The sequence below is a fragment of the Aotus nancymaae genome, unplaced genomic scaffold (genome assembly GCF_030222135.1).
Source record: "Aotus nancymaae isolate 86718 unplaced genomic scaffold, 86718_ANA_hifiasm-v0.15.2.pri h1tg000067l, whole genome shotgun sequence".
In the NCBI taxonomy this organism is placed as follows: Eukaryota; Metazoa; Chordata; class Mammalia; order Primates; family Aotidae; genus Aotus; species Aotus nancymaae.
The window spans coordinates 21,058,815-21,187,038 of NW_026988482.1; the positions used below are offsets into that span (position 1 = coordinate 21,058,815).

Genomic DNA, 128,224 nt, shown 5'->3' on the forward strand with positions numbered 1-128,224 from the left:
CTTGGCTATTTGAGCTTTTTTTGGGTTCCATATGAATTTTAAAATAGTTTTTTCTAATTCTGTGAAGAATGTCAATTGTAGTTTAATGGGAATAGCATTGAATCTATAAATTGCTTTGGGCAGTATGACCATTTTTATAATATTGATTCTTCCTATCCATGAGCATGATATATTTTTCCATTTGTGTCATCACTGATTACTTTGAGCAATGGTTTGTAGTTCTCCTTGTAAAGATCCTTCACTTCTTCTAGCTGTATATTCTTAGGTATTTTATTGTTTTTGTGGCAATTGTGAATGGAAGTTCATTCATGATTTGGCTCCCTGCTTTGCCTGTTGTTGGTGTATAGGGATGCTAGCAATTTTTGCACATTAATTTTTATATCCTGAGACATTCCTGAAGTTGCTTATCAGCTCAAGAAGCTTTTGGGCTGAGACAATGGAGATTCTTAGATATAGGATCATGTCATCTGCAAACAAAGATAATTTGACTTCCTCTCTTCCTATCTGAATACTCTTTATTTCTTTCTCTTGCCTGATTGCTCTAGCCAGAACTTCTCACACTATGTTCAATAGGGATGATGAGAGTGGGCATCCTTTTCTTGTGCTGCTTTTCAAAGGGAATGCTTCCAGCTTTTACCTATTCAGTATGATATTGGCTGTGGGTCTGTCATATATGATATGTTCTTATTATTTTGAGGTACGTTCCTTCAACACCTGGCTCATTGAGAGTTTTAAACATGAAGGGATGTTGAATTTTAGTGAAAGCCTTTTCTGCATCTATTGACACAATCATGTGGTTTTTGTCTTTAGTTCTGTTTATATGTGATGAATCACATCTGTTGATTTGAATATGTTGAAAAAACCTTGCATCTCAGGGATGGAGCCTACTTGATCATGGTCAGTAAGCTTTTTGATGTACTGCTAGGTTTGGTTTACCAGTATTTTGTTGAGGATTTTTGCACTGATGCTCATCAGGTGTATTGGCCAGAAGATTTCTTTTTCTGTTTTGTCTCTGCTAGGTTTTGGTATCAGAATGATGCTGGCCTCATAGAATGAGTTAAGGAGGAGTTCTTCCTTTTTAATTTTTTGGAATAATTTCAGTAGGAATGGTGCCAGCTCTTCTTTGTAAATCTGGTAGAATTCAGCTGTCAATCCTTCTGGTCCTGGGCTTTTTCTTGGTTGGTAGATGATTACTGCTTCAATTTCAGAATTTGTTATTAGTCTGTTCTGGGATTCAATTTCTTCTTAGTTCAGTCTTGGGAGGGTGTATGTGCTCAAGAATTTATTCATTTATTCTAAATTTTCTAGCTTGTGTGCATAGAGGTGTTTTTAGTAGTCTCTTATGGTTATTTGTATTTCTGTGGGGTCAATTGTAATATCTCCCTTATCATTTCTGATTGTGTTTACTTAAATATTTTCTCTTTTCTTCTTTATTAGTCTAGGTAGTGGTCTATTTTGTTAATTTTTTTCAAAAAGTCTGCTACTGTATTCGTTGATCCTTTGAAGCTTTTTTTGTGTCTCTATCTCCTTCAGTTCAGCTGTGATCATGGTTATTTCTTGTCTTCTGCTAACATTGGAGTTTGTTTTCTCTTGGTTCTCTAGTTCTTTTAGTTGTGATGTTAGGTTGTTAACTTGAGATCTTTCTAGACTTTTGAGGTGGGTATTTAGTGTCATAAATTTCCCTCTTAACAGTGCCTTAGCTGTGTCTCAGAAAATTCTGGTAGGTTGTATCTTTGTTCTCATTAGTTTCAAAGAACTTTTTGATTTCTTCCTTAATTTTACTGTTTACCCAAGAGTCATTCAGGAGCAAGTTGTTCAATTTCCATGTACTTGTATGGTTTTTGAGTAGATTTCTTAGTCTTGAGTTGGTGGTAATGAATTCTCTCAGCATTTGCTTGTCTGAAAAGAATCTTATTTCTCTTTTGCTTATGAAGCTTAGTTTGGCAGATATAAAATTCCAGGTTGGAATTTCTTTTCTTTAGAAATGTTGAATATTCGCCTCCAATCTCTTCTGGCTTGCAGAGTTTCCACTGAGAGGTTTATTGTTAGTCTGTTGGGCTTGTCTTTGTAGGTGACCTGGCCTTTCTCTCTGGCTGCCCTTAACATTTTTTTCTTTCATTTTGACCTTGGAGAATTTTATGATTGTGTCTTGGGGATAATCTTCTTGTGGAGATGGGGTTCTCTGAATTTCCTGAATGTGAATGTTGGCCTGTCTGTCTAGGTTGGGGAAGTTCCCCTGGATGATATCCTGAAATGCATTTTCCAAATTGGTTCTATTCTCTCTGTCTCTTACAGGTATCTCAATCAACCATAGATTTGGTCCCTTTTACATAATCCCATGTTTCTCAAAGATTTCGTTCATTCCTTTTTATTCTTCTTTTCTCTATTCTTGCCTGACTGTCTTACTGCAGAAAGTCAGTCTTCAGGCTCTGAGATTCTTTCCTCTGCTTGTTCTATTCTGCTTTTAATACTTGTGATTGCATTGTGAAGGTCTTGTAGTGTGTTTTTCAGCTCTATCAGGCTAGTTACGTTCCTCTCTGTACTGGTTATTTTGGCTGTCAGCTCCTACATTGTTTACCATGATTTTTAGCTTCCTTACATTGGGTTACAACATGCTTCTTTAGCTCAGTGAAGTTTGTTTTTATCAACATGCCAAAGCCTACTTCTGTCATTTCAGCCATCTCATCCTCAGCCCAGTTCTAAATCCTTGTTGGAGAAGTGCTGCAGTCATTTGGAGGAAAGAGGGCCCTCTGGCTTTTTTTGTGTTTTCAGTGTTTTGTCCTGATTCCTTCTCATCTTTGTGGGCTTATCTACCTTCAATTTTTGAAGTTGCTGACCTTTGGATGGAGTTTCTGTGGATTTGTTTTGTTTTTGCTTGTTTGCTCATTTTTCTTTTAACAATCTGGCTACTTTTCCATAGGGCTTCTGTGGTTTGCTCTGAATCTGCTCCAGACCCTAGTCACTTTGGGTTTTTCAGTACCTAGAAGTATCACCAGTGAAGACTGCAAAACAGTAAAGATGGCAGCCTGTCCCTTTCTCTGGGAGCTCCATCCTAGGGGGATATAGACCTGTAGGAGGTGGCTGGAGACCCCAGTTGGGAGGAACAGGATCAGGGACCTGCTTAAAGAAGTAGTCTGGCTATGTTTCGGTAGAGCAGCTGTACTTTGTTGGGGGAATCCCTTCAGTCTCCAGTCAGTTTGGGCTCTCCAAGACTGAGATGCCCAAACAGCAAAGGTGGCTGCCCACAACCGCCCTCCAATCCCTGCTGCAGGGCACTCTGTCCCAGAAAGAAAACAGAACTCTGTCAGCCATAGAACACTGGTGGGGTGACTGGAGGCCCTGGCTGGGAGATCCTGCCCAGTGAGGAGGAATGAATCAGGGTACCATTTAAAGAAGCAGCCTGGCCATGCCTTGGCAGAGTAGCCACACTGTGCTGGGTGTTGCCTCCTCCCCAGTCTGTTTGGACTCTCCAAAGCCCCAGGCTGGTATACCCTAGTGACCCAAACAGCAAAGGTGGCAACCTGCCCCTCCTCATGGTCACTCTGTCCTAGGGAGGAATCTGAATTCTGTCAGTCATAGGATAGGAGTTGGAGTGGCTGAAGGTCCCAGATGGGAGATCCTGCCAGTGAAGAGGAATGAATCAGGGTCCCACTTAAAAAGCAGTCTGACCACATTTTGGTAAACCAGCTGTGCTATGCTGGGAGATCCCTCTCTTGTCTAGTCCATTTGGACTCTCTAAAGCCCACAGGTTGGAATGGCTGAGTCATCCAACACAGGGGGTGGCCTGCCTCTTCCCCCAGGCACTCTGTCCCAGGGAGAAATCACAACTCTTTAAGTAGAATATGGGTGAGGATGGCTGGAGGCCCCGGATGGGAGGTCCAGCCCAGTGAGGAGGAGCGGATCAGGGTCTCACTTAAAGAAGGAGTCTGGCCACATTTTGGTAAAGCAGCTGTGCTGTGCTGGGGAATCCCTTTCTTGTCCAGTCCATTTGGACCCTCCAAAGCCCACAGGCTGGAACAGCTGAGTCATCCAAACAACAAAAGTGGCACCCCATCCCTCCCCTGGGAACTCTACCCTGTCTCAGGTAGGTGCTAACCTGTTGCTGGTGGCTGGCTGGAATTCCAAGCCAGCTGGTCTTATCTTGTGCGGTTTCATGGAAGTGGGGCCTACAGACTGACGCTGCTCTGCTTCCTGGATTCAGCCCTCTTCCTAGGGGTATGTACGGACCTCCCATCTTGCCTGAGTTGTAATCACCTTTACCAAGGATCCCAGAGTGGATTAGATAAAGCTCCTGGGCCTCTGTGCATGCCTGAGCAGCTGCTCTGCCCATGACTCCACACAGCTCTGTGTGTTGGACCCAAGGCACTGGTGGAGTGGGTTCCTGAGGGGATCTCCTGATATGAGGGTTGCAAAAATCTGTGGGAGAAGTGTGGTTTCCCTGGGTTACACATTTACTCACTGCTTCTCTTGGCTGGGGGAGGGGGTTCCCTTGGCTCTGTGTTGCCCCTGGGTGGGCTGATATCCTGCCCTGCTTTTCTGTGTTCTCTGTGGGTTGAGCAATTTCTCTGATCAGTCCCAGTGTGAGCACCTGGATGTTTTAGTTGAAGGTGCTGTATTTACTCACCCCTTTTGTCCATCTCTGTGAGTGCCACACCCTGTAGCTGCTTCTAATCAGCCATCTTGGCCCCACCCTCCAATTTTTAAAATAAATATTTTAACTTTTATTTTAGGTGCAGGGATACATGTGTAGGTTTGTTTATAGGTAAACTTGTGACTCAGGAGTTTGGTGTACAGATTATTTCGTCACTCGGGTACTAAGGATAGTACCTGATAGTTTGATTTTTTTTCTGAATCTCTCCCTTTTCCCACCCTCCTCCCTCAAAAAGGCTTCAGTGTCTGTTGTTCCTCTCTTTCTATGTGTTCTCATTATTTAGCTCCCACTTCTAAGTGAGAACATGCAGTATTTGTTTTTCTGTGCCTGCATTAGTTTCCTAAGGATAAGGGCCACCAGTTCCATCCATGTTTCTACAAAGGATGTAATCTCGTTCTTTTTTATAGCTGTGTAATATTCCATGATGTGTATGTACCACATTTTCTTTATCCAGTGTACTGTTGGCTGGCATTTAGGTTGATTCCATGTCTATGCTATTGTGTATAGTGCTTCAGTGAACATACACATGCATGTGTCTTTAGGGTAGAACTCTTTATATTCCTTTTGGTATACACCCAGTAGTGGAATTGCTGGTTTGAATAGTAGTTTTGTTTTCAGTTTTTTAAGGAACTGCCACATTGTATTCCACAATAGTTGAACTAATTTACATTCCCACAGCAGTATATGAGGGTTGCTTTTTCTCCACAACCTCTCCAGCATCTGTTATCTTTTGACCTTTTTATAGTAGCCATTCTGACTGGCGTGAGATGGTATTTCATTGCAGTTTTGATCTGCATTTCTCTAATTATTAGTGATATTGAGCATGTTTTCATATGCTTCTTGGCCACATGGGTGTCTTCTTTTGAAAAGTGTCTATTCATGTCCTTTGCCCACTTCTTAATGGGATTGTTTCTTGCTTGTATGTTTGTTTAAGTTCTTTGTAGATTCTGGATATTAGACCTTTGTCAGATACATAGTTTGCAAATATTTTCTTTCATTCTGTAGGTTGCCTATTTATTCTATTGATAGTTTCTTTTGCTGTGCAGAAACTCTTTAGTTAACTAGGTTCCATTTAAAAGTAAATTTTTGCTTTTGTTGCCATTGTTTTTGGCATTTTTGTTATGAAATCTTTTCCAGTTTCTATATCCAAAATGGCATTTCCTTGGTTATATTCCAGGGTTTTTATAGTTTCAGGTTTTACATTTAGGTCTTTAGTCCATTTTGAGTTGATTTTTGTAAGTGGTATAAGGAAGGGGTCCAGTTTCAATCTTCTGTATATCGCTAGCCAGTTAGCCCAGCCCCATTTATTGAATAGAGAGTCCTTTCCTCATTGCTTATTTTTGTTAGCTTTGGCAAAGATCAGATAGCTGTAGGTGTGTGGCTTTGCTTCTGGGCTGTCTATTCTGTTCCATTGGTCTATGTGTCTGTTTTTGTATCAGTACCATGCTGTTTTGGTTACTGTTACCTTGTAGTACAGTTTGAAGTTGGGTAATGTGATTCCTCCAGCTTTGTTCCTTTTGCTTAGGATTGCTTTGGTTATTTGGGCTCTTTTTTAAGGTATTATATTAATTTTAGAATAGTTTTTTTCTGTTCTGTGAGGAATGTCATTGGTAGTTTGATGGGAATGGCATTGAACCTCTAGTTGCTTTGGGCAGCATGGCCATTTTAACAATATTGATTCTTCCTACCCATGAGCATGGAATGTTCTTCCATTTGTTTGCATCATCTTTGATTTCTTTGAACAGTGTTTTGTAATTCTCATTGCAGAGATATTTCACCTCCTTGGTTAGCTGTATTCTTAAATATTGTATTCTTTTTTTTTTTTTTTTTTTTTGAGACGGAGTTTCGCTCTTGTTACCCAGGCTGGAGTGCAATGGCGCGATCTCGGCTCACTGCAAAGGGCTTTCTTTTCTTTTCTTTTTCCTTCCAAGATCTCAGCTCACCGCAACCTCCGCTTCCTGGGTTCAGGCAATTCTCCTGCCTCAGCCTCTTGAGTAGCTGGGATTACAGGCACGCACCACCATGCCCAGCTAATTTTTTATATTTTTAGTAGAGACGGGGTTTCACCATGTTGACCAGGATGGTCTCGATCTCTTGACCTCGTGATCCACCCGCCTCGGCCTCCCAGAGTGCTGGGATTACAGGCTGGAGCCACCGCGCCCAGCCTAAATATTGTATTCTTTATGGCAATCATGAATGGGATCATGCTTCTGATTTGGTTCTTGGCTTGGGTGCTCTTAGAGTACAGGAATGCTACTGATTTTTGTACATTGATTTGTATCCCAAAACTTTTCTAAAGTTGCTTATCAGCTCAAGGAGCTTTTGGGTGGAGACTCGGGTTTTGTAGTACAGAGTCATGTCATCTGCAAACAGGGACAGTTTGACTTCCTTTCTTCCTATTGGGATACTTTTGTTTCTCTTGCCTGGTTACTTTGGTCAGAGCTTCCAATACTATGTTCAGTAGGAGTAGTAAGAGTGGGCATCCTTTTCTTCTGCTGGTTTTCAAGGGGAATGCTTCCAACTTTTGCCCATTTAGTATAATGTTGGCTATGAGTTTGTCATAGATAGTTCTTATTATTTTGAAGAATGTTCCTTTAATGCTTAGTTTATGGAGGGTTTTTAACATGAAAGGATGTTGAATTCTATTGAAAACCTTTTCTGCCTTTATTGAGAGAATCATGTGGTTTTGGTCTTTGGTTTTGTTATGTGATGAATCACAGTTATTGATTTGTATATGTTGAACCAACCTTGTATCCCAGAGATAAAACCTACTTGATCATTGTGGATTAGGTTTTTGATGTGCTGCTGGATTCTTTTTCCTAGTATTTTGTTGAGGATTTTTGAATCTATGGATCATCAAAGATATTGACCTAAAGTTTCCTTTTGTGTATGTGTGTCTCTGTTGGGTTTTGGTATCAGGATGATGCTGGCCTCATGGAATGAACTAGAAAGGAGTCCCTCCTTTTCACTTTTTTGGAATAATTTCGGTAGAAATAGTACCCACTCTTTGTGCATCTAGTAGAATTCAGCTTTGAATCTTTCTGGTCCTGGGCTTTTTTGTTGTTGGTAGGCTATTTATTACTGATAATTTCAGAGCTCATTATTTGTCTGTTCAGGGACTTAATTTATTCTTGATTCAGTGTTGGGAGGATGCATGTGTCCAGGAATTTATCTGTTCATTCTAGATTTTCTAGTTTGTGTTCATGAATGTGTTCATAGTAGTCTCTTATGGTTATTTGTATTTCTGTAAGGTCAGTGATAACATCCTCTTTTTCTTTTTCTAATTGTGTTTATTTGAATCTTCTCTCTTTTCTTCTTTATTAGTCTAGCTAATTTTTTCAAGAACAAATTTCTGGATTTGTTAATCTTTTGTATGCTTTTCCATGTCCCTGTCTTTTACAGTTCAGGTCTGATTTTGGTTATTTCTTGTCTTCTGCTATCTTTGGGGTTTGTTTGCTCTTGGTTCTCTAGTTCTTCTAGTTGTGATGTTAGGTTGTTAATTTGAGATCTTTCTAGATTTTTTGATGTGGGCATTTACTGCTATAAAACTCTCTCTAAACACTGCCTAGCTGTGTCCCAGAGATTCTGATATGTTGTGTCTTTGTTTTCATTATTTAAAATAACTTCTTGATTTCTGCCTTAGTTGTATTATTTACCCAAGGCTCATTCAGAGCAAGTTGTTTAATTTCCATGTAATTGTATGGTTTTGAACAATTTTCTTAGCCTCAATTTCTATTTTTATTGTGCCATGGTTTGAGAGTGTAGTTGGTATGATTTCAGTTTTTTTGAGTTTGTTGAGGATTGTTTTATTTCAACTGAATGGTCAATTTTAGAGTATGTATCATGTGGCAATGAAAAGAAAGACTATTATATTGTCTTTGGTGGAGAGTTTTGCATATATCTATTAGGTTCATTTGTTCAAGCATTGAGTTTGGGTCTTGAATCTCTTTGTTAATTTTTTGCTGTGATAATCTATCTAATACTGTCAATGGGCTTTAAAGTGTTCCACTATTATTGTGTGTGAATCTCAGTCTCTTTGCAAGTCTCTAAGACATTGCTTTATGAATCTGGCCACACCTGTGTGTTGGGTGCATTTTGAGATGGAGTTTCGCTCTTGTTACCCAGGCTGGAGTGCAATGGCACGATCTCGGCTCACCACAACCTCCGCCTCCTGGGTTCAGGCAATTCTCCTGCCTCAGCCTCCTGAGTAGCTGGGATTACAGGCATGCGCCACCATGCCCAGCTAATTTTTTGTATTTTTAGTAGAGACGGGGTTTCACCAGGCTGACCAGGATGGTCTCGATTTCTTGACCTCGTGATCCACCCGCCTCGGCCTCCCAAAGCGCTGGGATTACAGGCGTGAGCCACCGCGCTCGGCCAGATCTTCTTGTTTAATTGAACCCTTTACCATTTTGTAATGCCCTTCTTTGTCTTTTTTGTTCTTTCTTGGTTTAATTTTCTGTTTTGTCTTAAATTAGAATTGCAACCCCTGCTTTTTTGTGTTTTCCATTTTCTTGGTAGGTTTTTCTTTATCCTTTTATTTTGAGGCTATGGGTGTCACTGCATGTGAGTTGGTTCTCTTGAAGACAGCATACCATTGGATCTAGTTTCTTATCCAGTTTGCTACTCTGTGCCTTTTAATTGGGGCATTTAGGCCATTAACATTAAAGGTTAGGCAGGGCATGGTTGCTCATGCCTGTAATCCCAGCACTTTGGGAGGCCAAGGCGGGTGGATCTCGAGGTGGACCTCGAGACCATGCTTGCCAACATGGTGAAACCCTGTCTCTACTAAAAATACAAAAAATTAGCCAGGTGTGGTGGCATGCTCCTGTAGTCCCAGCTACTCGCAAGGCTGAAGCGGAAGGATCACTTGAACCCGGGAGGCAGAGGTTGCAGTGAGCCGAGACTGTGCCACTGCACTCCAGCCTGGTGACAGGGCAAGATTCTGTCTCAGAAAAAAAACAAAAAAAAATTAAAGGTTAGTCATTCATATGTATGATTTGATCCTGTGTGAAAGGAGTCTTATTTCTTCTTTGCTTATGAAACTATTTTGGCCAGATGTGAAATTCTTGGTTATGATTTCTTTGCTTTAAGAATGTTGAATATAGGCCCCCAATCTTTTGTGGCTTATAGGGTTCCTGCTGAGAGTTCTGCTGTTAGTCTGATGGGCTTCTATTTGTAGGTGGCCTGTCCTTTTACTTTAGCTGCCTTTAACATTTTTCTTTTATTTCAATCTTGGAGAGTCTGATGATTATGTGTCTTGGAGACGATCTTCTTGTGAAATGTCTTGCAGGGGTTCTCTGCATTTTCTGAATTTGAATGTTGGCCTTTCCAGCTAGGTTGAGGAGATCTTCATAGATGATATCCTGAAATGTTTTCCAAGTTGCTTCCTTCCTTCTCATCTCTTTCAGAAATGCCAATGAATCGTAGATTTAGTCTCTACATAATTCCACATTTCTTGAAGGTTTTCTTCATTCCTTTTTGTTTTTTTTTTCTTTATTCTTGTCTGACTGTCATATTTCAGAAAACCTGTCTTCTAGCTCTGAGATTCTTTCCTTAGCTTGGTCTGTTCTGCTTTTAATACTAGTGATTACATTACAATATTCTTGTAGTGTGTTTTTCAGCTCCAGCAAGTTGGCTACTTTCTTTTCTATACTGGCTATTTTGTCTGTCAGCTTTTGTATCATTTTCTTGTGGCTCTTCATTTCCCTGGATTGGGTTTCAATATTCTCTTGAATCTTGATGATCTTTGTTCCTATCCATATTCTGAATTTGATTTCTGTCATTTCCGCCATCTCGGCCTGCTTAAGAATCCTTTCTGGAGAACTATTGAAGTCATATGGAAGAAAGAAGGCACTCTGGCTTTTTGAGTTGCCATAGTTGTTGCACTGGTTCTTTCTAATTTGTGTGGGCTGATGTTCCTTTGGTCTTTGAAGTTGCTGTCCTTTGGATGAACTGATTTGCCTTTTTCCTCTTTGATGCCCATGGGGTTTGATTATGGTATAAGGTGGGTTTGGTTGGCTGGCTTTAATTCTAGTCTGCTCCTGGGTCTTGAAAGAGTTCCCTCTAATTACTACCTCTGTGTCTGCATATCTTTGTTGGGTATTCTGGTCCACAGGGCTCCCTCAGGTTGGGAATAAAGTTGGCCAACAAGCCATTGTTGGCCCTAAGCTGCCGTCATGTGCTTCCTGGGGAAATACAAGTTTGAATCTGCCTGCAGAGTTCAGGTGAAAACAGGACTGCTAGGTTGGAAACTCTAGTGGGTGTGGCCCATCTGGCTGTGCAGGTGGGAGCGTTGCCAGACATGCTATCCCCGTGTTTTCAGAACAACAGGAGGCTGTACCCCTTGGCAAATTCAGGCACATGTAGGACCACTGAGCTGGAAGCTGTCAAGCTAGAGTCTTGGGCTCTAATGTTTTTATTTTGAAGGGAAATCTTCCAGGGAGCGTATTCTCCTGGGTTTGGTGATAATTGTGACTCAGTCTTTTTTTTTTTTTCCCACAATGTTTCTGCTGACTTCTGAAAAATTTGCACTTTAATGTGTAATGAAGGGACAGCAACAGCAACAGTCCTCAGCCCAGAGATCCACCACTGTGCCCAGAAAACCTCCAGTGCTACTTCCCCCACCCTCTTCTTGGTGCCCAGCTCTCTCCCTGGTCCTAGTCCCTAGGTTAGGCTACCCCACCCTTACTTAGCAGTGCCCCTGCCTTGGCACCAGCTGGGCATGCTGAGCTATTGCCTGCCCTCTATGTAAAGGTGGGAGGGGTGAGGGATGTCATTGCGTGGTGTATCCCTGGACGCAGGCTCCCCAGGCCTGGCCCTGCCGTGTGGAATGGCCTGCAAGGTGGAAGTGAGTCTGCAAAGTGCCTGGTGGGTGTCTGCAGCAAGCAGCAGGGCCAGAGTAGCTGCTGCAGAGGCTCAGCTCAGCTCAGGCAGTGTGGTGTAAGTGATGGTAAGAATGGTCGTAGTAAGCACCGAAATGAAATAAAGCACAATTTATTTTTGTGCATTGATCTTGTTCCTGCAAACTTGCTGAACTCATTTATTAATACTAGGAGGCTTTTTGTTAGATTTCCTTGGGATATTCTATGTAGACAATCATATCATCAGCAAATGGACACTGTTTCATTTCTTCCTTTCCTATCTATATGCCTTTATCTCAGTTGTATGTTGAATAAGAATGATGAGAATGTACATCCTTGCCATGTTTCTTATTTTAGGGGGAAAGCATTCATTCTTTCATCATCAGGTATGTTATCTCTAGGCTTTGAGGATGCTCTTTATCATGTTGAGGACTGTCTGTTCCTACCTGTCTGCTTCTACTTTGCCAAGAGTTTTTCATCATGAGCAGATGCTGAATTTTGTCAAATGATTTTTCTGTACCTATTGGTATGATTATATGGTATTCTTCTTTAGCCTGTTGATATGGTGAATTACATTGGTTGATTTTCAAATGTTCAAACAGCCTTTCATACTTGGAATAAATCCCATTTGTTCATGGTGTACAATCATTTTATGCATTGTTTTATTACTAATGTTTTGTTGAGGACTTTTCATGGCCTTTTGTTTTCTCTGTTTGTACCGTCTGCCTCTCTGATTTTGATCACAGGATAATACCAGCCTCAAAAAGTGAGTTAGGAAGTGCTCCCTCTTCTCCTTTCTGGAAGATATTGTACAAAATTAGCACTAATTCTTTTTTAAATATTTGGTAGAATTCTCCAATGAAACCTTCTGATCCTTGAAGATTTCTTTGTGAGGAGCTTGCTATTTACAAGTTTAATATTTTTAATGGTTATTATACTAGTCACATTATCTATCTCATATTGGTTGAATTTTGGCAGTTTGTGGTTTTTAAGTCCATTTTTTATATGTTGTTGAATTTATGAGGCTAGAGTTATATGTAACATCCTTTCAGTATGCCTGCTTCATTTCTGATACTGGTTATTTATTCTTTTTCTCTCTTTTTTTTCTTTTTTGAGAAAGGTTCTTGCTCTAATGTCCAGAGGAAGGCTAATTGAATTAGGAAAAGAGGAAGTCAAATTGTCTGTATTTGCAGACTACGTGATTACATGATTATATATTTAGAAGACCCCATGGACTCAGCCCAAAATCTCCTTAAGCTGATAAGCAACTTCAGCAAAGTCTCAGGATACAAAATCAATGTGCAAGAATTGCAAGCATTCCTATACACCCATAACAGACAGAGAGCAAAATCATGTGTTTTTATCTCTCCTCAAGTTCACTGATTTTATCCTTAATCACCTCCATTCTACTATTAAGCCTATCAAACAAATTCTTTACTTCAGTTATTGCAGTTTACAGTTACATAATTTTCATTTGATTATTTTTTAAACTTCTAAGTCTGTGATAAAACCTTTTATTTAAAAAAAAATTCAAGAGATCTTTAATTTCTTGTTGAAACATATTTATGATGACTACTATAAAATCTTTGTCAGATAATTCTAACATCTGATTCATCTCAGTGTTGACATATGTTGATTGTGTTTTCTTATTAAAGCTGCGATTTTCCTGGTTCTTGCTATGGCAAATGATATTTTTACTGTATCTAAACATTTAAATATATTTTAGGAGATTTTAAGCCCTATTTAATTATCCTTCGTTCTTTTATTATTACTATCATTTAGCAAGTAATCCCTCTATTGAAGGGTAGTGTGTGCGGCAGATTGGTGCCTATGTTTATTTTCCAGCTAGGCCCCACCAACATCACTCTGGCAAAAATAGAGCATTGACTCACACTGCCTTTTTAACGATGGTGGGGTGGAAGTTCAATTCCCACTGTGTCTCCTTGATACCCTGGGTCTTGCTGATACCTCTTGGTGAAAGTGGGGCACCAGCAGACACTGCCTCCCTGAGTGGAGTTGTAAGCTCTGCTACTTGCTGGGTCTCCCTGACACTGGGAGGGAGGTGGAAAGTTAAGTGGCTAGCCCTACCTCACACAGCTTTAATCAGTCTCATTGATGCTGGGTAGGGTGGAGGATCAGTTCCTCGTTGGGTCTCCACTGACACCAAGAGGTGGGGAGACAAGACAGCCTACCAGCTCTGCTTCATGCCATCTTGTTTAGCCTTTTTGCTGCTGAGTAGTTGGGGAGGTTTAGTTCCCCACGGGGCCCTACTGAGGTCAGGCGTGGGGGAAAGTGGAGCACTTACTGGCCCTAATTTGCATTGCTTTGTTCATTCTCATTAATGCTGGGTGAAGGTGGAGGCTCAAGGCACTGCTGAACCCTGCTAACACGGCTATCTCGGTCCTAGCAGGGGATCTGGGAACTGCCTGCTTCCACAGAACAGGGTATGGTAGATCAGCTCTCTGCTCAGCCTCTCCAGACACCACCCAGTGGAAGAATTGGAGCAGAGCCTGCTTCTGCCAGAAGGGGGATGGAAGGTTAGCATCTCCCTTGGCCCTGCTGACACTGCCGTCATCTAGCAGAGTAATCAGAGAAGCACTGCTGTCCACTGCCACAAGTGTGGGCTGGGCAGGATGGAAAGCAGCTTCCTGCTTGTCCCTACTGAAATTACGTGTGTGCGTGTGCTGTGGGGGAGGGAGGGTTGTGAGATTTTGCTGTTGGTATTTGGCTGGAGTACAACACGTAGTGCCACAAAGGTTTTCTCTAGTTTGGCTACCCCTTTCCCAGTTGGTTCGGGGGAAGAGGCTTTCCTAGGAGTTTTTAAAAGATCTGTGCCTGCTGGCAGCTCCAGGTTGGAGGCTCCTGCAGCCCTATGTCCAGAATATATGGGGGGCAATAAGGAAACCCAGAGAACTCAGTGCTATGTCGTTCCTCAAGTCCCAAGTTTCTTAGAAAGTCACCTTTTCCCCCACTGTTCAGTCTTCCTATGCTTTGTAATGTTCAGGGGTTTTTTAAGTTGTAAGAAAAGGGACCTGGGAGGAAACAAGCCTGTTCCATCTTGGTCACAAGCAGAAGTCATAATTCTTAGCGTTTGAATACTCCAAGGAGCACTAGGGATCATCTAAGGAATTCACGGACTTTTATATCATTTAGCACAGCTCTTTAGTTTTAAAGATAAGAAACGTGTAGGTTGGGCACAGTGGCTCATGCCTGTAATCCCAGCACTTTGGGAGGCCAAGGTGGGTAGATTATTTGTAGTCGGGGGTTTGAGACCAGTCTAGCCAACATGGTGAAACAACATCTCTACTGAAAATACAAAAATTAGCCTGGCATGGTGGCGGGCACCTGTAATTCCAGCTACTTGGGAGGCTGAGGCAGGAGGATGCCTTGAATCTGGGAGACAGAGATTGCAGTGAGCTGAGATTGTGCCAATGCACTCCAGCCTTGGTGACAGGGTGAGACTGTGTTTCGAAAGGAAGAAAGAAAGAAAGGGAGAGAGAGAGAGAAAGGGAGGGAGGGAGGGAGGGAGGGAGGAAGGAAGGAAGGGAAGGAGAAAGAAAAATATATAAATGCCCATTTATAGTTATTCTCTCTTCCCAGCCCCAGCCAACTATTGATCTACTTTTTGCCTCTATAAATTTATCCTTTTTGGGCATTTCATATAAGTGGAATCATGTAACATATGGTTTCTTGTGTCTGACTTCTTTTGCTCAGCACATGCGTTTGAGGTTCACTCATTACACAGCCTGTGTCAGCGATTCACTCCTTCCTGTTGCCCGACAGCATTCCATTGTATGGATATATATTTTGTCTATTCATTTGCCATGTGATAGATATTTACATTTCTGCTTTTTGGCTTTTATGAATGTGTTAGCTGGTTCTCACACTGCTATAAAGATACTACCTGAGATTGGGTGATTTATAACAAAAGACCTTTAACTGACTAACAGTTCCACACCACTCAGAGGCCTCAGGAAACTTGCAATCGAGATGGAAGGTGAAGGGGAAGCAAGGCAAGTCTTACATGGTGGCAGGCAGAGAGAGAGAGTACCAGGTGGGAACTGCCAAACACTTTTAAACCCATCAGATCTTGTGAGAACTCATAGACTATCATGAGAACTGCAGGGGGAAACCACCCCATGATCCAATCACCTCCCACCAGATCCCTCCCTCCACATGTGAGGGTTACAGTTTGTCATGCTATTTGGGTGGGGACACAGAGCTGAATCCCATCAATAAATATTGCTGTTGTAAGCATATGCAATTTTTTTGTGGACATACGTTTTCATTTCTCTTGGATATATCCCTAGAAATGGAATGGCTACGTCAGGTGAACACTCCATATTTAACATTTTGAGGAAATGCTAAACTGTCTTCCAAAGCAGCTATACCATTTTTTATCCCTACCAGCAATGCATGAGGGTTTAGTTTCTCCACACCCTCACTAACACTTGGTGTTGTGTGTCTTATTATTATAGCCCTTCCAGTGTGTGTGAAATGGCATCTCATTGTGGCTTTAATTTGCAATTACATTTCCCTAATGACTAATGATGCTGAGCGTCTTTTCATACTTTGTTAGCCTTTCATGGAACCTCTTTGGTGAAATGTCTGTTAATATATTTTTGCTTATTATTTTTAACTTTTGTAATTGTAAATTGACAAACCATTGTTGTATACAAGGTTTGTTATAATGTATAAAAACAATGTGGAATAATCAAATCAAGCTAATTAACATATCCATCACCTCAAGTACTTATATTTTGTGTTAAAAATACTTGAAATTTACTCTTAGCAATTTTGAAATGTCCAACATATTATTATTTACTATATTCACGAAGCTGTGCAATATACCTGAAATAGAGAAAAAATTATTGCTCCATGTAATTGAGGCTTTGTGCCTATTTTTTTCTTTTAACTTTTGTTTTAGGTTCTGGGGTACATGTGCAGGTTTGTTATATGGGGGAACTTGTGTCGCAGGGGTTTGGTGTACGTTTCCTCACACAGTTACTAAGCATAGTACCCAACAGTATTTTTTCTGAACGTGTTCATCTTCCCACCCTCCACCATTAAGTGGGCTCCAGTGTTTGCTGTTCCCCTCTTTGTGTCCATGTGTTTTTATTATTTAGCTTCCACTTATAAATGAAAGCGTGCACCTATTTTTGATTGGGTTGGTTGTTTGTTGTACAAGCACTCTCTAAATTCTGGTACCAGCTTTTTATCATAAATGTGTTTTGCACAATATTTTCTCCCAGTGTTTTTTCCTGTCCTTCCATTTTCTTAATAGTATCTTTTGAAGTGCAAATGTTTTCAATTTTGATGAGGTCTATTTTATCAATTTTTTCATTTATGAACCACATTTTTAAAAGAAAACTGTCTGGTCCAAAGTCCTAAAGGTTTACTTCCATGTTTACTTCTAAAAGTTTAATTGTTTTAGCTCTTACATTTAAGTCTATGATTTGTTTGAGTTAATTTTTTGTGCATGGTGTGAGGTGAGGATCCAAGGTCATTTTTTTTGCATATACATAATTATATTATAAAATGTTTTTCTATAATGTTAATATGATAATAGCTTAATATTTCATTTTATAAACATACTGTAAACAGTGGGGTCCTGGTAAATGTTTGACAATCATCTCTCAAAAAAAAAAAAGCTCTAATTTGTAGTACTTGCCAATTTCCCTGGTGTAAATATTCCAACAGTGTTCAATTTAAAACTACTACATGACGTAACATATGGAGTTGGGAAGAGGTCACCCCATTGGTTCATATTAATTGCTACAAGCTGGCTCTAGTGCATCACTAAATCAATTTAACCAGTCTCCTAGGTTTTTGTTTTGTTTGCTTCTTGTTTTTCTCTCTTTTTACCCTCAATATATACAAAAGGTGCAAAAAAGAAAGGAAAAACAGGAAGAAACAGTCTATTTAACTCACTGCTATAAATGAATGCTGGATCTCTAGGGAGTTTGTAGTTCTCCGTCCTTATGAACACAGCAGTGGGCAGCATCCATGAAGCCTTTCTGTGGTCACATTTAGTAATGTCTATCACATTTACTTTCAGACAGCCCCCAGCCTTGCTTCCTGGTAATGCTAAAGAAAATCAAGTTTTGACAAATATACTTGTAAAGCTGCTTGAACTTCTGCAATTTTGCAGACACATATGCAAAATTTAAATTATGGAGGTAACTTCCTTCCTTTTTTCCTCCCTCTCAAGAACCAAGTATAGAATTAAGCAAATGCTGAAGAGCAAAATAGTTGTCTTGACAGGCAATGGAAGTCAGGTGTGAACGGCCACAATGTGTCAGCTTCTTGAATGTGTCTTGTGCATCTTGTGCAAGAGAGTACTGCACGGAAATCACTGGAGTGTGACACTGTTTCAGATAAACATACCTGATCTTCCTTTCGAGGAAAATCTTGTTCACGAAGTGCAAATAAAACTAGGGGGCCACTTTGGAGCAGATGTTTTTTGGTTTTTTTGGAGGCAGGGTCTTAGTCTGTCACCCACGCTGGAATGCAGTGGTGCAATCATGGCTCACTGCAGCTTCGACCTCTAGGGCTCAAGCAATCCTCCCATCTCAGCCTCCTGAGTAGCTGGGACTATAGGTGTGCACCAGCCACCATGCCTGACTCATTTTTGTATTTTTTGTAGAGATGGGGTTTTGCCATGTTGCCTAAGCTGGTCTCAAACTCCTGGGCTTTCAAAATGCTGAGATTATAGGCATGAGCCACGGTGCCTGGCCAATAGATGTTTGTAATAAGTAGTTATTAGATGCCTGTTTGTAACTCTATGGAACCCACATAGCTTTATCCACATTGTTACAACGGGAAAGCAGCAGAGGCCTGGGGTCTGGGAGAGCAGTGAGCCATGGGGGATGTGGGGGAGAATGGGCACTGAGTTGTGTGGAGACGGGGGTCTAGAGCAACTATCACTACTTGGCAAGACCCTTATTCAATATAATTATAATTACTATTATTTAAACTACCCCTTCCTATTACTATGAAAAGTGAGGCTCAGAGAGACATTCAAGTGTGTACACAGGGCCTCCCAGCTTACAAATACCTGTTTTATAAACCCTGTGCTCAGAGTGTGCATTGGGAGTCACCTCGTGAAGAGGAGACTCAAGCTCAGTGTCTCATCATGGCCTCCTGCTCTGGCCCCATGTCCCAGTCAGCCCACCCACTGCCCCATCCCCCTCTCTCCCCCTTGCTCCCCTGCACACGATGGAAGGCATACCAAACTTTGTGCAGATCCCAGAGAGAGGCATGCCTCTGGTCTTCATTCACTCCACACCCTCACCCTGGAATGCTCATCCCACTGTGTTCTTCTAAGAAGCACCTGCTCATCTTTTTGCTTTCTCGGTCTCCCTCTCACTCTCTTTCCCCAACTTTTCCCCTCTTACTTTCCCTCCTTCTTTCTCTTACTTTTCTTTTCACAAAGAATATTTTTTTCTTATGATGTTGTCATTTTAAAAGTTGGATAGGTCGACCTGGTGGCTCACGCCTGTAATCCCAGCACTTTGGGAGAGGCCAAGGCTGGAGGATCCCTTGAGGCCAGGAGGTCAAGACCAGCCTGGACAACAAAGCGAGATCCTGTCTCTATAAAGGATAAAAATGAAGTATTAACTGGTGTGGTGGCATGGGCCTGTGGTCCCAGCTACTGAGGAAGTTGAAGCAGGTGGATCATTTGGGTCCAGGAGTTTGAGACCACAGTGAACTGTGGTCACCACTTTACTCCATCCTGGATGACAGAGTGAGACCCTGCTCTAAAAAATATATGTATTTTCTTTTTTCAGTTAGCTCTGAAAGCATGCAGAAGAAAATTAACATCACTCATTTTGTGATGACTTTATACAATGTCAGTCTAAACCGGAGCTACATTTCCCAGAACTCACTGTCAGAAGGGTTCCAGGTTAGCACAGGCCAGGGCATCTATATAACTAACGAGATTTGTGAGAGAGTGGACAACAGCTGTAATGCAATGCTGTGAATGTGTCAGCAGGCTCCGGGGCCTTGTGGTGGCTCGTGCACACTACAGTCTATCTACGGGCTCACTTGGACCCCCTGGACTCCAGTTCCCGTGCTCCCCTCCCGGACTACAAGTCCTGGGCCAGGCGCATGTGAACCTCCATGGTGAATGGAGCAGCTTCCTCTGCAGATTCCTAGCGACGGAGTGGATGGATGCTGCGAGAGACAGACGAGCCTCCCGTTTCTCCTTAATGCGGGTAGTTGTCCATATGGGATCTGGCCTGTCCTTACAGGTGCCACCTGATCCTTGCTCATATCCTCAGCTGGCTTTCCTTCCTGACTGCTGAAGTGGTTGGCCTGAAGAGACTTCCCGCTCAGCACTGCTGGCAGAGGTGCCAGCCTGGAGGAACTTGCCTGCCCACTCCCATATGGCATGTAATCTCACTCCTAAATAAACCCCTCAGCTCAGGGGTCCCCAAACCATCTCAGTGCATGGTGCCCTTAATTTCTCAGTACTGTTTTCTTAGTGCACCTGGGCCAAAAGAAATACCAAATGGGGCCCTGCGCGGTGGCTCACGCCTGTAATCCCAGCACTTTGGGAGGCCGAGGCGAGCCGATTACGAGGTCAAGAGATTGGGACCATCCTGGCCAACATGGTGAAACCCCATCTCTACTAAAAATACAAAAATTAGCGGTGTGGTGGCACGTGCCTGTGGTCCCAGCTACTCAGGAGGCTGAGGCGGAAGAATCCCTTGAACCCAGGAGGCGGAGGTTGCAGTGAGCCGAGGTTGCGCCACTGCGCTCCAGCCTGGCGACAGAGCAAGACTCCGTCTCAAAAGAAAAAAAGAAATACCAAACAATTCCACTAATTAGTGGTTAGATCCAAATGACTTAGGTATGTTTGTTCTAACAATGTACAACAAACTGCTGTTTGAAAAGAAAATACAAATACAGTGAAAGAAAATAATATTTAATTTTCCTCTTAAGCAGTGTCAATGGGATAGGTGCCCTGTTGGACAAAGCCCAATTTCTCCAACCTTGGAGAAACTTTCTATCCCACATTTTCTGTCCCACATCACTCTATCTCAAAGCAAGCATTGAAAACCCAGCTTTGTAAAGATATGACAACTGTGAGAGGAATGTACTGCAATCTAATGTTTAAAATGTAAACTGCCTCAATGGAGTAGTTCCCAGGTGTCCAAGAAGTGTCAGGTGTCAATGTATATCCCCTGAAAACTGGAAATATTCCATGGCACCCCTGTGAACTCACTGTGGGCCCCACAGTTTGAGAACCATGCCCTTGTCTCATGTCGCTTCCGATGCACACAATCCCGTGCTAATGTGGGTATACTCCTTTCCTGTCTTTGTGCTCACCACATATATTATAAAATGTGGACCAGAAGAATGCTGTGTATCTCTTTTTAAATTTAACAATGTTATGAGTATAGTCCCACGCCAATAAAAATTATTATTATTATTTTTAGATGGAGTCTCTCTCTGTCACCAGGCTGGAATGCAGTGGCACAATCTTAGCTCACTGCAACCTTGACCTCCCAGGTTCAAGTGATTCTCCTGCCTCCTCCCGAGTAGCTGGGATCACAGGTGCTAATTTTTGTATTTTTAGTAGAGACGAGGTTTCACCATATTGGCCAGGATGATCTCGATCTCTTGACCTAGTGATCCGCCCGCCTCGGCCTCCCAGAGTGCTGGGATTATAGGTGTTGCACCACTGTGCCTGGCCTAAAAATTATTTTAAAAATTATTTATTTCTGAATCATATACCAAATTTACCAATATCTAATTTAATCTTCCTCCAGTCATTGAATTTTCCAGCTGTATTTTATTTTGCTATTACCTGTCAACATTACCGAATGAACTTCTTAAACAATCTTGATAACTATTGTTAAATTGCTTTTCAGAAATAATGCACAAATTTACATTCCAATAAAAAATACACGGCAGTGACTATTTTGCCACATCCTTACCTGCATTGGGTATTTTCATTAATAAAATAAAATACCTTCACCATTTTTAACAGGCAAAAGACATATTTCATTGTAATTGGCATTTTATTTTATTATGAATATGGTTAGTATTTTTATATTAATGGCTATTGGATTTATTCCCTGTTTATATCTTTGTTCATTTAAAGAAATAATTGGCCTGTAATCCCAGCATTTTGGGAGGCTGAGGCAGGTGAATTACCTAAGGTCAGGAGTTCAAGACCAGCCTGGCCAATATGGTAAAACCCTGTCTCTACTAAAAATACAAAAATTAACCAGGCATGGTGGCTCGCGCCTATAATCCCAGCTACTCAGGAGGCCGAGACATGAGAATTGCTTGAACCTGGGCGGCGGAGGCTGCAGTGAGCTGAGATTGCACCAATGCACTCCAACCTGGGCGACAGAGTGAGACTCTATCAATAAATAAATAAATAAAGGGAGTATATTATTAGTTTCTTATTGGTTCGTAAGATTGCCTTATATGTTAGGAGAGTTGATACTTTGGCATCTTCTTCCTAATCTTTAGTTTATTACACTTTTAAGTTTTTTGGTACAGCATCTTTATAGTTCGGGCTTTATAATGTATGTCAGCATACGAGCAAAATTCTTCCCCATGACAATACTTTTTTTTTTTTGAAACTTGCTTAGAATGTCTCATCTGATTATTCTACAAATGAATTTCAGATTTGCTAAATTAAGAGCCAAGACAAAATGCTTTTGTTCAACACTTCCGAATGAAAGCTGTAACCAACCTTTGTTGGTCAAGAGGAGACTCTTGAAAGCTGGGTGAAGTTAGACACAGCAGATACTCTCTAGCAGAGAGAGCAGAAGCTCAAAGAAATTCACTGGTGTGTGTCCAGGGCCAAACAGTGAGTCCTTGACATTCTAGAGAACTCAGTGACCTTATTCCAGCAACTCCTTAGGTGGCTCCTGTCCACCATGGCACAGGGAAAGCTTCAGTGCCTCGTGGGGTGGCAGGTCCTTCTTCAAGTGGCCTTCATACCCCTGATGTCTGACTCAAGGGGCTTGTACCAAATGAAGGGATGCGTGAATGAGTGGGTGGATGAGTGACATTTGAATGGACAAACAAACAAATAAATGGACAAATAAAATTTACTAGAAAATTATTTTCTCCTTCCAATATTTGGCTCTCAGAACTCTGTTTCCTCTTATTCTTTTGGGGGAACATACTTAGAGGTTTCTGTAATTTAGTTGTGTCCAAAAGGTCTGCTGGCAGTTGAGAACATCACAGGTCCTGGCTTGCAGGGTCCCTGTGCCTTAAGTCATCTCAAAGCCTTGGCACAGAGCAAGCAAGCCCACTCACTCATGGGAGTGTGGGCGCTGAGATGCTCCAGGTGGATGGAGCAGGGCTTAAGCTGGAGGGCAACTCTAGGTAAGGAAGTGCAAATGGGGTCATAGTAGGGTGTCAGGATCATCCTGGATAGCACCCTGCCTGCTTCTAGGAGTCGCAGCACCCAGGTGTGGGGTCAGAACAGGAGCCTGAGGCTCTTCTTAGTCACATCCCCTGTTCCTTTCATGCCACCCAAGTTTCAGTCTTCTCACTCTTCCTCAGCTCCTACCACAGAAAGTGAGAATGGAAAATGAAAGGACCAGAAATAAATACTGGGCAACTTCAGAGCAGGATAATCCTGTCAAGCCCAGATTCTTACACAGCATTGAGATTTTCTTGTACTGAACTAGGTCTGCACAAAGCAACAGTTGTGGACTTAAAAATCAATTTTCTTTTTTCAAAATTTTCCCAAAGAATTTCATGGTAAAAGATGTTACTTATCAATGGGGTTAATGTAGCCTTTTAAGTAGCTAATTAAGGGGAGAAATGAGTGTGAAGGAAAGGAAATGTAAAATCAGCCGACGTCAAGATTTCTTACTGACTTGGTACTGAGTCCTTCCACCCTGGGAAAATCAAAATATATTCCTTCTGGTTGGTGTTTCTCAAACTTTAGTTATTAGAATTACCTTTTTGATTTTTGCTGTATTTTCACGTATGGCACTGTTACTTAAACATTGTACTTAAACACATTTATGTTAATGATGATAGCAATTACTTATATGGTACTATGTGCAAGGCGCTCTTCTAAGCACTTTATATACATTAAGACATTTCATCCTCATGACAACCCCATTAGGTGAGATGCTACTATTACCTCCATTCAATGATGGAGATGATGAATCTCTGAGAAGTTAAGTAATTTGCCATAGTCACACACCAGATTTAAGACCTAAATAAGAAGTAAAATACTACTATGGTAATAGAAGAAAATATAGGACAAAATAGAAAAACAATTGTACCTCAGGGTGAGAAAGGAGCCTTTAAGCTACACTGAGATAGTATAGGCCAAAAGAAAAATATTTAATGAATTTAAATTTAAATTTTATTACATCAAAATTAAGTGTTTCTACTTAATGAAGGATACCATAAACAAAGTAATATACATATAAGACAAGAATAAAAGTTATTTGTGATATCTTAAAGCAATAAAAAATTAAAATCTGAAGTATGTAAATAACTAATCAACAAGAAATAACAGCAAACTCAATTAAAAATGGTCAAAGACATGAACAGGTAATTTATAGGAGAAACTCAAAAGCTTATACAAACATATAAAAAGATGTTCAAATCCATCAGTAATCAGTGAAATGCAAAATGAAGAACTATGAGAGTCACTTTACTTGTTCAACTAGCAAAGATTAGAGAGCAGCATAATGCCAAGTGTTGGTAAAGATGTGGGGCGAGGAACCTTTATGGACAGTTAGTGGCTACATAGAATGAACTCATTTACATCTCCCTGTGAGCTAGCATTTCCAGTCCAAGTCTGCACAAGAATGTTGCAATTTTATTTTCCAGAGTGGAGAGCTGGAGGCCATCTTGGTTCCCATGCCTGGGAGAGTAGATAAGTAGCACATAGAAGATAAACTCTATGGAGTACTGTGAAGCAGGTAAAATAAATGGGTTGAATATTCTAAATAGCAACATAGATGATCTTGTAAGCCAAGAACTATGTTAAAAAAGTAAGAAACATATATCATTTACCTAAATTAAAAGTACTGCATACAAAACAATGCATATGTTTTAGGACACATTAAAAAGAAAATGACACACATTAAAAAACCTTAGAATAGGACTTCTGCTTTTGGTCATGATGGATAACTGGTGCTAAATTTGCCTTTCCATTGTAAGCAACTATGAAACTGGACAAAGTATGAGTCACCTATTTTCAGGCATTGGGCAACAGGAAGTAGAGGACCCTTATCCTTGAGAAAAAGAACACTTTTTTTTTTCTGTGGTCGTTCAGGGAGATGGAGCCCACTGTGCTGAGGAGGCAAAGATTAGACCTGGTCTGCTGAAGCAGCTACAATTTTCAGGGCAGGGGACTGGAGAGAAGGCAGCTCCACAGAGAAGAGACACAGAAATCTCCACAGGGATTTTCTGTTGGATCCTTGACTGAAGGAAGGATTGCACTAGAGGAAAGTGAGACTCTTGAGGCATAAGAGTATGGCTGCTGAGTAGCTGAGAGCAGAACAAGGGGATACCAGGATTTGCACAATGCTGAGAGATGATCAAGTTCTGGCCCAGCCAGACAGGACAGACTTCTCCGTCACATCCTATGAGCAAAGGTTATGCCCTGCAGCAGTGGTTTTCTAACATTGGCACGTACCAGAGTCATCTGAAACACTTGTTAAAATACGAATTGCTGGGTATCATCCCTGAAATTTCTGATTCAGTAGCTCTGAAGTAAGGCCTGAAATTTTGTATTTTTAATAAGTTCCCAGGGGATGCTGTTGCTTTTGAAGACCACAGCCGTAGAGCAAAGGCAAGCCCTAAAACTAAAGCCAAATCTAAACTAGACACATCCTAACAAGACATAAAACTAAATCTGATAGGACCAAAAGGAAACACTACTGATTTGACAAGCTTGACAGAATGAATGACACCCAACACTTTTTAAAGAAAATAATAGTCCAGACTCCATACAACATATCCATAATGCTTGGCATGCAATTAAAAAAGTAATCGATGTGAAAAGGCAGGAAAATTTTAGCCATAATTCTAAAAAAAGTCCAGAGAAACAGACCCCAAGATGACTCGGAAGTTGTAATTAGCAATTAGGGATTTTAAATCAACTATTATGATCAAGGACTTAAAAACTTAAATTGTCATAATGAATAAACAGATGTGGAATTTCAGTAGAGAAATGAAAACTATGTAAAAGAACCAAATGGGAATTCTAGAACTGTTAATTACAATATCTGTAATAAATTGGAAGGTCTTAGTAGCATAGTAGAGACAATCGAAGAAAGGTCAAGAAATGAATATAAATTACTGTAAAAATGAGTTTTAAAAGGAGATTTGAAACAATATTAAGCAGTCTAATAAAGGTATGGTACCCTTATCCATGGGTGATATGTTCTGAAACTCTCAGTGGATGCCTGAAACTGCTAATAGTGCCAAATCCTAGACAAGGAACAACAAGGTCACTTTTCACTTAATGAAGCACTTTCAAGTTTCTCTTTGACATATCCAGATTGCCAGCATCACTACTCTTAGGGCCATTACTAAGTTAAAAAAGGGCTACTTGAACACAAGTACTGCAGTACCGTAAGTGTCAACCTGATAGCTGAGACAGCTAAATGACTAAGGGGCGGGCAGCAAAAAAACTGCAGGTATGTGGGACAAAGGGATGATTTATGTGCAGACAGGATGGAGCAATACAGTGTAAGATTTCATCATGCTACTCAGAATAATGCATAGTTTAAAACTTATGAATTCCTTATTTCTGGAATTTTCAATTTAATATTTCATACCATGGTTGACCAGGGATTACTGAAACTTCAGAAAGCAAAACTGCAGTTAAGGGGGCCCAGTGTGTAACTGGTATAAATGAAGGTGAAGAGAAAGAGAATTGAGCAGGGGAAGAATGTATTTGAAGAAATCATGGCCCAAATTTCCCAAATTGGGGGAAAATCAACTAAAATTCAATATTTCATAAAGACCAAGCATAATAAACACAAATAAAGCCAAAAATGCTACAAATGAAGGATAGGGACAGTACTGAAGGCAGCCAGAGGAAAAAACAGCACATTTCATAGGAGGTAACAATGATACAAGTAATTGTTAACTTTTTATCAGAGACAATGATGTACAGATGACAGTAGAATGATATCTTTAAAGGAGTGAGAAAAAATACTGCCAATTCAGAATGCTCTATCTGGCAAAAATATCTTTCAAAAACGAAGGTGAAATAAAGACATTTTCAAACAAGCGAAAACTACCAGATTCTTTGCCAACAAACCCATGCTGAAGATACACTGAAAGAAGTTATTCAGGCTAAGGCAAATTGATACCAGACAGAAACTTGGATAAATGTAAAAGATTATATTTTTATCTCTATATCTTTTTAAAAATGAATTTGTTTAAAATAAAAATAACATTTTATTAGGGGGTTTTCTATATATGTAAATGTAAAATACATGATAACAATATAGAGAATGAGAGGAGGTCCTTACATTTTATATGAAGTGGCACGATATTAATCCTAAATAGTCTGTGATCTATTAAGGATGCATATTGAAATCCCTAGAGCAAATCACTAAAATAATAATATAAAGAGCTATAGCTTAAAAACTCAATAGAGGAACTGAAATGGAATATTAAACTTTTTTTCAAATAATCAAAAGAAAAGAGAGAAAAAATACAAATAGGACAAATAGAAAACAAAGTGCACTGTAGTAGACTTCACTAATATCCATCATTACATAAAATGTTAAGAGACTAAATAAGTGAAAGGGGTTGTCAGACCAGATGAGAAAGAAGATTGAGCTCCATGCTTTCTATGAGAGATTCCCTTTAAATTTAAAAACGAGCAACATATATTTTAAAATAAAATACTGAAAAAGATGTACAGTCATGTTCTGCATAATGATGTTTCAGTCAATGATGGATTGATTATGACAAGGTTGTCCCATGTGATGATAACGGAGTTGAAAACCTCCTATTGCCTGGTGGCATCATAGCTGTTGAAACATCGTAGCACAACTCGTTACTCCAGCGTTTGTGGTGATGCTGGTATAAACAAACTTACTGCACTCCAGCCATACAAAAGTAGAACTAGAGCACATACAATTATAAATAGTACGTAATACTTGATAATAAATGACTATGTTACTGATTTATGTATTTGGTATACTTTACTTTTCATTGTTATTTTAAGGTGCACTTCTTCTACTTATAAAAAGAAAGTTAACGGTAATACAGCCTCAGGCAGGCCCTTCAGGGGGAATTCCAGAAAAAGTCATGGTTATCACAAGAGATGCCAGCTCCATGCCTGTGATTTTCCCTGAAGACTTTCCGGTGGGAAAAGATGTGGCAATGGAAGACACTGATAATGATGATCTTGGTCCTGTGTAGGCCTAGGCTAATGTGTGTGTTTGTGTCTTGGTTTTTGACAAGAAGAGTTGAAAAAGTAAAAATGTTGAAAAATTTTTAAAATAGAAAAAATCTTAAGAATATAAAGAAAGACTTTTTGTACAGCTGTCAATGTGTGTTTTAAGCTGTTATTACAAAAGAGTCAAAGTTTAAAATTAAAAAGTTTATAAGTAAAGTTGCAGTAAGCTAAGGTTAATTTATCATTGGAGAAATCTTTTTTTAAATATAAATATAGTGTAGCCTACGTGTACAGTTTATAAAGTTTACGGTAACACACAGTAATGTCCTAGGCCTTCACCTTCACTCACCACTCACTCAGTAACTCACCCAGAGCAGCTTTCAGTCCTGCAAGCTCCATTCATGATGAGTATCCTATGTAGGTGCACCTTTTTAAAATTTTTATACTGTATTTTTAATGTATTGTTTCTATGTTTAGGCACACAAATACTTACTATGGTGTTACAATTGGCTACAGTATTCAGTACAGTAACGTACTGTACAAGGTTGTAGCATAGCAGCAATAGGCTATGCTATGTAGCCTCGGTGTGTAGTAGGGCATATGCCATCTAGGTCTGTTAAGTGCACTCTATAATGTTCACACAATGACAAAATCACCTAAGAATGCGTTTCCCAGAATATATCCCCATCATTAAAGGACGAATGACTGTACCATGCTAAGGATAAGCATTAGAAAGTTAGAATGCAGCACTTTGGGAGGCCGAGACGGGTGGATCACGAGGTCAAGAGATCGAGACCATCCTGGTCAACATGGTGAAACCCCGTCTCTACTAAAAATACAAAAAATTAGCTGGGCATGGTGGTGCGCGCCTGTAGTCCCAGCTACTCGGGAGGCTTAGGCAGGAGAATTGCCTGAACCCAGGAGGCGGAGGTTGCGGTGAGCCGCGATGGCGCCATTGCACTCCAGCCTGGGTAACAAGAGCGAAACTCCGTCTCAAAAAAAAAAAGTTAGAATGGTAGTAATATCTAAACTTCTAGACAAGAACTATTGCCAGGGAGAAAGGGATATATTTCTTAATGACAAAGGAGACAATGAGAAAGACAGAATTGTCTTATATGTCTTTCATATAATAGAGCTGGGACGTATATGAAGCAAAAACTGACAGAAATAAAAGAAGATGCAGACAAATCCACAATCATAATTAAATATTTTAACAAGGCAACTTATTGTTCTCTCTAGTTAGCTGATAGAACAATGAGGCGAAAAATTAGTATTGAATAGAAGATATGAGCAACCCTATTGGCCAACTTGACCCAATTGACATTTATTAAACATATTAAACATTATAATGCAAGACACATAGCATTTTCAAGTGCTCATGAAACATTAACCAACCTAGACTATATAAACACAGAACATTTACTAATATAGCTCATTCTCTGAGCCATAAAAGGAACTTCAATACAATTAGGATTATCCAAATCGTGTAAGTCACAGCAGAATTACATTAGAAATCAATCACAAATATATCTGAAAAATCCACAAAACTTTGAAAGCTGACAAATCTTTAAATAACTCATAGGCAAATAAAAAGGATATTAAAAATTATTTTTAACTGGGATAAAAAGATAATGTGAAAATTTGTCGAGTGCAGCAAAAGCAGTCCTTAGAGGAAAATTTAAAGCTCTAGTTGCTGATACTGAAAAAGGAGAAAAGTTTAAATCAATTATCATAGCTGCTTCTACTTTAATAAACTAGACAAAAACAAAAAACAAAAAAACAAAATCAAATGAACCCAAAGTAAGCAGAAGAAAAGAGCTAAGAAAGACCAGAAAAGAAATCAATGCAACAAAAGCTGTTTCTTTGAAAAGGTCAACAAAATATTTAAATTGTGCCTATGATGTTGGGGTAGGGAGCAGATCCAGGATATGTGGAATTTTTTTTAAAAGGAAGAAATGAAAAATTTAAGAAGGTAAAAGTTCTCATCCTCTCCCTGGTGCCAAGACTGCGTACAGCAGTTCACATGCTGGAGCCTGAGCAAAAGGGCTGAAGGGGAACTCAACCGGTGTACAGAGACTCTCATCACTGGCAGCAGGAAGGCATTAGGCTGGCCTATTCAGAAGAACTGTGACTATCCACTAAAGGATTAATGTAGAAAGGACTACATTGACAGCAATGAGAGCCAGGTATCCTGTTGTAAGGGAAGCCAGTTTCAACTATGAAGAGGGAGAAGAGTGAAAGAACAATGCTATGTAAGATTGTCATTGGAGGTACTGGTGTGAACGCATGGCTTTACACGCTATAGATTAGACAGATATACTTGTGTGTGTATTTGTGTGTATATTACTGTATTTATACATACACAGATACTTTTCCTAGCTCTGTCCATGAAGAAGGCCTGAAAACAATAGTACTCCACTAACAATGAGGACATGTAGCTCTCAAATCTTGGTTTCTAAATATTAGTTTCCACTACAAAAAGCCGGGCTGCTTGGAGATACGTCTTTCTGTGGCAGGGGCAGGGAAAATACAAGACAGATCTCTTTGCCAAAGAAGGAGGGATCACTCAAAGGACAATGGAGTTGGAACAAAAGGACATAGGATCCAGCTCCCATTTGGACATAAAAATAAAGACGACATTAAATTATATTCCATTGAATAAAAAAGAGCCCCATGAGATCCTGCCAATACATATAATAAATAGGAGGAGGAGAAGAGAAGCTTTCCCTTTTCAGAAGGAAGTGAACTAATAATTGTCACTTATTAATGCCTTACAGTGGTGAAAACTGGTAGATACCTTCTTAAACAAGTGATAAAGTTTAACATTGCCAGTGGCAGGGAAGGTTGGCATCAGGCACATTCTGATGTTATGCACTGGGAACACAGCATCCATTCTGTGTGATTCCTGCCCTAGTTTCATAACCTGAATCTAAGGAAACACCAGTAAGCCAAATAGAGGAATCCTTGTCTATCAGGTAACTGTACTGTTGGTCTTATGTGCTGAAGTCACGAAAGACAAGAAAAGCCTGAGGAACTGCTCTTGAAAGAGACTAGAGGGGCAGACAACTAATTTTGCCCACTTTGCCGATAATGTCCTCTATAATCCCAGGGTCCAGAATTTCCTTGAGTGACCAAGGAAAGGTGCTGGCAGAATTCTGGACCCGGAGATTAGAGAGAATATTATTGGCAAAGTGGGCAAAACTGGAAACAGGGCTACAGATAATATGGTGATATTGTGTCCCTATCAGTTTCCTGTTTTGGTTACGCAGGAGAATATCCTTGCTAGTAAAAACATTCTGAGGGTAATGGTGATAATGAGGCATCATATTTGTAACTTGCTCTCAAATGATTGTGGAGAAAAAAATAGCATTTTATATCTACTTTTCTATATCTAGCATCTAGATTGATCTATCATCTATCTATCTATCAATCATCTACAGAATGATGAATTTAAGACAAAGGTGATAAAATGCTGACAACTGGTGAGTCTGCATAGGGGAGAGGGAATTTCTTTGTGCTCTTCCGGCAGCCTTTCTGTAAGGATGAAATCGAGAAAACAACGGGGACAGCAGTAGCGCTGTGGCGTCTGGGGCTGTGCTCCATTAGCACAGGGAGGGGCGGGGGAGGCAGTCAGGAGGAGCTGGAATGGCTTCAGTGACCAAGGAAAGGTGCTGGCGGATGTCTTATTGGATAATGTTGGAGGAATACGGCCCGATTTTCCTAACTTTATTTTGTTTAATCCTCAGAACAGCACTATGAGGTAGATACTAGGCTCCTCTTTATAAAAGACTAGGATTTGGAGCTCAGAGATTGAGCTTCACTCAGCCAGCACTTACTTAGTGCCTACTATGTATCAAACGTTACCGACGTTACATGCACACAGAATAGTAAGTGCGGTTGCCTGTGTATGTGTGTGCATTTAGGAAATAGTGCTAGAAGGAAACCTACTAAAACGGTAGTATAATAAGGGGGGCTATATTTGAGGAGCAGAATTGCAGGTGCTTTCATTTTCTTTTTTGTGCGTGTGTGTGTGTGTGTGTGTGTGTGTGTGTGTGTTTAAGCTATTGCTAGTTTTCTACAGCTAGAAATTCCCTTTGTAATAAGGGGAAAAACAAGTATTACTTCAAAATGGAACTGGAGGATCTTGTGAAATGTTCCACATTATGATTTTACTGTGGACCAAATACTATTTCTGATGCAGTTTTATTTTACTAAAGCAGTAGACAAATATTTCTCAATTCAGTTAAGCCTCCTTTCTACACACTGAGAGAGCTGGTGGGTTTACAACTGGAGAGTTCACATCCACCTGGACTCCTAAGGCCTATATTTGTCTATATTTTCTGCATGAGGGTGTAAGCCCAGGTGGCATGACCTCCTCTACCCCAGACAAAAGTTTTCGAGACCATCATGACAGCAGCTCCTTTGTATAAAGACCACATGTGAACACAGGTCCCACTGAAGGGGACGGGTGGCTTGGTAAGGGTGCAGCTCTAGTGTCCACTAAAGGAGAGAGGTCAGCCCAGTGGTGTCACTGTGTGATAAGATGGGACACCTGTTAGCTTAGGGTGCCTGACTGATAATTCATTCTCCCTTTTACTGTCTTGGCACCCTGAGCTCTGCAGTAACCCCCTCCACCCCCTGCCATCCTCCCTGGGTCCCGTTGGCATCCCTGTGTCTGTGTGGCACCCTGAGCTGAGCACCCTGTAAGAACAGACATTCCTCATGCATCAGTGTCTCTCATGGCTCAAGAGCTTGCTTTGTATGGAGCCCACCGTCACCACTTCTGGCTGAATTGATTTGTGCAAGCAATAGTGAGGAAATGGGTGGAATAAATTAGGGTGCATCCCTGCCATAGACTTCAGTGCAGGCACCAAAAACTGAGTACAATTGAAGTCCATCTTTGTTATTATCATAAATATGCACAGAACAAAAAACAAACTAAAAGAAAATACACCCAGAAGTGCACAGTAGGCACATTTTTTCTTTGGGTAGTGGAAGTGTAGATAATTTCAGTGTTTGGGGTTTTTTCTTTTTTCTTTCTTTTTTTTTAAGCTTTCTTAGAAATAAGTTTTGTTATTAGGAAATTGATTTTTTTATTGTACTTTAAGTTCAGGGGTACATGTGCAGATCTTGCAGGATTGTTGCATAGGTACACACATGCTATGGTGGTTTGCTGTCTCCAACCCCCCGTCACTTACACAGCTATTTCTCCCAGTGTTATCCCTACCCAACCTCCCCGCCTCCCTCGCTGTCCCTCCCCTAGCCTCCCGCCCCCCAACATACCCCAGTGTGTGATATTCCCTTCCCTGTATCCATGTGTTCTCATTGTTCAACATCCACATATGAGTGAGAACATGCGATGTTTGGTTTTCTGTTCTTGTGTCAGTTTGCTGAGAATGATGGTTAAGGAAATTGATTTTTAAAGAAATATACATCTGAGGGCAAAGGAAATAAAGGCATGATAAATGAGGGGTCCTTGGTTAGAGATGACGCATCCAGAACATTTTGGATAAATAAGCTACTTTGAGTTAAGGGCCCTCTTGGCCTCCTACATCTACGTAGAATCTCACCCCACCCTTCCTAGCAGACCCTTTCCTCCCAACCCCCTATCAGCTACAAATACTGTCAGCTTACACAGCAGGCCAATTTTTTTGCTGACAAGTCCAAGGTAGCAGTCAGAACCCTGACCCGTAAAACTAGAAGGCTTAGATGAAGAACAAAAAGAAGGGAAACCAACCTGCTTCCTTTTGCCTGTTATTAATCTCTGCAATAAAGCCATTAGAATCTACCAACATATCACTCAACTTAAAGGGAAGGGAGATTCTGAAAAATAGAACGAAAGGAAGGGCAAATGGAAATGAGGAGTCCCTCTCCTTTATGGCTATTTTAAGAAGCACAACGTGTTATTCATATGGCCTGTGCTTAGCCCACTGCCTGAATTGTTTGATTTTAGTGAATATAAAAATTCTTCCTCAGGGCTTTCTTAGTTCCACTGCCAGTAGTAGTTTCCCATTTCTATTTCTCATTAGGTCTCAATTCTTCCGTCATGAGTTCTATGTTCCCTAGGATTTCAAGAGCCCAAACCCTGTGGTGGGAGTGGAGGGGAGGGAGGCAGATGCTGGGACTCAGAGTGGAGTCACTGTGGGAATCACTGTTTCCAAGTTCTTTGGCAGTGGACGGGTGGGGGAGGTGATGGAAGAACAAATTCCTCATGCATCAGTGTCTCCCATGGCTCAAGAGCTCGATTTGAATGGAGCCCACGGTCACCGCTGCTGGGTTTAATTGGTTTGTGCAGGCAATAGTGGGGAAATGGGTGACTTTGTTGACAATGTTAATGGTCACAAATCTGAACTCTTGCTTGAGCCCACGCCCTTCTCTGGTAAGCTTAGTCCCGGTCTCTGGAATATTTGGTTTTGCTCATTTGTCTCCTTTGTACCAGGGAAGAAGTTCATGGAAAAGACTGAAGCCCCAGAAGTGGTTTAGTCTAGGCTACCAGTGCACTCCCTCTCTACCCCAAGTGGCTGTGATGTCATGCTGTGCCAAGTGTCAGAACCCGCCTGGGAGAGCCAGGCTGCTGGCCCTGTGTGCCTGGCAGGTCATCCCTGCTGGTTCTGGGTTGGCCTCCTGTGGTCTGAGTCAGAACCCAGCAGAGACTTCATGCTCCCCTGTGGAAGGAGACGTGGAGCTGACCCTCTCCAGCCTGTCCACGGAGAGGAAGGGGAGCCATTTAGCCAGGTGCACGGCCACACGCCTGTGGAACAACTGCCGCAGATGCTTCCGGAACCTCTCACCAACGAAGGCGTAGATCACGGGGTTGACACAGCAGTGCGTGTAGGCGATCATCTCCGTCACTTGAATAGCCAGGTCCAACTGTCTGCTCTGCTCACACTCATATGTGAACAGGAAGTCTTGGAAAACAGAAATAAGCGTAGTCAAATTGTAGGGGGTCCAAAAGAGAAAGAAGATGATCATGATGACAAAAATCAGACGGACAGCTTTGGATTTCTTCTCATTTGGTCGTCTGAGCAGAATCTTTATGATCCCTGTGTAGCAGACGATCATGACCAACAAAGGCAACACCAGCCCCAAGAGGTTCAGTTTCAGAGCCTGAAACAGTTTCCACTCTCGTAGGCTTTCGTGAGGAAAATGAAGGCTACAGGTGTGATGAGTGATCTCCCACTGGGTCTTGGCAAAGTACAAGCCTGGCAGGGAAGCCAAGATGGCCAGGACCCAAATGATGATGCTGGTGATGACACCGAAAGTGACAGTCCGTGCCCGCAAGGCAAACACGGCGTGGACGATGGCTAGGTACCTGTCGATCGTCAGCAGAATGATGAAAAAGATCTCGCTGTACAAGCCTGTGTAATAAAACCCAGAGAGGACCTTACACATGGCATCTCCGAAAACCCAGTCAGTCTTCAACTGGTAGCTGATCCAGAAGGGCAGCGTGAACAGGAAGAGCAGGTCAGAAATGGCCAGGTTCAAGAGGTAGATGCTGGTCATGTTTTTGAGCCTCTTGTATTGCACGAGGACCACGACCACCAGGATGTTGCCGACCAGGCCAATGACAAATACCAAGGAGTACAGCGGGGGCAGCAGCTTGGCCCCAAAGGCCCTCTCGTTCGCCTTCTGGCACGGAGTCGAATCTGAATAGTCGAACTCTGTGATCATGTCATAGTCCTCTGTGGTGGCTGAAGTCTCCATCCCGGCTTCTCCTACAGGTTAAAAAAAAAAAAAAAGAGTTTGTCTTTACTCTGCTATTAAAGGCAGTGAGCTCTGGATAGTCAAGACAAGGCAGTGGTGACATTTCTCTACCATTCGATAAATGTTTATTGAGTCCTTCTGTGTGCCATGCAGTGGGGACAAAAGGAAGTCCTAGAGAGACCCAGGTCCTCTCTGCCTTCTAGGAATCTATAGTCTAACAGGGAGTGGGAGCAATAAACAAATGAGTGTACAAATCATTATTAAATCATTTTAGCAAAGAGGTTTGTAAGGGATAAATTCAGTGGGTGGAAAGCCAGAGGGAGACCAGAGACCTTACCACACTGTTCATAACCAATACTTCCTAAGCACCCCCATGGGCCAGGCACTGGACTCAGTGTAAAGAGCCCTGGAGGAGTCCCATTATTGTTCTCATTTAAGAGGTGATGAAACAGAGGTTCAGAGTGCTTAGGAAACATGCTCAAGGACACACCTCTCGTGAGAACAGAGCTGGAGCTCAAGCCCAGATGCATAGCCCTGACACCATTAAGCATTCCTGCTGCTGTCACTGAGCGGTGTCCTTGCACCGTGGAGCCCACAGAAGGGCTCTGAGAAGGAAAACAGTCCTGGCTCAGAGTCAAAACTTACAGATCTTCATGGCTTTTGGTCTGAAAAGATTCTCAGCCGAGAGTGACCTAGTACCCTTGGGGCACTTGGAAGTGTGTGGGCATTTGTTGTTGTTGTCACCAAGACTGGGGGATGCTAGGCAGAGCCAAGGATGTCCTACAGCGCAGAGGCCATTCCGCCCCAAATACCAGTGGTGTTGCCGTAGCGAAATCCTCGTAGGTCAATGCCATTATTTTGGAGATGAAGACGCCGAGGGCACCAGAGTGGGCTGAGCCTGACCCACATTGCGCAGCCCTTAGGTGGCACAGGTAGACCCACGTCACTCTGCAGACCTCCTGAAAGGGTTCGGAGGAAAGCGCAGGCGGGGAGGAGGGAGGCGGGCTGGTCAGAAAAAGGGAAAACCGGGTATCAGGGTAGGAAGAGCTCCAGATGGCCTAGAGCTATGAGGTGATGTTACACAGTGACTAGCTGAACTCTGCTGAGATAAGCTCTTAGATAATTTTACCCAGGGGTGCCTCAAAGCAAACAAAAATGAAACAAAAAAGAATCACTCTGTAGGTTGCCTTTGTAGGACTTCTCCCAGTCCCTGCTTTTTTGGCACATCTTTTGAATCCTTTCCAATTGCTTATTAAAGATGCCTCCCCAAATGGAGTATGGGCTTAGGTGTAACCTACCAGCTTTGTGACCTTGGATAAATTAGTCTACCCCTCTGAGCTTCATTCCTTATCTGGAATGTGGGAAAGTAACTCTTATCTTGTGGATACTGTGGGGTAATATATGAGAAAAGTGCCCTCCCCCACCCTATGGGCAAGGGCCAAGCCCTTATTGAAGGCCTGGCAAGGGCCAGGCCAGGGCATTTTTCTCAGGAAACTTCCCTGAGAGACCTCCTTTCCTGCAGGAGCCCTTCCCTGAGGCCTGTCACCACCCGTGTGTCCCAGGCACCAATGTCCAGGATGTCCCTGGCTGGCTGCTATACCCTGTCCGCATATCCCTCCTGCCAAATCTCTTTGTAGTTAATCTAGAAAGTGGTTTTTCTTTATAATGGTGGACAATGGTGGTCCCTTCCATGTGAATGACGTTTGAAATTGTCAATCTACTGATAACAGTCTAAATTGATTTGACCCAAATACCAATCAGTAAAGTAGGTGGCACCTACTTTATAATTTCTCTCTTAAACCTGGGTCTCTGGTGTTCTTCCTCCTACTTTCCTTGAGGACTGTTTCCTGCTTACACAATTCACGTTTCTGCAATAGCCACTGTAAAGGAAATTAAGGTGCATGGAGGATACAGGGCACCCTGGCTGGAAGGGGTGATACTCTATTAGGGTGGGAAGTGAGGAACTTTAATTTGTCATCAAATCCGTCCCCTGGCCCACTCCTCCATCTCTGGAGACACCCAATCAGCCCTATTTATGGAGAGAGTGAGGCTACCAGTCACTGACAAAGCTATGTTGGCAGTTTCTGATTTCTGCGGCCACTGCCATTGCTGACGAGGGCAGACCGCTCAGTCTGGTAGTCAGCACTTTCGGGTGGGCTGGCAGGTTAACAGTGGAAGTAAGCAAACAGCTTGGAAAGCACAAAGAGCAGCTATTGTGAGGCTGACCTCATGAGTCTAGTTTCTGGGAAGGTTTGGCAAAAGCAAGTTGGGTCAACATTGTCAGGTGCCATTTTAAACCGAGTCACCTCCATAACTGCCTCCCCTCCACCTCCAACTCCATTTGTTATTTCCCCAACTTGTTAAGCACCAGGCAGCCACTCCAAGGCATGCTGTTCCCAAAGGGAGGTGATCTGGGATGGGCCTGAGAAGATAAACCAAAGGACCATGTTGTCATCTAATCTGTCAGCCCTGCTGTATTCTACTGCAGAAGTCTGCCTCAAGGCCACTGCGTGGTGGTCAGCTATAGTCCTGGATCCTGGACCCCCCACTGCCAGTGTCCTCCAGCCTGGGAGTTGGTGAAGCACTGAGCAGAGATAGAGCAGTCTGTAATGGTGAAAGACACCCAGACCTATGGTGTGCTGGCTGGCTTACACTGGTTCATAAATGCCAATTACATGCATCTTTTCCCAACTCCACATTCAGCAGATTGGTAGCTTGAAACTGACCACAGTTGGGAGCATTTATATCATGAAAATCAACAAATGTTATAAAGCAGGGATCTTTTCTTCAGGAGAGTCAGTTGTTGAACATTTACCAGCACATCACTGCCCAGGCCCCACATTCTGAACAGTCCAGAGCTGTTCCACTGCTCAGTGCAGAAACTAAAGGATCAGAGAGTGGCACATAGCCTGCTGGCAGGCTGTGCAAACTTCTGGGAGTTTCCACCTCTTCTTTGAAATCTGGGACCCACTAAGATCACCTATGAAGTAGATACGTATAAGGAGCCACCATGCCCCTCTGTCTTCAGAACAAAATCCTAACCCATGTCTTGTTATTAGGGCAGAACAGGTGCCCCTCGAGACCCATCTGGCCAGCTCCTTGCCTTTGGATGAGTGAAAACCTACCTCCTCCAATGACAGCAGTGCTGATTTTGAGGATCCTTGGTTCTAGTCTTAAGAGATAGGTTCAGTATCTTCCATCTGCCGAGAATTTTCTAACTAATATTTCCCTCTTTCTATAATTTATTTATACTCCATGCTTGGGTTTCCTTTACATGGGGGAATTTGGCAAGTAATTTCTTGCTGAATAGGTTTCCACAGAAAACACCCTCTGTCCCTTAGTACTGGCTGACTTTCTTAATCAGTAACCAACAGCCAATCTTTCAAGAAAGCTTCCTTTTTAGCAAAAGAGCCTATTTCACATCTGTGCACCCAACCTTATAAATCCACCATTCTCAGTATTGCTACAGTATTAATTGCCTTGGAGTTGCATCCATGGGCTATTTAGGACATTTGCCCCACCCTCAAAGAATTCTTCGCTTTCGAGGAGCGCCTAGCTGCATACATGTCTTTGATCAAGACTGCCCTCCACAGTAATAGATAAGACAGAAAAAACAAATGCCACTTACTCTGGTTCCCAGAGACTTTGTCCGTGAAGTCTGTTTCTGGGGCTTTCCGAGTTTTTATGAAGTCAAGTTTCAATGTCCTAAGTAGGAAGTACTCAGCTTCCTGCGTGATGATGGAGAATTGACTCCAGTTTCACAGTCTTTCAAAATGACAAGAAGGGGGACAAAGTTCTTCTTTTTATGTGGTTCAGTGCTCATGAATGGCCACAACGCCCCCAGTGGCCACTTCCAGGAGGTCAAGTTAACTGCGAGGATTTTCTCTGCTCACTCTGAGGCACTTGAGTCTTGGCCCTGTGAGCTCTGCCTTAAGGGAATTGGGGGCAGGGTGAGGGCAGATGGAGCTATGCTGGGTGAGGTGGGTGGGAGTGAGATGTTCCCAGAATGTTTGCAGCAATCGAAGTGTGGGATGTGTATGTTAGGATGGGGGCAGGGCATAGAGCTCTTGCGATCAGTGGCAGCCTTTTTTTTTTTTTCTTCTTCTTCTTCCTTAAAGACTGTGAATGGAAGGATTTAAACTGGAACCCTGAGTCCTGTTCGTCAAAACCAACTGACATGGGTACGCACAGAGGCAGCAGCTTCTCTTCGGCACTGCGTGCCCCTCCGCCTCTGGGAGCTCACTGTCCCTCTGCTGTCTGCTCCCCACGTCCCTTCCCACCAAACCTCACAGAGTGGCTTTGCCCCAGAAAATTCCAGCATGGAGAGAATATAGGTCTTTTGGTTATATTTTGACCTTCCCTTTCTGACGCCCCGTTCCTGCTTTATGTGATGGTCAAACATGGGCCAAGTTCAAATCCCAGCTCTCCACCTGTGACATGGGCAGATCACTCACCTTTCTAAGTCTCGTTTCCTGCTCTGCTAAATGAGAGTACTGAATGCTTACCTCCAAGGAGAAGCATGAGGTCACCTTGTACATGAAAAATGTCAGAGTGCCTGGCACAGTGAAAAATACCTGAGAAATGATGCATACCGTGACTCTCCTCACAACTGCCAACACCTATTCTGCCACTGCCCTTGTGTCTTCTGTAAAGTGGGGACACCCCAGCCTTCCTTACTGCATTGCTACAAAGTGCTGTTTCAGAAATCATCAGTGTGAATGTGCTTTGAAAAGGTCACTTGTCCCTCATGGTTCTGTTTCCTTATCTGTAAAATGAAGAATTTAGACAACATGGCCTAAACTTGGCATCTGATCATCACTCAGCAGAAATAAATGGGGGTCTGCATGTGCCTGGCTATTTGCAGTATGTTGCTGGTGGATTAGTTCCACCAAGAGAACAGAGGCTTGTAAGGGCTGCCTTTTCCTTGGTCCTGGCGAAGGTAAGGGACATGGTCAGTACCTCATTCTTGACCAGCCTTCCAGCTCTGCTCTAGGTTTCATACCACAGAGGGGACGTACAAGGCAAATCCACTTGTTCATTGAAGAAATATTTATTCAGAATTCACAATGTGCCAGGCGTGGTGTTAGGTGTTCAGGATGTAGTGGTGAAGAAAGAGGCGGGATTCATTCTTTGAGAACTTCCAGCTGAGCACGGATCACAAACAATGAAGCAAGTTACCACGATGAGGAACAGCTTTTGCAGTGGTCTGGGAAATACCCTGGGCTACGGAAAGGTGCACCCAGGGTGGGAAGTGGTGAGGAAGTCCTGTAGAGCGGTGGTTCTCAAAGCGAGGTCCCTGGACCAGCAGCATCAGCATTGGGATATTGCTAGCTGTGCAAATTCTATCGTCCCATGCCAGACCTACTGACACAGAAGTCCTGGGGGTAAGGCCAAGCCATCCAGGTTTTGACAAAGACTGCCATATGATTCTGATGCATGCTTAAGTTTGGGGAATATGGATCTAGATTTTCGCAAAGTCTTTGGCTCAGAGTCCCATGTGATCTTTCTCCTCCAGAAGAACTGGGCTGAACCAGCTGTGAGCTAGGAAGCCTCCTTTCTCTCTTTAGCTCAAAGCCTAAACAAGAGCTGCTCAGTTGCCTGCTCTGTCTCCCCTCCTACACCCACACCCAGTTCTCCTGTGGCCTTGCAAGGTGGGAGGCAAACCCCTGAGTGCACACACCCATCTCACTAAAGCAGATGTGTACCATGCGGGGAGCATAGAGAGACGAGAGAAACCAGGAAAGAGGGATGCCCTTATCCCATCCATTTCTCTTAAAGGCCCTTTGACTCCTGTCCTTAAACACTCTACTATTCTCTCAAGGTTGCCATATTGTCTTTGACCCACATCAGTGTTCCTCTTCCTTGGAGAGAGGAGGAGATGCAGGCAGCTTCCTTTGCCCCAGATAGGTTGCAGTGGAAGCCTAGCACTAGGCAGAACCCTGTCCTGGGACAGCCTTCCTCCCCAGCCTTGGCATCAATGCTGGGGGAAGAGATGCAGGAGACCCTGCCAGTGGTGGATGTGGATTTGTTTAACACCTGCAGGGCCCGTGGGCCCTGGCCGTAGTCAGGTTCAACCTCATATTCAACTGTGGGGCCTTGTCTTCTAGCCACACACGCTCTCCAAATCAGCGACGGTGGGGAACTGAGGGGCCGTTGTGGAAGAACTCCAACAAACAGTCTCCAGGTCATCACATCTACAGGTGGAGCAAGCTTTGAGGCTGGGAAGAGGTGGATCCCAGAATTAGAAGAAGGTAGGTGAAACCGGTGTTGCTTCTGCTGTGTTAGAGTCACATGTGCAGCTTGAAGGACAACTGACTCCTAGGCACACCCCTAGATACTCTGATGTACTTGGTCTAGGGTGCACTCGGCATTAGAATTTTAATAAGTAAAAAAAATCTGAGAACTAGAATCATTGGCCTAGAGCAGTGGTTCTCATATTTGAATATGCATCAGAATCTACAGAAAGCTTGTTAAAACACATTTCTCAGCTTGTCCTCAGAGATTAATGTCAGTCGGTCTGGAATGGGGCCATTTTTTTTTAGGCAGGGTCTTGCTCTGTCACCCAGGCTGGAGTGCATAGCATGATCATGGCTCACTGCAGCCACAACCTTTGGGCTCAAGTGATCCTTCCACTTCAGTCTCCTGAGTAGCTGGGACCACAGATACGTGCCACCACACCTGGCTAAAATATATATATGCATATATATATATATATATTTGGTAGAAATGGATTTGCCATGTTACCTAGGTTGGTCTCAAACTCCCGGGCTCTAGTGACCCTCCTGCCCCAGCCTGCTGGGATTACAGGTGTAAGCCACCATGTCTGGTGTAGAATTTGCATTTCTAATAAGTTTTGAGAACCACTGGTCTACAGGAATTCTCTGAGATGTAATTTGTTTATATTTTTGAGTGCACAAAATATAAGGTGAAGAGCTAAGTTTGCCTACCCCTGGCCCCCTACTTCCCCCATTTCTCTTCCCAAAAGGAAAAACAGTATCAGATTTTAGTGTCACTTTGAACGTAGACACCACACACACACACGCTTTTTTTTTTTTTACACAGGTAAGTGAGTAAAATACACATTGTCTTCCATTGCTTTTGTTACTGAATGTCATACCCAGGAAATTCTTCTCCACCAGCAAGCATATAGGAATAAGCATTTAGGCAGTGACTATAGCCTCTCGATGTGGTGGAAAGAGAGAAGTACCGATAAGGTGCACACCTGAAGATTCTAACCTTGAGTTTGTCTAGGGCTCTGATTCTTTATTTGATAGCCTCTCTTATGTCAGCCCCATGACTTGGCCTGCTGGTTCCTCCTCTTCCATCTCACATATTTGCCTTTCGTGTCCTGCACACGTCATCCATGGCATCGATCTTGACCCAGCCCTGTTTCTGCTTCTCCTTTCCTGATGCAACCTCAACATTTCAGAAACCTTATGCTCTAATTTAACCAAGACAGGGCAGGGCCCAGGCACCTCAACTGCATGGAGCCTGGTTGTCACTGACGCAAACCTTTTACGTTTAGCTGCTACATTAATAGGTTAATTTCTAAGAGAGAGAGGGTGGTGCCATGATCATGGAGATGTCCCTGTTGCCTGATCCTGGGGCACACTGTCTGGTTACATGATGAAAGAGGTTGCTTCTGATCCCAGGCTATTTTCAGAACACCAAAGTCAGATTGGTTAGTGTCTCACAGATGGACAAGTGGTTTTGGGAGACGTAAGGGGGTCTCGGGCAGTAGCCACCCCAGGCCCTTTGCATCACCTCATTTCCCTGCTTCTGGTCCCCTGACCCTACTCCTCTTGTCTTGTCTAATTTCTTTCCCCAGCCTGTCTTTCCATCTCCCCTCCTTGCTTCATACTTCCTCTATCCGGATAGTCATTTTTCCTCCTGCATCTCTGCCTTTTTGCGGGCCTGGCCTCTGGCCTCTCCCAGGCACTCTCTCACCTCCCATTCTACAAACTCCAACCTGACAAACCAAGGGGAAGGGGCCAAGAGTTCTTTGCCCCTTCTCTCCCTTCTCTCTGTCCTGCTTATCTATCCCACTGTACTTCATCGTGTCTTAAAGCAAAAGAGGGCGTTGGGAACATCTGTGTCAGACCCCCACCACCTCCTCCCTAAAGGAGGCCACCTCCTCCCTGATGCCTTCCCGTTCTCCATGGCAGGAAGTCATCAATGAGAGACTGATGTCGTACCTCTGAGGTTTTTAAGCCTTCTAGGGGGTTGGAGGGGATACTTGTGTTGAAATCTCATTATTGGGTACTTCTGACAGCAAATAACAAACCAACAGACACAAAATAGCTCAGAAAAGAAAAAAAAAGAAATCATTTTTTTCCTCACAAATCTAGATATTAGCTCTGGTTTGAAATTACTCTTTAACATTCTCTTGTAATATTTCTTGAGGATTTCACTATTCACATATGTTTATGTTTGTCTTTACAGCCTAACATACAACCTCAGAACTCACAATGACATTTTTTTCCCATGAATTTGAGTTGGATGAGTGATCCAAGGCGCTCTCACTCCCACATCTGGGGTTGGGGCCAGTTGTTGACTGTCAATTCATCTTTATGTGGCTGCTCATCCTCCAGTCGGCTAGATAGACTTCACTGCATGACAATCTCAGGCCAGTTATGAGAGTACAAAGTAGAAGCTGTGAAGCATTTTAAGGCATAGCCTCAGAAGTCAGGTAATGCTGCGTTTGCAAGTAAGTGACAAAGCCAAGGAGTATTCAAGGAGTCAGAAAATAGAAACTACCTTTTTTGGAGGAGCTACAAAGTCACATTGTAAACGGCTGGGTGTACTAGGCTGGGGGGAGTTTGAGGCTATCTTTTACCTTCTACCACAAGGCACACATTTCCTCTAGTTCCCTAGCCAAGTAGTTCCTTGAACTCCATCCCTCTAATGGTCTTGTCTTCCCCACACCTGGGTCGCCCACTCCCATGATCATAGCTCCTGAATCTTACGATCACTAGTACCTGTAGCTCTTCACACTCCCTGCTGCCAGCATCCAGCCTCTGACCACCACCTCCTATCTTTACTACTCACTTCCTTCAGCACCTCAACTCCAACAGTTCTTTGACCCCAGTGGGACCTCCAGTCCATCGATATTTTAATTTTCCCCTGATCTTCAGCCTCCTCATGTCCTCACTTCCCAGCATCTTAAAATCTATGAGCCGTCATTACAGTCCCTCCCTTAAGCACACCCTCAATTCTTTTGCTCTTTTCTGATCCTGTCACTCCCACTTGGCAAAATCCTGGTCCTGGTTAGATCCAGCTCCCCACTTGCATCTATGAAGTTTAATACAGCCAAAGAAGATCACACAACTGCACTGACGAGGGTCACTCTAAATGACGATAGCTGTATTCAAAGCATCCTTAATGCCCATCAGTTGCATTCCCCTCATTTTGACATTGGTTCACATCTTTTGCCTTTTCCTTAAACCTGCAACACCTCTTGTCCTCATTCTTAGCTGATGATCTTGCTTCTTATTTCACTGAGAAAATGAAAGCCATCAGAAGAAACTTTCTACAAGCCCCCACCTCCCCTGCTACCTGTCACTTTTTTTCCGGACACTTCTCTGCCTCCCACCTGTTACATGGCTGGATTCTCCATGTTCCTGTCTAAACCCATCCCTTTCACTTGCACAGCATCCCAACTTCTCTCACTCACTCAAGAACATTGCTCTAGCGATTTTCTCCCATCTTGTCAGGTTTTCCTGCTCTACTACGCCATTCCTATCTTAGTTAGTTAATTTACAGCTTCATCTGGGACCCAGCTTCCTCCCATACTTCTGTGCTGACATGCTCAGACCAGGTCTGCTCAGGAACATGGCTGCTGGTATCACACCCAGGTATGAGGACATCTAACAGAGAAAAGGGCTGCCTCTTCTTTTTGCCAATTTATAGAAATAAGGAGCCCTGATGTTCTGTGAGAAAACAACCACTTGTGGGGCAGATCCTCTGGGGAGACCAGGACACAGCCCCTCCACCTTTCCTCCCTGGGCAAGCAGAGGGTAATGGACACTGCAGGGCAACGTGGATGATGTGAGGGAAGCCCCTCTCTCAGGTCTTCCGATACAGGGAAGGGCTTAGCAGAAAGCAGACACTGGGGGGCAGGATTTGAGAGCCTATGAATGAATCAAGAGCACATTATCCCCTCCCAGCTTCCTTCCCTGCCCCCAAACACACAAGTTTCTGGTGTGGTTCCTGCTGGCAGAGAGCCCGAGAGCATGGCCATTGAACTTGCAAAGGCTGCTGCCAAGGGCTGCTAACTAGAACCTGGTAGGTCTGTAATCTAAGTGCCCACAAGAACGGGGCCTGGCAGGGAGGCAGGCAGGAATGAAGAGCTGATAATGATCATCTGTACTCCAAATCTAAGCTGCAGACAGTCACATGTATGTTCCTGTCACCTCTTGCATCCAGTCTGAATGCTCATGCTGGTATTTGTTTCCTTCTACCTCATCCGTCACACATCTATTAAGCATGTGTTCTCTCTGTCAATCATGGAGTAGTTAAGAGTCCTAAAAGTTGAATTACATAAGGCCTGGAAGTCATGTTAAGCAAGGTGAGGTATGTGAACCAGCAGCATCTGCGTCATCTGGGAGCTTGTTGGAAATGAAGGTTCTCAGTCCCCATTGATGGTTCAACCCAGGAGTCTGTGTTTTAACAAGTTTGTGCTAGAGTTTGAGAATCAGTGCTGGACTCTACTGTTCAAAGTGATGGCAAGACCTGAGAGCTTACCAGAAATTCAGACTTTCAGGTCCCACCACAGGTTTACTGGGTGGAAGTCTGCATTCTTATCAGATCCCCAGGGGATTTGTTCGCACATGGCAGTGTGGGACACGCTGTCTAGAGGATCACGGTATAGTGGGATAGAAGTCTGCAGAGGGTTCATGAGATACACAGAGGAAGTTAGCTGGAGTCAAAAAGACTTTGAAGAGATGTTTACCCTGGGGCTAGAGAGGTTTGGAGTCTGCCAGAGGACCAAGAGGGCCAGAGATGAATGAACAGTGCCACAGAACAACCTGGCACACCACCACACATTTCAGCTTATAGATGTTCTTCAGTAAACATTTTTTGGTTGGTTATGGGTTATAGGGAGCATGCTCACTAGGCTACCCCAATAGATGGCTACTTCTGAGACTCAATATCCAGTTCATGGAAATAACCAGGATCTGGAAGTCAGACACCTGACTTCAGATCTTGTTCCAGCGCTGAGTTGGTGAAGCTGTGAAGAAAAAGTCATGCCTGCCTATTGCTGGTGGGAGAAGACATTGGGTCCCCCTCCATGGAGGTCTGTTTGGCAATAGCTATCAGAATTTGAAGTGTATGCATTTTTTGTTCCAGCAATTCCACTTTTATGAATTTATCTTACAAATATTTACACATGTGGCAGAAGATACAGATTACAAGGATGTTCACTGCAATGTAAGGGACTGATTAAGTCCCCCTGGAATACTATGCAACTTTATGTGTTGACATGAAATGCTCCCCCCAGGTTGAAGTGCCAAATGAATGAGCAAGGGCTTTGCACAGTGTACACACTGCACACATTGGGTGAGCTGTGAAGGCACCTGTGTCTCTGGAAGAATAATTGGAGTTCCTGAGGAAGAGGAGGAATCTAAAAGTTTAGAAAACTTATTTGAGGGAATAATTGAGGAAAACTTCCTGAGACTTGCTAGTGATCTAGAAGCCCAAATACAAGAAGCTCAAAGAACACCTGGGAAATTCATCACAAAAAGATCATCTAGGCATGTAGTCATCAAGTTATCTAAAGTCAAGATGAAGGAAAGACTTTTAGGAACTGTGAGGCAAAAGCCTGAGCTTTTCCTTTATAGGTGATCTATAAGGAAAACCTATCAGATTAACAGCAGGTTTCTCAGTAGAAACCCTGCAAGCCAGAAGAGATTGGGGTCCTGTCTTTTGCCTCCTCAAAATAATTGTCAGCCAAGAATTTTGGATCCAGGCTAACCAAGCTTCATTAATGAAGGAGAGATAAAATCATTTTCAGATAAACAAATGCTTAGAGAATTTGCCACTACCAAGCCAGCACTACAAGAACTGCTAAAAGGAGTCCTAAATTGCGAAATAAAACCTCAAAATATACCAAAATAGAACCTACTTAAAGCAAAAAATCTCACAGGACCTATAAAAAAATAACACAATGGAAAAAAAAGTATTCCAGCAACAGCTAGCATGATGAATAGAATGGTGCCTCACATCTCAATACTCACGTTGAATGTAAATGGCCTAAATGCTCCAATGAAGAGATACAGAATGGCAGGTAGATAAAAATACACCAACCATCTGCTGTCTTCAAGAGACTCACCTAACATATAAGGACTCACATAAACTTAAGGTAAAGCAAGCGGGAGGGAAGATATTCCATGCAAATGGAAACCAAAAGCAAGCGGGAGTAGCTATTCTTATATCTGTCAAAACAGACTTAAAAGCAATAATAGTTTAAAAAGACAAAGAAGAACATTATATAATGATAAAAGTATAGTCCAACAGGAAAATGTTGCAATCCTAAATATATATGCACCTAACACTGGAGCTTCCAAATTTATAAAACAAAATTACTACTAGATCTGAGAAATGAGATCGATGGCAACACAATAATAGTTGGGGGAGTCAGTACTCTGCTGACAGTATTAAACAGGTCATCGAGACAGAAAGTCAACAAAGAAACAATAGACTTAACCTATACCCTAGCAAAGAAGGACCTAAGCGATATTTACAAAACATTCTACCCAACAACTGCAGAATATACATTCTTTTCATCAGTTCATGGAACATTCTCCAAGATAGACCATATGACAGGCCACAAAGCAAGACTGAATAAATTTAAGAAAATCAAAATTGTATCAAGTACTCTTTCAGACCACAGTGGAATAAAATTGGAAATTAACTCTAAAAGGAACCACCAAAACTATACAAATACATGGAAATTAAATAATATGTACCTGAATAACATTTGGGTTAACAATAAAATCAAGGTAGAAATTTAACAGTTCTTTGAACTGAACGACAATAGTGACACAACTAATCAATACCTCTAGGATAGAGCAAAAGCAGTGCTAAGAGGAAAGTTAATAGCATTAAATGCCAAAAGTCTGAAAGAACACAAACAATCTAAACTCACACCACAAGGAACTAGAGAAACAAGAACAAACCAAGCCTGAACCCAGCAGAAGGAAAGAAATAACAAAGGTCAGAGCAAAACTAAATAAAATTGAAACAAAAAAATATAAAAGATAAATGAAACAAAAGTTTGGTTCTTTGAAAAGATAATCAAAATCAATAGATCACTAGCAAGATTAACCAAGAAAAGAAGAGAGACGATCAAATAAGCTCAATTAGAAATGAAATGGGAGATATTGCAAATGATACTACAGAAATACAAAAGATCATTCAAGACTACTATGAACAACCTTATATGCACAAACTAGAAAACCTAGAGGAGACAGATAAATTCCTGGAAATATACAACCCACCTAGATTAAATCAGAAAGAAATAGAAACTCTGAACAGACCAGTAACGAGCAGCAAGGTTGAAACAGTAATGTAAAAATTTGCCAACAAAAAAGTCCAGGACCAGATGGATTGACAGCTGAATTCTATCAGATATTCAGAGAAGAAGTGGTACCAATCCTACTGAAACTATTCCAAAAGATAAAGAGGGACTCTTCCCTAAATCATTCTATGAAGCCAGTATTACCCTAATACCAAAACCAGGAAATGACATAGCAAAAAAAGAAAACTACTGATCAATATCCCGATGGATGTAGATGCAAAAATCCTCAACAAAATGCTAGGTAACCGAGTTCAACAGCATACAAAAAGATAATGCACCATGATCAAGTCGGTTTCATACCAAGGAGGCAGGGTTGATTTAATGTATGTAACTCAATAAATGTGATGCACCACATAAACAGAAGTAAAAACAAAAATCATATCATCATCTCAATAGATGGAGAAAAAGTATTTGACAAAATCCAGTATTGATTTATGATTAAAACCCTTAGCAAAATCACCATAGAGGGACATACCTCAAGGTAATAAAAGCCATCTGTGACAAACCCACAGCTAACATTATACTGGAAAGGGAAAAGTTGAAAGCATTTCCCCTGAGAACTGGAAAAAGACGAGGATGCCCAGTTTCACCACTTCTACTCAACATACTACTGGAAGTTCTAGCCAGAGCAATCAGTCAAGAGAAAGAAATAAAGGGCATCTAAATTGGTATTGAGGAAGTCAAACTGTCACTGTTTGCCCATGATATGATTATATACCTAGAAAACCCTAAAGACTCATCCAAAAATCTCCTAGATCTGATAAATGAAGTCAGTAAAGTTTCAGGATAAAAAACCAATGTACAAAAATCAGTAGCACTGCTATACACCAGTAGCAACCAAGCTGAGAATCAAATCTAAACTTCAACCCCTTTTATAGTAGCTGCAAAAAAATAAAATAAAATACTTGGGAATTTACCTAACCAAAGAGGTGAAAGATCTCTACAGGGAAAACTACAAAACACTGCTGAAAGAAATCATAGCTGACACAAACAAATAGAAACACATCCCATGCTCATTGATCGGTAGAATCAATATTGTGAAAATGACTATACTGCCTAAAGCAATCTATAAATTCAATGCAATTACCATCAAAATGCAATCATCATTTTCCACAGAACTAGAAAAAAAAAATCCTAAAATTCATATGGAACCAAAAAAGAGTCCCCATAGCCAAAGCAAGACTAAGCAAAAAGAACAAATCTGGAAGCATCATATTACCCCACTTCAAACTATGCTACAAGATTATAGTTACCAAAACAGCATGGTACTGGTATAAAAACAGGCAAATAGACCAATGGAACAGAATAGAGAACCCAGACATAAAGCCAAATACTTACACTCAACTGATCTTTGACAAAGCAAACAGAAACATAATGTGGGGAAAGGACACCCTTTTCAACAAATGGTGCTGGCATAATTGTCAAGCCACATGTAGAAGATTGAAACTGAATCCTCATCTCTCCCATGGACAAAAATCAACTCAAGATGGATCAAAGACTTAAACCTAAGACCTGAAGCCATAAAAAGTGTAGAAGATAACATCAGAAGAACTCTCCTAGACGTGGCCTAGGCAAAGAGTTGATGACTAAGAACCCAAAAGCAAATGCAACAAAAACAAAGATAAACAGATGAGATTTAATTAAACTAGAAAGCTTCTGCACAGCAAAATAAATAATCAGCAGTGTAAACAGATAACTCACATAGTGGGAGAAAATCTTTGCACACTATGCATCTGACAAAAGGGTGAATATCCAGAATCTACAAGGAACTCAAATCAGCAAGAAAAAAACAAACAATCCCATGAAAAAGTGGGCTAAGGACACGAATAGACAATTCTCAAAAGAAGATACACAAGTGGACAACAAACATATGAAAAAGTGCTCAACATCACTAATTATCAGGAAAATGCAAATCAAAACCACAGCGTGATACCACCTTACTCCTGCAAGAATGGCTATAATTTAAAAATCAAAAAATAAGAGGTAATAATAATAGATGTTGGCGTGGATGTGGTGAAAAGGGAACACTTTTACACTGCTGGTGGGCATGTAAACTAGTACAACCACTATAGAAAACAGCATGGATATTCCTTAAAGAACCAAAAGTAAACTATCATTTGATTCAGCAGTCTCACTACTGGGTATCTATCCAGAGGAAAGGAAGTCATTATAATGAAAAAGGCACTTGCACATGCATGTTTACAGCAGCACAATTTGCAATTGCAAAAATATGGAACCAGCATAAATGCCCATCAACTAACAAGTGGATAAAGAAAATGTGGTTTGTATAGCCATGGAATTCTACTCAGCCACAAAAAGGAACAAAATAATGGCATTCCCAGCAACCTGGTTGGAGTTGGAGACTATTACTCCAAGTGAAGTAACTCGGGAATGGGAAAATCAAACATCCTATGTTCTCACCTATAAGTGGGAGCTAAGCTATGAGGATATAAAGGCATCAGAATGACATAACGGACTCTGAGGACTTAAAGGGAAGAATGGGAAAGAGACGTGGGATTAAAGACTACACACTGGGTACGGTGTACACTGCTCAGGTGATGGGGGTACCAAAATCTCAGAAATCACACCTAAAGAACTTATGTAAGCAAACACCACCTGTTCCCCCAAAACTATTGAAATAATAAAATAAAACAAAATAATGCACATGAAGAATTTAGCAAATAATGTAAACTCAATCAATGCTGTTATTATGGTTACCTAAACTCTGTTAGACTTAGATTACCCACCTTCACCTTAGTGATAGTAGGTTCACAGCTTGAACTTTGCCACAGAGAGTATTTACACCAAGAAAACTGGAAATTGATAAATGCTATTATATCAGGCATGTTGTGCCTGTTTTGATTTTTCCTCCAGACAGCTGATTGTTAAACATTTACCAGCACACCATTACAAAGTACCTATAGGGCCATGAATGAACAGGGAAGACGTCTGCATTTCTTTAATCTTAAATCTTCAAGGACAAATGGATCTGATATAATAACAAATACTGTATCTGAGTTTATATAAATCTTCGGTTTCAGCAGAAATAGCTTTTACTTGAATATCTGCCCTTCCCACTAGTGACTGGGGCCTGATTCCCTAGTTGTAGGGGTATTCCTGCACATGCCCACCACAGCCCAGTGCTGCTTCACAAAGAGAGGTCCTAGCCTTGCCCCTCAGCCATCTTGGCTGGGCTATGGTTCAAGACACACAAACAGTTCAAACCACATGGCTCTGGTTTCAGTTGAGGCATCTTAAACCCAATTTGCACTTCCCTTTTCTAGACTTTTAGTCTTATTCCTTTCTTCCTTTTCCCTCTGTGGGTTACTGTTGGGGATGGGTTGGAGTAGGGTTATTTTGTTTTGTTTAAGCCTTCATTTTTGGGCTGCCTCTCCTCCAAGCAACCCTGGCAGGTTTCCAGTCATTTAAATGCACATTCACATCTTCCAAAGGATTGTCTTGTGTTCTTTTGCCCCTTGCAGCCAGACCTACCCAAGGCCACTGAAGACAGAGAATTGGGTGGGTCCATGAAGGAGTGTATCTAGGCCCCTGACTGATTGCCACCCTGTCCTTAGCTCTGCCTGACTTTCCTCCTCCTGTATGCCCCCCAGTCCCTTCTCAGACCCTCTCTTGCCACAGCTATCCACACAATTTCTCACAGGCTTCCTCCACATAGACTGGCATTGAAGATTCCCCCTGAGGCCTGGGCAGGAGCCCTGATGTTCAGATAGGCAGGCGTCCCAGGCTGTCCCACTCTCTAGGACAATAAGGCTTGGTGCTCTCCATGTCAAAAGACTTAATGCCTGAATTCCTGTCTCACAGCAGTGAGACAGAGGAAGCAGGAAAGTGTGTAATGCCATACCACCAATCCATCTCCACATAGCAGCCACAGAGTATGGCATACCCAGGGCATTCCTGGATGGCCATGGTGGAGGTGGAGAGATGAGGGTTTCGTGGGGATAGATGAACTTCTAGCTAGACTTGGCAAGTGATGGGTCCAGTATGATAATCTGGAGAAGTTACAGGGCTGACAGGCAGCCTGGTTGCATTATTTTCCTTATCTGATTTGTCTTTCTCTTGCTGCTGCCTTGCCTCTGAAGCCACCAATCAGGAAGCCCTAGGCTTCTTCTTGAAGGGTACTGCCAGGCTGGCAGAGAACTCAGGAGAAAAACCTCCAGCATCCCTTACGCTTCCAGAGCCCTGCCCTACAGATCTGGTGCCCTGGGCCCTGGGTTCTAACTTCAGACACCATGCATGGCCAGGCATGCTGTGCCCCTCACCTTGCCCAAGCAACAGGCAATGGCAGGACCTTGCCACAGGCAGCAAGTACTCCAGCACACCAGACCTGGCATCCCTCAGATGCAAACCATGCCACCTTGGGCATTTTTCTTTACCACTTGTTGGAACCTCAGTTTCCCTACCTTTAAAATAGGGAGATAGTATTTCTTTCTCAGGATTGTTGCAAGAATTAAATGTGATTTAATTGGTAGGTGTTCAGCTCATGGGAGCTATGTGGCTATTTATTTTCTCATCCCATGCCTCAATCAAACTGGCAAACATCTGTTGAATGTCTCCTGTGTGCAAGAAAGCTGTCAAGAAACCCTTCATGCTAAAAAGGGGAAGGAGAGAGTATATTAAGGAAGTGCTCTAAAAACTCCCCATCCAGGTCCAGGCAAAGTTAACCCTTACAGTCTTGCATGCCAAGAGAGGGCCAACATTAGAAGAAATACCTAATGTAGATGATGGGGGGATGGATTCAGCAAACTGCAATGGCACGCGTATACCTACATGACAAGCCTGCGTGTTCTGTATGTGTACCCCAGAACTTAAAGTATAATAAAAAACAAACAAACAAAACAAAACAAAACAAAAAAACACCCAAAACTCATGTTGAAACTTAATTGCCATTGTGAGAGTATTAAGAGGTGAGACCTTTAAGAAATGATGACATTGTGAGGGCTCTGCCCTCATTAATGAATTGATGCCATTATCACAGAAGAGGTTATCATGGAAGCTTAGCCCCCTTTTTCTCTCTGTCTCAAACACTGGTTTGCCCTTCCACCTTCCACCATGGAATAATATAGCATGAAGGACCTCACCAGATGCCAGCACCTTGATACTGGATTTCCCAGCCTCCAGAATGGTGAGAAATTTCTTTTTTTATTAAAACAGACAGACACTCTCTCTCTCTCTCTCTCTCTCTCTCTCTCTGGAGGCTGGGTGCAGTGGCTCACGCCTGTAATCCCAGCACTTTGAGAGGTCAAGGTGGGCAGATCACAAGGTCAGGAGTTCGAGACCAGCCTGGCCAACATGGTGAAACCCCGTCTCTACTAAAAATACAAAAATTAGCCAGGTGTGATGGCTGGCGCCTCTAATTCTAGCTACTCAGGAGGCTGAGGCAGGAGAATTGCTTGAACCCAGGAGGTGGAAGCTGCAGTGAGCTGAGACTGTGTTGCTCACTACTGCCTAGGTGACAGAGCAAGACTCTGTCTCAAAAAAAAAACACAAACCTTTTTTGAGTCTGAACTTACATACTATCTAATGTGCAGCGTTTTATATCATGTTGTCTGTATTACATCTTTTCTTCCCAACTAGATTGTAAGCTTCTCAGCTGCTGGGCCCATGCCCAGTTGTTTTTCATGGGTTTTCCACAATGCCCAGCACTGAGATGCATATGTAAAAGAGGTGGTCAGTATAAGGACTTGCTGATTAAAGTTGATGCTTATGTGTGTGCACACATGTTGTGTGCATGCATATAGGTGTGTGTGTGTGCATGTATGCATGTGTGTGTGACTATTGATAAGTACAGTTTGATAGCTTTTGTTCAGAGTGACATTATCATGTGTCACTTATATAAATCTGTTTTCCCTTTTCAGCCTGCCTCAGCTTCAGGAGGCAAGAAGTCTTTTGGCTCCTGAGAAAGAAGGGAGAAAGACATTTTAGATCCTGTGGCTGGCCTGAAATTTGGCCAGGCACAGTGTGCTGGTGCAGGTCTGGGACATGGCTAGAGGTACTACAGGGCAATAGATGACTTGAGCAGGTTCAGAAACATAAGCCCAGAGGCGTCAGTAAATAGAGTCTCCATCGGGTGTGATCAGGGGTACCAGGAGCTGGGTAGAAAACAGTATGAGTGCTCAAAGCCAGAAACAACTCAGGGAGATCTCTCTCAAATGAAGGGTGCATATACAAAATAGATTAAATACTCCTGCCAGTTAATAAGAAAAGAACCAATGGCCTATTTTTTTTTTTAAATAGGCAAAAGACTTGATTAGGCACTTCATAGATGAGGATATCCAAATAACTAATATGTATGTGAAAATGTGCTCTGCATCACTAATCATTTGAGAAATGCAAATTAAAACCGCTATCTGAGACAGTGGTTTTTATTGAGACAAACCAGTGAGACAGCAGCACATAACCACCAGAATGGCTAAAGTTCAAAAAACAAAACAGCATCAACAGAAAACCAAACCCTAGGCCAGGCTCAGTAGCTCACGCCTGTAATCCCAGCACTTTGGAAGGCTGAGGCAGGCAGATCACCTGAGGTCAGGAGGTCAAGACCAGCCTGGCCAACATGGTGAAACCTTGTCTCTCATAAAAATACAAAAATTAGCCAGGCATGGTGGCATGCACCTATAATCCCAGCTACTCAAGAGGCTGAGGCAGGAGAATTGCTTGAGCCCTGGAGACGGAGGTTGCAGTGAGCTGAGATCGTGCCACTGCACTCAAGCCTGGCCAACAGAGCAAGATTCTGTCTCAAAATAAATAAATAAATAAATAAACCCTGAGAGTAGACAATACCAAGTGTTAACAAGGTTGTGGGCCAATGAGAACTCTCACATGGCAGTGCTGGTGCAAGTATAAATTGGTACAACCACTTGGAAAACTGTTTAGCTGCATGTAAAGCTAAACATGTGCTTTCCCTGGGACCCAGCAATTCTACTTCCAGATGGATACCCAAGAGAAGTGCATAGAAACCCAAAAGATGTGTTCAAGAACATTACTAGTAACTTTATTCATAATAGTCTCAAACTGAAAATCCAAAATTCTTATCAATAGTAAAATGAATAAATTAGTCATATGAGAGAATACAATATACAGTAATGTAAAATACCAAACTATTGCTATTACATACTACATGACCTCATTTATAATTAATTCAAGAATGGTTAAAATTGATGAGCAGTGATAGAAATAAAATAGATATGACCTCTATAGAGGTGGGTACTTATTGGGAAGAAGTGCTAGGGAACATTCTGGGGTTCCAGTAATGTCTTGACTTGTGGCTACGTGGGCATGGGCACATGCAAAAACTTAAGATTTAGGCATTAACAACTTAGGCATCTTACCATTTCAATCTTTAAATCTTTGAAAATATTTTAAATAAATTGTCCAGGAATGTAATTACTGGGTTGTATTGTAAGCACAAATTTAGTTTTGTAAGAAAGTACCATACTCATTTTCATAGTGGCTATATTATGTTCCCAGCTGCCAAGTATGAGTGATTCAATTTCTCTGCATCCTTGCCAGTGTTTGTTTTACTATTTTTTATTTAAGCCATTCTGATAAGTATGTAGTAACATCTCATGGTGGTTTTAATTTGCATTTCCCTAAAGACAAATGATACTGAACATCTCTGTACGTGCATAGTGGTTATCTGTATATTCTCTTCAATGATATGTCTGTGTGTATCTTTGCCCATTTTCTAATTGGATATTTTGCTTTTGAGTTTTGAGAATGCTTTATATTCTTCTAAACACAAATATTTTGTTAGATATGTTGTTTGCAAATATTTTCTCTGAGTCTGAAAATTATCTTTTCATCTGTTTAACATTTTTCACAGAACAAAGTTTTTAATTTTCATAAAGCCTAATTTATCCATTTTTCTTTTAATTGATGGTGCTTTTGAAACCAAGTCTAAGAACTCTTCACCCAATCAAGATCCCAAAGATTTCTTCTATGTTATTTTCTAAACTTTTGTTGTTTTGCATTTTACATTTAAGTCTATGGTAAATTTTGAGTTACTTTTTGTATAATATGTGAGGTTTAGGCTGAGGGTCATTTTGTTTTTTGGGTTTATCTATGAATGGGCAATTCCTCCAGCACCATTTTTTGAAAAGACTATCCTTCCATTTAATGGCTTTGCACCTTTGTTAAAAAACAGTTAAGCGTATTTGTGAGTCTAGTTCTGAGTTCCCTATTTGTTCTTTGGTCAGTATGTCTATCCCTCTGCCAGTATCGCTCTGTCTGAATTACTGTAGCTATCTAGGAAGTCCTGAAATCAGGTAGTGATTCCTCTCACTTTATTATTCTTTTCCAAAATTATTGTAGCTATTCTTGTAACTTTCCATATAAACTTAAGAATAATAAGCTTACAAATGGCTATAAAAATTTCACTGAAACTTTGATGATATCAATTGCCTTAAACCTTAGATCAATCTGGGGAAAACTGACATCTTTACTATGTTGAGTCTTCTAATCTATGAACATGGCATATCTCTCTATATTTATTTAGTTCTTCTTTTATTTTTATCAGCATTTTGTAGTTTTCAGCATACAAGTAATGTACATACTTTACCAGAGTTATACCTAAATAGGATATAAAAGCTTTATGGAGCAACTGAAAATGGCACAAAAATTTTTAATTTTGGCGTCCACATGTTCACTAGCGTATAAAAATGTGATTGAGTTTTGTTTGTTAGTTTTGTTTTTGCAATCTTGCTGACCTTAGGATTTCCTATATAGACCACTATTTCTTTCTTAAATAATAGGGACAGTTTTATTTCTTCATTTCCAATCTGTATACCTTTTATTTATTTTTCTTGTCTTACTGCACTGGATTAAACTCCCAGTTGAATAGGAGTCGTGACAGTAGATGTCCTTGCCTTGTTTCTGATCTTATAGGAAAACATTCAGTGTTTCTTCATCAAGTGTAACGTTATCTCGAGACTCTTTGTAAATGCTGTTTATCAAGTTGAGGAAGTGTCTCTCTATTTGTAGTTTGCTGAGTGTTTATCCTGCATGGATGAAATATATATATATATATTTGTATAAATATATATGTATGTATGAATATATATATACATATATATGTATATATATATTTCATATGTGTATATATATATACGTATGTATATATATATATTTCATATGTATATATAATATATATACACATATATGTGTATATATATTTTTTGCTCTGTCACCCAGCCTGGAGTGCAGTGGCACGATCTCAGCTCAATGCAACCTCTGCTGCCCAGGTTCAAGTGATTCTTATGCCTCAGCCCCCAGCTAGCTGGGACTACAGGTGTGTGTCACCACGCCTGGTTTTTTTTTTGTATTTTACTAGAGATGGAGTTTTGCCATGTTGGCCGGGCTGTTCTCAAACTCCTGACCTCAAGTGATCCACCCTCATCAGCCTCTCAAAGTGCTGAGATTATAGGCATGAGCCACCATGCCCAGCTGAAATATTTTGTTAAATCACTCTATCATAGATATCTTATCTATGTCAATATTCAACAAACTAGGTTTTCTGAATTGTTGAATTTATAATAATAAAGTTGTCCATAGTACTCTATTATTGTTCCTTTTAATGGCTGAAGAATCTATAGTAATATCCTTGTTTTATTTCTGATATTGGTGATTTGTGTCCCTTTTTTATCTTGTATGTCTTGCTAGAAATTTATCACTTTACTTCATTTTTTTGAAAAACCAGCTTTTTGTTTGCTTGATTTTTTTTTTATCTTGCATCCCTTGTGATGGAAGTTTCTTTGATTTTTATCTACTGTTTTTGTTTTCAATTTTATTTATCTTTTGCTCTTTTTTTCCTCCTTTCTGCTTATTTTGAGTTAACTTTGCTGCACATTTTCTGGTTTCTTGAGGAAAGAACTTGGATTATTAATTTGAGATGGTTCTTTTCTAATGGAAGCGTTTAGTGCTGCATGTTTTCCTCTCTGAACTGCTTTCGCTGCAGCCCACATATCTTGATATATTATATTGTTTTCATTTAGTTCTATATATTTTTAAATTTCCTTTGAGATTTCCTCTTTGACCCATAAATTACTTAGAAGTGTTTTAAATTCTCAAGTGTTTAGAGATTTTCCTGTTATCTTTCTGTTATTAAATTTTAGTTGGTTCCATCTTGGCTTGAGAACATACTTGGCATAATTTCAGTTAAAAAAATTGGGACCCTGGATATGGTTATCCTGGTGAATGTTCCATGGTACTTGAAAAAGTTTATTCATTGTGAAGGTATCTAAATTTTATATGAAGCCCCTTCCTGGTCAACATACCTAGAGAAGATTGTTATGACCAGATCCTGACAAATAGGAAGGTAACATCCCGCACCATACAGCAAGCCTTCCTGAAAATCCCTGATTAACGTTTCTGTCTTCCCTTCCCAAACTTTTCTCACCTACTGCCCAATTTCTGGTCTTTTTTTTCTTCCTCACAGTTCCGCACAGCCTTTCCAGTCTCACTGGGGACGTCCTGGTCTTTCTTCCTAGATCTCACATCGTACCCACACCTCCCCCACTCTCTCTTTCACTGTGGTTACAAAGAGAAATTTTTTTCTCCCTAATTTCAAAACTTGCCTCTTCACCCTTCATCTCATAAGAATTGTCTCTGAGTCACCCTTCTTTGAATGCAGAGTTTATAGTAAATAGCAAGTAACTTTCTCCATCTCCGAGTGCTGAATTTGACCACCCCTCCACCTTGTATCTGTGGTGCAGATGTCTTCCTGGCCATCTGCCCTGAGGTCTAAGTTGTGAAAACCATCTTCTCTAACCCTCCTAGACTCTTTTAATAATATGACATAATCTTCACTTTCTTGGTGCCCTGATTTACTTTGAAGTCTGCTGTTGATATTCAAGGCTCTCATGGAAGGCAAAAATAATAATAACAATAAGACTGCAATTGATTTGTTCTGCCAATGTTAACAGCACAGGCTTAGGAATTAAAAATACCTGAGTACAAATCTATTCTCTGCCATCTGATAACTGTACAAACATGGTAGGCCATATAGTCTTGCATTGCCTTAATCCTCATCTGTAAACTGGACATGTACAGAGTTTTGAGGATAAACGTGATGATGCATGATAAAACACTTGGCATGTGCCTGCCCATCAGATGAGAGTTATTCTTTTCATCTGTTCTTTCTTGTGTGTTGCATCTGTTATGTGTATTCTTATCATCTCTTGTGTTGCATTTGTGTTGCATCTGTTATGTGTATTCCCATGGGTGGACTCTGGACTCGGGAGCATGAAGTTATGCTTCAGAGACTATTCTGACACAAGACAAGAATTGTATTGTTATTTTGTTCTTGTGCTTGCTGTTATGAAAGATGATAATGTTATGTGTCAACGTCTCTTTCTTCTTCCTCTTTCTAGCTTTTCCTTTCCTGCTCGGCTATATGCGTAAGTGAGAGCTTTGATAGTTTGTGGGCACACAGGTAGACTATATTTCCAGTCTCTCTTGCATGTGCATGTGGTCCTATCACTGGGTTCCAGCCAATGGGAAGTGATATGAGCGATTTCTAGGCCAGCCCATAAAGCCCTTTCATGAACATTCTTTCATACTGTCGCCTTCCTTTTGGGTGGTACAGTTGAATATGTTGTGATCTCAGTTGCTAACTCTTGTGATATCAGAATCACAACAGGAAAGGTGTCTAGGAGTCTGTATTAATGTTTACCAAGCCTGATTAGCTTTACATGATCAAGGAATGCACCCCTAAGTGTTTAAGTCCATTATATATTTCAGAGTTTGTTTTTTATATCATTTTCTTAACAAATATAGACATCGGTATCCTGAAGTGGGATGCTGATGTACAAAAACCTAAAATGTATAGCATTGATGGTATAAATTGCCTTAAATGTTCAGGCAGTGGGTTGCAAAGGAACTGAGCTTAAGGACTGGAAAGCTGTGGTTGTCTGCAGTTGGGGTGGAGGGCAGGACGGACTGCAAAGGGAAACAAAGTATCTCTGGCAGCAAGGTGATGGAAATATTTTGAATCTTGGTTATGGGAGTTATTTAACAGATGTGTACAGCTGTCAAGATTCCTCAAATCATAGACATTAAATTGATGCAGTTTATTATACATACATTATATTGTAATAAGTTGTTTAAAACAACAACAGATCCCACACATGGTAAACTCCTTGTGTTAGATCATGATCCTAGATGCTGAGATGAAGATTCATGTGCAAGTAATTTATTAAGGAAATGTGCTCAGAAAAAAAACCAGCATAGGAGTCACAGAAGCAGGACAGAGAGGGAGGAGGCCAACCAAGAGTGTGGTCCCAGGCACAGCCCCTAGGGTAGTATCCCATAGGTGGACTCTGGACTCGGAAACACTGTTATGCCTCAGAGTCTATTCTGACACAAGACAAGGAAGTTGGAGAGATTCCTCCTGGCTCTGTGGGCAAAACCGCTCCAGTAGCCTGAGGGCAGGTCTCGATAGAGTCATAGGTGCACGTAGCTGGAAGAGAAGAACATGGAAACAGAAAGGGGTGCATAGGAAGGGTAGAAGGACTCCACAGGGTCCACCAGAGCCCTGCCAGCATCCGTGACACTCTCCTTGTAGAAGGAGGACTCATTTTTTGTTGTAATGAAGTCACAATATGCAAGTTTTCTTTTTCAAAGAGAAGTTCAAGAATTAAAGCCTAGGTGTTCTGACATAAAATTAAACTCCTGAATCTTGGGCACAGGTTTCTGGAGTGGAATGGAAAGCCTGGAGCGAGCAGAAATACTCCACCTCCCACCCCTCAGGACACCCCTCATGCCACGTCCACGGACCCCCCAGGAAGGCAGCAGGCAGAGTGGTTAGGGCTGGGCACTGGAATCTGATAGAGCAGGATTCCAGGACAAGCCCTACCATTTTCTGCTTGTGTGATCTTGGGCCTGTTGCAACAAACTCACCTCAGTGCCTTGTCTGCGAACTGGTGAAAAGAAATGTACTCATCTCTCAGGGTTTGAGGCACTCACTTAGCAGAATGCCCAGCCCCCTGTGATGTAAATGTAGCCCTTTCATCTACCTCCAACCCCCCGCCATACGCCCCCCCACCCCCCATCCCCGTCCTCTTGATTCACTGTCCTCATTCATGAGCCTGGGTCCGTTAATACCGCCTAGTGTTAAGGACTGAGGCACTTTTCCTCCCCCTCCACACTGGCCCTCTGATCTTTTCCAGAGCAGGCACCCTGGCACATGTTTTTATTCATTCAGGATTTACGCTGCTCAAAACCCATTTTGATAAGTTTTAAAATTGTCCAGATTAATCTTGGGGGTGGAATGCAAAAATGAAAACGGACTATGCACCCCTCCCTATGCAATGCGGCTCTTCCGGGAGTCCTGATCACCACCGCAGTTTACAGACACCACCAAAACACCTTATTACTCAGTTGTGAACAAAGCAAAGATTAAATCTTCCCACAGTAGGAAACATTTCTGGTTGTTATTTGTAGGAAAAGGAGTGATTAGCTTAAAGATCTATTATCTATCTATCTGTATTAGTCAACGAGTGCAAAGTTTCAGTTACACAAGATGAATAAGTCCTGGAGATGTACTGAACAGCATGGTGCCTGTAGCTAACAATACCGCATCGTACACTTAAAAATGTGCTAAGAGGGTAGATCTTATGTTCAAGTAATAATCACAATAAAAATAGGGCAGGAGGAAACTTTTGAAATGATATGTTTATGGTGCAGATTTGAAGGTGAAGGTTTCATAGGGGTATGTTTCTCTCCAAACTCATCAAGTTGTATAGATTAAATATGTGTAGCTTTTTATATGTCTAATATACCTCAATGAAGTGGTTTTTAAAAAGATCCAGTATTCATCCACTCCTCTTATCTCGTTTCTCTTGTTTATTGATCTGTCCCATCTCTCTCCCTGCCCCTAGCTTCTCTCTTCCATTTCCAGGGGCCCATCTGACAGTGTGAGGTACCGCGGAAATAAGGACTTCACATCTTCTACTTGGGTAGCATTATTTGAGTTTGTTCCTGTTTATTGGAAGTGCATTGTTTTTGCATTTAATTAGGAAATATTTTCCATATCCTGGGGAGAAAAATGTATTTTCTGAATCATTTCTGAATCATCGTTCAATTTTTTTCTTTATTATTATATTTATTTACTGAGTTTGATACCAGATTTTTGACATTCATATTAAAAAATGAAAATGAGGCTGGGCGCGGTAGCTCACACCTGTAATCCCAGCAGTTTGGGAGGCCGAGGTGGGCGGATCACCTGACGTCAGGAGTTTGAGACCAGCCTGACCAACCTGGAGAAACCCCATCTCTACTAAAAATACAAAAAATTAGCTGGGCATGGTGGTGCATGCCTGTAATCCCAGCTACTCAGGAGGCTGAGGCAGGAGAATCGCTTGAACCCAGGGGGCGGAGGTTTCAGTTAGTCAAGATTGTGCCATTGCACTCCAGCCTGGGCAATAAGAGTGAAACTCCATCTCAAAAAAAAAAAAAAGAAAAAAAAGAAAATGAGCAAAACAAAATACACAGAATGGTTAGAGGAACAACAGCAACAACACAGTCCCTCATGGGAATGCCCCGAAGGGATCTGAGGAATATTCTGAAGCTAATTTGAACATGCAGGTTATGTCTGTCCAGATCTCCAAAAGCAGCCACCAAGCAAGTTTTATACAGGGAAGGATTTTGTTGGAAAAGCACCTGGAAGGGAAAGTGGGCAGGAGCAGGAAGGGCTGGGAGAGCTGGCAGAACCCCAGTGAGGTCGGGGAGGAGGGTGCAGGCCAAAAGGAGTGGATGCATCCTAGACTGCTGTGCAGCCTGAGGAAGGTTTGGCATAGCCACCTGGGGTCCTTAAGCTAAGGTCAGTGCATCTCTCGGGATTGGGCCTGCCTCAACATCCTTGTGTGCTCAGTCACTGGAAGCACAACATTGATTTCAGAGCCTACAGAGGGGCCTGGGTCAGTCAGGCTTTCTCAGTGGGAGGGGCATGTTCATGGCTGCACGGGTGGTCTGCCCCATCCTTGGTTCCATTCTGAATGTGATGTTGCACTGATAGTAAGTATCAAGGCCCAGGCCAAGGCTAGACTCTGTTTCTCTTGAAATCACAGGAAGCCCACTGCCTCCCGCAATAGCATAGCTTACACATTCTCACTCCTGTGTCTTTTGTGGAATAGGCTATTAGGGGGATAGTCTTTTTTTTCTTTTTCTTTTTTTTTTTTCCGAGATGGAGTCTTGCTCTGCACCCAGGCTGGAGTGCAATGGCACGATCTCAGCTCACTGCAACCTCTGCCTCCCAGGTTCAGGCAATTCTCCTGCCTCAGCCTCCCAAGTAGCTGGGATTATAGGTGCCTGCCACCACACCTGGCTAATTTTTTGTATTTTTAGTAGAGATGGGGTTTCACCATGTTGGCCAGGCTGGTCTCCAACCCCTGACCTCGTGATCCACCCACCTTGGCCTCCCAAAGTGTTACGATTACAGGTGTGAGCCACCGTGCCTGGCCGATAGTCCTTTTTGTAAAGGTTTCATAGGAGAGCGGTGTGCTGTCAGTGGAGGGAGCACAGAAATACAGAGGACCGTAGACATGCCAGAGAGAGACCCTGATGGCCACAAAAATCCTTCCACTAACTTCCCTATAAAAGTGACAGTAAACATAAGTCTGGCTGGATCCCCACACTTCTGGCCCTGGCACCCGGGCAGGAAGGTGGATGCATTGAAGGAAGCTTTGCACTTCTCTCTGCTGCTCTGGCAATCGTTTCCGTTCACACACTTGAGGTTGTGGCTTGACCTGTGCTCTCCTGCAAAAACGTTCTGGCCCTTTCCTATTTGTGCGGTTTTTGTTCTTCCCTCCCGTGCTGCCGTGCTCCCATGCTGCCGTGCTCCCATGCTGCCGTGCTCCCGTGCTGCCGTGCTCCCATGCTGCCGTGCTCCCGTGCTCCCGTGCTGCCGTGCTCCCGTGCTGCCGTGCTCCCGTGCTCCTAAGTATGCTGTCATACTTTTGCATGTGTTGTTGTCGTTTTGGCTTTTTTTTTCACCCAGAAATGCATTTGCTTCAGTGTAATGTGACAGTGAGAATCTGGGAGATTGGAAGGCATTCATGTCTGGTTGGGTTTTCCCACGCACCACTGTTTTTCCTGCGAGCTAAGAGCCCCACAAAAACACAAAAAATTTCTTTCCCATTGTAGAAAAAACCAGGACAGAACAAGCCATTCTAGACTTCAAGAAAACCACTTTGGGTTCTGGTTTCCTTCAGGTTTGATGCCATCCTCGCCTTCAGCTGAGAGGCAACATGCAACTATTCTTCCGATGATAGTACCATGCAGGAAATCAGAACACCATGTGGTTAGCCCACGCTCTGGGGTAGAGCCAGCTCTGTCCTTCACTCTCTGTGGCTTTCGTCAAGTCCCTCATCGAGTCTCAGCTTCCCCATCTGCAACACAGGGGTGAGGTAGCAGGGTTGCAAGAGCATACTGTTACCTACTAGGCTGCTGTGGATACCCTGTCAAGGTAAGACGATGGGAAGGAGGCTGTTTGCCCCTGTAGTGCCTGTGCACGCATCAGGCCAGCACCGCTCAGAGTGCTCCTAACACATCCTGACCTTGAGAGATGTTAACACTTGTTATTTGAAAATAAATTTTTTCTAAGTTAAAAATAGGTTTGAGAAATGCTGGATTGGGAATGTTTTAAACAGATTCATCACTGCAGGACTTCTCAGGGGCCTTTAATGCACTGGGAATCTCCAGAAGTGTTTTCTAACAGGGCATGCTTTGATCCTAAGAGACATTAAATACATTGGGATGGAGTTGTTGGTTTAATCAGTGGGTAGTTCATGAGAAACTTCAACCTGAAAGTCACGAGGGCTCTTGACACCCAAGAAAGCCCAGGAGAGATCCTTGACATCCTTGAAGCATCAGATCCAAGATCTCCCAGGGTGACCACATACCCTTTTGGAGTCCATTCGGGCTTCAGATGTTATCTGGGGCCACATTTCTATCAAGAATTTCTGTAGTTGTGTTTATCCTCACATAAAGCCTCATCTTAACATTCTGTAAAGCTTAGTCTTGCAATTGATAACCACTCATTGCCCTAACTGGAGCACCCCACAAAATGCCCCCTGGTTTCCCTTGTTTCTATGTGGAACACACAGTAGACTCCCATGAATATCTGAGTCACTGCTGAATCCCATGTTCCTGTAGGTAATTTATCCCAAGTGTATGTTTTCTGCCACCACTTTTAAAGATCTCTTCATTATGGCTTTCCTTCCACAGCCATCACCATCATTTAGCTTGTTTTATAAAGAAATGAGGTTCTTTGGCTGTTTAAATCACATCTGGAGAATTTAAGGCTGTAGTGAGTGGTGAGGATCGATTTGACCAGGTCCACTCACCAGGTGGAGGGCTCCCTCCCACACACAGCCCTCATTCCCACCTCCCACTCCCTTTCTCCTGAAGGGAGCTCAAAGTGTCTACACCTGGCTTCTCTCCCCCTCTTACTGGAGGTGCAGTGGCTTTTAAATTGCTCAGATTTGGAAAGAATAGCTGGAAAGCCTTAGCCCAGCTCTGCTCCTCTTCCTCTTGAAAGAGAGCTGCCGTGACTCAGTAGACATTTGTCTAGTTCTGTAGTTTAGTTAACAGGCTTCTTTTTTCCCTTACTTCCCCCACCCACCCATGTCTTAACTTGCTCAGACCCCAGACAATAAAGGGATCAGGGGAGAGGGAAGAGCTTCTTTCTCTCCAGATGATACTGAGCACCAGAAGACTGGGTAGGCAATAAATGCCCCAGGAGTGTGGAAGTGGAGGTGAGCACCAAGGCCTGCTACATGAAGGCATAACAACACATGATATGGAGGTTAGCACTGGAGAAGCACTTCCTACAAGCCAGGGCGTGTGAAATGCTTCTCATGGATTAGCTCACCCAATTCTCACATCCCTGCAGGTACTCTCATGATCATCATTTATAGACTAGGAAGTTGAAACTTTCACATTGCTAGTAACTCACCGGGATTGGAGTCCATTCTTTCTAAGCAGAAAGTGATATCCTTGTGGAGAAACCGGATCTTGATTGCAGGTCAGTGTATAGAGCACCCTTGACATAAGTGACTCCATCTTAGAAAAAGACTTCATCTTACATTTCAAAAGGCATCAAGGACCAGATGTTTTGCCTGATTAAAAGACTGCATTCAACCAAATAAGGACATAACCAAACATACTCTTCCACTATGAGCCCTCACCAGAGGACTGGCCATAAAAGAGCAGGACTTCAGCAGCTCAGAACAGCCAACTTAACAGACGCTGTCTTGCTGTCATTTGTGATAAGCACCCAGCATCTGCCGCCAAAGGCTCTGTGCACGTCAAATACTCTTCCTTGCAAGATGCTGATGCTGACTGGCACCTGGGCCATTCCAGGACATTATTTTTGTTCATGTTGCTCTCCCCGGACTGGTTTGCTATCTCTTTTTCCTATCCCTTTTCTCTTGATGACAAATGTTACTTTGTTTGACCTGAAATATTTAATTTATAGTATTTATATATTGATTAGGTATACTATGACATGTGATTTGCAATACTGACTGACTTGGGGAGTGGCTTGAGCCTGTGTGCCCATGGCTCTGACTATGGAGTAAATGGGTGGTACCAAGGAGAACTGCCTCCTTGGGAACGCCATGCAGCTTGTGGCTTTTGTGATTGAAACAGCATCAGCAAAAGTCTGACCTCATGGAAAGACACAAACACTCATAGATCTGGTTATCTCTGTCCTTGTGCCACTCATGATAATTGAACTCAGAGCAACAGAGAGAAAAGGGAAGACACTGGCTGCTGGGAGCTGCCCTCACCATGGTGGTGCATGGCAGGTAGAAGGCCACATGGGCTCCTCTCCACCAGCCCCATGGACAGGCTCCCGGGACAGCTCGCCTTCCAGGAAGTCCTGCTGACGCTGTTGTTGTTGCATTGGGTAGACATCTGCCCCTATGTAACCTCTCCACCCTGGGCTGTGTCAAACTGCCCACCGGAAATGTCACCTCTATAATAACGAAAAACAACTAGAGAACTTCTTATCTTTTCTTTTGCAGACCAGAAGCTTCCAGTTCCTCTAATTCTTATCCGATAGTTCTTATGCATGTGGCTATTCAGTTTTCCCAGCAGCATGGATTGAAGAGGGTGTCCTTTCTTCAATGCATGTTTTTGGCACCTTTGTTGAAAATAAATTGGCTGTAAGTGCGTGGATTTATTTCTGGGTTCACTATTCCATTCCTTTGGTTTATGTGTCTGTTTTAACACCAACACCATGCTGTTTGGGTTACAATATAAGCTGCTACATTTTAAGATCATTTGTTATGCAGCAACAGTAACCAGAATACCATTTTTTATAATCCAGGTGCCTGATTTTGATCTTATCACCTTCAAGATTGAGAGAATAATTTCTACGCATTTGAGAGAAATCAAGATCTGCTTACATTTCCTAGTTGGTTAAGCACATAGTTTCAGATCTTTTCTCTATTTCAATTACATATTCTTGGGAACAAAACTGCTTTCCTTGAAAGCTGCTCCAACTAAGAGATTGACACTTTTAGTTATTTAAATATATGATGAGTCGCTTTTAATTATAGTGCATTTTATAAGAAGCTGCCTTATTTTCAGAATGGCTATACCATTTTTGCATTCCCTCTAGCCATGTTTGAGAGTTTCAGTGTTCTGTATTCTGGTTAGCACTTGATATTGTCAATTAAAAAAAGAGGTAGTCGTCTGTAATCCCAGCACTTTGGGAGGCCGAGGCGGGTGGATCACGAGGTCAAGAGATTGAGACCATCCCGGTCAACATGGTGAAACCCCGTCTCTACTAAAAATACAAAAAATTAGCTGGGCATGGTGGCACGTGCCTGTAATCCCAGCTACTCAGGAGGCTGAGGCAGGAGAATTGCCTGAACCCAGGAGGCGGAGGTTGCGGTGAGCCGAGATCGCGCCATTGCACTCCAGTCTGGGTAACGAGCGAAACTCCGTCTCAAAAAAAAAGAGGTAGTCATTCTAGTAAGTATGCAGTTGTATCTCATTGCAATTTTAATTTTAATTTTCCTAATGACTAACAATGTTGACAGTCTTATGTGCTTTTTTGCCACCTATATATCTTTTTTTTTTCATAGAGTGTCTTTTTAGATCTTTTTTATTGGGCTGGTTTATTTGCTTTCTCAATGTTGAGTCCAGTGCCTTTACTAGGGAAGCTTACAAAGTGCTGCAGCAGTCCTCATGACAGACAGTGAGAAAAAGAGATGTTCTTCCTAGGTATGTCTGCCACAATGGGGTCAGGGTATGGAGTTTATATGAGGATTTACAGAATTTGGCTCAGGGCTGGGGATAACTTCTTTTAGTGTTATAGCAACAACCTAAATGCCTTTATTAGTGCCTGGAAATGTTCAAGTCCCCAGCCTGGTTCAAGCTACAAGAGACAACACAAAGCTGGTCAAGTTACAGGGTGGTCAAGACACTCTCTCTTTCTCAGGTGGGACAGAGAAAAAAGTAGGGGGAGCTGGGGGAACCTACAATCACGCAAATGAACCTCAAACTCATTATGCTGAGAAGAAAGCTAGACACAAAGGAGTAGGTACAGCATGATGACATTTATATATGATACTCGAGAACAAGCAAAGCTAAGCTAGAGCACCATAACGCAGATCAGTGGTTGCCTGGGACAGGGAGTAAGGGGGTCATCCACTGAAATGGGGCATAAGGTACTTTTTGAGGTGTGAGAATGTCCTATATTTGATAATGGTGGTGATTCACAGAGGTATGCAATTGTTTAATTTGTTGACCTGTACACTTAAAATGGGTACAAGCAGATGAGACTTCAGTATTCTTAAAGAATCTGCTTTGTTGCAAAATGCCAGAAAGAAATGCTGTCTCCTGTCCTCTTTGTCTCCAAGTCTAGAAATGGAAGTGAATGAATTTTTACAGTCTCTTATTAATTAGCTGTTAAAAATCTTATGCATGTAGCTTCTTTACAGAAATCTCCAAATGCTTTTTAAATCTTTGTAACCTAGGAAATACTATAATTTGTTGATTTCAGATGAAGAATGCTTTATTATAGTTTTACCTCTGCAGAGATGTCTGTAAGGTATATTGCCGAGTCAAAATGAGGAAACTGAGGCCAGTGTGAGAAAATGAGAATCCAATTTATTCAGCTCCCGGGCGAGGTTCTGTGGTCCAGGAAGGGGCCAGAGAAGTCACACTGGGCTTCTCAGGGTGCGGGGTTTTATAGGGAGTGGAGGTAATTGATTGGTCTTTAGGGAAACAAAGAGCAGACTTTCATTGGTGAGGAGGGTTGATTGATTATTAGGGAAAACAAAGAGCAGACAGTTTCATTGGTGAGGGGGTTTGATTGATCACTAGGGAAACAAAGAGCAGACAGTTTCATTGGTGAGGGGAAGTCAAGGTGCCGACGGGGCGAGCTGCCATTGGTTGCCAGGCTGGACTACTGGTGGGTTGACCGGCTGGGGAGGTCAATGTTAAGCTGCCGTTGGACAAATCTTTGGTGGGCTTTTTAAATTTTGAAGGGGTCGAGTGAGGAATGCAGGAGTGGGTGTGTGGAGCCTGCATAGAGAGACCAGATAGGAGTGGGTGTGGGGAGCCAGCATAGAGAGGCTGGCACGGGGAGAGAGAAGTGTGTCCATTTAACTCCCGGTGAGGCAGCTGGCCTTACATAGTCATTTGGTAATTGAGATTATTTATCAAGCTCCTACCATGTGCTTCATCGTAGCCAAAATTTTCACTGTAGATGATGAAATTAGGGTGTAGGAAGGCTAAATGACTCATTATGTGACCTACAAATGGGAGAGGTGAACCCAGGTCTGGCTGGTGCTAAATCCCAGGTGCCTTCTATTTCACCACTGGTGAGAACACAGAGCACTAACTAAGGAGGCTGGAATTGGAATTCCCGCTCTACCATTTAGTCATGTGTGACCTTGGATGGGCCACTTGACCTCAATTCCTTTATCCACAGGTTAGGCTGTTACCAGGCATTGCTCCTCATTCTGGTCTACTGCATAGTCCTGTGGGGAGCAGTTTGCATCATTACACTGTGAATGGCACCCCATGGAGGCAGCTCTGGGATGACAATCCCCCTATTAAGTTAAAAGGTTGTTGGCTGGTAGGGGTTGGTTACTTCATGGCACCTGTCTCACAGACTCAGAACTGTGCTGCATACTATCCTCCTAGACAAATTGCTCAACTAAGACCAAGTCCTCGCTGGACTGCTCAGGGCACCAGACCTCATCCATTCCAAAATATGCCTGGTGCTACCTGCCCAGCTGCTCCTAGACTACCATTTAGTACTATGAGACCAGCTTCTTCACAGGTTCCATGAGTCAGGTCAACACAGCGTGTTGCTAGCACATCAACACAGACAGTGGGTCCATGTCCTGCAGCTGCAGCTGCTGAAGCTACTTCTGCTGTCTGCACCGTTTCACAGTATAAATATGCTGTGGGAGTCGCAATCCTCAGCAACATCTTCATGTACAGCCATAAGTTACAATGTCACAGCCTGCTGTTCATGTACAAGGCCAGGAAGCTTTGACTGCTTCCACGTTGGCATCTGCCCCTCCTCAAGAGCAAAAGCAAATGTTGGGTGAATGGCCGTTTCCTCTTATTCAAGCCATGCACCCTACTCTTGCTGGTAAATCCCTGGCATGTTGTTGGAGACTGGTAATTCAGAACTTCTTCATACACTTGGGTCTCCAGAGTCTCTCTGTTCTAAGGCTGAGGCTCTATAGCTGTACTACAGGCCCACCAAGCAAAAGAGGCTGCCCGGAAAGCCGTTAACAGCACCACCTGTGTTCCAGCTATGTAAAATTGATCACAGACCACGAAAAGAAACTTGTGCTTCACTGAAGAAAAAAATCTAAACATCAAAAAACTTAAATATTATGGAAAAAAAAATTGCAAAATATAAAATAAATAAAAAAAGGAAAGGAAACTTTGAACCTTAAATACTGAGCAAATGCCAGGTCTAGCAAACATAATGCTAGTCCTAGATTACTTACTGATACAAAAACAAAACAAAATTTAAAAAGCACAAAAAAGATAGTAAACTATGAAAACAAATTAACATTTATTATAGACCATGAGAAAAAGAATTTTTTCAGCAAAGTACAAAAATTTAAAGCATTCCTTTCTTTAATTTTGTAATTATTTACTGTGGAATAGCTCAAAATGTCAGTTCTATTTTAAGTAGCAGAATTGAAAACTGAGAAAGGAAATGTAATTTGGATTATAAAATTCTTGCTTTAATAAAAATTCCTTAAACAGTGAAAAAAAAAAGTTGTTGTGGGGTTTCTACCCAGAAAATGTATGTAGAATACTCTGAAAATCCTCAAGTACTGATCTCAAATAAGGTAGTACCAGTACTATTACTCAGAATCCTTCAGTAGCTCCCACATTTCCATGGAATCCACTGTGAACTCCTCAACTCTTTATAATCTAGCCAAGACCAGCAGTCAATCTTATCTCCCTCCACTCTTTGCCTGCTACCTCTGCCAGGCCCGTGCCTTTCTTGACTTCAGATGTCATCGACTGCCTGTTGGCATGTCATGTGATCTGGGATAAAACTCCACAGATAAAGTGAGAGGAGTGGAAGCCAGATGCACCACGATGGGCCTGCAGAATTCCACCCTCTGCTGAAGACCTGTAGGTGTCTCTGAATGTTCTGTGGGGATGGAGCTTCTGAATGTGTGTCATCCTAACAGATGTACATAATGTATTACACATTTTAAAATGTGTGTGTGGATTTATATATATATGTTAATCTCCCTGGCTCTTGGCTCCTGGTATTAGGATGTGAGCTTATCCATTCCCTAATTTCATTCCTGCCTACCCCTGCACAGGGACCAAGCCCACTTAACCTCTTGGCTTTGGTAGGTCTACCTCCTTCTTCCTAGAAACTCTCCCTACCCCTTCCACATGGCCAAATTCTATTCATCCCTCAGGCCCTTTCTCTTCCATGAAGACTTTCTCAGTCCCACATGGACCTGTTTTCTGAACCCCACAGAACTTGCATTTGACATCCTACATGCTGAATCAGAGCACAAAATATTAAACTATATTTCAGGCCACCCTGAGTGGATGCCTCGTTCTCACGGAGAGAATCTGTCATAAAAACCATGATACGTATTTTCATGACACTGTCCACATGCCACGCACTGGTCTCCATGTATCCAAATGTATTTACTCCTCACCACACAGATCCTGCAAGCTAGGCGTTGCTATATCGTTTTGCAGTAGAGTACGCGGAGACACACAGAGGTTAGGTAACTTGCCTAAGGCGATATCACTATTAAGTGGTAAAAGTAGGTTTTGAACCCAGGTGTCCAGCAGCAAAGTCTAGGCTCTTACTGTCACTCAAAAACTTTGTTTTAGCCAATTTGAATATGCTGTCTTGAATATGCTGTAGATTAAATAGTTAAATGTTTCTTTGGTTGTGGTTTAACTACATTTGAGCATTCTTGGTATTGTATCAGGTCTCTGTTGTCTCTGATCACCAACAAGGTTATAGACTCTTTAAGGTGGAAACTGAGCCCCTTCCTTCCTTTCTTCTCTCTCCTTCAAATTCTCTTCCTATTCTTTCTCTCTCTTTGTTTCTCTCCCTCCTTCCTCTTTGTCTTTTGTTCCTATGTTTTCTTTATCATGAAGCATACAGCACAGTCCTACACACATATCAAATGTTTGAGAAACACTTTGGTGAATTACATTCATTTTTCCGGTTAGTCAGTTTATCAAAGATCACACCATGCTTGGTCAGAGTTCTTCCCACAAATATTGGGTGAATACCTACTCTGTGCCCATTACTATGCTAGGTCCCAAGGGACACATCAGCACATACAGCAGGCACATGACTCAGCCCTGTGATGCTTATGTCGCAGTGGCATTCTACCCACACTATGCATTTGCTTAGCCCTGTCTATTTTGCAGAGACCTTTCACATATTTATCTTGGTTCCATGGCAATGCTATGACTTAACTATCATTACAGTTTAGAGATGAGAAAGCTGAGGTCCAGCAAATTTAAATTACTACCCCAAGGTCGTGCAGCTGTGTGTGCCACAACTGAAGCTCAAACTCAAGTCTTTCAGACTTGTCTAAACCTTTTCAGATACCTCTTGCCCCATCAAAGTATCCTACTGGACGCTGCAGAATAGTTAGTTTATTCTTTTGCTAGGAAATTCTTATTTCATTCTTCTTCCTGTCTCCTGATGGGTCACATCAATGCTTATTCAGGAATTATAAATCCTAGAACTTTGGGAGGCCGAGATGGGCAGATCACTTGAGGTTAGAAGTTTGAGATCAGCCTGGCTAATATGATGAAACCCTCTCTCTACTAAAAATACAAAAATTAGCCAGACGTGGTGGCACATGCTTGTAATAGCAGCTATTTTGGATACTGAGGCAGGAGAATCCCTTGAAACCAGGAGGTGGAGGTTGCAGTGAGCTGAGATCATGCCATTGCACCCCAGCCTGGGCGACGGAGTGAGATGCTGTCAAAAAAAAAAAAAAAAAAAATTAACCACCCCACCACCGCCACCAAAAATGAACAATGCCAATGGAGTAAAGCACCTCTAAAGCAGCATTCATTGCAAGGATTTCTCAGCTGAGTGGTTACTACGTGGTGTCAATCATGAAAAAGAAGAACTGAACCAAATTCAGTATCTTTCTGAAAACTTGCAAAACCTGAGAAGCTAGTCTGTTTAAAACAGGAAGTTATATAGTTACATTGTTTACTACCTCACTAATGTCTTAGATCTGATGCTATCTCTGGTTTCAAGAGTGGTGACACCTAAGCTGTCACTGGACATATCAAGGACTTCACTAAGTTAGCAGGTGCCACTCATCTTCTTGTGCTTATCTGGGCAAGAACTTATCGAAATAAAACAGAAGTTGTTTACTTAGAAGAGATTCTCAGGTAGGTGTCGCTTTTCCAGGAAAAGGGAGGGGGAGCAAGGAGGGGTCCAGGTGGGTGGAAGTAATAACTTCCAACAGTGCTTGTGGATCTAGGAGGGAGGAGAAGGAAGGTACACAGCAATTTAGAGGTAGCATGGGGCCGGAGTGGGAGAAAATATGGCTACATATCTCCATTTTCCTCTTGCTTTTTCTAATTTTCCCTTTCTATCTCCCACCCACACAATGATATGTTTGCCTGCTGCACTCGCCCAGACTTGGTCCTTTATACCTCCTTAGTCAACTTCTGTGCCCACGTTACCTTCCTATACGTCCACAGACCCTGAACTGTTGTGCATGTGACTACTCCAAAGCGCGTACACTTAATAGCTTGTGTTTGTTTATATTGGCTTGTAAGAAACAGTCAGTGAAAATATAATTTTTATATATGTGTGTGTGTGTGTGTGTGTGTGTGTGTGTGTATACATATATATAAATATACAGTCCTCCCTCAGTATCTGTGAGGGATTTGTTCCAGGACCCCTGCTGATACCAAAATCCATAGATACTCAAGTTCCTTATATAAAATGATGTAGTATTTGCTAATAACCTATGAATATCCTCAGTACACTTTAAATTATACCTAGATTTCTCGTAATACCTAATACAATGCCTACACAGCACTTCATTCATGTGGGTTCAACATAGCACTTGCTGCATGACAAATTCAAGGCTTGGTTTTTGCAACTTTGTGGTTTTTTTCCCAGATCTTTTGGATCTGTGATTGGTTGAATACACAAATGTGGAACCCATAGATACGGAGAGTCAATTATATGCATATGTGTGTGTACATTAAGTATGTATGTGTGGAAATATATGTATTTATTTGAGGTTTTCACTGAAAATCCACACTAAGTCAAGCTATTAGATGGATCAGTTGATTGATTTGGTATCTTTTTGCCTGGGTGAACGAGGTATCTCCCTCGGTGTCTGTGAGGGATTTGTTCCAGGGCCCCTGCAGATATCAAAATCTGTAGATGCTCAAGTTCTTTATACAAAATGATGTAGTTTTTGCTGATAACCTATGAATGTCCTCCAGTACACTTTAAATTATACTTAGATTTCTCGTGATTCCTAATACAATGCCTACATAGCGCTTCATTCATGTGCCCTAAAATACAATGCTGGGAAATGTTGGCAACTGGAAAGAAGTCTGCATTCATTCATGATTTGAACTTTGAGAGGTTCTTCTTGTGTATTTTCAGGGAAGAAGCACACTGGCTTCTTCATTCTGTTCCTTCACTGTTCTCAGGAAGTTCTTCCCTATGTGTGGGTGAATCTAGTTTCCTACAATGTCATCAAATCTCTAGAAGCTCTGTGAGAGTCTACTTCTTCTTCCACAGGAAAAGCTATCATATCATATCATAGACTTTTCTATCCTATATTGCCTTTAATTAAAACAAAACAAAACAAAACCTTTGAACCAGACCAAAGGCATAAAAAAATAAAAAAAAAGAACTAAAATGAATCCAAAGACAATTATTTTCCTTTTTTCAACCTTTATTTTAGGTTTGGGGGTACATGTGAAGGTTTATTATATAGGTAAACTCATGCCATAGGGGTTTGTTGTACAGATTATTTCATCACCCAGGTATTAAGCCTAGTAATCAATAGTTGTGTTTCTGCTCCTCTCCCTCCTCCCACTCTCCACCCTCAAGTAGACCTTAGTGTCTGTTGTTCCCTTCTTTGTGTTCATGAGTTCTCATCATTTAGCTCCCACTTCTAAGTGAGAACATGTGGCATTTGGTTTTTGTTCCTGCATTAGTTTGCTAAGGATGATAGCTTCCAGCTCCATCCATGTTCCTGAAAAAGACATGATCTGGTTCCTTTTTATGGCTGCATAGTATTCCATGTGTATATATACCACATTTTCTTTATCCAATCTGTCATTGATGGGTATTTAGGTCGATTTCATTCAAAGACTATTATTTTTCATACAAAACATTCCAAGTTCTGCTACCTATGGCTGATGTTTGGGAACCGTTACCATCCTACTTCTATATTCTAAGTTGATACTGACCCTCTTAAAATTTGGTGGCTGAAACAGAACATAATATTTCAGATGTGTAGTCTGGACAGTGCAAAGCAGAGTAAAAATTATTCTACTCTATTCTTTCATACACTTAAGAAGAGTTTATTAAGCAGCTTTTGTTTGTCAGGCATCATGCTAGACACCAGGCCTGTACTGTCCACTGTTTTGGCTACTTGCTACATGTGGCTATTTAAGTTTAAATTAACTAAATAAAACGAAAAGTTCAGTTTCTCAGTTGCACTAGCCACATTTCAAGTGCTCAATAGCTGCTAGTTTCTATCATCTTTTTTTTTTTTTTTTTTTGAGACAGGTTTCACTCTGTTTCCCAGACTGGAGTGCAGTGGCACAATCTCAGCTTACCTCAACCTCTGCCTCCTAGGCTCAAGAGATTCTCCTGCTTCAGCTCCCCAAGTAGCTGGGATTACAGGTGCGTGCCACTACTACCCAGCTTTTTGGTTTGTTTGTTTGTTTTTGTTTTTAGTAGAGATAGGGTTTCACTATGTTGGCCAGGCTGGTCTTGAACTCCTGAGCTAAAATGATCCGCTCACCTTGACCTTCCAAAGTGTTGGGACTACAGGCGTAAGCCACCGTGCCTGGCCAAGTGTCTGTCTTATTGGACAGCACAGATACAGAACATTTCCACTAATACAGAAAAGATCTGTTGGATCACTGCACAGATAACTAACTTTTCTGGCTACATTAGGCTTTTTGAGGAGAGAAACGAAGGAGGGGAAGGAAGCGGGAGGGGTTAGAAGCTTAATTGTATAGATGAGAGGCAAGCTGAATAGCTGGATGGGTAATTGGATAAAAACATGAAGGGATAGCTGGTGGAGAGGTGGATGGAGAGTCAGGTGGTACATTTGATTTGTTCTGGATGATATAGTAATATAGCCTATCGTTAAATTGGCTCTTGTGTTTGCCATTCATGGTGTTAGCGTCTAAAGAACTTGCAACTAAGGATAGTTTTTATTCTACCCTGAAGTTTCCCCTTCTCTTTTTACTACACTTAAAATAGGTTGGAGGGTTATATGACTCAGGGATTAAAAAATAATAATAAAATTTAGGAGGGACTTCATGTCACGTAGTTCAGGAGTTGTCAACCTTGGCTGGACAAAGGAATCACCAGGAGAGCATTAAGAACCACTGAGAGCCAGGTGCCATCTCCAGAGACTCTGATTTAATTGTTCAGGGGTGTAGGCTGGGGATTTTCAAGAGCTTCCTGGTGACTCCCACGTGCAGCCAGGGCTGAGAAGTGCCACTCTAGCCAACCTTCCTCCCTCTGGGGGAATCCCTCCTACCTCGTTCCTGATAAGAAGTCGCTCAGCCTCTGAGTGAATTCCTCTAATTACAGCTTACTCAGGACCTCCCATGGCACACATTTCATTGCTGGATAATTTTCACTTAAGATATTCTTGAGTGGTGGTTGAATTTGCATATTTGAACTACCTCTTGCTGGTTCTGGGGGGACTTGCTGGGAGTCACACATAATTCTGATTCTTATCTGCATGCTCTCTTCCCTCCCCAAAGTGGCTTTTCTCCAGGATGAATACCTATGACTTCTTCAACTCATCTTTATTGGGTAAGGCTGCCTCTTGACTGCATTTCAGTTGGTCATTGTTTGCATTAAATGAGCCCTAGACATATTTGGACCACTTTAGGATGCTGTGAAATGATCCTTACCACTATCTGCATATAACACTTTTATTAATTTAGATTAAACTAAGATTAAATTTAAGTAGATTTACATGCAGGAAGTTTCTTTATAAATTCCATCACATGTTAACCTTATGGGAAACTAGAAATACATAGTATTTTTTTTTGAATATTTGTATTCTACATTTATTTTAGGTTTGGGGGTTGTGCAGGTTTGTTACACTGGTAAATTTCGTGTTGATGCCCAGTGTGGGTAACCTGAAGTCTGTTAATAGAAAACTGTTTAAATTCCACACAGTGGAATACCATCTCGCTATTAGAAAGAATGAAGCAGTTCTACAAGTATTGATATAGAAAGATTTCCAAGATGTAAGGTGTAAAAGGTCACAGAAAACCTGATATTTCTTGCTCTGATTTATGTACCAAAAAAGCCACTTATAATTATGGGTATTAATAAATAAACAAATATCAAGAGGACTCAACAACAACTCTCTTCTGAGGAGGAGAGGAAATTGAGAAGGGAGAGAATAAAGGAGACTTTACATTTGTCAAATATAAAATAAGATCAAAATTTAAATTTGTAGGAGTTTATTGTGCACACAGAAGAACAGTTCAAGAGTCAGGAGACATAGGTCTGAAAGTGCAGGGATTCCACTTAGAGCACTTACCACAGTTTCTAAAGCATAAAGGAGGAAGCATTTTTCCCCCTGGGTTTGAAAGTTTTGGGGGAACAGGTGGTATTTGGCTACATGAATAAGTTCTTTAATAGTGATTTCTCAGATTTTGGTGGACTCATCACCTGAGCAGTGTGTACACTGTACCCAATGTGTAGTCTTTTATCCCTCACCCTCTCCCATCCTTGCCCCTGTGTCCCCAAAGTCCATTCTATCTTTCTTATGCCTTTGCATTCTCACAGCTTAGCTCTCACTTGTGAGAGACAACGTACAATGTTTGTTTTCCATTCCTGAGTTACTTCACTTAGAGTAATGATCTCTAATTCTATCCAGGTTGCTGCCAATGCCATAATTTTGGTCCTTTTTATGGCTGAGTAGTATACCATGGTGTTGCTATAAACGTGTGTGCAACTATCTTGCTCATATAGTGACTTATTTTCCTCTGGATAGATACCCAGAATTAGGATTGCTGGATCCAATCGTAGATTGACTTTTAATTCTTTAAGGAATCGCCACACTGTTTTCCATAGAGGTTGTACTAGTTTACATTCCCATCAACAGTGTAGAAGTGCTGTCTTTTCACCACATCTGTACCAACATCTATTCTCATTTTTTATTATAGCCATTCTTGCAAAAGTAAGGTGGTATCACATTGTGGTTTTGATTTGCAGTTCTCTGATAATTAGTGATGTTGAGCATTTTTTCATATGTATGTTGGCCATTTGCATATCTTCTTTTGAGAATTGTCTATTCATGTCCTTAGCCCACTTTATGATGGGATTGTTTTTTTGTTGCTGATTTGTTTGAGTTCCTTATAGATTCTGGATATTGGGCCCTTATCAGATGTACAGATTGCAAAGATTTTCTCCCACTCTGTGGGTTGTCTGTTACTGATTATTTCTTTTGCTGTACAGAAGCTTTTTAGTTTAATTGAGCCCCATCTATTTATCTTTGTTTTTGTTGTATTTACTTTTGGGTTCTTGGTCATGAACTCTTTGCCTAAGCCAATGTCTAGAAGAGTTCTTCCAAAGTTATCTTCTAGAATGTTTATGATTTCAGGTCTTAGATTTAAATATTTGATCTATCTTGAGTTGATTTTTGTCTAAGGTGAGAGATGAGGATCCAGTTTCAATCTTCCACATGTGGCTTGCCAATTATCCCAGCACCATTTGTTGAGTGGGGCATCTTTTCCCCGCTCTGTTTTTGTTTGCTTTGTTGAAGCAAACAAACTGTTAAGGCCAACTGTTGCTCAGTTGGCCTTAAGTATTTGGCTTTATTTCTGGGTTCTCTATTCTGTTATATTGGTCTATATACCTGTTTTTATACCAGTACCATGTTGTTTGGGTGACTGTGGCCTTATATTAATAGTATAGTTTGAAACTGGGTAACATGATGCCTCCAATTTGTTCTTTTTGCTGTCTTGCTTTGGCTATGTGGGGTCTTTATTGGTTCCATGTGAATTTTAAGAACTTTTTTCTAGTTCTGTGAAGAATAACGGTGGTATTGAGATGGGTATTGCATTGAATTTGTAGATTGCTTTTGGCAGTATGGTCATTTTCACAATATTGATTCTACCCATCCATGAGCATGGGATGTGTTTCCATTGTTTGTGTCATCTATGATTTCTTTCAGCAGTGTTTTGTAGCTTTCCCTGTAGAGGTCTTTCAGTATTTCGACCCTTTTTTTTTGTGAGTTGCTGTTATGTATTAACAATGGTGCTGAAGCAAGAATATTTAAAGCTGATTTGTCTATAGCTGATGGGTTTAATTTCACTGGATTGTGCTGACTATGACCTAAAGCTTATATGTTGTGTTTCATTTATTATTACAGCTAGCTTTTTCAGGGAAATCAGGATGACTTCAGTCTTGGCTATGTGGCTACGGGTGGTTGACCTTGGGGAACTATAATCCCAAAAGACACAATCCTGAATGCCATAATCCCAAATGTTGAAATCCAAAAAGGCCAGAATCCCTAAAATTTTAAATCCCAAAACCACAATCCCAAAAGATTAAAATCCTGAAAATATAACTCTGAAAACAGTAATTTAAAAGACATTTATTTATATTCCTAAAGGGGAATTTATTTTGAAAAACTCATAAAAAAACAACGGAACACTTCACAACAGGGAATAATGTCATATATATTTTTGCAAGCATAAACAGGTATACTAACAACAGTCACACAGGTATAACAGTTATAAGCAGGTGAATTACATTCATAAATAAATAGGTCAAAAATCACAATGTACAAATGCATATAACTATAGTTGGTAATTTTGTGCACCCAGTTTTATAAACTGTGGTCATCTGAAATACTGTGACGGACATGCTAAGTCTCTGGATGAGATCAATCAAGAACCACAATGAGTCACCACCACATTTGCCAGAAACAAGATCTTGAGAAATTGTGTCTTTCACAAGCACAGAGGTACAAAAAGGATATATTTATTTATCAAGGAGGTTTTGACATTTGTATATACACACACAATGCTTACACACAAAGTTGTAGTGGTAATGCACCTTCAGGAGTCAAATTTCAAAAAAAAAAAATCCGTAAAACATATTAGAACTCTCTAAATGTCTTTACACAGTTTATACCTCCGCTACTAAAAGTGATGCAGAGATTAAATGCACAGCATAGTGAACTGGCACTAGGGGTGAAGGGGCAGAAGTGATTCATAATTGAGTAACTTGGCAAGGGAGACTTCTTGTATTTTCTTCCCTGTGTTTTCACTTCTATATTCTTCAAAATACTTGCTGCACTTGTGTTTGCAGAGTCGTTGTGGTCTACACATTGCGTAAGTATATGCTGTCCATTTAAAAGTATGCTTATTGCTCAGCTGTTGCAATTAAGGGATCAGTGTTTTTGTAGCATCAATAATAATTAACTTTAAAATTTTTATTTCACCATTAAGTAACCTCACACACTTAGCGTAAGGGTCCTTGGGTCCTTACCGAGTTTAAAATGAAGAAAATGAGGCACAAGAAGATCCAATGCGAATTTATTCAGCTCCCAGGCGAGGTTCTGCAGTCCAACAGGAGGGGCCGGAGAAGTCGCACGGACTCCTCTCAGACGTGGGGTTTTATAGGGAGCAGGCAAGCTTGCTATTGGCAGGTAGGCAGGGTTTCAATGCTATTGGGTAGATTTACAAGACTTGACTGCTATGGGGTAGATTTACAAGACTCAACTGCTATTGGGTAGCTAAGACTCGAATGCTATTGGGTAGATTTACAAGACTTCTTTTGCATTTTGGCGGGGTTCTTTAAGGGAGGGCTAGGCTGTGTGAAGGGGGTGGGCGTGTCTGAGCTCCCGGAGAGGGAGAGGATGTGGGCGTGTCCGACCTTTTGATGATATAGGACACTGCTCTTTCTGGCTATTTCCTGCTGAATAGGGGCGGAGTGAGGGGGACAGGTCAGTTGGCTGGGGCCTCGACTGAGAATCGGACATAGGGATGAAGCAGCATTTGGTTAACAGCCACTCATCCAATTTCTCGCATACGAGCTTATAGGAACCTGAGAAGGAAAGGGGCCATTTATAATAGTAAACGGATTATAATGATAGGAGTGATGACAGGGGTTAGCCAGGTAAGCATGGGAGAATGCCACCAGCTTGAAGGCGAGACTGCTGTATTTCCCTATTTAAGGAGGTCTTCCTGGAGGTGGTGGAGAGTGTTGATGTTTTCCTCTACTAGGCCTGATTCATTGATGTAATAGCAGCACTGTTCCTGGAGAAACAGACAGGTACTCTCTTTTTCCGCCATTAGTAGGTCAAGGGCCCATCGGTTTTGGAGAGTTACCTGGGCCAGTGACATGATTTGTCGCTGGAGGGAGGCCAGGGAGGTGGCTGATGCTTCAATGGCCACACAGAGCTTGTCTTCCAGTTGAGCAGCTGAAGTGACACTGTAGCCCATCGCTCCACTTCCTATTCCAGCAGCCGCTAAAGAGGATGCTAAAGAGAGGCCGACTACTATTGGGAGGAAGACAGCTCATTTGTTTCGGTGAACAGGGGAAGGCGTAAGGAGGGCTAGGAGCTCGGCTTGTCCATATACCTTCAACTGTGGGACTAGAGTAACAGGCACACAAGGGGAGGGAAGGGAGGCATTTATAACCTTGGTTAGGGTCCCATTACACCAAAAGTATCCTCCCGGAGGTGCATAGTGGGTGGATTTTACTTTTACAGTTGTGTTGCAGCTGGAGCTGTTGGCCGTTCCATAGCAGAGAAAGAGATCTTGGGAGTGTACCTTGAACAGTGGGATACCCGTTAGGGTGGTGTCAGGCCTGGTAGAAGATCGTGACAGGTTGAACCCTGTCTGGAGGGGAACTGCGGCTAAGGGGGGTTCGTTAAGGGAGGCACATAAAAAGCAAGTAGTGAAGTTTATGGCTTCGGTTAAGCTTAACATGTTAACACCTTGCTGTACTAGCATTAACCAAGAGAAAGGTTGGGGGTTGTTGCTTGAGGGCCCGAGTTGGTTAGTTAAAGTAGCCTCATTCTGTAGAATGGTGTTGCCTAACGAGTTGAGTCGGTCTATTTCCACTGGCACAATGCGGGTATAGGACCGAAATATTAGCCATGTACCACTGGGGCAGCTATCCGTAAACCTGGTGTATATTTTACCTGCAGTTCCCTTTTCCCATCGAGCATCCCAGGGGTTCACGGATAATAAGGGACACCTTACCTCAATTGTCAATGGAAAGCATTTCACTTTTCAGGGTAGTGTCTGTTCTGAAGGTCTTGTTCATGACAAAAGATGCGTATGGGCATCCACCATAGGTAGTGTTCCACAAGCAACAAACATCCTTAGTTTGGTCATATAGAAAGCAGAAGCCAAAGTTATTCCAGGCGTTCTTAATAGTATTGGCCTTGGATTTTGGGAATTCAAATTTTATGGCTGATTGGCAGCCTGCGGGCTGGCAATCTGCTTGAACAATGTATTGGATTTTAGTGGTGGGGCCTTCTTTCTGGGATTCCTGCAGGTAGAACCACCAGACATAGTAGGGGTTGGCCTTACGGGGGAACACTAGAAGGGTTGTTAGGAGTTGACGGGCAGGGGCCGCGGGTGAGGCGGAGGCGAGTGGGGCCCAGGGATTCGGATTTCCACTGATCATTTTGAGGTGCCACCTTGAGGTGGGACACATGATATCACAGAGTGTGACCCAGGAGCTTGGCAGCCATGGGGGTGGTTAGGATAATGACATGGGGTCCTGACCACCTGGGCTGCAGAGATCCTTGTTGGAGCTCCCAGAGGAGAACACAGTCACCTGGCTGAAGAGGTACTGCAGGGTGCAAGTCTCCAAGTCCTGGAACAACAGGGAGAGTGCGATCCATGTGCTCCCTGAGTAAGTGGTGGAGAAGAGAGAGATAGGGGAGGTAGGAGGCTAGGGGAGGTGATTGCACTGGGAAATTATGGGAGACCAGGAAGGGCCAGCCGTACAGCAATTCAAAGGGGCTGAGGCCCATTGGCCTCTGTGGGGTGGCTCGGACCCAGGCTAGAACAAGAAGCAGAAGTGTGGGCCAAGAGAGTTTTACCTCGATGGTAAGTAAGTTCGGCCAAATAGTCTTTGAGCTTGCTGTGGGCCCGTTCGATTTTACCTGATGACTGAGGGTGACAGGGGATTTGTAGTTTCCAGGAGATGTTGAGAGACTTGGCGACCAGCTGGACCACCTGAGCTGTGAATGCTGGACCGTTGTCCGACTGGATGGTGGCAGGTAGGCCGAAGTGAGGGATGATTTCTTGAGTAAGAAGGGAGGCCACCATGTCTGCTGTTTCCTGGGAAGTGGGGAAGGCTTCAATCCAACCTGAAAAGGTATCTACAAAAATTAGGAGGTAGTAGTGAAGCTTTTTGTGAGTGGGCATATGAGTAAAATCGATTTGCCAGTCCTGGGCTGGCAGGTTGCCACGCATTTGGTGGGTGGGAAACTGTGGCCTTAAGCTTCCCTGAGATGAAATCTTAGAGCAAGTAACACATGTTTTGTGTGCCTGCTCAATTGTCTGTTGTAGACCTGGTGAATAAAAGAGGGGTTGCACAAAGTGGTACAACGCCTTGGGTCCTGTATGTAAGGATTGGTGGATTTTGGCAATAATTTTAGGAGCCTGTTCCCGTGGAAGGGTAATCCTGTTGTTTAGGAAGATCCAGCCCTGATCAGACTCAGTTCCACCTCTTAATATGAGGTCCTGTTTTTCTGACAGTAAACCAGTGGCATAGCTGTGGTAAGGAACAGGACCAGAGTGGAAGCTAGCCTGGTACTGGTTAAGGATTTTGCTGCCGCATCTGCCCTTGCATTGCCCCGAGAAACAGCATCCTGCTGGGCACAGTGCCCCCAGCAGTGGATGACAGCAACTTCTTTGGGCAGTAACAAGGCCCGCAGGAGCTTAGAGATTTGGGTAGCATTGACTATGGGGGTCCCCTTTATGGTAAGGAATCCTCACTCTTTCCAAAGGGCAGAGTGACAGTGGGTAATAAGAAAAGCACATTTTCAGTCAGTATAGATATTTGCTCTCTTCCCCTTCGCTAGCGTGAGAGCTCGAGTTAAGGCAATGAGCTCTGCTTTTTGTGATGTTCCATCGGGCAGGTGGCATGCCTCGAGGGTGGTTGAATCTGTGACTACTGCACAGGCTGCTTTTCGTTGCCCCTAGGCCGTCAGTACTGAACTCCCATCTACATAAAAGGTAAGGTCTGGGTTGGAGAGAGGAAGGCTAGACAGGCCCTCCCGAGGTTTAGCAAATGCATCTATTAGTTCAGGACAGGAATGAGTTGGGGAGGGGGAATGGGATGGAAGGGGAAGTAAAGTAGCTGGGTTGAGTGGAGAAGTGGGATGAAGGCTGACTGAAGGATTTTCAATAAAGAGTAGATGAAACTCCTGTAACCAAGAAGGTCCTAGGTGTGCGAGAGATTTGTGAGAGAGAAGATTGGTGAGCCAATGGGGAGAAAACACCGAGATGGGCTGGCCCAAGGTAAGTTTTAGGGATTCCTTGGTGAGTTCTGTTGCCGCTCCCAAGGCCCACAGGCAAGGCTGCCATCCCCTGACCATGGGGTCAAGTTGTTTTGATAAGTAGGCTACTGGGCAGTACATGGGGCCTAAGGACTGGGTTAAGACCCCAACCGCAATTCCATTTTTCGTCAGTGAACAAGTGGAAGGGGCGATTGAGATCTGGTAGTTGGAGTGGGGGTGCTGTGGACAAGGCAGTTTGTAGGGTTTTAAAAGCCTGTTTTACTACCCCAGGGTGGGAGAGGGGTCCCGTGGGTGTGTCTTTAGCAGCTACATACAGAGGTTTAGCTAGAGAGGCAAAATTAGGTATCTAATTGTGGAAAAATCCTATAAACCCTAAAAAGGAGAGAATTTGGTCTGCCGTCTCTGGAGGCCGTAACAAAAGGAGTGCCTTTTTGCGGTCTGTTGTCAGGCTTTTAGTTGTGGGGTGAGGCGAATGCCCAAGTAAACTATTGAGGTGACTGACAACTGCACCTTGGAAGGAGATGCCCGGTACCCTTTAGATCCCAGAAAGTTAAGGAGAGTGGCAGTATGCTGTTAAGACAGGGAGAGGGAGGGGCTACAAAGTAAGAGGTCGTCCACATACTGAAGGAGGAGACTGGGTTGGAGGGGTCAGGAGCTAAGGTCAGTTGCTAAGCCTTGTCCAAAAATATGAGGGCTGTCTCTGAATCCTTGGGGCAGGACTGTCAGCTCAGCTGTTGTTACAGATTGGTGTCTGGATCAGTCCAGGTGAAGGCAAAGAGAAAGTGAGACTCAGGGTGTAGAGGAATGGTAAAGAAGGCATCCTTGAGGTCAAGAACTGTAAAATGGGAGGTATTGGAGGAAATGTTGGATAGCATGGTGTATGGGTTGGGGACTACAGGGTGGAGGGGTACTACTGCCTCGTTGATAAGGCGTAGGTCCTGAACTAAGTGGTAGTTGCCAGACGGCTTTTGGACCAGCAAAAAAGGAGTATTACAAGGGGAACTGGTGGGGATAAGGAGTCCCTGGGCTAGGAGTTGAGTGATGATAGGCTTCAGGCCCTGATGGTGGGCTTTTGAAATAGGAAACTGAGGATGTGAGGGAAAGCAAGTAGGATTTTTGAGAAGTATTTTAGCTGGCATGTGATGTCTAGCCACTACAGGCTTAGAGGTATCCCATAGCAAGGGATTAACTACATCAGGAGGGATAGTGGGTTGAGGCAAAGGGTTAAGACAGGGCGTAGTATCGGTTAGGAGGGGCAGTAGGAGGTGAGCGGGTGATGGGCTTGAGTATGGGGGGGCTAGTGAGTTGGAGAGTGGCCCCCACAGTCTGGAGAATATCTCTTCCTAACAGGGGAACTGGGCATGAGGGTATGATTAGAAAAGAGTGAGAAAAGGGGTGTCCCTCGAGGACACAAGCTAAAGGATGGGTTTGATTAGGACAGGAAGGCCTTCCATCAATTCCCATGACTGAGACCTGGGAAGGTATGCTAGGCCCTGAGTAGGAAGGCAATACAGAACAGGTAGCCCCCGTGTCCACTAAGAAGGAAATGGACTTACCCACTACCTGCAGCATTACCCTGGGCTCGGCAAGGGTGATGGGGGTCCTCGAGTCCGGGCTGCGTCAGTTGTCCAGAAGGCCAAGAAGTTCAAGCAAAGGGATTGCTTCCTGCAGACCGACCTGGTCCTTACATAGAGGTGCAGGGAGTGGGCCTGTGGTCCGGGACGGGCAATCAACCTTCCAGTGTCCAGTCTGTTTGCAGTTTGCTCCCTGACCCCCGTATATCCAAAGAGTCACCTCATAAAGGAGAGCTCAGACTGACATTTGGCAGGTATCCTTCTGGGACAAAGCAGAAGAAGAAACTGGTAGCAACCTTGACTGTTCTGCAGCTGCTGCAGGTGATCCCCAGGCAAGCAGGGCCTGGAATGGACCTCAGCAGTCCTACAGCAGAGGGGCCAGACTGTTAGAAGGAAAAATAAGAAACAGAAATAACTTCATCATCAACAAACAGGACATCCACTCAGAGACCCAATCAGAAAGTCAGCAACTACAAAGATGACAGGCGGATAAATCTACAAAGATGGGAAGAAACCAGCGCACAAAGGATGAAAACACCCGAAACCAGAACACCTCTCCTCCTACAAGGGATCACAACTCCTCACCAGCAAGGGAAGAAGACTGGATGGAGAATGAGTGTGATGAAATGACAGAATCAGGCTTCAGAAGGTGGGTAATAAGAAACTTCTGTGAGCTAAAAGAACATGTTCTAACCCAATGCAAAGAAACTAAGAACCTTGAAAAAAGATTTGACGAAATGCTAATGAGAATGGACAACTTAGAGAGGAATGTAAGTGAATTGATGGAGCTGAAAAACACAACATGAGAACTTCACGAAGCATGCACAAGTTTCAACAGCCGAATTGACCAAGCAGAAGAAAGGATATCAGAGGTCAAAGATCAACTCAATGAAATAAAATGAGAAGGCAAGATTAGAGAAAACAGGGTAAAAAGGAATGAACAAAGTCAACAAGAAATATGGGACTATGTGAAAAGACCTAATCTACGTTTGATAGGTGTACCTGAATGTGACGGAGAGAGTAAATCCAAGCTGGAAAATACTCTTGAGGATATTATCCAGGAAAACTTCCCCAACCTAGCAAGGCAGGCCAATATTCAAGTCCAGGAAATACAGAGAACACCACAAAGATATTCCTCAAGAAGAACAACCCCAAGGCACATAATCGTCAGATTCACCAGGGTTGAAATGAAGGAGAAAATGCTAAGGGCAGCAAGAGAGAAAGGTCAGGTTACCCACAAAGGGAAGCCCATCAGACTCACAGCAGATCTCTCAGCAGAAACCCTACAAGCCAGAAGAGAGTGGAGGCCAATATTCAACATGCTTAAAGAAAAGAACTTTCAACCCAAAATTTCATATCCAGCCAAACTAAGCTTCATAAGTGAAGGAAAAATAAAATCCTTTGCGAACAAGCAAGTACTCAGAGAATCATCACCACCAGGCCTGCTTTACAAGAGCTCCTGAAAGAGGCACTACACATAGAAAAGAACAACCAGTACCAGCCACTCCAAAAACATACCAAATGGTAAAGAGCATCAACACAATGAAGAATCTGGATCAACTAATGGGCAAAACAGCCAGCTAGCATCAAAATGACAGTATCAAATTCACACATAACAATATTAACCGTAAACATAAATGGACTAAATGCCCCAATCAAAAGACACAGACTGGCAAATTGGATAAAAAGCCAAAACCCATCAGTGTGCTGTATCCAGGAAACCCATCTCACATGCAAGGATACACAAAGGCTCAAAATAAAGGGATGGAGGAAGATTTACCAAGCAAATGGAGAGCAAAAAAAAAAAAAAGCAGGAGTTGCAATCCTAGTCTCTGATAAAATAGACTTTAAAGCAACAAAGATCAAAAGAGACAAGGCCATTACATAATGGTAAAAGGATCAATGCAACAAGAAGAGCTAACGATCCTAAATATATATGCACCTAATACAGGAGCACCCAGATACATAAGGCAAGTTCTTAATGACTTACAAAGAGACTTAGACCCCCACACAGTAATAGTGGGAGACTTTAACACCCCATTGTCAATATTAGACAGATGAATCAGACAGAAAATTAACAAGGATATCCAGTACATGAACTCAGACCTGGACCAAGCAAACCTAATAGACATTTACAGAACTCTCCTCCGTAAATCCACAGAATATACATTCTTCTCAGCACCACATCATACCTACTCTAAAATCGAACACATAATTGGAAGTAAATCACTCCTCAGCAAATGCAAAAGAATGGATATCATAACAAACAAACAGTCTCTCAGACCACAGTGCAATAAAGTTAGAACTCAGAATTCAGAAACCAACCCAGAACCGCACAGCTTCATGGAAACTGAACAACTTTCTCTTGAATGTTGACTGGATAAACAATGAAATGAAGGCAGAAATAAAGATGTTCTTCGAAACCAACGAGAACGAAGACACCACATACCAGAATCTCTGGGACACATTTAAAGCAGTCTCTAGAGGAAAATATGTAGCAATAAGTACCCACATGAGAAGAAAGGAGAGATCTAAAATTGACACCCTATTGTCAAAATTGAAAGAGCTAGAGGAGCAAGATAAAAAAAAACTCAAAACCTAGCAGAAGACAAGAAATAACTAAGAGCAGAACTGAAGGAGATAGAAACACAAAAAAACCCTTCAAAAAAATCAATAAATCCAGGAGCTGGTTTTTTGAAAAGATCAACAAAATAGACAGACCACTAGCTAGATTAATAAAAAAGAAAAGAGAGAATAACCAAATAGATGCAATAAAAAACGATAAAGGGGATATCACCACAGATTCCACAGAAATTCAAACTACCATCAGAGATTATGCACATAAACTAGGAAACCTGGAAGAAATGGATAAATTCCTGGACACTTGCCTCCTCCCAAGCCTAAACCAGGAAGAAGTCAAAACCCTGAATAGACCAATAACAAGGTCTGAAGTTGATTAAGAGCAATTAAGAGCCTATCACCCCAAAAAAGCCCGAGTTCAGATGGGTTCACAGCTGAATTCTACCAGACATACAAAGAGGAGCTGGTACCATTCCTTCTGAAACTATTCCAAATAATCCAAAGAGAGGGAATCCTTCCCAAATCATTTTATGAGACCAACATCATCCTGATACCAAAACCCGGCAGAGACTCAACAAGAAAAGAAAACTACAGTCCAATATCCATGATGAACATAGATGCAAAAATCTTCAATAAAATACTGGCAAGCCGATTGCAACAGCACATCAAAAAGCTTATCCACCATGATCAAGTAGGATTCATCCCGGGGATGCAAAGCTGGTTCAACATACGCAAGTCTATAAATGTAATTCACCACATAAACAGAACCAAAGACAAAAACCACATGATTATCTCAATTGATGCAGAGAAGGACTCTGACAAAATTCAACAGCCCTTTATGCTAAAAGCCCTCAATAAACTAGGTATTGACGGAACGTATCTCAAAATAATAAAAGCTATTTACGACAAACCAACAGCCAATATCATACTGAATGGGCAAAAACTGGAAGCATTCCCTTTGAAATCTGGCACTAGACAAGGATGCCCTCTCTCACCATTCCTATTCAATATAGTACTGGAAGTTCTAGCCAGAGCAATCAGACAAGAAAAAGAAATAAAGGGTATTCGAATAGGAAAGGAGGAAGTCAAATTGTCTCTATTTGCAGACAACATGATTGTATATCTAGAAGACCCCATCATTTCAGCCCAAAATCTCCTGAAACTGATAAGCAACTTCAGCAAAGTCTCAGGATACAAAATCAATGTGCAAAAATCACAAGCATTCCTGTACACCAATAACAGAGTTAAAGAGAGCCAAATCAAGAACGAACTGCCATTCACAATTGCTACAAAGAGAATAAAATACCTAGGAATACAACTAACAAGGAACGTAAAGGACCTCTTCAAGGAGAACTACAAACCACTGCTCAACGAAATAAGAGAGGACACAAACAGATGGAGAAACATTCCATGTTCATGATTAGGAAGAATCAATATCGTGAAAATGGCCATACTGCCCAAAGTAATTTACAGATTCAACGCTATCCCCATCAAGCTACCAATGACCTTCACAGAACTGGAAAAAAACCACTTTAAACTTCATATGAAACCAAAAGAGAGCTCACATAGCCAAGTCAATTCTAAGCAAAAAGAACAAAGTGGGAGGCATCACACTACCGGACATCAAACTATACTACAAGGCTACAGTAATCAAAACAGCATTGTACTGGTACCAAAACAGAGATATAGACCAATGGAACAGAACAGAGGCCTCGGAAGCAACACAACATATCTACAACCATCCGATCTTTGACAAACCTGACAAAATCAAGCAATGGGGAAAGGATTCCCTGTTTAATAAGTGGTGTTGGGAAAACTGGCTAGCCATATGCGGAAAGCAGAAACTGGACACCTTCCTGACACCTTACACTAAAATTAACTCCAGATGGATTAAAGACTTAAACATAAGACCTAACACCATAAAAACCCTAGAAGAAAATGCAGGCAAAACCATTCAGGACATAGGCATAGGCAAGGTCTTCATGACCAAAACACCAAAAGCATTGGCAACAAAAGCCAAAATAGACAAATGGGACCTAATCAAACTCCACAGCTTCTGCACGGCAAAAGAAACAGTCATTAGAGTGAATTGGCAACCAACAGAATGGGAAAAAATTTTTCCAGCTTACCCATCTGACAAAGGGCTGATATCTAGAATTTACAAAGAACTAGAACAGATTTACAAGACAAAAACAAACAAGCCCATTCAAAAGTGGACGAAGGATATGAACAGATACTTTACAAAAGAAGACATACATGAGGCCAACAAACATATGAAAAAATGCTCATCATCACTGGTCATTAGAGAAATGCAAATCAAAACTACATTGAGATACCATCTCACACCAGTTAGAATGGCGATCATTAAAAAATCTGGAGACAACAGATGCTGGAGAGGATGTGGAGAAATGGGAACACTTTTACACTGTTGGTGGGAGTGTAAATCAGTTCAACCATTGTGGAAGACAGTGTGGTGATTCCTCAAGGACCTAGAAATAGAAATCCCATTTGACTCAGCAATCCCATTACTGGGTATATATCCAAAGGATTATAAATCGTTCTACTATAAGGACACATGCACACGAATGTTCATTGCAGCACAGTTTACAATAGCAAAGACCTGGAACCAACCCAAATGCCCATCAATGATAGACTGGACAGGGAAAATGTGGCACATATACACCATGGAATATTATGCAGCCATCAAAAACGATGAGTTCGCGTCCTTTGTAGGGACATGGATGAACCTGGAAACCATCATTCTCAGCAAACTGACACAAGAACAGAAAATCAAACACCGCATGTTCTCACTCATAGGTGGGTGTTGAACAATGAGAACACATGGACACAGGGAGGGGAGCACTACATACTGGGGTCTGTTGGGGGGAAATAGGGGAGGGACAGTGGAGGGTAGGGAGTTGGGGAGAGATAGCATGGGGAGAAATGCCACATATAGGTGAAGGGGAGAAAGGCAGCAAATCACACTGCCACGTATGCACCTATGCAACAATCTTGCATGTTCTTCACATGTACCCCAAAACCTAAAAAGCAATTAAAAAAAACAAAAGTCCCACAACAGATCATCTGCAAGCTGGAGATCCTGGAATACTGGTATTGTGGCTCAGTGTAAGACCGAAGGCCTGAGAAACAGAGAAGCTAGTGTTGTAACTCTGAGTCCTACGCTGAAAGCCACTGTGTGGGAGAAGTGGGTGGTTGTATAGTTCAAAGGTCCAGGTCTAGATGTTTAATCTCAATTCAGATTTGCAACATTGATTAAAAATTTTAAATTGGTGAATGTAAATCTATGCTTTTTGACATGGAAAGGTATGTATTACTTATTGCAGAATAAAATAGAAACTGCCTTGAAATATGTATATCAAGGCAACCTCCATTTTTACTGTGTATATATATTTTAATATGCTATATTATATATACAGTTTAGCATTTCAAGAGTCAGTGTTGCTGGATTAGACCATAGAGATTTGTTAGGGAGAACCTGGCCAGATAAAATGGAGAGGAGGAGGCTCCTCTGACCCCAGGGAATGTGAGAAGAGACACAGTGGTTATGAAAGAAAGCAGTCACACATGTGGCTCCCTACCTTCCCCATCAGAACTCAGGGGCATGGAGGGCTCTCTGCTAAGTTAGTGACCCCCAAGGAATGTCTCCATGCAGGGCACTTCCTTATCAGATGGGATGGCCAGTGTGGTTAAGTTGGTGGTCAAGCAGAAAAAAAAGATCTAGTTTGTACTCTTGAGAGTTCCTCGGTTTGTTCATGGGACAGGCAGGGAGTCAAGGAGCAGCAGCCTTGGCTTGGTGCCTACCAGTGCAGGAGAAGGTACATAGCCTGGGCCAGGGCCCTGGTGGGATTAGTGGAACAGAGAAGTCTCTCCATTCCAGCCCAAGGAAGACTAACAGTGACTACCTCATGCGTCCACTAGCTACAAACCACCACAGCAGATTCCAGAAAATGGCTCAGGGTTGGGACCAGGTCATCCCCGCTCAGCAGACACCAGCCATATAAATCAAGGACCAACAGCAAACAGGGACACCCCCTTCCCACTCTGCCCCATGTCTCAAGTTGTACTGGCGCTTCCTCCAGATCTCTGCCACCATCTTAGAAAGGACCACTGAGAAAAGAAACTGAAATTATAAGCTGACAGCATAAAAAGGATGAGTAAAACCTAAAATCATTGTTCAAATGAATGAATCAAGAGAAGTTTAAACCACTTTGGACTAAAATGTGTGAATCCTTTTCCATGCTGCCCAGCAGATGAGAAGCTGGTAACAGACCAAAATAGTTTGGAGACTAAAGAATCCTTGCACATTTCACTGCTCAGTTGTATTGTAATTTTAGTTGACCTCACTTTTGTAAATCTTGCACATATGCATGCATAGTTGTTAACAGAAACGTTAACAGTGGTAAAGCTGCATGAGGAGACTGGGGTGATTTTCACTTTGGTTTCTGTGCTCTTCTTTTTTGTTGTTCTTATTTACTATCACCCTATCATTTTCCAAACTGCAAAAGGTCATTTTGAAAGCCTAATTCAAACCTCTTGAATATTTTGTATATAAATATTCATCTTGATTGAGACTGGGTAGACAGATGAAAACCATATCAGGTTTTTCATTTTTTAATTTTCCAGACTGGGTCTCATTCTCTTACCCAGGCTGGAATACAGTGGCGCAATCACAGCTCACTGCAGCTTCGACCTCCTGGGCTCAAGCGATTCTCCCACCTCAGCCTCCCAAGTAGTTGGGACCACAGGCATGTGCCACCATGCCTGGCTAATTTTTCTTTTGTCTTTTTGTAGAGACAGGGTCTCACTATATTGTTGAGGCTGGTCTTGAATTCCTGGGCTCAAGCAAGCCTCCCACCTTGACCTCCCAAAGTACTGGGATTACAGGCATGAGCCAAGGTGCCCTGTCCATATGAGATTTTCTCTCTCTGACCCCCAGCTAGTAATCGAGGTCTTGGCTGCTGACGCTGGGGAACCTGCATGCTTTCTTGAGCTTTGAACTTTAGTGCTAAGCTCATAGGCAGCCCTGAAGCCCAAACAAAAATGTGCTATGATTTATCATCCTGATCATGTTGATTTTACAGAAATAACATGAGTTAAAGACTCAAATTGAGCAAAACTTAAAGAGATTTTTAAAAAGTTTGTCTTGCTTTTAAATCACTGTTGGAGAAAAGGAAAATAATAGAAATAATTAACAGTGAGTACAGGTTTCTATACCTTTGTTCTCCAGAATAAACAGCCCTGTTGCTTTCTTGCTTTAGATGCTGAAGTTTAGAAGGACACTCTCTGTGACTGTACATGTGTAACTGACAAAATATGCATTTTTTTTCTCAGCTGCTATGGATTGGATTGTTCTATTAGGAATAAGAATGCTGATAGTAGCACACACAAACCATTTGTTCCTCAATTCCATTTTCCTCCTCAAAAGCCTGGAATGTGTCATTGATCAGTGGGAGATGTACCTGAACAGACCCATGAAAAGAGAGGAACAAGTTCCACCCAAGAGACCCTAATTTCACTTGAAATGGCTTCTGATAGTCTTTCTTTCATTCCTGCTTCCTACCAGTTTTGCAGCTTTTTCCAGTTTCAAATGTGAACTCACATACACTCTCTCATTTATCCTCATGACAACCCCAGTGACCCAATGGTCCTCACTTTGGAGATAAGTAAAGGAGTCTCTGCATTAAGGACTTGTGCAATGCATCCAGCTGAGGGGTGCTAGGACTGGCTCCATTTCCATCTCTACTCTCACTGACTTTGACTACACAGAACCCCAATGTGTGGGGCCTCAGTATTCCATCAATCATTTTATTAAGAAGCAAAAACAATTCATGGCATTGGCCCCAGTTATTAAGCATTTCTCAGATTTACCTTGAGAAACTCCCATCAGCCTGTATATTCACATCTTCACCCTTGTCCTTCCTTCCTAGAAAGGAGAAAGTCAGTTGAATGCCCTCCAAGGAACCAGTGCGTGGCTTAACTGTCTTTCCATGACTCCCACCTTATCTGCTTTCTATTTTCCTCCTTCTCCACTTAAGTAATCTGAAGAAAAGCAGGCACTGGCCTCAGGGCCCCTGGCATAAGAAATATTGAATCTAATAAGAAATACCATTAATTGACCCCTCCTGCTCACCCTTTTGTAATGGAGAAGTTCCTAGGGGTTTGCTTTGGGTACAAGACCAGCCTAACTCAGCATCACAAGGAGCTGGAAAAGGAAAGTTACCTAAATGAATGCTGCTTATAATTGTAATAGTTAATTACTGAGATTGCACATGTGCAACAGATAAAAGATGTATTTTTGCCATAGCTGCTATGGAGTGGATTATGCCATTAGGAATAAGAATGCTGTTAATAGCACACAAACCAGTTGTTCCTCAAGTCCATAGCAAAATTTTCAAAAGTTAAATTTGCAAATCACTACATTTGAATCTAGTGACAGGAGAAATGGACATAGAGACTGAAGATCCAGCCCAAATTTTATATTTACTTGTTAGAGGATTTTGGACACATTTCTACCTTTCTTTAATACTCAATTTCCCCATTAACTATAATGAAGGGTACACCATTATGGGGCCCGAGAGAAGCATAGTTACTAGTAATTCTAATAATCATTGTTATTATTATTATATATATTTTGCTTTTAAGTGGATAAGGATTTTGAAAGTCATATGTAAACTGTAAAATGCAAAATGCCATAAGAGATAGTAGTAATAATTATTATTATGCTGTTATCTTTATCCAGCTTGTGTTTTCCTGTTTTGTATTTCTTCCTTCAAATGCTTTCAGAAATCAGTATCCCCATTCTTCACCACCATCCCACAACATTTTTTCCCATCCTGGATCATGCTGCCTTTGAAAACTTCAGCTCTTTCTTCCTGAACCCCCTTCCTGGCACCTCTGATATGCTTTTTGAAATTCATGTTAAAGAATACCCAGGCTGCTATCACATGTAGCATCTTTGTTGAGTAGATGCATAAATCAACTGCTGTGTTTTACAAAGGGTGATGATGCTTAATTGTGGGAATGTATTTTTCTTCTTTGATCACAGGGAGAAGCAAAATGGCGACCTCACTAGATATGGTTGAGACCTTTGGTACCACGCCCTTCTACTATGAATTGGGTGAGCTCTGCAGAAAAGGCGATATCAGAGCACTGATTGCCAAGTTCCTGCCCCCACTGTACTCCCTGGTGTTCATCGTGGGCCTCTTGGGCAATGTGTTGGTGGTGGTGATCCTCATAAAATACAGGAGACTCCGAATTATGACCAATATCTACCTGCTCAACCTGGCCATTTCCGACCTGCTCTTCCTCTTTACCCTTCCATTCTGGATCCACTATATCATGTGGAGTGACTGGGTTTTTGGCCGTGGCATGTGTAAGGTCATCTCGGGGTTTTATTTCACGGGCTTGTACAGCGAGATCTTTTTCATCATCCTGCTGACAATCGACAGGTACCTGGCCATTGTCCACGCCGTGTTTGCCCTTCGAGCCCGCACTGTCACCTTTGGTGTCATCACCAGCATTGTCACCTGGGGCCTGGCAGTGCTAGCAGCTCTCCCTGAATTTATCTTCCAAGAGACCGAAAACGTTCTTCAAGGGTCTTATTGCAACCCTGTGTACCCCGAGGATGGAGCACAGAGCTGGAAGCATTTCTATGCTCTGAGAGTGAACATCTTGGTTCTTGCTCTCCCTCTGCTCGTTATGGCCATCTGCTACACAGGAATCATCAAAACACTGCTGAGGTGCCCCAATAAAAAAAAGTGCAAGGCCATCCGACTCATTTTTGTCATCATGGTGGTGTTTTTCATTTTCTGGACACCCTACAACCTGGCTCTCCTTCTCTACACCTTTCAAGCCACCTTGTTTGGATATGACTGTAAGCAGAGCAAGGATCTGGACCTGGCCCTACTTGTGACGCAGGTGATCGCCTACTCCCACTGCTGCGTTAACCCGGTGATCTATGCCTTCGTTGGAGAGAGGTTCCAGAAGTACCTGCGCCACTTCTTCCACAGGCACGTGCTCGTGTACTTGAGCAAATACATCCCATTCCTCCCTAGTGAGAAGCTGGAGAGAACCAGCTCTGTCTCTCCATCCACAGCAGAGCCGGAGCTCTCTGTTGTGTTTTAGGTCAGATGCAGAAAATTGTCTAAAGAGGAAGGACTGAGCAGACGAAGCAAACACATTCACCCTTCCACACTCACCACTTGAACACTCCTTCGAACTTCCAGCGCAACGCTGAAGCTCTTGAACACACTGAAATATACACATGGCAGTAGCAGTAGATGCATGCACCCCAAGCAGTGTACTCATCATCAACCCTAAAAAGCAGAGTTTTGCTTCTCAAAGAGTTACATACATTTTAACGCACCTGAATGTTAGATAGTTACTATATGCCTCTACAAAAAGGTAAAACTCTTTATATTTTATACCTTAACTTCAGCCAGCTATTGATATAAATAAAACATTTTCACACAATACAACCAGTTAACCATTTTATTTTCTAATGTGCCTCATTCTTTCCCTGCTTGATGAAAGGCTTGTTTTTTTCAGTATGAATAAGTAATCTTAAGCAACATAACAGCATGCTATTCCTGTTCTAAATATTCTTAATAGTTTATTGATTTCCTGTTCACACTGAATGACAGCATTTCCCATGGGTGACTCACAGAGCCCTGAGAGGTGTGCACCATCCTCTTAATGCCCATCTTACATTGCAGAGGAGGCCAGGGGCCTCCTGTACACATGAAGTAACCCAGGTGTGGGGCAGGAAGGCGTTGGGCTTGCAGAGACTCTCTGCACCTCTAGCTCATGGGTCTCAAACTTGTCGTCAGAAGCACCTGGAAGGTGTGTGACAACGTGGATGTCTGGGGACCACCCCAGAGTTTACGATTTAGCAGATCTGGAATGAGACCTGAGAATGTGCCTAGCATCACTAGCAAGTTTTCTAGTGATGCTGATGATGCTGGTCCTGGAACCGCACTTTTAGAACAACTGCTCTGGCTAAAATATCTGGACATTCCAGAGTTATCCTTGAAATTGCAGATTTTGGCATCAGAAGGAAATGTAAAATACCCTTGTGATCTAGGCACTGCCAAGAACAATCACTACCCAGGACAGCATGTGTATGATGTCAGTTCATCATAAGCCAGTTGGTTTAGTGGGACTTTCTAGTCCATCATTTTTATTCAGTTGAGCTTTCCTTGAGAGCTTGGGCCTACCGTGGCCCTAGAAGCTATGGTAGATACAAAGATGAATAAGACTTTGTGTGAGCTGCATCCTAAGCTGGAAAACATGCAACTTATGATGTAAAGGTATCAAAAAAAACAAAAAGGGTAGAACAGCCCAGGTCTCCATTCCCTTTGCCTTTCCCTAGTTATGGCTTCTAGGGGAAGTAAGTTCTAAGCTGCTGATTAATTTCTGCCTCTCAGTAGAGATCATATATGACCGTGCAATGTGAGCCCTGCCAGCTGTCCATCCAACAGCTGTTAGGTGATCTGGACAGCATACACAAACACTACTTCAGGTTAAGTGAAAGATGCAAAAATGTGTAAGACAAGCACAATCCCTGCCCCTATGAAACCTTCAGTCTAGTAAAGGGTATAAGATGGAAACAAACTCCAGTGCAAGACACTCAATGCTATGCCTGGGCCAGGAAGGGAAAAACTACTTCTTGCTGGAACCTGAGGGGAGGAAGATTTCATAGAGGAAGTAGCTTTTGAGCAGTCATCTGAAAGAAGGCAGGATTTAAAAAGGGAGAGGACTTAGGAGAAGGCAACTTTAAGCCAAGGGAATGCCCCACCCAAAGGGGAGAGGGGAGGGCCTGCACATTTGTGGACAGGAGGGTGGGATGGACAGTTTGGGGTGGGCCATGAATTTCACAAGAGGGGAGCTATGGAAGGGTTTAGAGCAGGGCAGGAAAACTATGCAGGAAGATACATCTGGTAACTCATAGAGCACGGAGTGGAGGCCCTAGAACCAAGCAGGAGGGAAGTTAGGGGGTGAGTGAAAGTTTGGAGGCAAGGAGAGATCTGCAGCCGGTAAGAAAGGTTCCAGGGGCACTCGGGAGAAGTGGACCAAGAGGCAGCATGAAGGATGAGTTAAAGCACTAGGAGGGACACATGGCTGCGTGTAAAAATCAAAGGGCAAAGCAGAGTGTATCGTATACTTAAAGAAAAAAAAAGACACACACATGTTTTACTCTTCACTTAGGTGCATAGACCATCTCTCTGAGGATACAAAAGAAACCAGTACCAGTGGCTCTCCTTAGGAAGGGATATGGGTGGCTACAGGAAAAGCAACATGACTTTTTGTGCCTTCTGGGTTTTCCATTATGGGGACCTACTACTCTTTCAAAAAACAAATACAACCTTAGAATGATATAAAAAATAAACGGCAAGGCTGCTATGCAGATGTTCAGAAGTAGGCATCTGTCCTACCAGCCGTAAGGACATTAGAAGCTTCCTGCCATGAATTAACCCTGTGACCTGGAACAAATTATTTGGTCTCTTTCAGCCCCAATTTCCTCATTCATATAATTTAAAAAATAGATTAAATCACCTCTAAGGCCCCTTTGTGACCCAAGTAGGCTCTAATCTTGCTAAAATGTTAGGAGCTTGAGATTGAACTTCCAAACCAATGATAGAAAGAAAGGAGGAGAGGAGCGGTGGACAAGCCCACGGCATCACCTCCATTGGTCGTGAGGCCGCGCGTGGTTCCCACTGTTCGCTAAGGGGTACTTAGGTTTCGGTTGCTCATTCGGTCATTTACCATTCAGCAAACATTCGCTGAGTGCCCACCACATTCTTAGCTAAGTCCTGCAGAAACAAACGAGGGCACGCCCACAAGTGTCCAATTCAGCCTGGCGGTGAGCTCCCTGGGGATGTCTAATTCAGTCCCAACTTGGAAGCTGCCCGCAGGGAGCTCACTGTCAGACTGAATGGACACTGCTCTTGTCCTCCACTGCCAGAGCTCATAACCATACCTTATAAAGGAATTACCAATGCTTAAATTCAACCCAGATGAAAGTTCTACATGAAGACCAGAAAACATGTTCCCAATCCAATGCTTGGAGAAAGGGAGTGCATACTCTTGGCCATCATTCCATCCGCGCTCACCGTCTGGTGAGTGGCCTGGCTTTTCGTCACTGGCATGTACATCTGAGAGCTCTGCACATTCACATCGACACAGGATGTGAACTCTGGCATACCCTAAGCCATGCAACACGAATCTCAAGTTGGCCAGGACGCCTTGAAGTACTTCTGTTTTTTGTGGTTCAGCCAAAATGTAAATAAAACAATCATTTAAAAACTGAACTGTACATCACTGGTTCTCTCTTGCATTGTGAAGTTGCATCTGCCCTTAGGTAACCACAAGTGCGGGATAGAGATGCTCGTTCATACCATACTCCTCTTACCCTTGAAAGCTTTTAGGAGCTTTGTGACTCACACAAACTTCATACAACCAAATCATGAATTGGTGTGTGCTGCTTTGTTCCCCAGCCCAGCTCTGTCCAATAGAACTACAGAAATACACCGAGAAATGTTCTGTCTCTGCACTGTCCAGTATGATCACCGCCAGCCACATGCAGCTACCGAGCACTTGAAATGTGGCTTAGGTGGCTGAGGCACTGAATTTTTAAATTGTATTAAATTTAAATTACTTTGGATTAAGATTTAAATGGTCACATGTGGTAGCGGTGCAGCACCAGCCCCTTCAAACCTGCCTCTGGACCCCTCCTCTACCTATGCATCTGGCATCCCGTGGCCCTCAAACACGTGGCCTGAACACTGCACAACAACAGGGAAGATGCTGGTGATGCAAAATCAACGAGATCACTGTTTGCTGGAAGAGACTCACCTGATTCCCGTGGCTGTAATGAAACGTGGGGGGCGCTGAAAGATACTGCTGCAGAGAGTAGGATGGAGACACCGAAGAAAGATGCACAGAGAAGGTGTCATTCTGCTTAGATGGGGTTCCTCCAGGCACAGACCCTGAGCAAGGATTTGAGAGCAAAAAGTTTATTTGCAAAGTGCAGGAAACTCCAGTAGGGAAGTGGGGAAGTAAAATAGGGAGGGAGGGGAAGATGCGAACAAGGGTACATTATCAAGCCATTTTTCACAGGGGGTGACTAGAGTTAAAGCCATTAGGAAACTCTGGGATACAGTGAACACACTTCTCCTGATTTGAGGGGTGAGGGAGCTGGGGCATTCATAATCCACTCCCGTCAGTCATTGGCCGAGACTGCTCCTGGGGAGTGTTAATCCCCAGCACTTCCAGCTGGCCTTGCTAGGGCAGGAGTTCTTCCCAGCTTTGAGAATGTTCCTGGGGCAACAAGATGTAGATGCTGGATGTTGGAAGACAGCTGGGCATGCTTGGTTAAGGCTTGAGAGATAAAGCATTTGCTACATATTTGAAGAGTTTTTTCATGAAGCAGAGGGTGGGAGTAAGAATAGCATCCAGGCAGACGGGTCAGTTTGTTGGAAGGCACAGTGGCACAAAAGCGACCCACAGACACCTGCTGTGGTGACGCCTAGTGTGACACTGGGCAATGACAGATGCTCTTGAATGTGTGTCTGTGTTCTCTTCCCTGGCTTCTTTGCTCCTCCTCCTTTTGTTCAGCATCATAATCTGCTATTTGAAAAGATGATCCCTTTCCAGTGTGAGTTCCTGAGATATTCTTCAGATTCTGGAGCTAAAATTCTAAAGGCTTCACATCTCCTGAACAAAGCAGTTTCTGGTCCTTTGTAGCCTACGGACTGTAAAGAACTTTACTTAGGTTTTCTTCTGCTTCTGCCCAGGTAAATCCCCAGTGTAGTCAGGGCCCCCATTCCTCTTTTTCTAGTCTCTGACCTAATCCAGGGCTCAGACAAGGACCTGCAGGACAAACTTGGCCCACTGCCTGTTTTGTAAATAAGAGTGTCATTGGAACACAGCCAGGCTCTTTTCTTTTATGCATTGTCTGTGACTGCTTTTGCACTACTATGAGAGTTGAATAGTTGCAACAGAGACTGTATAGCCCACAAATCTTAAAATATTTACTTTCTTGTCCTTTCCAGAAGAAGTTTCCTGACCCTGATAATCTATAGGACTTGGGTCTCTGTAGGCACAGCCATGAGGCGAGAGACTGGGTTGTCAAGGGAAGAACTTGGGGTGTGAGGTGTTCAAGCCACTTAAGTCCCCAGGTTAGTTCTTCCTTGAGCCTGGATGCAGTACAAAGCAAGCGAAATTGGGTTGAATTGTATAGTAGTCAAATGCTGCTCACTAATGCAGAACACTGGCAGTATGCACCAAGATATCACATTGAAAGTTTTTACTGAGGCAGTAGGACCCCTTAGATCCTGTATCCCAAAGTAGACTATAAGGGAATTTCCAAATGAATTATAAAAACAGATTTCACAACTCTTGAGACCACTCACTTATAAGGGGGACAAAGGGATTGGATTGATGGATGAAATTAAGGAGGTATTTGAAAATTCTTGGTAGAGGACTACTGGTATTCAGGAGTGCCTGCTTCTCACCTTAAGCCTGGTGAGAGTGATGCCAGTGGCACCATCGGAGAGCTCAGTAGGAGTCACCAGGGTTAAAGAAGCACCATGCATCAGCATCTGACTCACACCTAGGAAATCTGGAGACAAGGAACCTGCCAGCCAGCTGCACTGGGGGTGGGGTGGAGGACCACCACCACTACTTTGGGAGGGATCTATACTTCTAGAGATGATTTTGGCCAAGAATTTAGAATTCTTTTCCATGGGCCAGATCCCAGAATGCTGACTGGAAGATTTCCAGTTCTGCCCAGTGAACCCCAACAGCATATGTGTACGCAGTGGCCTGCCAAAACCACGGGATGATGGGGAGTTGACAGCCAGGGAAAATGCATTAAAAAAAAAATCATAGGAGTTACATTGACCATTTCCAGGAATGATGCCAATGACTCTACAAAAGCAGCCCATTAGAGAAATGATTAACTTGTAAACATCCACCGGCCCAGAAAGGGTGACATCATCTTATGGCAGGGCCAGTTCAAACAGAAACTTTCCTAACACCAACCCTTTTTCCCTTCCCAGCTTCCACGCAGTGAGAGGCTGAGAATCCATGCTTAGCAAGCTGGGGAAAGGTCGAAATGCCGGACAGAGAGAAAGACAGACAGGGTTGTGCCCCGCTCCTCTCTCCAGCAAGTCATTATCCCTCAGACAGCTGGGCGAGCTGGGAAAGCAGGGAAGATTTAAGTGTCAAATCAGATGGAGTTTTGATTATCATACGGGGATCAATTTTTAAATTTTTGAATTGAAATTGTCCTTTTGTGACCACAGATGATACTGGGACTTTTTTGTACCTAAGCATGATGACAAAGTCATGGGGCTGCTAGAATTTTCATTCAGGGATTCAAGTATAGAAGAACTTCAGCCTCTAATTTGGTTTAAAGAGACAGTGAGGCACAAAAGTAAAGTTTACATCCCATGAATTCTGTCAGTTCAATATACTGGTGGCAAATCCAAGCCTCCAAGTTTCAGCTCTCTGAGGTCCACATAGGCTTACATGAATTGACAGGACTGAACTGCAGGTCTTAAATGGATAAAGAAAAAATGCTGTGATATTAAAGATATATAGGCCAGGTGTGGTGGCTCACGCTGTAATCCCAACACTTTGGGAGGCTAAGGCAGGAGGATTACTCCAGCCCAGGCGTTTGAGACCAGCTTGGGCAACATGGCAAGACTTCCGTCTTTACAAAAAATAAACAAAATTAGCTGGGTGTGGTGGTGCATGGCTGTAGTCCCAGCTACTAGGGAGACTGAGACAAGAGGATCACTTTAGCCTAGGAGTGCAGTGAGCTGAGATCACACCACTTCACTCCAGCCTGAATGATAGAGCAAGACCCTGTCTCAATAAAAGATCCATATAGATATACATATGTGGATATGAATATGGATATAGGCTTGAATATGAAAATATCTAATGATGCCTTCAAAATCCTGTATACCTGGATTTTGCCTACTTCAAGGTTAACCTTTCCTAGCTAAGCAAGAACTAGTCCACTGGATACCACCCAATGCCCATAAGAAGAGCCGCCTCTTGCAATCAAGACTTTCTTTCACTGAGGAAGTCCTCTCAGTTTTTTTTCAGACAAGATAACATTCTCCCTGGCTCAGTTCCAGGTCCTGGTCAGATGAGCCCAACCTCAGATGAGTCCTTCACTTGCTGGCGTCAGCGTCGTCCCAGACAGTTGCAGTAGGAAACCTGAACACCAGGGGGCGTTGGCCATTTGCAGAGAGGAGCTAGCTCTACACAGTCCTTCAGTCAGCAGAGGGTGTGTCCAAGGGCTAGGCAGGAAGTGAGGTTTGACATTACAGCAAGAAACTCAGGAATGCGTAAATCTGATCTTGTCCAACTGTGTTGCAAAACGTGGGGGATGCCATCTGGATCCCCAGGAATTGTACCAGGCGGTGACTGCAGAAGGAAAGCAGTAGAAGATAGGAAACAAGGTACACCTTGTCGTTATCTGGGCGAATTCCTAGCTCCTTCGGATGGAGAGCTTTGGTAAAGTTCTGTGTAGCTCAAGGCCTACCTATTCCCCTACATCCCATTAAACCAAAATTCAATTTATAGTCCGGAAGGCCATGCCCAAGTCCACAGCAATGGGCACACTAAAAATGCTTATGAATATAAGAGGAGAAAGAAAAGCAAGAGAGCAGGACCTGCCCCTGTGAGCCACAGTCTGGTTCAACCGATCGCTGCGTGGAGGGCAAAGCTAGTAGTCTAGCTAGTGTGGGACTAGCTCGTGTGGGACCTTTCAACACACAGAGACCCCAACTGCTTGCAAATGTGGCCCAGTCCATGTTCTGAAATCTGACGATCGGAACAGCAACTCCTCTGACCCGGGACAAGCAAGAATGGATGCAGAGGCAGGTATCTTCCTCATCCTATGTTGTTCAATCCAGATGCTGTTCAAACCCCAATTGATCTCATGTATGGAGCATACCTTCTCCCACCTTCTTCCCCTTCAGACTGTGGGCTGGTAATACATCCCTGCTGTTACTCCCCTCATGGGATGGTATTCTCACTTTATGCTGCTAGTCCCTTTGTGAATAGCCCCTTTATTAAAGTATCCTCAAATTGCCCAGGTTGAGTGTCAGTTGTTTGCTGCTGGGACTCTGAGTGACACAAGGAGACCACAGACACATAGAAAGAGAAACTGTATGTAATTTAAAAATATGTGGTAAATGTCAAGCGAGTGTTCAGGGAAGACTTCCTGTAGGAGGAGAAGACAGACTGGGTCTTAAAAGACAGGAAGCGACACCCCTGAGGAGAGCCGTGGGAGGGGGGCTAAGCAAAGGCAGAGTTGGAAATGAACAAAGAATGTTTAGACCAGAGAAATCGGGCAGGTTAGGAGAGAGTTCTTGAAGCAAGGGCACTTAGATGCCAGAACTAAGAACCTTAAATACCAAGACTTTGAAACCTATCAGCAGCAGGGAGTGATGCTGCTACAGACACAGGCTGGGGAGTTTGCCTGGCTCACGATGATCCTTGCAGTGGCTGCCACCAGGCTCCTCCCACAGTCCCTTCACTTATTTGATCAAGGGGGATTGCTCCTAGCCTGACCTAAGCTAGGCCAATTGGAATTTGAAAACTCAAATGAAGACACACAGAGATAAGTTGGACTGATTGATCCTATGTCTAAAGAAAGGCTACATGGGCTGAGAGCTGTGGCTCATGCCTGAAATCCCAGCACTTTGGGAGGGCGAGGCAGGTGGATCACCTGAGGTCAGGAGTTTGAGACTAGGCTGACCAACCTGGAAATCCCATTTCTACTAAAAAATGCAAAAATTAGCCAGGCATGGTGGCAGGTGCCGATAATCCCAGCTACTCATGAGGCTGAGGCAGGAGAATCACTTGAACCCAGGAAGCAGAGGTTGCAGTGAGCCGAGATCACGCCATTGCACTCCAGCCTTGGGACTGAGCAAGACTCTGTCTCAAAAAAAAAAAAAAAAGCCTACATGAGCTTCCAGGGCTGAGGCTCCTGTCCTTTCTGAGGGCTAAAGGTCCTTCTTTCTTCCATTCTGTGAGCCATCCAAACCCTGTCCAGTCATTCTTGGCTGAAGCTGGGGTTGTTTATAAATCAAAAAGGTTAACGGATATGAAAATGTGTGCTAGAAAGCAGGTTGCAGACATCAGCCCTCCAGGAAGGTGATAAGTGTTTGAATTAGTTAGCAGGAAGTAAGACTCCCCTCCTACTCCAAGATGGGAAAATGGCACCCATGTGATACAGTGGCTAAACAACTAGTCAAGTTATCACCTCAGACCATGTTCCCATTGAGGATGAAGCCTGGTGGGATGAGGGTGGGGAGTTGGCAGGAAGGCGCTACTATCCACCAATCAAAAGAAGATGAAGAAGGCCAGAACTAGAGGGTAGCCTGGCTGCTTCTGAAGGCACTGAGAAACTTAAAGCAAGACTACTCAAATGCTGAAACCTTCGTTTTCAAGTTAGAATGAAACTTAGAGCCTTTCTGTGGCCATTAAAAAAAAAAGTCTCTTACTACTTGAAGCTGCCAGGTTAAGACTGTTGGAAATTAATTCAGAGCATGAATTGGCAAGTGTCTTAATTATAATAGGAGTTGAATTTGCAAATTTGCTGAAAAGCCTATATGAATGTTAAGGCATTGATAAGATAGACTGAGGACCAGTGGGAATGGGGATATCTGGGAGGATGCACAGGACCTGGGAACCCTGTTCCTCCATGCCCTCTGGCACACTGTCATGTCTACCTCTCCTTCCCAAGGAAGCTGTTTTCCCTTTGCTTGAGAAAAGTAACAGTTCGCTCTTCATTGTTCCTCACCTAGTAAACAGGATTTGAATTCAACCTGCCCCAGAGGGTAAAATGCAGAATCACAGCAGGAGAAAAAATTCCATAAAGAATTATAGAAAGTGGTCAATGTACATTATTGAAAAACTGAGTCTGGCTTTTAAGAGTGCTTAATAAAAATGGCAGAATAGAAATTTGGATTGGGCTGAATTTATTGACATGTACACTCATTGAAAATATTGCACTCAATAGTCAAGGTTCTAAGAGTTGTCAGTCGGGCTAATACAAACCTGGACCAAATGCTGGTCCATCCTAGGTGAGCATGAAAGGCCAGGGATCCCTAGGAATCATCTAGAGGAAGACAGGAACATTATACTTCTATCGAACATAATGTCAGTCTACCACTGACACGCTTTTCTTGTCATAAAGACAAGATTGGAGAGGGACGTTCATTAAGAATGATGGTAGGAAGGGTCTGTAATTGAAATGCAATCTTGATGTCAGTCAGTTAGGGAGTATATTAAATGTGGACTTTTTACCTGCAAGAAACAATGTAGATGTGGCCAGTATAAAAGATATTTAAAAAAGGATGGTGATAATGGCTCAGGGAATGATCTGACATCAAGAAGCCTCTGACTATGTTTATTCATTATGGGGATCCTAAGAATTAAGTCAAGAAAATGTCAGGTTTGGCAAAAAACAGATCAGTCTTGAGTTGCATTGAGAAAATGTGGCCTCTCGCCAAATTCTCAGAAGTGAGTCATTTCATAAAACGAAGGCCCCTTGAGGATAAGAAAACCACACCTTAGAAAAAGAGCTCTACAATATGTCACACGTAATACTCTAACACCCCGGCTTTCCCAAATGAACCTGTAACCCATTTTCCTGGAATAACATGCATTGGGAAAAAGAAAGACCCACAGCCTTTGGTATTATTGATTGCCAATTTTAAGTTACAGTAATTCCAAAAGACCCAGGAAATCACTCTGGTCAGCCTCAGAGTAGGTACCCATGAGAGACGGGAGATAGAGGTATTTTGGGATTTTTTTCCACTTTTGAGATTGGGTCTCACTTTGTCGCCCAGGCTTGAGTGAAAAGGTGTGATCTTGGCTTACTGAGATGAGACCTCCCCAGGCTCAGGTGATCCTCCCACCTCAGCCTCTTGAGTAGCTGGGACTACAGGCACATGCTACCATGACTTGCTAATTTTTGCATTTTTTGTAGAGATGGGGTTTTGCCATGTTACCTGACTGGTCTCAAACTCCTGGACTCAAGCAAACTGCTTGCTTGGACTCCCAAAGTGCTAAGTGATAGAGTTTTGATGTGACTTTGTATCATTGTAGACAGAATTTGACCCCAAACCCACCTGTGATTTTCACCAGTCTCCAGTGCAGTGTTGGGATGAACGTACTTAGTAAAGAGTGGGATTCCCATGACGGCTTTCAGACAGTAGAGAATGGCTACGATAGAGGAAGGCCCAAGTGGAAGCCACTGAAGGCCCCCTGCTCATACAAAGTAGAAAATCAAAAACAACACCCTATCCTACGAAGAAAATAGCAGATTAGTGTCTCATCACAGATAAGAAAAGCACAGATATGTTGATTCCTGTCATACCTACTTTTCCTGTCAACCTGTCATACCCGGTTGAATTCAAATCCTTTTAATGCTCTAGTTTCTCCAGTAAAAAAAAATTAAAAATAATAAGATAAAATAAATTGATGGATCTTGGGGAATAGCCATGGAATGCATGGAATGTTCCAGCTAAATCAGATGGTAACTTTTACTGTGTGCACTGTCTTCTAAGTTTGGTTCCCTTGCAGAGGCAAATAATTACAGTCACGGTATTTGGCTTGTAGCTACTAATTCAGAACAGGGGCTGGCAAACTTCTTCCTAAAGGGCCAGATAGTAAGTATTTCATGCATTCAAGCTGGCTGGTCTCTGTCACAACTACTCAACTCTGAAGTTGTAGCAAGGAAGCAGCCATAGACAATACGTCAACGCACGGGCAGGGCTGCGTTCCAGCAAAACTAGTTTCAAACACAGGCACCTGCACACTGGAGTTTGCTAACCTCAGATCAGGAAAATACATTTTTCTCCCTTTTGGTACAGGGAGGCACCCGAAGAAGCAATTTGCCTTTAGCTGTCAGGAGCAGAGTACACGCTGCCATCCTGCCTGGGGGTTATACTGCTTTCAGGCAATTTGCCTCATTATAATCTGCAGGGACCTCATGATTGCACCACCCAACAGGACATCACTTTGGTCCACATTGTGCTGAGAGGACCTGGGAAACAGGAATGACAAAAACCCTCAATGTCTTGATAAAACACATAGTTGACAGAGAGTGACTGATAAAGCCAGAGAAAAAAATCAGAGTCTCCAACTTCAGGGAAGAGGTAAGGTCCAGTGAAAGCAGATAGCCTCGATGAGTGGAAGTCCATGTGTTAGTGTCCACGCCTGGTCTCCTTCCCTGTGCCACTGTCTACTCTGCTCAGGAGACACTGAGAAATCATCTGGCTGCCATAGGAAGGGTGACCCAGCATATGCTATTATCAGAGTTTCTTCCATCCTGGGGGGCCTTTTAGTGAGAATTCACATGAGATATGAATATTTTTAGGTTTGGGACTCATTCTAAGAAATCCATTGACATACTGCTCCAAATCTTCTTGACAACAATTTTCCATTTAATTCCTTCTGTCTTCCCTTACATCTGACCACATATAATAAACAAGGTTGGTAGAAGAGCAGGGTTGGGTGTTACTGTGCCGGTGTGAGGGAGTGCTCATGGTGATGCTGTCACTGAGATTTTCAACCTTCCTTTCTTTATCTCACTGGGTAATCAACTAAGGTAAAAGCATCCCTCCTCTTCAACTCCTGGAATTAAAGATACCATCATGAAGGTATCACTGCTTAAAGAAGTCTCCCTAGAAATATGTGTAGATTCTGACCCTTGGCGATCTTTCCTTCCGAGCAGAGGACACTATGATAAACACATTGAACTCTGCCACCTGGGAGGCATCTTCTCCGCTGTCCTTTAGGGCTACCCCTGAAAGGGGCTGAGACTAACACAATCTACCTCAGGCTGGTGCAAGCAAAGTGCAGAGTCCTCTCTCCATAAGACAGGCATGAGTGTTTTCATCCTTAGACAGATATCGCAGCCAACTTCCTGTGAGGCCACAGGTTCAGGTGAAGGGCGAGTATGGCAGGCTGTTGGGACTAGAGATGGGGTAGGCATGAATAACCTGCCCATGCTGCCTTTGGAACCTGTATGGATTGAGTCCTATATAATCCCACTTCCCCTTAATGATGGAGTGTTATTGGGTGACTCAGTGGCAAAGTAGGTCAGATGGAAGTCAGTTCACAATAAACAACTTGAATGCCATGGTAATCTGGTGTCTCATAGTCAAACTCTTAGAGTCCCCTGGAGTCCAGCAACAACCCAGGACTTTTTTTTTTTTTTTTTTTGCTGTAAGGGATGAAGCATTTCTTCACCCTTCAAGGGGCTGCTGCCATGCTCCTGTCAAGGCTTGTATCCAAAATTTGACTCAAGGAGTTCAAGAACAGCAAAGAAGTGTTGAAAAGGTCATCATCACAAAGTAGAATACCCACTAGTAGTAGTAGCAGCAGCAGAAATAATAGTAGTTGTGGTTGTTGCTGTTGTTGTTGTGGCTGTTGTTGCTGTTGTTGTGATTCAGGAAAAATTCTCAGAATGAAAGTACATAGGTCTGTGAAATGAAGGGGCACCAAGTACCCAGCACGGTAAATGGTCACAGACCCTCTTCCGAGCATATCATTGTGAACTCTCAGAACAGCAGGATAAATAAGTATGTTGAGAGCTTTTAAGAAGGGGAAAAACAGGTAACAGAAAGGAATAGAAATGGACTTGACATCAGATTCTCAACGACAACGTTGGCTGATACAAGACTGTGGGGCAGCAGCATCACAAAATTGGGAAAATGTTATGTTCAGCCCAGAAATCTCTACAGAGCCGAAGTATGAGATCCAGTGAGGCTTGAATATAGACATCTTTAGACAAAAAATGATTTTACAATTTACTTTCAATGTACACATTCTCAGAAAGAGACAAAATACTGCTTTAGCAAAATGAAGAGGTAACCAAGAAAGAGGCAATTTTAGGATCTTAGAAATGCGTTCAACACAGCACGGTGGCAAAGGAACCCCCAGGACCTCCGCAGCAGCCAGTCCAGACTGGTCTTGAGAAAGGATATGAAATTTGTAGGTTTTGAACATTTTGAAAAATTATTGTTGGGCCCAAGACAGATCAAATTTGAGCATTTTGGAAATTGGTGATAAGTATTTTCAAAAAGTAAGCCGAAAAAAAATCAAAAGAAACCACTATTAACTCCAAAAATATAAAACTGTAGCTCAACAATGAATAATACTTTTGTGGTCATAATAATATGAACACTGACTAGTGATTTAACCAGAAACTGTCGAATAACCATATTGAGAGGATGTAGGGAGGGGAAGGAAGTGTAAGCTAAATCCTCACCTACAAGAACAGGAAATGAATAAATTCTTTCTAAAATTGATACATTATGAAGCAGCAATCAATAGAAGCATATTATCTAACAACATTTAGGGCAGTGCCAGAGAAACAGCCAACAGAGTTGAAAGTGGTTACCTCAGAGGAGTGGGCAGGGGTGGGGAGGGGACAGGGCAGGAAATGCGATTTCTACTTTCTTAACTATACACGATTACAACTTGATACTTTTTTTTTTCGGATGGGGTCTTGCAATACCACTCATGCTGGAGTGCAGTGACATGATCACAGCTCACTCCCAGGTTCAAGCGATTCTCCTGCTTCAGACTCTCAAGTAGCTGGGACTACAGGTGCACACCACCACGTCTGGCTAATTTTTGTATTTTTTGTAGAGACAGGGTTTTGCCATGTTACCCAGGCTGGTCTCAAACTCTAGGACTCAAGCAGTCCACCTGCTTTGCCTCCCAAAGTGCTGGGACCACAAGGCGTGAGCCACCTCAACTGGCCTGCAACTTGATAACTTTTAAAAACTTGATGTTATTAGATGATGAAATAAGACCAAAAAATAAAATAAGAAGAGTATGATTAAATTTTAACCACAATTCCTTGTGGATATAACACTGCGTACCAGACACTGACAACTGAAAGAGATGAACACAAACTTGGCCATTCACTCCTTAGTAACCAAACACAGAGCAAACACTGCCCCTTACAGATGCTAGAATATTATCAGATTATTAGAACAATATTAAATTAGAGGCCAACCAACTATACATTTTGAGAAATGTTGAATGGTCCAACGTTAGCTAAAATTCAGCACCTGGTCATGCTAAGCACAAAACTGTCACCATCATAGAAAAAAACTGCTGAAATTTTATTTAAAAATGCAATATAATTGCAACAGTATTGTTAAAATTGACTGCTCTGATTTCTAAAGTTTGATATCTTGGTGCGGAAAGACAACCACTTTTCTGCACTGTCAGCAGCAGAAGAGCAGGGTTGGGTGTTACTGTGCCGGTGTGAGGGAGTGCTCATGGTGATGCTGTCACTGAGATTTTCAACCTTCCTTTCTTTATCTCACTGGGTAATCAACTAAGGTAAAAGCATCCCTCCTCTTCAACTCCTGGAATTGAAGATACCATCATGAATGATAATATAATTTCATTGTCTGTACACTGCTTAAAGAAGTCTTCTGAGTATGTTCAGAAGCTGTCTATTTGGACATCTCTTAGACACCACTTCCAATCCTCGTGGGCTCTTCTGCTGGGGCTCCAGTCAGCCTTGCACAGCTATAGCCAGATGTGCCTGGCCTGGGCCTGGGCCATGCCTCTCACCCCATCTCAAGGTTCCTCCACTGATACTCAGCACCCACACATGAGCAAGCTGCAAGTGCAGGGGACTTCATGCCCAGTGGGGCAAAACTTTGACCAATGGGTGACGGGAGCTGACGGGGAAAGGCATCTCTTTTTTTCCCCAGGTGCATAATCCTAGGAAGCATCCCACAGCTTGTCAGGCAGACTGAGAGGTCTAGCAAGCAGCTCCCCTGGTCATGGCCATGCACATTCTCATTCTGGCCCTTTTTCCTTCCCTGCTTTACTCCCCTGTCCCTCACCTCTACTGCCTCGTTTGTCTCATAAACCTTTGTCTTAGTTTGGGTTCCTCATACCTTCTGGGGAACCCAAACTAAGACAAAGGTTTGTGATTATTTTCTTGACTTTTATTTTTAAATTTCTGATATTTTTCCATGCACACGGGATTCCATACGAGTACTTGAGAAGAGTTTGTTCTTAAGCCTTGAATCTAATAATGTGCCATGGAGCAATGTGATTGGCATTAGATACTTTTTTTAAAAAAAGTCTCAGATTCCATCTGCATCTTGGCTTCCCCTGCACACACACCTCTGGAGGAGGAGGATCTCGAGAGCAGTACTGAGTCAGAAATATCTGCACTCTCAAGATGACTTCTTCAGCTGGTTCCTGTAAATGAGCTATTTTTCCACACAACTCTTGGTTGTTAGCAAGTTCTATGATGCCAGTTCTGTTATCTGTAAAGTTTATTATTACACACTTTCTTTCTTTCTTTTGAGATGGAATCTCACTCTGTTGCCCAGGCTGGAGTGCAGTGGTGCAATCTTGGCTCACTGCAACCTCTGCCTCCTGGGTTCAAGCAATTCTCCTGCCTCAGCTTCCTGAGTAGCTGGGACTACAGGCCCACACCACTACCCCCAGCTAATTTTTTAATTTTTAGTAGAGACAGGGTTTCACCATGTTGGCCAGGATTGTCTCAATCTCATGACCTTGTGATCCACCCACCTCGGCCTCCCAAAGTGCTAGGATTACAGACTTGAGCCACCGTGTCTGGCCTATTATTACACTTTCTTTTGATCAAATGGCCTTTCGAAAGCATCATGCTTCCTATGCCATTGGAACATTCTGGATGAATGTACATCAAGGCAGGTCCACTATTTTGTGTATATCGTATAGTTTACCTTTGACTAAAAATCAAATGATCCAAGTGCCCTTTTACCTTTTTGCTCACGACCAGCAATTCTGCTACATCATGAGGTGTTGTAGTTACGTTCTGAAAACACAACTGAAGGATGTAAACGAAACATTGCATGCTCACGATTCCTAAATCTCTCGTAGCTTCACCGTGAGCTTTCCATTGGCACTGACAATCACACAATATTTTCCTTTGATTATTTTCCATTCAATAAACATTTCTTTTTTCATTCACTGTGTTGTTTTTGTATAAGACCCAGAAATCTCTTCACAAGCAAGGAAAGCCAAAGCATTGTAGAATTCAGCGTTATTCCACTATGATGTCAAACATATATATATACACATATATTTAAAAATATAAAAATATATATTCTGTAGTTGTCAGTACCAACAGAAAGCACACGGTGAAGCTATGAGTGATTTCATCATGAGCATGCAATGTTTTGTTCACACCTTTCAGTTGTGCTTTCAGAAAGTAGCTACACCATAGCATAATGTAGCAGAATTGCTGGTTGTGAGCAAAAAGGTAAAAGGGCACTTGCATCATTTGGTTTTATATCTATGTGGTTGCCTCTGAACACCTAAATATAAGGGGCATCAGACAACACCAGCACACTTAATATTATTGTCTGTAATCCTTCTGTTCACAGCAGAATGTACAGCAGGCAAATGTTTTCTAGGATCTCTATCTAGAAATTATTGTCTGGACAAATCTCAAAGTCCTTCAACTTTTTTTTTCTTGAGACAGAGTCTTCTCACTTTGTCACCCAGGCTGGGGTGCAGTACTGCAATCGGGTCTCACTGCAGCCTCGACCCTCCAAGTTCAAGCAATCCTTCCACCTCAGCCTCCCGACTGGCTGGGACTTCCCACCACACCTGGCTAATTTTTGTATTTTTTGTAGAGAAGGAGTTTTGCCATATTGTCCAGGCTGGTCTCAAACTCCTGGGTTCAAGGGATGGGCCTGCCTCAGCCTCCCAAATTGCTGGGATAACAAAATCCTTCACCTTCTGAGGATGGGTGGCAACCTCTAGCAATCACCATGACAAGGTTTTCATTTACATTTTAGCCTTTATATTTTCCATAGTCTTTTGAAAGTAAGGCTTATGTCTTTGTAAAATATTCACATGAAGTAGCATATTTCAAAGTTTGATTCGTGAGATAAAATACGTTCTAAGGCTCTCCTTTTATTCAACATTTTCTTTTTTTCTTTATACCTATGTTTCTTTGTATATATGGATCAAAGATAGTTTATCATGGATATTTCTATACGTTCTTCTGGAGTCTTTTTGGAAATTTTGAGGTGAATCTTGACCTTCTGCTTTTGATTCATCAGCATAGGATGGGAAGAATTCTCAAATAGAAAATTGTCTGAAAAGATTTCTAGCTGAAGTTGAATTAAATAAACTAAAAATTTGTCACAATTTTAAAGGTTATTTTAATTTATAAATAATTCTAGTATGTCAAACCACAAAGGTTAAAATTATGATGTAATTTAATCTCTGTAATCTAAAATCTATTACTTGTCTCTAGTCTACCTGTTATTGTTATTTACATGTTTATAAACATCTCTTGGCTGAAGCCTGGCATAATGTGCTCTCTGTAGCACCTAGATAACGCACACTTTCTCTTAATATTTGTTTTAACTGCCAATCTATTTTTCTACTCATTTTATCACTTGAAAAAAATCTCATTTTTTGCACCAAAAAAGCTGACAGCTTATATCGCCATTAGCTTTTGCAGCATTTTATTCTTGCAATTTTCAATGTACATTTACATTTCAGTTGGTTGACAGAATATCAACATATAAAGCATGTAAGCAGACTTTTCACTGTAAGTCAATCTAAATGCTTACTTGTATTTGGAATGAATCATTAAGTTATTTACAATGAAACTGTGCTTGTAGGCGGGGCGTGGTGGCTCACATCTATAATCCCAGCACTTTGAGAGGCTGAGCCCAGGAGTTCGAGACCAGCCTGGACAACATGGCAAAACCTAGTCTCTACTAAAATTACAACAAATTAGCCAGGCATGGTGGTGTGTGCCTGTAGTTCCAGCTACTTGGGAGGCTGAGGCGAGAGGATCACCTGAGCCTGGGAAGTTAAGGCTGTAGTGAGCCATGATCATGCCACTGCTCTCCAGACTGGGCAACAGGAGTAAGACCCTGTCTCTAAAAAAAAAAAAAAAAAAAAAAACCAACAACAAAATACCTGTGCTTGTGTTACATACATTGATAAGATAGTGTCCTACACAATCACATGCCCACCGATCATATAGAAGTTCAAGAATCTAAAAACTGACATTGATGTAGGCATCTGGCTTTTTGGTCTTCCAATGGCTAAGGTCAATGCCGAAATGAAAATTGGATTCTTTCAACTATATATTTTTCCTACCTCATATCACCTCAGTCTTATTTTTGAATGGCACTGAACCCCTATATAAACCATTTTCATAAATTCAAAAATGTGTATGCTACTTTACCTCTTGTGACTCATAAGAAGTTAAAATAGAAAAAAGAGAGCAACATCTGTGTGGTTAATTCAAGAACTATGGGTATTACAGGAAGTCTTATAAGAAAACTAAAGCTGCATTGGTGTAATGCTTTCCTTTTTCTTACTGTGCCTGAAAAGTCAATGGACTTTCAAAAAATTATACAAACATTTAGCAAAGTTACCAGCTGAGACAAGATCCTGAAGGTTGAGGTGACCTAGGCTCCCAACCAGAGCCAGAGTACACAAGCTGGGGAGCCCTTAGGTGGAGATGAGTGTGGAGAGCAGAGGGGCTGGCGCATCCCACGCCTTCACCTGCTGACCCATCACACATGTTTCACCCTGTCCTCACATCTCTAGGCTCTGCTGGTCCAAAGTTTTTGTGCCCAAGTGAGAATGCTTCTGTAAGTGGACCCAAAAAGTTCTCCCTAATTGGAAACTGAGAATGCCACCTGGCCCCATCATTTTCTTATGCAACTAAAGAAATTGCAAACAGAGAAAGAGAGAGAGAGAGAGAGATGGAAGGGAGTAGAAGGAGAGAAAGAGAGAGATCCTGAAAGAGTATATATAATATGGGTGGTGAAATCTAGGGGCATATTTTATTTGTCTCCGTGTACAAGTATACCCAAAAGTAGAAACTGACAGAAACGACCACAGTCCTATATAGACAGGTCTATGACTGCCTCCCATGGCCAAGGAATAATGGATCGAGCCATCTCAAAAAACTCCACCCGGCAAAGGGGTGGCCAAAAGAAAGGGGAACATAAAATGAATAGTGGAGGAGGGGCCTTAAATATCAGATGCAGAAATAAATACTACTGTTTCACCCTGGACTTCTTTTCTTTTTATTTCTCTAACTATTGTGTATGAGTTGTGTTGGTTACGGTTAAATTTAACATTTGGTTCATAGGCTGAAGTATCATTGTGGGTTCACAATGCAAATCCAATAGACTGATGTCGCTGGGAGAGCATGGACTTGCATGACCTTGGACTCAGTAACTCATTTCTACTTGCAGCAGTCGATGATGACCTTGTCCCTGGCACCCACACTGCTCCCCAGCCATGGGGCTGACCCATGCTGTGTCATATGACTTGAAAAGCTTTTATTAAAAAAAAGACCAGAGGCACTTATTATTTTAAAATGTTTTTAAAAGTTCTGATTATTTTTACTTTCTATTTTTATTTTTAATTTTGTGTTGCTTCCTCGTTCTCTGACTCTCTTTCCTCTTTTGGATGGTTTTCAGATTAGAAAAACAATACATGTATGTTATAGCAAAGGATAACTTAATATACAAAGATGTATAGAAGCATTAGCTTCCCTTCCCCCTTTTTCCTTGCTCAGACAAAAAGAAATACAAGCATATTCACACATAGAGAGTTTTCTTTGTTTGCTTCCGCTAATATATTGTCACATGGTACTTATTTCTCTTTAACTTGCTAATTTTTCACTTTATTATACATCATGGACATCCCTCCATTCAATACATAATACTTAGCTCTCCATTTTCCCCTAATTTCTTTATGCAAAAATGCAAACTCATATGTGTAATTTTATATTTATGGGATCATATTATGCATGCACACATGAGACTATCTTATTATTTTTAGTATAGTTTTTAGTTTCTCTTTTTTTTTCCCCACCAGCCTCTCCAAACCCCTCCTCCCAACTCCAGTGCCCCCAAGTCTCACAATGGCCATGTTCTCTGTGCTAGCACATCCATGGAGCTTTTTTGCCCTTTGTTTATGACACATAATGTACAGTTCTTTGCATATTACCTTTTAATCCTATAAGACCATGTGAAAATTCTTCCAAATCAGATGGTGCAGTTCTAATTTTTTTTCTTTTTAATGTCATCATAATATTCTAGGATGTGGATGAGCCAAAACTTATTAACGCCTTCTAGTATTCTAAATTAATGGGGCTTTTTTTTCTCCCTACTTAAATATTCTTATACACCATTCATGGTACTTTTATTTCCATGGCATAGATTCCCAAGAGTTGGATTGGTTGGATGTATCTTAAAGAGATGCTGCTGGATTATTTTCTGAAACAATTATGACAAATTACTTCACTTTTCCACAGGTAGTGTATGAGGAAATCTCTCAATTCTCCCTACTTCATTGGCCAATTTATTATGCAGACATTTCCATCTTCCAAATACATTTAATATGACAAGACTAAGGTGATATTTTACTTTTAATGTAATTACTGTGCTTGAGAGTATTTGTATGTTTGCTAGCCATTAGCATTTTCTTTCTGTGAACTGTCAATTTATTCAGGATAAGAGAGGAGACATAGAAAAATGGAAAGGATAAGAAAAGCATAGATGAATTCTACATACAACTCTGCAGTGACACATTTGAAACCTCAAGGAAATGAGTGATTCCTAGAAAAATATAAATTATCAAACCCAAAAAGAAGTAGAATATATAAATAGGCCAATTAACATAGAAAAATTATAGAGGTAAACTAATATCTACTTTTTAAAAAGGTATCAGAAAGAAATATTTTCACAGTTAAGTTCTATTTACCCTTTAAAGGACAGATTTATAATGTATAATATTTATACATTATAAATTTAAAATATTTATAAAAATTATAAATAAAATTTACAATATTTATACATTATTAATCTGTCCTTTAAATAAGGGACAATAGAAACTGATGTCACTGGGAGTTTTAAAATAATATTTAAAATTTTAAATAATATTTAAATTATTCCAGCTCAAGGAAAAAGATGGAAAACTTCCCATTTAATTTTATGAAGCTAGACTATTTTAATGATAAAATGAAAAAAGGCAACTATTTATCAATCTCATGTAAATTCACAAGTAATAGTCAAAACATTGGTGAATGAAATTCAGCAATATATCAAAATATATATACTATGGTCAAGTGATGTTACCCAAACATGAAAACGTGGTTCAACTTAGGAAGTCTACTCTTTCAATGCATTCAGTCAACAAACTATAGAATAAAACTCCAAATGATCACATTAACAGATACTGAAAAATTATTTTATACAATCCAGAAATTATTCCCAATAATTCTAAATAAATGAGAATTTTTTTGTGATGAAGTCTGTTATTAAAAATCATGAAAAAAATCACCCCAAATGGTAAAATATTAAAACTAAGACAATTAAGTTCAGAAATCATACATAGATTCCTGCTATCACCACTGAAATTTAATGTTGTCTTAGAGGGTCCAACAGATGCAATAAGAACAAGAAGGAAAAATATTGGTAAAACCTCACATGCTCATATACCTAGAAAAGCCAAATCTATCTGAGAAAAAAGCCTTCTGGACCATATAAGAATTAATAGCTTTTCCCTATTTCAGCAATAATTGACTCAGAAATCCAGAAGCTGTTCAAAAAGGTAAACATATTTGATTATATAAATTGTTCAACTTTTTATAGAACAAAACAGATCACAGCAAAGTCAATTCAAAAATATTTTTGCAAAAGAAAAATTTGCAACTAAGATGACCAATAAAGTATTGATCTACAATATAGACAGTTCTTACAAATTTGCAAGAAAACGACAAACAACCCAACAGAAACATGTTGAAACTCACACCTTGATGAGATCAGGAACTAGATTTCATACCACAGATAGCAGGTTTCCCCTTGAAATGGTTACTTCTGGCAAAGCAAATTGTGCTAGATTAAACAATCAGATTGCAACTCTGCTTTCAACATGCTTTAAAAAATAATAATATGAAGGAGAAAGTATACGTACTTTCTTTCAAACCCCTCTACCCTCTAAAACAACTTGCCATCAAATTCTAGTTTTGTATGTTGTCAGGCTGTCTTTGTTGTGGAAGGAAAAGAAACTCTGGCATCCTTAAATCTCTTGCCCAGTAATTCATGACCTTGGCTTGACAGCACCTCCTTTGAATTCTAGTTCAGCTACAGAGGGCCCTGAATTCCTGCTTAGCTGTGGAAGTTCCTCTCTCCTCACCTCGGATGTCCTCAGCTTCCTTCCTCTCACTCTGCATTGTGGCCCAAAGGGACAGATCACCTGGATCTCGGATGCAGATTTCGATGGTGTCTGTCCTTTCTCTGCCAGGCCCCACCCAGTGGACTAAGCTGTTACGAGATGGAACCAGGAACCTGGGTCAGGACACGCCATTGGCCCCCATGTAGCATTCTTCATGTGACAGCTATTCCATCAGGTGCAATTTGGCCATCCAGCCATTTGCCCAGCCCCTGGTCCAGCCTAGTCCCCACTTCCTTCTGTCACCCATTGATTCATATGTGTCAGTTATTACACCTTCCACATTGCTCAGTGACCTTGGGTGAGTGAGCAGCAATGGAATAATAAGCACCCACCCGTTTCTGAGCTGCATCATGGTCCCACCCACGTTCACGGCCTCCATGACGTTGAGGCTGTGTGGCTCTTCTGCAGAAAGCATGGCACGCAGGAGCCCCAGCTGAGGCAGCATGCAAACAACACAGAAGGGGCTAGTGCGATGTGCATGGGGCAGGCATCCACGGTGTCTCTATTCCAGAAAGAAGGCTGATATCACAGAGCAAGGGGGAGTCCCGGGGAACTAGCAAAGCAACTGTGATGCATCCCAGGAGGGAGTGGGCTTGGGGGCTTGCTAGGGCACAGAGTGGTAGACTCTCAGGAAGCACAGGGGGAGATGAATCATGTACATAACTCAAAACCTGCAAGAAGGAAATTACTTTAAGTACTTAAACTCAAATGTTGTTAGTTTCAATCCTTCTATAGAAGCCAAGACAGAAAGGTGAAAGAACGGGTGAGGAGAAGGGGATTTCAACACAGGAATTGAAACTGAGACATCCTGGGGCTGAGAGAGGGGCAGAGAGGGTTTCTTCTCTCTAATTGTCCATGATCCCAGCTTCAGCTCTTGAAACTGAAGAATCAGTTTAGTTTTTGTGATTTTCTGATAGCTTCCATGGTGCCCACCAAACAGCACCAGCATCCATGGACACAGCATTGAGTTAAGTATTACGGCCTGTACAGAAGATGTGAAACAATTGGAAGGCAATGAACAGCAGTGCTAACTGGTTTGATGTAGGGCTTCCTTACTCACAGTGAGGTTCATGGACTAACAGCATCCACCTCCTCTGGGAGCTTATCAGAAAGGCTGAATCTCAAGCCCCACCCCAGACCTACTGATCAGAATCAGCATTTTTAGCAAGACTCCCAAATGATTTGCAGGCAGGTTAAAGTTTGAGAAATGCTGGTATAGGCAAGAAGGCAGAGTGAAGAGTGCCTGAAGTTGAGGCTGAGGCAGTGTGTAAACAATAGAGATGGGGCTGAAATTGGGGCTGCTACAGAAAGCTTCATGGACAAGTTGAGCCTGGGCCAACACACGGGGCCATGCTTTCCTTTGTTCATGTGACCTTCCAACTGGGGGAGTACGTGTTTGGTTACAAGTAACACACTTCCTCTCCAGCAAAGTGTCCAGGGATGTTAACGTTTGCTTTCAGGAAACCCATGAAAGGGAAGTTTCAACTCTTGTAATCAGGAGAGAAAGGAATAACTCATATGCTAAGAATGGCCTTCATCTCTTAGCAAGGAACTGCTCTCTGGGTGCAGAAAGAGAGACTGAATGACTACATGAGCCAGACACTCTCCGGCTTCCCCTCTGCACTCGAAACACTGCTTACCGGACTGTGCCTCAGCTTGTCACCACCGACCCGCCATCACATGTGCTCTATTTTAAAATTGCCTTTTGAGGGCAGGCTCGGTGGCTCACTCCTGTAATCCCAGCACTCTGGGAGGCCAAGGCGGGTGGATCATCTGAGTTCAGGAGTTTGAGATCAGCCTGGCCAATGTGGTGAAACACCATCTCTACTAGAAATACAAAAATCAGCCAGGCGTGGTGGCAGGCACCTATAATCCCAGCTACTTCGGAGGCTGAGGCAGGAGAATTGCTTGAACCTGGGAGGCAGAGGTTGCAGTAAGCCAAGATGGCACCATTGCACTCCAGCCTAGGCAAGAGACTCCATCTCAAAAAAGAAATAAAAATAAAATAAAATTGCCCTTTGAAGCTGTCTTTACTCCATGGATCTGCCTAAGGACGTTCATTACATTGCAGCCGTAGTTGCCATCCTGTTCTCTAGGACACACTAGCTAATGGCTGCTACAGAAAAACAGGACAAGAGGAAGAAGAGGTCAAAAGATGATCTTCTGTGCTCCAGAAGATCTGGAAGCTGTGAGACTTGCAAAGCCTTTAATGCACCAGCGTGGGACTCTAAGCTTATTTAAGCACTTTTTTCAAGATGTAGAAGACTTCAGGACAGGCTTCATTGCTTCTGTGTATTCTCTAAGAAAACTCATTTTATTTGAGAAAGTTTATTCCTTGAATCCAGTACCAAGAATGGCCTTGTATCTCCTGAGGAATTGCCTTGCCTGATCTTGTGAGTCTTAAGAATCAGAACATACGGCCAGGTGTGGTGGCTCACGCACGTAATCCCAGCACTTTGGAAGGTCAAGGTGGGCGGATCATGAGGTCAGGAGTTCAAGATCAACCTGACCAACATGGTGAAACCCTGTCTTTACTAAAAATACAAAAATTAGCTGCGCATGGTGGCACGTGCCTATAATCCCAGTTAGTCGGGAGGCTGAGGCAGGAGAATCACTTGAGCCCAGGAGGCGGAGTTTGCAGTGAGCCGAGATTGCGCCACTGCACTCCAGCCTGGCGACAGAGCCAGACTTCGTCTCAAAAAAAAAAAGAAAAAAAAAGAATTAGAACATAGACATGTTCTGCTCTTTGCACTGGTTGCTGGACAGCTGGGAGCCACCATTGTTATAGGGCATCCAGCAATTCTGAACCTTGGAGCTCCTAGTGGCCTGGATCTGGTATCCACTTGTTTTCTTCCATTTCTCATCTATTTATTTTCAATGTTTTTCATAGCATATCTCTTATTTGTGTGCCACATTGCATCTTTTTCCAAAAGAAAACTCAGAGAGGCTAACTGCTTTCCCCAAGCTCACACAGCCTATCAGTGAGGAATGCAAGATTCAGAGTCCGTCCTACCAGTCTTGAAGGCCTAAGCTCTCCCATGCCCCCTTTCTAGTCCTGAGTAAGGTCCGTGGAAGACTTGGGTGTGTGAGTGACACTGGGAATAGTGACCTTATTGGACAGCAGTGATTTGACTTAATCATTCCCTCTTCTTATGCTTGTTTCTTGCTGTCTTGCCTTCTCCACACCCACCCTATAGTACCCCTTCCTTACTCTCTAAAACTCTTCATCCGCTCCTCAAATCCAAGACCTATAATGTGTGACTGACAGCTCCAGCTTCTAGATAACCAGGCATATAGGAACAATGCCCCAATGGCCATAGCAACAGGGGTGGGTGGCATTCTAGTGTATTGCATCTGAGAGTGTCATAGCACCTCATTTTCCCTCACCATTCCCTCATACAGCAGAACCCCAGCCACAGGAACTCAACTGAATATGGCCTTGCTAACTCACACACATACCGCAGCTGCTGCATCCATCTCTTTGAAATGAGGCTTTCATCCTGTGGCTGCCACATGGGCTCCAGATGGCATTCCAAGAAGGAAGAAAAAAAACAATATCAGGAAGGGAAAATTTCCCAGGAATCCCGAGCAGACTTCCACTTAGGACTGTGCCACATGGCCACCTCTAGCTGCAAAGGAGGCTGTCTTGAGTACAGTCATGGTCAGAGAAAGGAGAGAATGGGTTTTGGGTGATCTGCCACACCAGAGAGGCCACCCTACATCCCTGCATTGAGTATAAGGTGCAGAAAACAGGCAGCAGAAGGAGAGCACCAGGGTCAAATGGATAGAGATGGTCATTTAAAGGGATGAGGTGGTCATCATGTGGCACCCCGGGACTCCCCTTTGGCACGGAAGGGCTCATCCCCTCAGTGCTGGGAGCTCGGTTCACATACCCCAAGCTCTCAGCCTTCTTTGGGAATCATGTTGGCTGAAAAGAGTTGCCTTGCCCAAAGTCATGCCCGCTTCCAGGGAGAGGAGCAGCCCTTATCCATTGCCTCACCCCTGCGTAATTCTGCAGGCCAATCCTAACCCCAGAGTGCCCCATGGGTTTGGCTGAGGTTTTGAGACTGCATGGCCTCCCCATCTCTCTTCCCATATCCTCCCCTCCCCTCCCTTTCCTCTCACTCCCCTAGAGCATGCCTGATAAGCATCTAGCAGGGTCATCTCCCTAAACCGCAGCCTGCACTACAGAACAAACCACTCTTTTTCTAGTTCAACCTCACTGGCATCTGCTGAGTGCCAAGTATGTTTGAGGCACTGAGTCAGGTGCTGGGAGTAGAGGGAGTGGGTGATTCAAACATGATTAAGATCAGTTCCCACATTCTAGAACCTCACAGCCCAGTGCATGGAGCTGAGAAAACAAGTGACACAGAGACAAGACAAGAGATAGTGAGACAAATACAAAATGCATGGCTACTCAAAGGAGGAAGACGTTATAAACGGTTTGACAGGAAGTAAAGAGAGATTAGGAAATCTGGAGATTCTCCACATGGGAGGGAGACTTTGACAGGCCTCTAAAGGACAGCTGGGCAAAGCCCATGGCAGAGAGCACTCCAGGCAGGACCAGCCTGAGCAGAAGTGCAGAGGACTCAGCATGGGCCAGGTCCAGATGGTGACAACAGATCCAGTTTGGCCACAATGGGAAGTGAAATAGTGCACGGTGAAGAACGTGAGCTTCCAAGTCAGACAGTCCTGGGCTCAACTCCCAGCTCTGCCCTCTCTGAGAGAGGGCTGTCAGCAGGTCGCTTAACCTCTCACGGCCATGGTTTTCTCATCTGTAAATCAGGAATTGCAACACCCACCTCTGCCCCGGGGTCATTGTGGGGACTGAATAGTTGAAATATTAAACTACCACATGAACTACTGGAGGAGGAGGAAGCTCAATTGACACCCTAGTTTTTAGTATACGAGAAGAAATATTAAGGCTACTTCTGCAGCCAGTGGTTCTCAAAGCCAGGTCCCTGATCGGCAGCATCCCATTACCTGCGAGCCTGCTAGGATTGCAGAATCTCAGGCCCCAAACCAGACCTGCTGAATCAGAAATTCTGGGAGCAGCATCCAGCAATGTATTCGAAGGAAGGGAGCTGAGGCACATTAAAACTTGAAAACCTCTGGGTTAAGCCAACAGAGGAAGCACGGCCTCAAAAATAGGCAGCTGGCAGAGATGGGGGGCTGGGGAAACAAAGACCTCTTTCTCCTTCTCTCATCTCAACTTCTCTTTTATCTCTGCCCCTCCTCCTGTGGCTGCAAATAAGCTTTCTTTATGTCTTACTTCCACCAGCCAAGGGTTTCTGCCATAGAGAGTTACCAGCTCAAGAGGCTGAAATCTCTTAGTCTCCACTCCGGTCACCCTGGAAGCAGCTCATTGGCCCCGCTGGAGTTTGGTGCCCACACCTGGGCCACTTCATGTGGTTTAGGAACTAAGACGCTTAGTCTGAGTGTAGGTGCTCTTGCCCAAACGGAACAGATGAAAGTGAGGTGCTGATTCATTGGGGCCTCCTATGCTAGGAACACCAGTCAGTCAGGTGCTGGGGAAAGAAGTCAAGCTGAGACTGTGGATATTAGAAGTCACTGGCTTTGAGACTAGTTCCACAGAACAGTGGTTCTCAAAGTGTGATCCCCAGACCAGCAGTATCAGCCACGTGATGTCGAAAACGCGGCCTTGGCCCCAACCCACCCCAGACCTACTGAACCAGAAACTCCCTTGATGGCCTTGTCAATCCTTGCTTTAACAAGGACAAGTTAGAGAACCACTATCAGGGAGGGCATAGAAAGAGGTTAAAGAAAAACCTTTAGTTGAGAGAGACACATCATTTCTGTAGCCTCGTCCATTTTCACTCCATTTCCTTGGAGTCATAATGAAACAGGCAAATGAGACATCAGAGGAAAACACACCAGGGCGATGGCTCCCCCTTCTTTTCTTTCTTTAGTGTACATAGTAAGAGACAAGTTCCTAAATTATGCAGGCTGTTAGAGCTGGAATAGAGCCCGATTTTCCCTCTTTACTTTTGGGGAAACTGAGGTCCTGAAGGACAGCATGCCAGAACCAGTGTCTCATTCATTGGCAGAGAAAGGACTGAATCTCAGGCCTCCTAGTTTCCAGCAGTCATGATTTAAAAATGGAACTTGTCTAGGTCAAAGAGAAAAGTAACTGAGAAAGTAGATTCAAATGAAGTCATACAAGACCTACATAGAAAACTAAGAGCAACACAGCCCCAGCCAGGGGGATTAGGCAGCTTAAGCGCTGTGTCTACAGTGTCACTTTGTGGAATCCCAAACCGAATTATCAATCCCCAACATCCACGAAGCCTTGAATTCCATCATTACGATTATT

The 128,224-nt window shown here is 42.5% G+C and overlaps 2 protein-coding genes and 1 pseudogene across 6 annotated transcripts; 2 read left to right on the plus strand and 1 right to left on the minus strand.

Moving 5' to 3' along the window:
• Window positions 1-31,908: 31,908 nt before the first annotated feature.
• CCR1 (C-C motif chemokine receptor 1) lies at window positions 31,909-39,356 on the minus strand. Its single transcript, XM_012470782.2, has 2 exons — window positions 39,216-39,356; window positions 31,909-35,598 (listed from the first exon to the last, which is right to left on the minus strand). Exon 2 carries the CDS (start codon window positions 35,585-35,587, stop codon window positions 34,520-34,522), a length of 1,068 nt encoding a protein of 355 aa, XP_012326205.1. The 5' UTR covers window positions 35,588-35,598; window positions 39,216-39,356; the 3' UTR covers window positions 31,909-34,519.
• A 2,366-nt stretch (window positions 39,357-41,722) lies between these two features.
• Window positions 41,723-99,062, plus strand: CCR3 (C-C motif chemokine receptor 3). 5 transcript variants are annotated; one of them, XM_012470790.2, is made up of 4 exons: window positions 74,911-75,080; window positions 77,458-77,574; window positions 78,675-78,726; window positions 97,646-99,062. In XM_012470790.2, the coding sequence occupies exons 3-4, from the start codon at window positions 78,690-78,692 to the stop codon at window positions 98,722-98,724; spliced, it is 1,116 nt and encodes a 371-aa protein (XP_012326213.1). In that variant the 5' UTR covers window positions 74,911-75,080; window positions 77,458-77,574; window positions 78,675-78,689; the 3' UTR covers window positions 98,725-99,062. The 5 variants fall into 5 exon arrangements, with proteins under 5 accessions (XP_064223069.1, XP_012326216.1, XP_012326213.1 ...); XM_064366999.1 differs by lacking the exons at window positions 74,911-75,080; window positions 78,675-78,726 and adding an exon at window positions 41,723-41,838; XM_064366998.1 differs by lacking the exon at window positions 78,675-78,726.
• On the plus strand, window positions 66,913-71,976 carry LOC105729853 (polyadenylate-binding protein 1-like; annotated as a pseudogene).
• Window positions 99,063-128,224: the final 29,162 nt, after the last annotated feature.

Bases quoted from the DNA above. Each gene is read 5' to 3' on its own strand.
- CCR1 (XM_012470782.2), bottom strand. From the start codon at position 35,587: ATGGAGACTTCAGCCACCACAGAGGACTATGACATGATCACAGAGTTC.
- CCR3 (XM_012470790.2), top strand. From the start codon at position 78,690: ATGAATACCTATGACTTCTTCAACTCATCTTTATTGG. The intron at 78,727-97,645 runs GTAAGGCTGCCT...CTTTGATCACAG, and splicing joins CTTCAACTCATCTTTATTGG to GGAGAAGCAAAATGGCGACC.